Source organism: Amblyomma mixtum, chromosome 2 (assembly GCF_055824585.1).
Source record: "Amblyomma mixtum isolate Tamu chromosome 2, ASM5582458v1, whole genome shotgun sequence".
NCBI classification, from domain to species: domain Eukaryota; kingdom Metazoa; phylum Arthropoda; class Arachnida; order Ixodida; family Ixodidae; genus Amblyomma; species Amblyomma mixtum.
The window spans coordinates 154,921,592-155,065,770 of record NC_143013.1 but is presented as its reverse complement, the minus strand read 5'-3'; the positions used below and the strand labels follow the sequence as shown (position 1 = coordinate 155,065,770).

At 48.0% G+C, this 144,179-nt stretch overlaps 3 protein-coding genes and 1 pseudogene across 4 annotated transcripts in view; 2 read left to right on the top strand and 2 right to left on the bottom strand.

The window, feature by feature from the left end:
• Nucleotides 1-5,561, bottom strand: part of LOC149361338 (uncharacterized) — a 20,523-nt gene extending 14,962 nt beyond the window's left edge. For both annotated transcript variants that reach the window (XR_016288391.1, XM_089569501.1), the window contains exons 1-3: nt 5,384-5,561; nt 2,910-3,083; nt 1-116 (exon numbers count right to left, since the gene is read on the bottom strand). The exon at nt 1-116 is cut by the window's left edge and continues 58 nt beyond it. Coding sequence is in view for 1 of the 2 variants with exons in the window: in XM_089569501.1 (XP_089425627.1) it covers nt 1-116; nt 2,910-3,083; nt 5,384-5,444 (351 nt within the window). In the remaining variant the exon portion in view is untranslated. The remainder of the gene's footprint in view (nt 117-2,909; nt 3,084-5,383) is intronic.
• Nucleotides 5,562-73,783: 68,222 nt separating this feature from the next.
• On the top strand, nt 73,784-134,893 carry LOC149361335 (uncharacterized). Its single transcript, XM_089568048.1, has 2 exons — nt 73,784-74,146; nt 134,821-134,893. The coding sequence occupies exons 1-2, from the start codon at nt 73,827-73,829 to the stop codon at nt 134,891-134,893; spliced, it is 393 nt and encodes a 130-aa protein (XP_089424174.1). The 5' UTR covers nt 73,784-73,826.
• Nucleotides 101,442-111,438, bottom strand: LOC149361337 (BEN domain-containing protein 5-like). Its single transcript, XM_089572665.1, has 7 exons — nt 111,056-111,438; nt 110,682-110,750; nt 108,189-110,170; nt 107,613-107,783; nt 106,357-106,490; nt 103,763-103,988; nt 101,442-101,616 (listed from the first exon to the last, which is right to left on the bottom strand). The coding sequence occupies exons 3-7, from the start codon at nt 108,343-108,345 to the stop codon at nt 101,480-101,482; spliced, it is 825 nt and encodes a 274-aa protein (XP_089428791.1). The 5' UTR covers nt 108,346-110,170; nt 110,682-110,750; nt 111,056-111,438; the 3' UTR covers nt 101,442-101,479.
• LOC149361336 (uncharacterized) lies at nt 115,257-121,026 on the top strand (annotated as a pseudogene).
• Nucleotides 134,894-144,179: the final 9,286 nt, after the last annotated feature.

Here is a 144,179-nt window from a genome sequence, read left to right as displayed (position 1 = left end):
CATGTTGTATACCCAAGGTAGGCGCACGCCGCTATCTACTCGTATGGGAGACTGTGAGGTGCCCGTTCCGCACTTGTTTTCTGGATTGCAAGTTAGGTCTTTCCACGTTGATATATCTGCGTGAACACATGACATTGTCTGCACTTTAATCCGACCTACTAACCCGTGCACTTACCGTAATGACATCGCGTGAGTGTGAAAACCTCACGAAAATCTTGTACACTAATGACTTCTATTAAATGTTAGATCCCATAGCAACCGGCAACAGTTTTTTTACACACTACTTTATAACGAATAATCCTTGTCTCTACGTCCGGTTCTCCGGCGCACCACAGGACCCTGCGCTCAAACAAAATTCCCTAATTAACCTAACATTGAGAGTGTTCATCAGCGCCACCCACGTTCGTAAGCGCGGCGGACGTAGAACGTCCTGAGTTACCGCTAGTGTGACGTGTTAGGTTATTTGTAAACATAAATACCCCCGAAAGCAGAAGGTTTGACAGCCGTCGCCGTAGCTGAGAGGTAGAGCACCGAACGCGTAATTCGGAGGTCGTGGGTTCGGATCCCACCGGCGGCATGTGGTTGTTTTTTCTTCTGCTTTTCTAATCAATTAGCTTTAAGCGATAACATATTCAGTAATATTCTAAATTGATCAACACCACAAAGTAAATAAATAAATTAAAACTCCCCTGTGCCCCTTGGTTTCTGTGGCTGTTGGCTTCTGATATTTATAACGAGCCCCTCATTCTCTTACCCTTGTTTGCATAATTGCTTAGCGAGGGCCTCGGTTCTGGCAGCCTTGATGCCAAAGGAAGCATAAGAGGGTTCTCACACAGCTTCCACCCTCGCCGTTCGATGACGTTCTACGTCACACTAGCGGTAACTCAGGACGTTCTACGTCCGCCGCGCATACGAACGTGGGTGGCGCTGATGAACACTCTCAATGTTAGGTTATTTGTAAACATAAATACCCCCGAAAGCAGAAGGTTTGACAGCCGTCGCCGTAGCTCAGAGGTAGAGCACCGGACGCGTAATTCGGAGGTCGTGGGTTCGGATCCCACCGGCGGCATGTGGTTGTTTTTTTCTTCTGCTTTTCTAATCAATTAGCTTTAAGCGATAACATATTCAGTAATATTCTAAATTTATCAACACCACAAAGTAAATAAATAAATTAAAACTCCCCTGTGCCCCTTGGTTTCTGCGGCTGTTGGCTTCTCTCATATTTATAACGAGCCCCTCATTCTCTTACCCTTGTTTGCATAATTGCTTAGCGAGGGCCTCGGTTCTGGCAGCCTTGATGCCAAAGGAAGCATAAGAGGGTTCTCACACAGCTTCCACCCTCGCCGTTCGATGACGTTCTACGTCACACTAGCGGTAACTCAGGACGTTCTACGTCCGCCGCGCTTACGAACGTGGGTGGCGCTGATGAACACTCTCAATGTTAGGTTATTTGTAAACATAAATACCCCCGAAAGCAGAAGGTATGACAGCCGTCGCCGTAGCTCAGAGGTAGAGCACCGGACGCGTAATTCGGAGGTCGTGGGTTCGGATCCCACCGGCGGCATGTGGTTGTTTTTTCTTCTGCTTTTCTAATCAATTATCTTTAAGCGATAACATATTCAGTAATATTCTAAATTGATCAACACCACAAAGTAAATAAATAAATTAAAACTCCCCTGTGCCCCTTGGTTTCTGTGGCTGTTGGCTTCTCTCATATTTATAACGAGCCCCTCATTCTCTTACCCTTGTTTGCATAATTGCTTACCGAGGGCCTCGGTTCTGGCAGCCTTGATGCCAAAGGAAGCATAAGAGGGTTCTCACACAGCTTCCACCCTCGCCGTTCGATGACGTTCTACGTCACACTAGCGGTAACTCAGGACGTTCTACGTCCGCCGCGCTTACGAACGTGGGTGGCGCTGATGAACACTCTCAATGTTAGGTTATTTGTAAACATAAATACCCCCGAAAGCAGAAGGTTTGACAGCCGTCGCCGTAGCTCAGAGGTAGAGCACCGGACGCGTAATTCGGAGGTCGTGGGTTCGGATCCCACCGGCGGAATGTGGTTGTTTTTTCTTCTGCTTTTCTAATCAATTAGCTTTAAGCGATAACATATTCAGTAATATTCTAAATTGATCAACACCACAAAGTAAATAAATAAATTAAAACTCCCCTGTGCCCCTTGGTTTCTGTGGCTGTTGGCTTCTCTCATATTTATAACGAGCCCCTCATTCTCTTACCCTTGTTTGCATAATTGCTTAGCGAGGGCCTCGGTTCTGGCAGCCTTGATGCCAAAGGAAGCATAAGAGGGTTCTCACACAGCTTCCACCCTCGCCGTTCGATGACGTCATACGTCACACTAGCGGTAACTCAGGACGTTCTACGTCCGCCGCGCTTACGAACGTGGGTGGCGCTGATGAACACTCTAAATGTTAGGTTATTTGTAAACATAAATACCCCCGAAAGCAGAAGGTTTGACAGCCGTCGCCGTAGCTCAGAGGTAGAGCACCGGACGCGTAATTCGGAGGTCGTGGGTTTGGATCCCACCGGCGGCATGTGGTTGTTTTTTCTTCTGCTTTTCTAATCAATTAGCTTTAAGCGATAACATATTCAGTAATATTCTAAATTGATCAACACCACAAAGTAAATAAATAAATTAAAACTCCCCTGTGCCCCTTGGTTTCTGTGGCTGTTGGCTTCTCTCAGACTTAAGAATGACATTTTTGGCTGGCATTGAAGCGCTATTAGCCGCTATGCGTAATTAGTAGCTTGCTGCAGTCCCAAATTCCTGGTAATGACGCATTTCTCGTAAAACGCAATTATCGCCACCAAGAAGTGGAGAAAATAGAGGCTCACTGCCTGGGAGCCACTTTAATATGGAATGCACACAAACACTGCCAGTGCGCACTTACGGAATTTGTCGATGGTCAGGTTGAATTTCAAACGCGCGTGATGGTTGACTTTCATTGTCATGTTGTATACCCAAGGTAGGCGCACGCCGCTATCTACTCGTATGGGAGACTGTGAGGTGCCCGTTCCGCACTTGTTTTCTGGATTGCAAGTTAGGTCTTTCCACGTTGATATATCTGCGTGAACACATGACATTGTCTGCACTTTAATCCGACCTACTACCCCGTGCACTTACCGTAATGACATCGCGTGAGTGTGAAAACCTCACGAAAATCTTGTACACTAATGACTTCTATTAAATGTTAGATCCCATAGCAACCGGCAACAGTTTTTTTACACACTACTTTATAACGAATAATCCTTGTCTCTACGTCCGGTTCTCCGGCGGACCACAGGACCCTGCGCTCAAACAAAATTCCCTAATTAACCTAACATTGAGAGTGTTCATCAGCGCCACCCACGTTCGTAAGCGCGGCGGACGTAGAACGTCCTGAGTTACCGCTAGTGTGACGTGTTAGGTTATTTGTAAACATAAATACCCCCGAAAGCAGAAGGTTTGACAGCCGTCGCCGTAGCTGAGAGGTAGAGCACCGAACGCGTAATTCGGAGGTCGTGGGTTCGGATCCCACCGGCGGCATGTGGTTGTTTTTTCTTCTGCTTTTCTAATCAATTAGCTTTAAGCGATAACATATTCAGTAATATTCTAAATTGATCAACACCACAAAGTAAATAAATAAATTAAAACTCCCCTGTGCCCCTTGGTTTCTGTGGCTGTTGGCTTCTCTCATATTTATAACGAGCCCCTCATTCTCTTACCCTTGTTTGCATAATTGCTTAGCGAGGGCCTCGGTTCTGGCAGCCTTGATGCCAAAGGAAGCATAAGAGGGTTCTCACACAGCTTCCACCCTCGCCGTTCGATGACGTTCTACGTCACACTAGCGGTAACTCAGGACGTTCTACGTCCGCCGCGCTTACGAACGTGGGTGGCGCTGATGAACACTCTCAATGTTAGGTTATTTGTAAACATAAATACCCCCGAAAGCAGAAGGTTTGACAGCCGTCGCCGTAGCTCAGAGGTAGAGCACCGGACGCGTAATTCGGAGGTCGTGGGTTTGGATCCCACCGGCGGCATGTGGTTGTTTTTTCTTCTGCTTTTCTAATCAATTAGCTTTAAGCGATAACATATTCAGTAATATTCTAAATTGATCAACACCACAAAGTAAATAAATAAATTAAAACTCCCCTGTGCCCCTTGGTTTCTGTGGCTGTTGGCTTCTCTCATATTTATAACGAGCCCCTCATTCTCTTACCCTTGTTTGCATAATTGCTTAGCGAGGGCCTCGGTTCTGGCAGCCTTGATGCCAAAGGAAGCATAAGAGGGTTCTCACACAGCTTCCACCCTCGCCGTTCGATGACGTTCTACGTCACACTAGCGGTAACTCAGGACGTTCAACGTCCGCCGCGCTTACGAACGTGGGTGGCGCTGATGAACACTCTCAATGTTAGGTTATTTGTAAACATAAATACCCCCGAAAGCAGAAGGTTTGACAGCCGTCGCCGTAGCTCAGAGGTAGAGCACCGGACGCGTAATTCGGAGGTCGTGGGTTCGGATCCCACCGGCGGAATGTGGTTGTTTTTTCTTCTGCTTTTCTAATCAATTAGCTTTAAGCGATAACATATTCAGTAATATTCTAAATTGATCAACACCACAAAGTAAATAAATAAATTAAAACTCCCCTGTGCCCCTTGGTTTCTGTGGCTGTTGGCTTCTCTCATATTTATAACGAGCCCCTCATTCTCTTACCCTTGTTTGCATAATTGCTTAGCGAGGGCCTCGGTTCTGGCAGCCTTGATGCCAAAGGAAGCATAAGAGGGTTCTCACACAGCTTCCACCCTCGCCGTTCGATGACGTTCTACGTCACACTAGCGGTAATTCAGGACGTTCTACGTCCGCCGCGCTTACGAACGTGGGTGGCGCTGATGAACACTCTCAATGTTAGGTTATTTGTAAACATAAATACCCCCGAAAGCAGAAGGTTTCACAGCCGTCGCCGTAGCTCAGAGGTAGAGCACCGGACGCGTAATTCGGAGGTCGTGGGTTTGGATCCCACCGGCGGCATGTGGTTGTTTTTTCTTCTGCTTTTCTAATCAATTAGCTTTAAGCGATAACATATTCAGTAATATTCTAAATTGATCAACACCACAAAGTAAATAAATAAATTAAAACTCCCCTGTGCCCCTTGGTTTCTGTGGCTGTTGGCTTCTCTCAGACTTAAGAATGACATTTTTGGCTGGCATTGAAGCGCTATTAGCCGCTATGCGTAATTAGTAGCTTGCTGCAGTCCCAAATTCCTGGTAATGACGCATTTCTCGTAAAACGCAATTATCGCCACCAAGAAGTGGAGAAAATAGAGGCTCACTGCCTGGGAGCCACTTTAATATGGAATGCACACAAACACTGCCAGTGCGCACTTACGGAATTTGTCGATGGTCAGGTTGAATTTCAAACGCGCGTGATGGTTGACTTTCATTGTCATGTTGTATACCCAAGGTAGGCGCACGCCGCTATCTACTCGTATGGGAGACTGTGAGGTGCCCGTTCCGCACTTGTTTTCTGGATTGCAAGTTAGGTCTTTCCACGTTGATATATCTGCGTGAACACATGACATTGTCTGCACTTTAATCCGACCTACTACCCCGTGCACTTACGGTAATGACATCGCGTGAGTGTGAAAACCTCACGAAAATCTTGTACACTAATGACTTCTATTAAATGTTAGATCCCATAGCAACCGGCAACAGTTTTTTTACACACTACTTTATAACGAATAATCCTTGTCTCTACGTCCGGTTCTCCGGCGCACCACAGGACCCTGCGCTCAAACAAAATTCGCTAATTTACATAAATTTATTGGCTTATATAAACGGCTCCTCAGTTTTCTCGCTGTTCAGTCACCACGGCGCACATTTTTTGATACAGCCGCAGCCGAGTTATTCAGTTATCTCCTGACACAGCTCCGCCCAATGAAGCATTCATTCTCTTGGAAGCCTTTTTCACTATCTTTTTCACTGCTGGACTGCCGTCGCCAATAAGTGACATCTTGTGGAAGTTCCGAAAAATGCGCTTGTCACTCACGCCCGATAGGAGGCGCCGAAGCAGCCGAAGCAGTCCCCAAGGAGCGAGCACCGGGATGGCCACCGAAGCCGCTCAGACAGAAGACGGCCTCCTAAGCAGCCGCCATCTTCAAAAGCTTTAACCTGAACACAGCGTTCTCCCGGACCCTACTCGAACCCGGAAGAAAAGGCTCCACTCGGTGATGACCCCGCCAAAGGCGTTAGCTCAGCTTATCCTCAAGCGTCCCCGAACGCTAATGGCTCGTTGCAAAACTACGGGCCAGTAGCAGGTCTTCGTATTCAACTGGGACTGTGCTATGAGCCTTCAAAACATTTTCTTTACACTTGATGGGGTTGCTTGTAGGTACTACGAGAACTGCGAAATCTTCCTGACGAGATGAGACACATTTAAGAATGAGCTCCTGAGGACTCAATCTGAGGCCGAGGACTCAGGTTGAGGCATGAGACTCGGGCATTCTGAGGAATGGCGCTGAGGAGCCTGTTCTTCAAGAAAAGCGCTAGCTGTAACAATAAGATCCGAACGAAGGAGTCGGAGCATACGTTGAAGAAATGGGGCGCCCGTTTCATCGGGACCATCCAGAAATAGCATAGGCAAAGAAGCAGGGCAATTGCGTAGCCATAAATATTTCTTGGGGGGTATACGCCGGTTGTTAAAAAAGAAAGAGCCGGCGCGCAAACAATATATTGGTCATTTTTCATCTTTAATAAAGCCGAAGGGCTAGTTGTGCGGCTAAATGCAATATTTACACGAAAATACGAGTGCATACTTGACTCGGAGGACTTGATCCGTAAATGACATTTATTCTCGCAAAAAAACACTTGTATAAAAAATCTCGGCTATCTGCACTACGTTTCACACAATATATACAAAGTCGACGACAAAGTCAGCAACTGCGAACCAATGGCATTTGCCAAAACTTCTACCCATGCATGCGAACCTGTGTAGGGCCACAGATTCGCTTAAAAAAAATAAAAGCAGTTTTGATTTTCGATGCAGTTCCTGATCATTTGAGAAAACTCGAAAGGCGGAAAAACAGGCTGATGTGAGAATTAAAATTAAATATAGTGCCACTTGTCATGCGATAGCGAAATAAAGTGACATTTCTGCTTAACTTCCGTTTTCGATTATAAAGCCCCCCTCGTACATCAGCCTTCCCAGAATTAACAGAGAACGCAGATACAGCAGAACATTCATCAATAAGACTTCTGTAAATTCCTCTCAAAGCAGAACATTATCGAAAGTAGTCCCTTTACCTCCGCGACCATAAAATCGTCAGGGGGGGGGGGGGGGGGGGTGTATGCAGCGCGCATAATATTTTGGGCCATGTTCTGACCCTGAATGGGGTGTTTGAAAACGCCCGATGCAGAGTGTCAAAGAGCAACTTTCTGCCAGACTCCAGCGGGATCCCCCGACGAGCGTCGGACATCTCCGGGAAGCAAGCACTACAGAGAAGGCGCTGAATTTTCAGAGAAGCCCATGAAACCTCCAAACTTTGTACGCCGCATTCCACCCGCCAACATCTGCTAGTAACGCAACTAATAACTGCTGTCTGCTGCCGACAGCAGCGGTGCCTCACGTCATAACACTGAAGGATGCTATCCATCAATAACAGCAGACAGGCTTCTCGCATGACGGCTCTTGCCCAAGAACCCAAGCCCATGACCTACGCTAACCCGGTACCTGCAAAAGGTGTCCGGTAAACCAACCCCAGGAGACTTTGTGCCACTAGGAGGGCATCAGCCGCCCATCAGCCCTGAAATGCTTTGTGAATCTACGCCAAGAGAATTATAGGTATGGAGGACCCCCCTCATTGAAAACCCGCCTACTCTGCTATTACTGCAATGAAGCCGGCCACATTCTTCGTCACTGCGCGTACAGTCGTATCAAATTTCGTGGCTTTTTTTGGCACCCTGCGACTACGCTCCGGCCAGACACTACGGAAAAATGTCCAGGCAAGCCTGGTACCGGTAGCTCTACTCAAAAACACGTGTCCGTATCTTGCACACGGCCGCCCGGCTGTGCGAAAACTGTCATCAATGCGGCGCAAATGGACGACGACTTTGAGTGTTCTGCGAGAGTGACTACTTTCGCAGACAGTTGAAATTTCGATGTTCCTATAAGCTTCTTTTGCCTTTTCCGTTTCGAGCAGCACGTTTCTGTATTTTTCTGTGCGTATGTGTGTTTTATTTTATGGCGCATAAGCAACTGAGGGCATCATGTGCAAGGTACGGTTGATAAAAGGAAAGCTGTGTTTGAATGCGCGGTAAAGGAGTAGAGCTTTTCTTAAAATATAGTAAGATGCTGTTTTTGTAATTTTTGCAAGCTTTCTGAAAAAAAGAAGTGTTTACTGCAAGCCCCCACATAGGTCACAAAAAGTCTGTACTTATTTCACGAGTGTAAGGCGTGAGTAAGGGGCGCATCTGCGATCCTCAGGCGACAACTTTCAAAAAGGCGTTACGGTGTTTTCACCATTTACATTCTACCAGTGTCAGGTTTACCAGGGCAGTTTGATTTCGTTAATCCTAGGAGACCTGCTGCATTCGACTCCGTCGCTTTGACCTTCAGCCGCTCTGACCCGAGCTCTGTCCGTCGCCGAAGCTGTAGCCGCCGCGCATGCTCTCACGCGCTGTCAGACCACGTTATTCGTCGGGAGCTCGTCCGCAACTTCAAGAGGAGCCCACCACTCGCGTACGCAGTTCGCGGCATCAGAGCGAAGCTGGGCTATCATGGAACGTTACGCAGGAGACTTTGCAACGTTGTCAGTAAACGACATCTGAACACCCCGCGGATATTATCTGCTTTCGTTTGGTATAACTAGGTTTAAATGAGCTGTACCTTTAGTTTTTTTTTATGCCATACAGTATAGAGTTTGTTCTTTCGAAAGCCGTCGACGTAGTAGTAGAAGTCGGACCGCGCTTCGGAAATCATCGGGAACTGCGTAAAAATTGCCGCGGAATGTTCACGATAGTGTCATACGATTCCGCGTTGCGTGCCCCATAAACGTACTAGTTAGAGCCTAGCTCGTGACAGGGATTCGAACCGGCGACCTATATTTGAGGGAAGCGGAGACCTATAATCCCGGGCTGCGGAACAAGAACTGTATAATGCGCGGTTCAGGTGCCCACTAAGATGAGTGACTTACTGCGTCATTTCCTTTCCTAAAAAAAGCAATTTTATTTTTCTAAGAGGCAAGGCGCCGCGCCGAACGGGCGCTGGTGTTCTGAGGGCGCCCTGGAAGCGCTGCAACACGATGTCGTGTTTCACTCCTAAAGGCGAAGCTTAAGTGTCCAGCAGGTTTTTTGGTTTACTATCTACGTGCGGTGCTGTTAGCATGTTCGGTTGGTCTATTAGTCCGCCTGTCTGTTGTTTGCAGAGATAAGGGCCCGCCGGAGCAGAGTTTCCTTTACTCCTCATTGCTTGTCGTTTAAGACAACTCTGTACATGAGCCACCCTGCAATATTACCTGTGAAATTCCATTCAGGTGTGCAGGTACCTGGACTGAGGGCCTTGGTGGGTATTGTGGCAGCGACGGTCGGATCTTCAGTCCCATTTTTGTCTTCTGGCTTTTCTTGTTCTGCGCCAGAAGCGAAGATAGCGCAACCGCTTTGTCATGCGTGCTATGGATTATCACGCCTGGGCTACACAGTACTGCGCCAACAAAAGCATAAACGTACGACACGCTGCGTCCGGTATTGTATGTCTAGTCTACGCTCCGTCGTCTTTCTTAACTTGAAGAGGGCCGGCGGGACCCGCTTTCAAGTTAACAACTAAAACTGTTCTGCCTTTGGTACTTAACTCGGTAAAATCAGATTTCGAGCCACAGCAAAATGCGGAGCCTCTGTTTAACTTGAAATCAGCTTTTGCGAGTTAATAATCCTTAACAGTTAACTTTAGAGGAAGCGCCCTCTGAAGTTAATGTATTGTCGGTTGCCAATCGAGAGGGAGGGGGTCGCAATGCAGCAGCCGCGCAGCGCCCGCGCAGGAGAGAAACGAGTTAGTACATACAGCTCAGCTTCATAGAGTGCGCTTTTCGTGTCCAGGGCGTTTACTTAAGTTTCCTGTCGAGAAAAGGACTAACATGGTCGCGATGGAGGGAACCCTCCACGTGCATTATCACTCGCGAGATATAGAGGTGGCATTAGATTATGACCTAACTTGAGCATGCTGTAATTCTGGTAGCTCATCCTGGCCGTGGACTGATGCGACGAGTTGCTGACCCCATACCTGTAAAAGTACAATATATGTACTACAGTAAGCACAGTTTAGTTTTAAGTTATATAGCAGCAATTCTAAACAAAAAAAAAGAATTCAGCAACACATGTACGGCTTACATTTTTTTGAAATTGCATTTTTTTCTCTCTTAAAAGACGTATTGCTTTCGCGCTCAATGCGGTAGTGCGGCACATGAGCGCACCGCCGCCACTGACGAATACACACCAGGAGCTCTGCCAAAGGTGCCGGTTTCTTGCAGTATGGTTGTCAGACTTGAGGCCGTTCTGTAAGAATAGAACAGTGCAACCTATTTAGCATTTCAACTAAATAACGCCTTTGGAAGCTGCCGAAGAATCCGCGCGAAAATATGTGTGAGGGACGTAATGCTTCGGTTCGATTCTCGCGTACCACAGGTATGTTCTTGCATTTCGCCTCATCTAAACGCGCCTGCCAGGGCCGGAATTCGATTCGATTTGTACGGTGCTATGTTGGGAATGCCTTAGCATGGCAACGGCACAGTGTGTAACGGTATGGTGGCTTCGAGCGTTCCAAATCGACATAGGGCTATGAGAGACACTGTAATGGATGGCACCGTAATATTTGCGACCACCTGGAAAACCGCACTCCAAATGGATAAATAGCATAGCATATATGAGGTTGACAGCAAATAGAAGATTTACCAGTCAGCGTCAACGGTGCATGCTGCCAGTGAAGCTATGAAAGATAAGCCAGATTTGTGCTCTAAAATAAAAGTACACACAATGCATTAACCCTTGTTATTGGTAAGCTACGCAAAAACTGCTCTGTAAAGGCGCTGAGCGATAAACAGATTGGATTTGCCAGTGCTGCGGCATATAAATGGGTGTGCGAATGGTAAATGCTGTGCGAACGATGATTATGCTTGACCCAGGTCTAACAACACGTTAACAGTATACAGAGAATTGTGAATGGTGCATGTTGTTCGCTTAATAAAAAATAATTTGTTAACAGTATAAGCTTTAACAGTTGCCATATTAAAATAAATTAATAGAAGATTGATTTTAGCAGCCGCCGGAATACCAACCATGATGTGTCAGTGAAAGCTGCGCAACAAACATTTTCAAACTTCAGGCCGTTTTGTAAATAGAATAGTAAAAGTCATTTACGAAATAATCCGACAAACATTCCCCATACGCGTGGAGTAACATCACTGGGAAGCTAGCTACGGAAAAACACGCGAGGCAGTGCAGGCAGGTTGAACAGCCAGTGCCTCTCAAAGATAATTTCAGCTGACAAACTAATTTTCCTTAAAAATACCCCGTTTCTCTATGCAAATCTTCAAATCCAACATGACAAAAGCTGGCAGTTTTTCGAAGACCTACCCAGTGTCAGTGATGGAAGTTGATGAACCTTTGCGCTAGCTTCGGAAGAAATTTATGAAAAATGTATTGGTTTTTGTGAAGAAGTCATCTCTTTCTCGTTATACCTGCGCCCATGTACCTACCTAATAGCGGACAGGGTAACCGACAAGTGTAAAATTGAGAAAAATGTAAGAAAGGGAAATGGCGCAGTAATTCTCAAACAACTCGTTAGACACCCGAACGGCGGCTTAACGGAAGAGACATAAGGTGGGAGTAAAAGAAGAAACATATGTCGTAGGCAGATATTTTTGCAGCTGCCGCAATTCGTACCCTGCTGGCCTCGTTTCGATGAGGGCGAAACGAAGAAGGCCGCCATGTTTTGTTGTTGCGACTGAAAGGAGGAGGACTAGGAAATAGCACGGGACTTCCCACTGGCGCGTGCTCAGCCACAACCGCTGCCACATTCAGGTAGTGGAGAGTTGAAATACATGAGAGGAAAGAGAAAAAAGGCGCTTCGCAACAACCGCGTTCTCGAAGCGGCGACACCGGCTGTAAAGCCTGGCCCGCATGGAGCGTTTTTTACCCGCGAAATCGCGTCGCGCGCCCAAAGCCCGCGCCTGCGTCGACGAATTCACTCCCGCATGGTCAGCAGCCGAGCGGCGCTCGCTACGGGCGACGTTGACAAGATGGCTGCGCCCTGCTCGCACACTTGGGAATAAATACATGTCACCGCTGGATTTTTCGACGTGATAGCTCGCTCAGATGGTAGCGGTTCGCTTTTACTTCGCACAGTTCGCCCACGCGTAGAGGTATAAGCGATAACTAGCCTTTGTTTTTCAGATAATTTCGCGATTTTCAAGCTCTTAGGCCTACCTGTGTTTACCTCGCAAGAACGACACCTGGTGAAGCAGTTGTCTAGCTTTTAGTCACTTGCTACATTTTCATCTATTAGCAGTTTTTCTTCTTGGAACGAAAAAAGGCTCGCAATGCACCCATCGTCGTTATCAGTAATTACGGATAAAAAAATTCTTCAACACAGAGTTTATGTGCTTTGGCGTCTTGTCACCAGATGGCGCTACCGTTTGCGCATGCCCCTGATGGACGGCGCGGCCAGCTAAAAGCGACTGCTCCGAGAGACAACACGCTGCTCGGCCGTTTCGGCCGAGAAACCCGAAGCCCAAGCCTCGGTACTATAGTGAACTAGAACTCGGTACCCTCGGTGTGTCAAACACCCGTCTTTCCGGATAATAACTATGCTTTCCGGGAAGCACGACGCAGTTTTGGTGGTCAAGCTACAATGCCAGAGAGAGCTCGCAAGCGCGTCTCTCTCGGCCGGCGTGGCTCCGCCCTGAGTCACGTGACGCCCGTTCCGGCTCTCATTGGCCCTCTGTCGCTGCCCTCTCCCGGCGTCGGCGTGGCGTCGACTTTTTGATCTGTTTCGACAGAACCCGACGATTTGGCAAAGGCGTCCTCTCCGGCGGCAAAAAAAACGCTCCGGTGCCGTCGACGCCGACGAATCGCCCGGAAAAACGCTCCATGCGGGCCACGCTTAACAGATACCCCTATCAGCTTTCCTCCTCAAGCCCCCGTGTGTAAAGCGATGTCAGTGCATGTGAAGAGATCCCTAGCTAGTCGACAGCATTCAGGATTAGCGCACTGCACGGGCTTGGGCCGGCCCGAAAGCCCGGGCCGGGACATGACCTGTTTTGAAGGGCCTGGGCCGGGCCCGGGCCTGAAGTTGCGGGCCCGGGCCGGGCTCGGGCTTAAAGCTGCGAACCCGAGTCGGGCTTGGGTCCGTACAGAAGGGGCTGTTGTCCGACTATTCATTCACTTTTCCAGAGTGAAGTACACAACTGTGGCATGGGAGCAGCGACACGGATGAACAATGGGTATAGTACGCGCTGAGAAAAAAAAACTAAGCTTTACTCATTGACTTATTTATTTCCTTATTTCCTCGCCTCTGTGGCTTAGTGGTCAAGGTGCTTGATTACTGAGTTGGTGAACCAGGGTTTGCTGCTAGCCTCGGCGGCCGCATTTCTATTCCGGCGGCAAGCATGACACCCATGTACTTTGCAATATCATTGCTCGTTGAGGAAACCCAGGTGGTCGAAATGATCCGGAGCCCTCTACTTCGGTGTCTCTCACAGCCTGACTCCCCTTGGGTGCTTAAGCCCCCAAAACAGCTTTTATTTTATAGCTATATTTTTCTCATGTGAGGAAATTCACAAACTAAAGCGCGTTTGGTTTTCTTTTTGAACAGCCGTCCGGAACGTCTCGTAAATGAAATAGCCGCAAAAGCTCGCGAGAGTTTGTAAATCTGATCTCATAACCCCATCTATCCCTCCTCGCTTGTTCAGCCTCGTTGTCATCACAAGTGTTTTGCCCTGTAAGTTATCACGTGGTCGCGCGTTATCTTCCGCTCCACCAGTAACAGCAAAATTCAACCGGTGAGATCGCGTTCACTAAAAAAATGTTATCCCACTGCTTGCTAGGCAGCTTTTATGTTTATACTTCCGGGCGGCAAAATCGTGGGGGAATGAAAATTAGTCTATTACGCGCGTATGCAGCTCTTTTTATTTGGCTCTCGGAACTTCCGAGTTCATCTCTGCGCACCTACACGAGATCACTGTTCAAAAGACGGGCCTGGCGAGCACTATTCTTAAGGTGGCAGTCCCACTCCGACGGTGAGCGGGAACCATTTTTGGTGATATTTGTACGTCGACTGTACCTCGCTCGTTCGCTTCATAAATATGGTTCACATATCTCCAAAAAGCTAGTTTTCTCTGCTTTCAAAAGTTTCATTTGGTTTAACGGTAGCTGCAAATATGTTTCAACTGTAAAAGAAAACGCAAAGTTGAAAACTGGCAGTCCTTGTCTCAGGAAATGCAAAATTTTGAAAAACCTCTTGCACCTAGAGAAATGTCTTTCGAGATACTTTGAGATCTGATGCTAGAGAGCATATTTAAGCATTTAGAAGAACGTGTATAGAGTAGTTTATTAGCCACGCATGTTTGAAAAGCATAGAAAACAGAACAATGTAGTCTGCAATAACTTTTGGGATATCCATTGCACTGGGCCGACTTTTTGGACAGCTTGAGACCGTCTAATCGCTCTTCCATTCTGAAAATTTCATTATTCTGCCTTGTTTAGTTTAAAAGTTTTGCCTCATCAAAGTTAGCGTTTTTTCGAAATAGTTTAAAACGGAATGCAATACTGTTCAGGTAACCAGCACGTGGCAGTTCTGAGATTTTGCGTGAAGAAACTTAATACTTCGCTCTACGCGGCTAAGCATCGCCTTTACTCTACGGCTTTTGGGGAATGCGCAATGTCTAGTTGATTTTAGCTACCTTTTTTGTTCTCCTTATGAAGGGCACAAGCTCTTGAAACGTTCCGCGGCTTCTTTTTTTCTGGCAAATATACTCTTAAAATGTCGGTCCCTCATTCTTGTAATCAACTTGTAACAATTGCCAACAACAAAGTCCACAAAATACAAACAATAATAGCAATAACGCAGCGACATGCGTTTAATGTATATAAATGTAGTAAGTAGCACCATCTACACATATGCACGTGTACTAAATAATCACAGTTCAAAAAAATAACGAGTGTAGCGCTGCTAAACATTTACAATCAGGAGGTGTTCAAGAGAGGGAACGATATCTCTACGATGTTTGCATGTTTTCCTCGATTTTTCCCTACGTAGTGTGTGTCGAAATTCCAAGCAGATTTCCGCCATATTGCTTTGCTGGATTGTTTTGTAGAGTAATGCTAGAAAAGCAACACTACGCGGGTCAGAGCCGAGATTTGCGCGAGTGTGCGCAGTCTGTTATGCGCATGCGCGAGAACCGCGTGACGTCACGAGAGGCGCAGGTCTGCAGGTGCGTCGCCTCCTCGCTACTGCCGGTGTGAGCTCCTCGCTGCCGGCGCCGCCGGCGTGCGCTCCTCTCCGACGCGTGAGCTCGTGTTTACGACAGTTGCGCCGCGCGCTACTGCGCATGCGCGAGGAGGGTGCGCGGAGAAATGACGGTCGCGCTCAACATGTAAGCTCTGGTAACCTAAGGAGAGTCGAGCCGCTGCCAAACGGCGCAGAAGACTGGAAAATGTAAATTCTTCCGATCCCGAGGTTGTCGCCTGGCAGTTCGCCGTCGAGCAGCCAAGGCGAAACGTGCGGCCGAAACACCGGAGCGCTTATATCCGGAGCGCGTATATCCAGGCATAGCAGAGCTAAGCCACTGCCAATTTTTTTCACCTGACGCTACGAAACACATTCTGGGCGTCGTATTATTTTTCGAGGACAGCAGTGGCATTGCTAAACCGACCGGAAAGGGAAGAGACAGGCTTTCGCTTCGTGCTGCCGGTTGTTCGTTGTTCCGGCTAGCGCTGTGGAGGGGAAGTTGGAGAGCGCTTGATACGCCTGCACTCAATGCACCAGTTCGGCAATATTCTGCGGCAGCGGCGGAGCGGCGGGTGTGCACCGCTAGTTCCGGCACTTTGAGCGCAGTTTGGCACTGTGTGCTTCCAAAACGGATGGTCGAGTGCAGGCCTGGTCGTCGCTAGCGTTTGCGATGCCAATGAATTGCAGCCAGCTGTTTACAGCCTACATCAGCGGCAGCCAACAACATCTCGTATCTCATGAAGAAATGTGCTAACAGCACATCACAATAACATGTTGCCATGAACCAGCCTCGATCCGTTTCTTTGGAGAACTCGAGCAGCGTTCTAGCTTGTCGACGAGTGAAAGTTACTTGAGTCTCCGCAGTTTATCACAACCCGCAAACCATCATCTGCTTCCATGGCGTCTGCAGCTGCACTATTTCAACACTAACCATGGAGCAGGTGTAGTTTTCCTGAACTAGACTCGCACTTCTTTCAAACGAATGCCGTGGTTCAGAGGGCGCCACGTTCCACCGCTGAAATGAATCCATGTGGTATATAAGTCGGGTACAACTCAAGAACGAAGCAGCACATGCCCATCAAAGGAGACCGCCCAGCCAAGCGCGTCGACCGAACAGTTTTCTGTTCAGTCACCACAGGTGCGCCGCGACAGCACCGGTGGAGACTGAAGCCGCCACGACCGTCTGTTGCCGAATATGACCCCACCTGTAACATTCAGCGCTTTTGCGCAAAAGACGCTCTCGCGCGGACATATGCGAAAGGTGAGCACCCCAGCCCTCTCCCCCACCACCCTCCCCCTTTAGTGCCCAGTGCAGCTGAGACAATAAACGGGGGCGCCACACCTACTAGCACCTTCGCATTTCTCCCTGTCTTTTCCCCTGCTCCAGCTCAGGTGCTCCTAGAGACGATGGTGGATGCCGGGGCAGCAAAAGATTTTCCTTTGTTTTTGCGTTATTATTCTTTTAGCCTTATCTCGAACAAAGGACTTCCACCCTCGGCGACACGGGGACAAAGCGCCGACTCCTTCGCTCTCTTTCGCAAGCTTGGCTGCATGCACAGCCACATAGATCGACGTGATTGGCTGGAGAGCTCCGTCTGAGTTGCGTGTGCCGCTTCGTTCTTTAGTTGTAACCGACTATAGTGCTGAGAAGTCCCCTTTTCGGGAACTGGCACAAAGGACCGCCCCCTCCCCTTGCTGTGCGCCCCTCCTGCAGGCGGGGTAGACTAGCGCCGCAGCAAAATGAATTCTCGGAAAATGATTACAAGCACGTTATAAGCGGTGTTTACAAGACGGGTTGAGTTGAGGATTTGAGCTGAAAACCGGTTACTGGGTTCATGTAACCTGTTATTCGCTTGCGCCGTAGCGCCTCCGAGGCAGCCGTGCATGCCAAAATCTTCCAGACTGCCACTGCCCTTTCCCGCTGCGCCGCTCGACGCTTGCTGCCGCTGCTGTTGAACCGGTCGTGACTCGCTAAAATCGAGTTCATGTAAACATGCAGTCAAGTTGGGTTGACCTTGCTCAACTCGATCTCCTGGCTCGACCCGCCGAAGTCGGGTTCATGTAAACGAGGCTATAGTTGCGTGACAATAGACGGTGTGAAAATAGCAGCTGTTCCTTCAGTTTCCAGGTACGCGCGCGTCGACACGCGCGCATGCACACACACATACGCGGGCGCACTTTTTCAATCTTTGATCCAACCAAATCGAGGCAAATCGACGCAAGGCAAGAAAGATATACATTTCAGCACGCGATGGAAAATTCTGGAGGGAATAAGCAACCTAATGATGCAAACTGGATGCAGGACGTACGTCTAAAATGAATAGGAGCACGCATTTGAGGGTCCAAACGAGAAAGGGAAGGGGGTCGCCCTAAGTGCCTACAGAACTATCGCTTTGTAGCCGACCCCCCTTTTTTTGGAAGCGTTCCTGCACACCTCGCCCCCCCCCCCCCCCCACTTCTTCGTACAATGTCTATAAAAAAGTCTCGAGTCCGCCTCGTGAATGGTATGCATCTGTATACTGCATTTTTGTGAACCTTGGGAAAGTTCCGTCTAAGTTGATCGGAATTGGTTGCAAGGTGCCGCCGCATGTACGACGAATATTTGCTTCTGAGGTAAACACATTCCGACACCCTGCTGTGCTAACGCTCTCAATCGCAATTTCACGTCTCTTGTGCAATGTCGATTCATCTCAAGGGTAAACGGAAATTGACGATTGCCCACTTCTCTCTGCCTTTTTTCTTTACCAATCATAGTTTATATGGTTAGACAGGCATCCACTGAGCGTTGACTAAATTGTATAGCTATCTTTGTTATAGTTTTCTTTTCATAGATGCAATACCATTTGATAAAAAAATATTTTTTCTGCGCTAGGGTTTGCAGGTTACACTCTAGACTAGGAGTGTTCCGACTACTTCTAATATTACTATGCATCAACAGTGACGAAGTGATTGCTCGCGCAAAAGACGAGGGCAGAAGGAAGGACACAAGAAAGGCACCGATTTCAACTATAAGGTTCATTGAAAAAAAAATACGCTAGAGATATATACATGGGACATAAACATAAATAATTTGCTTTATATGACACCTTCCTTATTTTTGGCGTGCGCTTTATCTTTTCGCTTACTTAGTAATTTGCGCTGTGCAGTTATGTCGACAATTATCACTAACTATTCCAAGTTTTCACTCTATCGACGTTGTGCCTTTTGCGATGCGGGCTGGGCAGCATTATTCTTCTTTTTCTTTGCTCCCACTAATATATGTCACGACACTGAAAACAGTAAAGTCTGTAGTCGGGCAAAACTCAAGAACAAAACGGCACATTCCCTCAAAGGAGGCCCTCCAGGTAGTAACATCGACCGTACAGCTTTCTGTGGCTACTCAGCCAAGGCTAAACAAGAGAGGGTAGGAAACGGTCCTCTTTTCCCGTGCCGGGCATCCTTATCCGGAACAAAGATCACCCCACCTCTGACGCCGTTTGGACAAAGACGGTACCCTCTTTGCCCCGGCTCTCCAACTTTTTCCTTTCACCCTTCAGGAACCATAGACCGAATAAAGGAAGCCCCACTCTCTTTGGCTTTGGCAAGGAACAGGCAGAGAAATAAGCATGCGGAACCACCCCAGCCAACACCTCCCCCCACGCACGGCGGGGACTAGCAGCCGGGTTTGCCATGGCTCGTTTGTAATCCTCTGAAGGCAGGCGGAGCAGCAAAAGAAAAGCCTTCACGAACACGGGTCAAGAAAGGACCGGACACATATCTCAACATCTCAACCAAAACCAGTCTCGGGTCGCTGGGGGCAAGACGGGTAGACACTTTCTCAGTGATGGATCAGTTTCGTAGCTTGGTGGCAGAATATGAACTACTTGCAAGATGGCGGCAGTGGAACCGCCACCTTAATCACTTCCTTCTGGGTTAAAGAGAACCAACTTTCTGCAAGCCAAACTGTGGTTTCAGAACCTTTGTCGGCCAGTTTCTTATCGGTCTGGTAGCAGTCTACTTGCTCAGAGTGAGCAATATACCTCAAGCGTTACTGTGAAACGAGCCGGGCCGGGCCCGGGCTGGGCTTCACTCCGGGATTCACGGGCTGGGCCGGGCCCGCTAGAGCTATAACTTAGCGGGCCTGGGCCGGGCCCAGGCTTGAAGCGGCGGGCCCGGGCCGGACTTGGGCCTCAGATTCAGGCCCGTGCAGTGCTCTATTCAGGATCCCTCCGCAGCGGATTCCCAAATCTTGTATTTGTACAAAGTGTATATCGTTGCACAACCCCATTCCTTTCTTACTATCGCTTCCCCATTCTTTCCCTCTCCTTGTTCTTTTATTCGCGCCATACATAGTCGCAGCCCAGGTGCTTCAGGTTTCGATGAAAGATGCTGCGGCTAGGAAAATCTTTCTTACATTTTTAATTTTATTAATGAATAACCACTAACAACAACAAAATAACGGCACCTCGTTCATGCTTTCTTCTTTCACTCCGTCCTTTATTCTTTTCTGCGCCGCAGTTCTGCTTTCGATGTAGATTTTTTTCGTCAATTAAGGGGAACAAATCTTCACGCAACAAGTATCTTCGGAAGGTGATTCCAAACATGGAATTTAATTTCATGAAAAACAAATTGTGCGCTTTTACTGTATGTTATGTTTACATATTATTGAAGAGAAATTTTAAGTATGTTCGTTGCAGGAAATTTGGTAAATGTATTCCACCGTCCTTCCTCTCATAGAAGTTGGGTTAAACGTTATTTAATTTACCACTGGAAGAACAGGGCGCGGTGATCTACGTTAACTCTCCGGTGGAAGCGTCTCCGCCAGCCACGCCGCTGAGTTAAGCCTCGCCTCAACAAGGCGAGCCTAACCGCCACGCTGATCTACTCAAGGGCAGTACACCTACCCCCAACAGCCATAGAGATGCAAGCCCAGGGGCGAAGACCTTCAACGAAGTGAGTGGACTCCGTGCGTACAAGGGTGGAGTCAAACGCGGACACGGCGGCCGTATTCCCGCAAGCAGCGTCTGTTGCAGCTAAGAATACCACGTCCGCTGCCCCTCCGATTTGAAGCCGACATACAGGCCTCAACAACAGCTGCGCGTGAGGCAGATCGGAGAGTTGAAATGTCCTCTGCGAATTATAGTGTTCAGTACACTCCTTACATGTGGCTATCTATCTTTTAATCTTCTCTATTCGGGTTGCTATAGTACCCCTCGGTACTACAGATCCCTAGCGAGCCCGTGCGCAGCCTCGTTGCCGGGAACAGTTTCGTGCGCAGGCGTCCATATTATTTCTCTATTAGGTTCATTTTAAAGATGCGCATGGCTTCCTCTGACATTGTACATTTTGCGAAATTTCATGCGGCTGTTTAGCTATCGCTAAGAATTTTATGCGGTCGGGTACCGACGCTAAATGAGCGCCATTGCAACTTAGGCCGTTGTAACTTAGGCTCTATTTACCACTTCCGATACTGCCGCTCTATGCTTCCCGCTTGTTACCCGTTACTTCCGCCGTGTAGTTTTCTAAGTTTCTAATGGTGTTTGTGTTTTGTCTGTTTCCGTGAATGAACATTCCTAAATTCTAATTTCATCCACTGTCGGGACGGCCTTGCTTTCTACATCGATTTTTACGTTTACGTCTTTTTCCAGGGGCTATAGACAAAAAAATTCCGATTTTTGCGGGGGGTATGATAATGATAGACCTACGCCTGCGGCGTACCTGGCTACTGTGTCTGCGGCAGCTTGCAGCTTTAGTTCCATCTCAGCGTCGCTACCTTTGTTTATCCAGAAGTTTATATCGCCCGCGTCCCCGCTGAACAATAAGACTTGAATTAAATTCAGAAAAGGGGGAGTGCACTCAATGCTGAATCAAATAGAAACGAGGATAGGAAAGAGCTCTTAGGGGTGCCCTTGCTCGCTAGTTTTGTCGTGGGGGATTCGAAATCTCTGAATATCATGACTATTTCCACGTTTTCTCGCCGAATCCGATGTCTTGGAGTCCGGCGAGTGTCCAACAACGATTCGCGTATCTGAAGGAGGATACAAGCCGTAAATAACATTTGCCCGGTATGGGTCTACTTGACACAGACGGGGGATGCAAACGACGCAAAAAGTAAGAACTGCGCAAAAAGGGGCACCCTCGATAACATCATATGGCAATGCGGCAATTCCCCGGGCGCCGGCATAAACAAACAGTTCAGAAGCCCGGGAAGTTTTGCTGCGGAGCGAGGACGGCGCCATCCAGCAGCAAGTCACCCGTCTGGCCCCTGAAGATGTGAAGCAGCTTCACTAATTGTGAGTCTGCGGGAGGGGATCTGGGAGTTCCTTGTCGGTGGATCAATAAAAGTTTTATTCATTAATTCATTCAGCCGCTCGTGATGCACGCAGTTCCACTGCGAAGTAAACAAATTGCTTAAGTCCCTCACGGCACTATATGGGTCGTTTTCCGACCAAGAGGAGGCCTCGTTATGCAAGCTACCAAGTGGCAGCCACTCACGCAAGCCATACAAACCAGCACCGCTGGACATGACCTAGGGGATTTTCAGCTCAGGATCCACCCATGTGAATAACACCTTAACAGTCGCTACCCCGCACGAGACAATCGCCCTTCACCTCGTCCAGCTTAAAGGAAGTGGTTCTCCAAGAGACACTGTGGCAGCGTACATTGCACAGCCGCCGGCTGCTGCGCGGAGTAATCTCGCAAGCCTACTGGGAGGAAAAACGGGAGCAGATGCTATGGAACCTGCAGACTCGCAACCCGTACGCTATATCACCGCAGCCCGAAAGAATGCGTAGGGCTCATGCGGTTCTGAAAACTTTTGGGCACGAACAAGTGCTCATACCATAGGCTACAAGAGTAGCTTACAGGTGCACTCTGTAGAAGGGAAGTCCAGACGAGTGCAAAAAATGCCGCCTGCCGGGCCACAGGTATTACGTGTGCCCGCACCCCAAGACTGGTATTTCTCCGCGGTGAGGAGACAAACATGATCTGCAAGATGTGCCCTCCTGCATCCAGACCTGCATTCTCTGTGGAGGCCGGCACCTCATGGGCACTCGCTCGTGCAAGGCAAGAAATCCCTCCGCCAAACCACGCAGCCCATCATCCCAGAAGACAATGCTCCCCAATAAGACGGACTTTCCTTCGCTCCGCTCAACCCTCCCGTCCACATCAACATGGGCCTCCAAGGCTTCCGGAAGAAACACTAGGACCTCCCTAGACCCGAACGAGAAAGTTCTGCGGGAACACATAAAGCAGCTCAGGACAGCCCTTTCTACTGCCATCTCTGCTGGATGTCCTCATCCACAACCCGATCCACTGAGCCTACCCAACCCCCGAAGCTCCCCCGAAAGATACGCAGGCCTGATTAGAGCGCAGTCCAGCTCGACGACCTTAAACACAAACTTCAGGAGTTCACCGAAAACTGGGAAGCCAGGCTCATAGAGCGCTTCACAGCGCACGTCATTGCACAGTGCCAGATGATTGAAGCTACCATTACTAGTCTAATGGATAGTGTCATCCCAAGCATCATGACCAAGTAAGAGGGGCGTTTAGCTCACCTTATTCCTTAACTCTTACCAGCCTCTCCTCGCCCAGTCGCACTCCACACCACTCCTTACCTTCACCACCCAACAACAAGACTCCTCCGACGGGCCATAAATCTTTACAGAGTATTAAATGCAATTGCAGGGGCGTTCGGCGTAAGCGCAATCTTCTCCTGATAATTATTGCCGGTTATCATCCCCACCGACATCATCGGTATTTAGGATCCCAATGTTTACAGGCAACTGAGAGGATGCGCTTTTATCCCTTCAGACAATTTATCTACCTCGGGTGGCCATATACGTTTGTAAGCCTTTGCAGTGCGTGTAGCACGCAGTTAGCTGCCCTATCGCTCACAACCATATTTATTGAAATTTTAGTGCCCACCCCTGCAAATCCCCCATGCTCCTTAACTGCGATCTTCTCCCACGCCAGCGAATTAACCCACTCGATCCACTCCTCAAATCCAAAACGCAATTGGCCGGATCGAACGCCCTACTCATTAGATCGATTTTAATGGCGCTCACGTAGACTGGACTTATCGGCCCACCATGCAACCACAGAGGCAGTTTTATTGAATGAAACCCTGGTGCTCCACCTCACCGTCTTTAATGACTTTCGCCTGCCTACGCGGATTGGTAGCAGTGTTACTGCCGATACTAGCCCAGACCTCACGCTTGCTAGTGGTGGAAATAACACCACACAAGGCAGCGGTCACCATATTGTAGCGTACTTGCTGACGAAGGGGGCTTTAATAGCACGAAAGGGAAGGCCAGGCAAGCTTGGGCAGCAAAAGCGACAGATTCCACACAGCGCGAGCCCTACTTCGTCGTCGTCGCCCTACGTCGTATGCGCCACCTGGCGATACTAGGTGGCATTACTCGCCCCTTAAAAAGAAAAAAAAAGCGCTGTCGCTGTGGACGTAAGGGTGAAACAAAAACAAAACGAGCAAAGTGTCGCAACTGAAGCGCGCGAAAACATCAGCACGGTTGCGTTAACGTGTATAGTACGGCTTAAGCCGCACAACGTGCACAATGTCAGAGTCGGGCTGTCGGCGTCGCGGTTGCGCAGCACCGTCCGGAACCACTTCATAGTTAACCTCACTCACACGCCGTACCACTCTGCAAGGGCCAAAAAAGCGGCAGAGCAGTTTCTCACACAAGCCTTGGCGACGAACAGGAGTCCACACCCAGACTTGGTCACCGGGTTTGTAGTCAACCTGTCGGTGGCGAAGGTTGTAACGGCGCGCATCCGCGCTCTGCTATTGCCCGATGTGCACGCGGGCCAGCTGACGGGCTTCTTCAACACGTTGGGCAAACTGTTGGGCGTGTGGGGCGAGTTGGTCATCCTCTGGGCACGGGAGCATGGCATCAAGCATGCTGTGAACTTCGCGTCCGTACACAAGGCGAAACGGGGTGAAGCGCGTAGTTTCCTGCAGGGCGGTGTTCTAGGCAAAATTGACATACGGCAGGATCTCATCCCAAGTTTTGTGTTGGACATCTACGTACATGGACAACATGTCCGCAAGGGTCCTGTTCAATCGTTCGGTCAAGCCATTGCTCTGCGGATGGTAGGCCGTGGTTTTGCGGTGCGTTGTGCAGCTCAGCCGAAAGATGTGGTCGATTAGCTGCGCTGTAAACGCCGTCCCTCTGTCTGTAATCACGTGCGAAGGGGCGCCACGTCGCAGGACGATGTTGTGCATGAAAAACTCTGCGACTTCTGAAGCTGTGCCACGAGGGATCGCCTTGGTCTCGGCGTAGCGAGTCAAATAGTCGGTAGCAACTATGATCCACTTATTGCCGCCCTGCGACAAAGGGAAAGGGCCGAATAGGTCCATGCTGATCTGGTCGAACGGAGCGCGAGGGGCAGTAACGGGCTTGAGAAAACCCACCAGCTTAAGTGGTGGCGTTTTCCGGCGCTGGCATTCTCGGCAGCTTTTAACGTAGCGTTTGACATCAGCAGAAGGTCCAGGCCAGTAGTACATGTTCCGCACTCTGGCGAGCGTACGTGAAAAGCCCAAGTGGCCAGACGTGGGCTCATCGTGGCAGGCGAAAAGAACGTCAGATCGGAGGTCGGCTGGAATGACGAGAAGGTAAGGTCTACCGTTGCCTCTCGAGTTCTTCTTGTACAAGAGACCCTGCCGCAAACAGAAGGAGCCAAGACGTCGAGAGAAGTGGCGAGGTATAGCCGTATCACTACCTTCAAGGGCGTCAATGAGAGGGCGAAGGTCCGAGTCCGCCCTCTGCCGAGTCAGTAGGTCGGAGGCGGTGAGAGTATCAAGGAAGCCGCTGTCGTCATCCGGCGCTGCGTCGGCAGGATCAACTGGCGCACGCGACAGTGTGTCGGCGTCTTCGTGTCTGCGGCCGGACTTGTAGACAATAGTAATGTCAAATTCCTAGAGCCGTAAGCTCCAGCGTGCCAGGCGTCCAGATGGGTCTCGCAAATTTGCCAGCCAGCTTAGGCAGTGGTGATCGGTGAACACTTTGAATGGGCGGCCGTATAGATAAGGGCGAAGCTTCATGGTGGCCCACACGACCGGTGGCCCACACGACCACACGACCCACACGACCGCAGGAAACGCAGCTGTCTTGGTCAGATGACGGTGCTATCTGTTCACGGTCGGAGCGTAGCGGCGGCGGCGGGAGGTCTTCAGCGCAGCGACTCCCAGCGACCTCGCCCCCGAAGGTCGCTGGTCTCAGTTTTCCCGGCAAGGGCTGGGCGAGCGACCCTGTGCTGCTCGCGAGGAGCTGTGCGGGTTCGGGTAAGAGCGCCTCGGAGAAGATGAGCGCGGCTGATGCGGCGCACGGGCTGATAGTCGCTGTTCCGCGAGGAAGTCTTCAATGGCTGGAGGCCGGTGGCCAAACCGGGGTCTGGACGAATCGGCTCGAAAGCCCTGCAGACCGAGGCGTCGATAAGAGCAATTGCGGTAGAGATGGCCTGGTTCTCCGCAGTGAAAGCAGAGTGGCCGGTTGTCAGGTGTGCGCCAGACATCGGCCTTCCGCAGGTACACTCGGCGATCGTCGAAATACGGGACTGGTGGAACTGGGGACAGCGGTGCAGGAGGCGTTACTGGAATCGGCGGTGGCGAAGCTGCAGCCGGGCGTCTCGCAACTTCGGCATAGGTGGGGCGGCTGTAGTCTCCCGGCAGAGGTGGTGTTTCGATGGTAGGACCCCTGAACGCCTGTTGCACCTCCTCGCGAACAAGAGAGGAAATCGAACCAAGTGCAGACTGCGAAGCGCTGCAAAACTTGAGGACCTCTTCACGCACGATGGTGCGAATCAGTTCGTGCAAATCGTCAGGGTGGCTCTCTGCGGTGGCAAACGATTCGGTGACTGCAGCAGCATGCACGAGCCGGTTGCAAGTAGCAGACCGTTGTTGAAGAACCTTTTCCTTCGTCGCGGCCTCAGCAAGGAATGCAGCAACGGTCGATGGTGGGCTGCACACGAGGCCTGCGAAGAGCTGTTCTTTGACGCCATGCATCAAATGCCGGAGTTTCTTTTCTTCGGGCATGGCCGGATCAGCTCTTCAAAATAGGCGTGTCATGTCCTCGACGTACATCTGGACGCTTTCGTTCGGCATCTGGATGCGGGATTGTAGCGCACGCTCAGCTCGTTCGCGACGATCACCGCTTGTGTAGGCCTCCAGCAGCCGACGACGGAACTCATGCCACGAGACTAAAACGTCCTCTCGGTTTTCGAACCAGGTGCGAGCGCCATCCTCGAGGCTGAAGTAAACGTTCCGGAGCTTGGCTGCGTCGTCCCATTGGTTAAACGTAGCTACGCGTTCAAAGTGAGGGAGCCAGTCCTCCACATCCTCAAAAAGTTCCCCACGGAATGTCTTGGGAATCCGCGGAGACTGCAAGGTGTAGTGGGATGGCGTGGCAGCAGCGGTTTGCAGAGGAGGAGGAGCGGCTGTCGCCATGGCGCCGCTCTCTAATGGTCCAACCTCCGAAGGCCGTCCCTGGATCCTCCGACTGAAGCGATGTACCGGGGTGTCAAGCGGTACAGGGCTGGCGCGACGACTGCGTGGAGGGGTTTCTTGCATGGGCTCAAGGGTAGCCCGCACCTCCACCAGACTGTAGCGTACTTGCTGACGAAGGGGGCTTTAATAGCACGAAAGGGAAGGCCAGGCAAGCTGGGGCAGCACAAGCGACAGATTCCACACGGCGCGAGCCCTACTTCGTCGCCGTCGCCCTACGTCGTATGCGCCACCTGGCGATACTAGGTGGCAATATAATTCGCACAACGCTAAACAATCGCCCACCTCAGCGCAAATTTACCGTTTAGCACACTAATTGCTACGAGCTCAATTACATACATCGGCACCCTTCTACCTAGACACTTCGATGAATCAGTTCAAGAAAGACATTCGCCAGCATACTGAAACGCTAAACTGTGCCCCACACAGTTCCGTTATTGACAGTCAGCTCGCCCAACTCCAAGATAACATAACGCAGAAATGGAAACTCAAAAGTACAGTAGGAAAATAAAGCTCAAACTTGCCAAGATTCAATCTCGAATAGGATGCGGCAGTGCCTCTATTAGGAAAGCTAACTGGGCTCAGGTTTGTGACGGCCTCCGCGGCAATCTCTCCACAACCCGTACTTGGCACCTGTTTTTTATTTTTTTTTATTTATTTGTACCCCAAAGGCCCTATTGAAGGGGTATCACATGAGGGGGTGAAATACTCAGCAGTCCATTTCTTCGATGGACGATTTGAATGATGATGAGTCCGTCTGATCCACGATGGCGATTGGCAGGTCATTCCAGTCCCTTGCTGTATGAACGAAAAATGATGACAGAAGCGCAGAAGTGCGGGCGGGGGAGGACAGACGGCCTACCCGTGGTTTGTACGACTGAAGATACGATGTGCGGGGCTGATAATGGAGTTAAGAAATGGATGATAATAAAACTTATGAAACAGACACATTCTGGAAATTATTCAGCGGTTCACTAAGGTGGTGAAATGAACATTCCGTTTTAGTTCAGTTACACTTACATGATAGCAATAGGCTGAGAAAATGAAACGAGCTGAGCGATTCTGTACAGATTGGAGAGTTGTGGAAGGGTTATTTGATGAGGGTCCCAGATCGCGCATGCATGTTCCAAATGTGCGAATAAGTGTTAAATAAGCAAGGGATTTCAGTGATGGGGCTACTAGTCGCAGGGTTCGTTGAAAATAACCAAGGACGCGATTTCCTTCGTTAGTAACCTGAGAGATATAAAAGACCAATTTATATCAGGTATCAAATGGATGCCTAAATACTTGTAAGTTGATACTGCAGAGATCTTCTCCATTCCCGATTAGATATCTTGAAGATAGTTGTGAATGACGTCAGTGGAATGATAGCAGAGATGTTTTTTCCACATTTAAGTACCTGAGCCATGTATTCCACCACGTTAGTACGGGCTGAATGTCAGATTGGAGAAGCAAAATATCAACGTTGTTAGTTATACGTCGGTGTAGACCGACTACAGTGCATGCTGGAACTCTCGTAGTTCAAATCCCAGACTCAGAAGGCTTCGACAGGACGCAGACGCCTTTCTCGCGCAGATGGAATGTCTCTTCCACCCCCGGCCTCGCTTTTAAGCACCACGATTACAGGGGCGGACCAAAGGCCGACCTTGACGGCCTTATTACAGACTGAATTTCGAGCCCCCCCCCCCCCCACCCCCCACCATTAAAATTACTGTACACCGCAGCCGGAGACGGTCCGATTATCAATGCAGGCATCCGAAATCTTGTCGATTTTACATCAGACCTATTCACTGCTTCAACGAATGTTGGGAAGCAGGTACTCTTCCTGACTTCTGGAAGCATTGAAATATCATCTTTATTCCAAAACGCCACAATCCTATCACCCTAGAGAATATCCGCCCGATTTCTCATACAACCGGCCTAAGCAAGGCCTTCAGCACATGATGCTTGCCCGGCTAAAGACGTGCATGGAAGACAAGCACCTTTCGCCCACTGTATGCCAAATACCCCGCATAAGAATATCCCCGCATAAGAAAGGGTGGATTTCTTATGCGCTCCCAACAGAGCCTCTTAAGACGCCACCAGACCCGCCCTCTGTCATCCCGTGAGCTGCTAGCCCACAATTGTCGCCCATGCCCTGCATGCTTCCTATGTGGTCACCCTCATGGTACTATCAGCAAGAAATGAAACGCGAACAAGTCTACTGAACCACGCACTGCAAAATAAGCACCTCTTAGCCAGGGAAAGCTGAATACTAGCTCCTGCTCTTTTAATTTCGAAGGCATGAAGACTGTTCTTTAGCAGTGTTATTGAACCGCGCTTGTATTTCCAATAGAGGAGCTATTACGTTGGTCTTTTTGTGTTGCCACCTACGCTTTCTTGTTCGCGTTTCATTCGTTGATGATAGTACATCTCCCAAATCTCTTTCAGCTACCCTGCTGATCTTGCCCCGCACGGACAGCACGCCATCTCGAACTGAGAGGACTGGGAGGTCCTGCTCACGTCCGCAGACCCGACATCGCAGCTTGGTGCGGTGACTAGGTATGCCTACGTCCTGTCCTGACATGACCAATCTGCAGCTCTGCGGGACTACGCAGTGGGCCAGGGACCCAGCGGGTTCTATAACTCGCCACAAAATACGTTTTTCTGCCTGTCCATCCATCCAGAAGCACAGATATTACCTTCCCATTTCTGAAGCCGCGACTTGAAAACCCTGTAACTGAGCTTCTGTGACAGGAAGGATGATTTTAACCGCTTTACACTCCTCAATGACAAAACAAATCAGTGGCAGGCATTTCAGCATGTTGCCTGCAGGAACATTTTTTGGATGCTGTCTACGAAAGACTTCCATAATGGGCCGACGTTGAGGCAGCGATCGAATATCGATCGCTAACATAATTAGCATAGGCTCCCGTATCGAATCCAGGCTGCGAGCAATACTTACTAGCTCAGGCTTTCTTTCTGACGTATGTGATGACGCGTACATTGCTGGGCATGCAAGTTCCTGAATATACTATGGCGCAACGATGACAACGCAAAAAAGAATACATGCACACACGGTAGGGTGTGGTAGTGTGCGCATGTGTTGTCGTTATTTTATGTTGTCGTCGTTACGCCGCAGCACAACCCACAGCCCGCCATTGTAATGCTAGTGGCTCTAAGACATTTAACTTGTGCCGCCTCACTCGCTGGCGTGGCATGAAGCAGGATGCGATTCGCAAACCCGCTCGTGCGTCGTTTTGCCAAAGCATAAAGCCATGTGGCGGTCCCCCTCCCGGGCTCTTCTAGCCGATAAATGCTGAGGTTCCTTGGATAATTGCGGCTTGCGACGTCATGAGATCTTACCCTGGGACTCCGAGTGGAAACCAATCTCTGCTTGTTGTTAGTCAATTTAAGCAAATTAGAGGAACTGTTTTCTGTACGAGAGCTGACTGCATGCCTAATCAAGGGAATCTGGTAGAGGTATTGACACAATTCGGCTACCCCGGGCAATTGTAAACTGACAATGCATCCTGCTTCACTGCTGTACTCTTCGTGGACTCCTGTGTGGCCTTGGTTTACGTGCTTCAGAAGCACATACAGGGCCCAGGCCCATCCCACGCAAAGCGTGAGCCGCAACATCAAGCACATGCTCGCTGCATATCTGGAGAGTGGAGACGCACCGCGATTATTACCTTGCCTTCCCGAGTTTGGGTTGCTTTCAGGTCGACCGGAAACCTACATCACACACACACACACACACACACACACACACACACACACACACACACACACACACACACACACACACACACACACACACACGCACGCACGCACACACACGCGCACGCACACACACGCGCACACACACACACGCACGCACGCACGCACGAACGAACGAACGAACGCACGCGCACGCACGCACGCACGCACGCACACACACACACACACACACACCTGCCGCTCTCAACATTGGCAAGGAGCTGTCCATATCCGATAGAACTCATCCTAGCGCTTTCAACCCTAACGGTTTCAATTGACACCACAACACAAATATTCCACTCGCGCCTTAGTAACGGAAGAACATGCTATCAATTTTAACACAATAGCTCCTGCGGGATCTTTGTTGCTATCGGCATCGCTGTTTACGCATTTCCATTCACTTCTACGGTCTAAGGAATAGGAAGCAGCTGCATGGTAGGCATGGGGTGAAGAAGCAGAGGTATAGCAAATTTGTAGGCTTATATCTCACTAGCCATTGGTAGTTTGCGCTCAAATTTTAAATGTTTTGTGAAATGCCTATCCAAGCTCACGTCCCCACGTAAATATTTTTGAATGCGTAAGCGCTGCGCTTGAACTCATTTTTGACATGTGTGATTTTGACACCAGCAGGGCTCAAGCGATGCAAGCTTTTGCCATTGTCTGAAGATAGATGGTCTTTGTAGAATAAAATCTGCTAGTATTTTTAAGAATGCACTTTTAGTGATCAGCTTGTTGGACTGCTGACATAAATGTTCAACGCAGCAAATAGGCGAAATCTTAAAATTACATTTCTGATGAACAGGAAAATGGAAATTTTCGCTATCGTACAAGGTGAATGTTCGGATCGAACTTTTTAAATGACAGTACGGTTGTCGGCGAACAGCAATGGGACCAAAGTAATAGCGAGAGTAAATGCGCGCCCGACCTTGCTCTTTTATTACCTTTTTCCTAACATCGTCCTCCATATGTGCGTATCGACTGTGAGCTACAATGAGCGACCGGAGTATCACGCTGCAACTCGCGCACCGCCGCTCATGCAGCGCCTGTGTCACACCCTCGACGCTCAGATCAATGCAGATTGATTGGTTATGTTTTGTTTAGAAAGCGTATTTGGTGTGTTTATAAACAGCTTCTGTTTTCTTCCTAGCCGAGAGGTATCAACAACGCATAAGCCTATGGATGAGAGGGAATTTCTTCTCACCTGTAGAGAACAGCATTTGGTCAAGGTACAGACACGACAGATTATCTTCCAGTACAGGCGCAAACCAGAAGCATTATGCTTCACGGAAGATCTCAGATCTTCCAGATCTCACGCTTGGAAGAAATGTGGCCCACCTGCAGCCCAGATCTCACGCAGCCCAGATCTCACGCTTGGAAGAAATGTGGCCCACCTGCAGTGGGAAAGAACCCAAACCACACTAGGCAGCGACCACCACCTAATTCGCATAACACTAAGCTATCGCCGCCCTCAGCGCAAATTTACCGTTAGACAAACTAATTGGGACCAGCTACGAAAATTTCGCCAGGAACATGTACAGTCAACACAGGTACCCTTCGACCTAGACACCTGGACTACCCAGTTACAGGAGGACATTCGCCAACATACCCAAACGCTAGACACTACCCCAGACACCCCCGTAATTGACAGTAAGCTCGCGCACCTCCTTCAAGCTCAAGAACGCATAACACACAGATGGAAAACTCAAAAACACAATAGGAAACAAACTCAAACTGGCAAGCTTCAGACCCAAATAGAACACCACAGTACCACTCTTTGCAAAGCTAACTGGAATCAGATTTGTGACAATCTCCGCGGCAATCTCTCCACAACCCGTGCCTGGCACCTCTTACGCCACATGCTAGACCCCACGAAATCTAAAACCCAGACACGCCTTAGCATTCGCCGCCTTACTCATAACCACAGGCAGGACACGAACGCCTTCCTCGCTCAGGTGAAATCAACATATACCACCCCAGGTGACCCTTGCAAGCACCCCGAGTACACGGGTCCACCTCAACCCCAGCTTGACGCCCCTATTACAGAGGCGGAATTTCGGGCAGCCCTTTTGAAATTACGCAATACTGCACCCGGAGAAGATCAAATTACCAATGCTGCCATCCGAAACCTTGACCATGCCTCCATATCTCATCTAGTCACCCACTTTAACGAGTGCTGGAAGTCAGGTACACTCCCTGCCACCTGGAAGCATGGAAAAATCATATTTATTCCTAAACCCCACAAACCCATCAACATAGAGAATATCCGACCAATTTCTCTGACATCTTGTCTCGGCAAGGCATTCGAACACATAATTCTTGCCCGACTAACCACGTACATGGAAGACAACCACCTTTTTCCGCACAGCATGGTGGGCTTTCGTGCGCATCTATCAGCACAGGATGCCCTACTACAAATTACACATGACGTGCTTGATGACACGATCCCCCACCTCACTAAAGCTATTCTGGCGGTTGACCTCACAAAGGCATTTGACAGGATTCGACACGATGCCATTTTGCGAGAACTACAGGCACTACAGGTAGGCTCAAATACCTACAACTACGTTCGCGCCTTTCTCTCGGGCCGCACTGCCTCCCTGCACATAGCTGAGCTGAGCACACCACCTTATACACTCGGCGAGCTTGGAACACCCCAAGGCGCGGTCCTCTCCCCCCTTCTATTTAATATTGCTCTCATCCCCCTAGCTCATAAACTCGCTTTCATCCCACACCTAAGGCATACCTTGTACGCTGATGATATTACGGCATGGACCACTCACGGATCTGATGGAGAAATTGAGGAAACTCTTCAATTAGCAGCTGACACCATCTCCGCTCATGCGTCATCTATTGGGCTCGAATGCTACCCCCTCTAAATCCGCGCTTCTCCTCATAAGACCGAAATCTGCAGCTAATTCGCCCATTCAAATCACTTTACAAGGAACCCCTATCCCCGTCACCCCCACCCTCCGTATCCTTGGCCTTTTCTTGCAGGATTCCGGACGCAATGATCATACCCTTAAAACACTCAAGGCCTCCACGCAATCCGTGTTGCAACTTCTACGCCGCGTATCCTCCCTGCACAAAGGTTTAGACGAAGCGGATAGCATGAAAGTAGTGCATGCTTTTACACTTAGCCGCATTTTATACGCCACCCCATATCTTAAGCTGAACCGCATAGAAACAGAGCGAGTGAACGCCATGATTCGTCTAGCAACCAAGGCAGCCTTAAACCTACCCCGCAGCACTAGCACAGCTAAGCTCCTTGAATTAGGCATGCATAACACCATTCAGGAACTAGTAGACGCGCACCTTCAGACACAGTATCTAAGACTTGCTGCGAGCGCAACTGGCAGGCATATCCTCGCTTCCCTTCGCATCAACATTCCCGCTAATCAGACATCCCTTAAAGCCATTCCTCGACACATTCATACCCCCCTCGTTGTGAAACCCCTTCCCCGGAACATTCATCCCCAGTACCACATCCCTCGCCGCATGGCTCGCGCTACGGCCCTACACAAGTATTAGGGACAAGCCCAGGACGCCATTTGGGTAGACGCCGCGTGCACAACTCATGAAGCTGTAGCAGTTGGTTACAATCCAGCCCTAGCACAGCCCCTCACACACCGCCTTCCCTCGGGCTGTACATCTGAGGAGGCAGAGGAAACCGCCATCGCCCTGGCCCTTGTACATTCCAATGCAAATTACATCTTTAGCGACTCCAAAACGGCTCTGTTCAACTTCGCGAGTGGCAGGATTCAAGCCCCTGCTTGGAAGTTGTTGAACACCCCCTCCAAAAACTTACCACGCAGGGTAGAGCTCCAGTGGGTGCCGGCTCACTCTGGGAATCCAGGAAACGAGGCTGCCGATAAATTGGCCCGAGGTTTGATTTGCCGGGCTCAGGACGGCCTCGGTCCAGGTTTCTCGAGAGAGCGGGCGCACACCTTTGCAGAGCTCATGCAAATGCCCCGCTTGGACCGTCGGACTTACCCTCCTCCACACCCCTCCCTTACCCATTCCCAACAGATCCTCTGGAGACGCCTCCAGACCCACCCTCTCTCATCCCCTCAGCTGCTATCTCTCTACTGTGGCACCTCCCCTGCATGCACCCTGTGCGGCGACCCTCACGCCACACTCTCCCACATCCTTTTCGGCTGCCCTGCTGATCCTCCCCCGCAGGGACAGCCCGCGTTATCAAGTTGGGAGGACTGGGAGGTCGTGCTCTCGTCTCCGGACCCGCCATCGCAGCTTGCTACGGTGCTTCGGGGTGCCGACGTCATGGACAAACACCGCATGAACGTTACGACGTAGAGTGGGACCGTGCGGTGGTCCAGGGACCCAAGGGGGGTCTAAACACACTTGCCATGATAAAGTTTTTCTCTCTCTCTCTCTCACGGAAGATTAGAACTTAGATTCGCTGAGAGCGGCAGCCGTACTACCAGATTAAGCTAAATAGCTTCGAGAAAGGTGTCAGTGTCCGCTGTAAAAAGTGAGCTAGGCAGGTTGCTCCTGTCTACAACGTGAATTTGATAAGAATTACCTCAGCTTCCGAAAAAAAATGTATTTTGGAAAGCGTAAGCGTCCGTCGGTGCGTCTGGCGGCGTCCGTTATCACGTGGAAGAGCTCGGGTAATTTAGAGCACATGGATTTCATTAATGTGCAGTGACAATCGCACAGCACACGGGCCTGTACTTTCTTGCTCCTGATTGTTTCTTTACGACGAGACCATGTCAACCAAAATAGTGAAATGAAGTATAAGCCTCAGACATAACATGGAATTTTTCCCCGGACAGTTTTGGATTGGAAGCAGTTACCCAAAAGCTGTCGCCACCATCGGTGGAAAGGACTACTTTTCAGAGCGTTGGCTCTAATACTTGCATTACTCGAAGTCGCGTTAGTGTGAAGCACAAGGCCATCAAAAATCCAAAGGAAGCAAGATCAGGAACAATCCCGCCGCGGCTGGAGGCAGCCGCGAAGAGCAACGACCATGACCAACAGCTATGGGCCGTCCAGCAGGTCCTCGGGGCGCTCGAAAGGCAGGGATCCAGCGAGCCGGCAACGGCGAGCGGAGACCCGCGCCGAGTAACGGCAGCCTCGTAGACGACGTAGGCCCTCGTCGGGGCGCGCGAGCGTCCAACTGCAGGCACAAATAAAGTTTATTCCAATCCAATTAAAAGGGGACTAGGGGGCGGTAGCGCTGGTACAAGATTATAAACCACCTAACTGGCGTAGAATGTTTGGACTTCTTAGGGTTATGAAATAATTCAGCGCGTTACGGAACATGACATTACTAATCAAATCAAAGCGTAGGTAATATAGGGATTTGCATAGACGACCTTTGGTTCCTCAGCCTTCTTAAATCTTGAAATATCCATTAGGGTCAAACTATTTGACGAAGGACATTCGCAGTGGTGTCAAACGATGTCTTCTTGCATTCTATTTGTTGGCATTAAAAATATATCCGAATGGAGCGAAAAATTTGTACCGCATATAGCGGAGATGGGTATGACGCCTAACTCTTCGATATTGCTATCGCTCGAAACTCATACGCCGCCTCAGCGTTTTCGTCATTTTTTCGCTGCTACTGTATTGTTTGTGCAATCTAGTTTTGTAAACATGAATATTTTTAGAGTTCATGGTCTGTTCTGTAATTGGCAGACACACTTGCGCGTGCTTTGGGTGCAATTGTTCCAGCCTATTTTTATGGTTCGTTTTAGCAGAGTTTCTTCTTGTGCATTTTTTTTTCGTTTGCATTACGGTTCATTAAATTTTCTTCCCCTTTCATTATACTACCCTCTCCCCAGTGTAATGCCATTTATGCCGTTGTGTGTAGCGTTTTAAATAAATTAATTAATTTTCACCCCCATCAAGATGCGACCGCCACGGCAGGGATCAAGCCACCCTCTTTTGGGCTAGCACTCGAGCACTATAAATATGCACTGAGCCATCGAGCTGGCAACGTTGTGTGTGACTATGATGTGATGGATCCCTGAACATGCCACGTGATGTGTGGCTATGACAAGCATGCCATGAAGTTCAACTTACCCACTCAGAAGTGACGTCACGCAAACGGAAGCCCCCATTCAAAAGTGACGTCAACAAATGGCAAGCACCGGAAAATGTCTCGACGGGCTCCTTGTTCTGTCGCAGTCAAGGGCAACGAGTGTCTAGGCGCCCGCTAATTGATAATTTCAAAATAACTGCCAGTGCCCTTCATCGCGCGCTCCATCCGCATTCGCGAAATACTGAGCTCACGTAAGCCTTTTACGATATTATACGCATGACAGCCATTCGTTTCATTTGCTCAAGCATCTCGCTGGTGCATTCTTCAGCCGCCGTCGCCATCGTTTATGGTTTCCACGGGCATTTCCCTGCTAAACCTGACGACACGAATCAAATCCTGATCGCGTTTCAATGGAGGATGCAACTGTCTTAGTAACTCACTTTGGTGGGTACCTCAACCAAGCCGTGGAGGCCGAAACACAAGACAGCGTTTCTTCGGCGTCGAGTCCGCGTCTCGTCTAGCTTCATTGTAGCTCGCCGCCAGCAGAAGAGGGTGATCTGACGCTTGACGGAGGCGTACGGACTGGCGGCTCCAGACGGGGCGGTGGAGAGATAGGCCTTCAGTGATCCCCTGTCCCATTTGTAGGCCTCCTATTCGGAGTGACTGTAACCTACCGCCGGTGCAAGAAGGACAATAACTCGGCAACAGACGTGGAACTTCTGCATTCACAGAAACGACATTGTCGGGTACAGCAGTGGCTTGGATTAATCGCGGCTACTTAGTGTCTTAATTTATATGAGGGCACCACCACCACCTCCCATAGCGATTTCGACCACTTGGCCAGCGAGACAGTTCGCTCCCTCGAAAGAGTTTAGACTGAATAGGAACATGCAATGGGAACAAGACTACAATACGCGCATCGGAGACAACTGGTATTTACCGCGAACGCGAACTAACTACGGCAGACAAATGCTGTCCTACAATATCCCGTCCATTTTAAACAATTTGTGAAAAACTGTCATTAGTGAAGAGTAACAGCATATAGTTTCTTTCTTTAGTGTACTAACTCAGCCTGCTTTTATGCCTTCCCTCTTTACGTGATATGTTTCATGGTTATGTGTTTTTTGATGCCCTCAACGTGTTCATTTTCGATACAATGTGCTTTTGTTTTAAATATGTCACAGGCATAACATATAATGTACCGTTGTGTGATTGTGAGTTTTTGTGCACAATGTAGTTGCTGTAGGGGGCGGGGACCTCCGTCAAGCCTCTATAGGCTTTTTGTCCCCGCTCCCCACATCCTTGATGTGAAAATAAACCTGATTGATTGATTGATTGATTGATTGATTGATTGATTGACTATTCTCACCGAGTAAGCTGGCCTTGGAGTCCGCGATGTGCGCCGGGAACGCGGTCGAGCGCAAGACAGCAGGCGGAAGGCGGAAGAGTATGCGCATGAGCACATAGACGCCATAACAGGCCTACTGAACGCCGAACCGGCAGTCACCTCTGAAATGTAAAAATGGCCCTACCGCACCGGCCCTCTCCCCTACTAATGCCAATCAGCTTTCGTTTTCCACTAAGCCGGGGTAGCTTGCAAATCGAACATATTCGTATTATGCGGGAGTGCATTTAGCGACTGCATTTTAAGTTTCCATTTTCCGCCAAGGCTTCGTCCATCAATGCCAATGTTACTAGAAGAGGCCTACCAACTGACGAAGGCTACATGACATTGTTAGGTGCCCTATTGAAGCTCAGATACATTTAAAAAAATAACGTGTATTTTTGTAAGTATTGGTTCATATATAGCCATGTGAAGCAGTACTGTATGTGCAGATTCCTACCTACAAAAAACGTTAATCACTCCGGCTACCCGCATGCGGCCACCCGCATTTTTCTCTTTGCCTCTCCTTGCCTCTTGTTGATTCACGATGCCTCTCTTATTTTCACATTTCGCTCTAACGTTCTTATTTCTTTTGTAGCGATAGCTAAGCTAGGCCGTATTTTCGCCTCTTCGCCACCGCCGCACTTTAAGCCGTGGCCGCATAGTGACATCAGACCACGCCCGCCAATTTTCCAGCAACTCGGCTCGTCGCGGTCACCGCTTCTGCCGTTGGGCGCTCGCCGCGCCCTCTGTGTGACGTCACACCACGGGCCTCGATTCTCCGGCTAGTAAACAATGAGCTTGATATTAAACAAGAGCAGCCCTATTGCATATACATGAAAGTTAGCTTGATGTTATACGAGATCACGGAACATTATAAGCTGAGCAGTACGGTCTATCCGCCGCCGATTGTTCCTTCGGAAACGTGGACGCAATTGCGTGGGGTAGATTACAAGGGGGAAAACATATACGCCTCTTCTAGGTTTACATAACAATGTCGAAAGAGGAGAAAGACCAATAACGCATAACGTGCGGGGTGAGGGGCACACTCCACCACGTATTATGGGAATGTGCTGGCAGGCCGGACGCCGAACAAAAAACAGGAGATAGAAGCCTGGGAGACCTTGCTGCGGAGTGAGGACCCCGCTCAACAGCAACAAGATATCCGCCTGGCGGCTGGGGCCATGTAACGACAATGTATCTTCACCAGACCATGGTTTCCGAGTCTCCTGAGTAGGGCTCCCTTAGGGCTGCGTGCCGGGGGTCCTTAAAGGGGTTTAATTTTGGTGGAAGTAGACGTTTTCATGATGGTGATGATACTCCGGGAAGCCGGCCCGTCGCGGTCGCCGCACGGCCACCGCTCCTGCCGTTGTGCGCTTGCTGCGCCGTCTGCGGGACGTCACACCCCGCGCTCCGCAGCTGTGATTACCGCGAATATAGACGGGGAGAGCTCGCTTCACCGCAGCCATCGTTGAGTCCGCAGTATGGACGGTGAGAAGTCGGCCAGCCTGAAGGAGGCCAGGGATCGCCGTAGAAATGAAGAGGAGACAGCACGCTGAAGAGACTGAAGAGAATAGGAGCGTGGTGAACGGTTGGCCAAAAGCTGTGAAAGCGATGCCGCTAGACAGGCTCGCTTAACCTCTAATGATGAATCTCAGCGCCCAGCTCTGGTGACGAATGCTATCGGTACTGCCTAGGTTTAACCAGAGCTAAACCACAGCCAATTGTTTTAGTTGTTTTTCATTACTCTAATGAATTAATCAGCACAATTACCTTAGTCTGTAGTTACCTGAAACTTATCATTAAATATTCATTTATTGATCACTGATCGACTGAATGATTCATTTTCGAATCATTGGTTGTGTATCACTTACGATGCTCGATTTTATTTCATAATTTTTCCAATTTCTAATTTTATTACATTAATTATACCCTCTTTTCATCTCAAACACATACTGGGCTTTCAAATTTGCCTCTACGGTTGATTTCCCACCCACTTATTATATAGCCGTCTAGCCTATTCCACCGTGTAATCCGTTTTAATTAACTAATTCATCTAATCAACCAATCTTTTCGTCTTGTTAATTATCACTCATCAAACACATTTCAATCCGTTTCAATTTTTATTTTCAGTGACTATTCTTCCACTATTTTCCCCTACACGTATGTTTTCCCTTACACTGACGATATCACTGTCAGCGCTTTTCGCCATTTTTTTATATTATTGGCTTGTAGAAATATTTATGCAGCCAATTGCCATTATTTTTCTGCTCGTCATCCTCGCTTCGTCCTCTATCAATCACAACTGTTCGTTTCATGCTACCGCTTCTAATAACGTCGCAATCACTGCGAACTCGTTTTGGTGCCACGCTTTGGCGACACGACCCCGGCGACGTAGCCAAGATATGCTTTCGCGTTAATAATGACACAACGCACAAGGCTATTAGGTTGGGAGAGTAGCGCGTGCGCCCGGCGCGGATTGCCACCGCCGCGCGGTGCCGAGCTCTTCAAGCAAGAGAGGCGTTGATGGCGCAAGATGGCGCCCTTTTTCTGCGATGTGTAGGATTAGTGTATATGCTACCAAAGGTAGGAGAGGTGCGCGTCTGTTTTCAAAACGCCACTCGCGCCTCCATTGGCAGAACGCCATCACGTGGTGTCCAAGCAACTGTGTGCTGCGGAGAAAGCGACGCTCGGGACAAATTTGTAGCACCCGACATCGCTGCGGCAGCGAACTGCATTGACAGCCGGCCAATTTCGAAGCGCATCCATTATCCAATCATTGTTTACGTCTGGTACTGTTCATGCGCTTAGCTCTCGCGTTGTGTTTTTTTTTTTTGCTAGAAGTTGCATTGAGGTTTCTTTACCGAAAAGAGGCTGGAGTTGCGGCTCTGCTCTTTATTGCGTACGCTGCTTAAATGCTAAAATCGTTCGTGTTGTCCAAGTCTCATCTCTGTCCGTGTTTTTTTTTGCGCTTGTACGTGGTTGCTAAAATAGAGCTCTGTGTTGTGTATTTATTCCCGTTCGCATAAAACCTGAATGGCAAACAATTTTTAAGCGAGGGAAAACATGTTTAGGCAACTGATTGTTTATACAGATCCTAACGTTTATCCAGTTTCGAGTAAACTGCATTCTGGATTTTATACTGCTCTTTAGTTCCGGCTAATAACTTTTTGCAGGAGTTTCGGAATCAATAATGGGAATTATGAACAGGTTTTTTAACGCAGGTACGGCAACTAAATGTCACTGCGAAGATGAATGAGTGCTGCATTTGTACGGCGTACTTAGCATACTGAGTCTGCCCTTAAGTTGTCAGGTGAACAGTTCGGGGAAAGCGACTGTAGGAATCGGCTGCTACTGCAGCTCACGGCACTAGAAAGAGTAGCGTTTTTTCTTGACTATTTATTAAGACTCGGTTACGCAGTCACTTGTTCCATTTTTTTTATAATCAAGTGAAAAAGCTTTGACAATCCTCAGAAAAGCGCCCACGGTCGATCGGTGATGTGCTAGGCATGTTTGTTTATTTCTCCTTCGGGCAACATACAGGTATTGCCCACGAGGCAAGACAAAAGGAGGTGCTAAACCTCCTGACTGCGTCATCCCGTACAAAAATGGATATCAACTTTCTTTAGAATTTGTATTAACATTCTATTGACTGTAGTAACCTTGTAGTAACTTTTACATTCTATCAACAATTGTTCATACAACGTTGATAGAAGTTACTTCTTTGTATGTACTCCTCTCAATAGAAAGTTACTAGAAAATAATTTTTACATTCTATGTACATTTGTCAATACAAAGTTGGTAGACTGTTACTTCTTTGTATTTACTCCTGTCAATAGAAAGTTACTAGAAAAGCTGGGTGCAGTTTGACACGTTGAGAGAAGTAAATGAACAAACTGCATGGTGTTCGAGGTGATTAACACTATCTTGTTCGCATAATCGTGACGACATCTTACCTGATTGCATGGTGGAATCTGTTCCAGCTAGTCAACAATTTCACTATATCGAAAAGCGACACACATTATTCGCAGCAAATGCGTTTGGAATGTAATCAGGATATGGGAAAACGTTTTAAAACAGAAGATATATTCCATTTTAATACTTTATGTTCTTTACGGACTGCTGTGAGCAGAAATACTCTAGAAAGTGACAAAACATTTTTGGTCATGCGAATAGATGCCTCAAATCATGTACTGTAGGCGAACACTTCAAAGCTATTAAAACAACCTTGAACACGAAACAAACATTACACTCACATGCTCTTAGCCGAACATATTCTATTAACATTCGTTGATAGGAAGTTCATACAATTTCCTTACTGCTTTCTATGTACTGCTGTCAGTAGAAACATACTAGACACCGACAGAACGTTTTATAATGAGAATAAATGCCTAAATTAATTAAGTACTCTAGCCTAACACGTCAATCCAACTAAAGCAACCTTGAACACGAAACAAACATTTGCAGTCACATTTTCTTAGGGCATATTTTATCAACATTTGTTGATAGAAAGTTCATACAATTTTCTTACTGCTTATATACTGCTGTCAATAGAAATATACTACGAACCGAGAAAGCATTTTGGTGATGCGAATAAACAAATAAAAGCTTAAAATAATCAAGTACTGTAGCCGACAACTTCAAACCGGCAACTTAACTAACCTTGAAGACGAAACAAAAATTTGCAATCACATTCCCATAGCCGAGCACGCTGTGGATTTTTAGAAATTTCAGTTCAATTTTCTCAATACTAGATTTACTGCTTTCGCATTTTCGAGTGCGGGGATAAGGGCAAAGTTCATAACAGAAAATTTATCCCGAAATTCAGAAACGTGCCTTGAATTGAAGACATTTAGTGACAATTTTTGATTGTATAAAGTCTACGAAAAAAGTTACCAGCAAACGAAATAATTTTGGTACAAAGTGAATGAATTCATAGAATACTCAAGTATTATTGCCTCGCACTTCAAGGAAATTAAAAGAACTTTAAGAAAAAATAGGAGCTAGTGACATATTGTGTTACATAAGCGCAATGATGACTTCGTTACAGCGAATCAGTTTCGCTGATGGCTCATTCTACACGAAAACAATGCTTTCTGCTGCGTATTCGTCCTTAAATTCTGTACTCAAGCAGTCATTAAACAGATTTAACATTTCAGAACTAACAAAGAATTTCAGCAGAGCTGTACAACAACTCTGCCAATTCGAAACACGTTGGTGTTGCTATTGTTGTAATTCTTGATAGGTCATATTTTAACGTGCAGTTGAACAGTGATGTACCGTACGACGGTGCTAAAACACACTAGCATTAAGAGCGTTTCGCTCTGAGGTTTCAGAGGGATTATTGTTGCGAGCTACAAAAAAATTCAAGTTTAGCATTGCACCGATGTGTTTCCACACTCATTGAATGACACGTTCTCGCTAGCCCAAATTGCACCCAAATTATATCACCAGGTTCCTGAACCTGCACCGCAAGCACACTTTCCCTGCACACTGCCCGCCATGCAAAAGTGCCCGGTACACTATGCCACTCCACGTGGGAGCGCCCAATTTAAACCCTCGCACTACCCTCCTCCTCGAGCGACCAGCAATGGCTGATCGCACGGGACTGAAAAACCCCGCGCGAAAAGGGCCGCACCGCTTCGCGCTCTGAGTAAATTCTGTGTAACGTGTGCAGGCTTACAGCTTCGAGAACTCAAGTTGCTTCGTTCCTCAGCGACTGTACATGCGAAATTTCAGGCGAGGCAATATTAATATTTATTCATGTTAGGCGGCCGATACTATAAAGAGAAGTATAGAGAAACTAAACAGGTAACAGCGGCCCGCTGTACTCAACTGCGGTAACAAGGGCTTTGCATGAGGAAGGTGCACGGCAATTGGAGCACTATAAGCCCTCATTCTTGACTTGTTACATTTTTCGGTAGTACTGAGCCACAGAGGAGCTTCCAGTATGGAAAAAGCTAGGGTGAGAGCAGCCCCCACTTTGAGCACCGCTAAAGCACAGGCGCAGTGCCTCTTCCGCATCTTCACTTGCATCTCCTTCAACGCAAACACGGTACGAAGCTGTGGCGAGGGAAAACGTGGTGAGAGCTGTATTTTCTATCTTCCCGTAATGCAATGACTAAGGAATCCTGGAATAAAGTGTTGGGTTTTAACGTAGTCATACGGAGTAGACGCGCGAAAGCATGTGTTCATTCTTCGCCTTTTCTTACTGCCATCAGCCGACGTGAGGCCGAGCCGAGGACCGCATAAGGCAGAGGCAAAAAGCAATCAAGGAAGCACACAAAAAGACTACAGTAGCGCGACTGTCGGCGGGGCTCGCTCGAGCAAAGAGCGTGCAAGGTGTCCAATGACGTGATACAAACACACAAAAAACAGAGGCGATGCTGCAGCGCAGCCTTGAAAGTTTCGCGCGTCACGCTAGAGCGGCGTGCGAACGCTCGTGTTCCCTAGGTACACACACGTACACTAAATCGCATGAGCCAAGCTGTGTAGAGTACGCTAAGCCACACAATATGCGAAAATAAAAACCGAAACCAGTAGCGTTTGGCAACATCATCATCATTCCTTATTCTGCGACGCAGTTACGAGGAACTGAGTTATAGCCTTAGAACTAGGCAGACAGTGCAGCCGTGCAGCGGCTGCGGCTTTCCTGGCCACAGATGCGTTGCCTGTAGCTGCCCGGTTTTCCAAGCTTTCGTTCGCAGCGCCGCCAGAAATAGATGGTTGTGAGTAGTCGCATTTTTTCACCGCAGTCATTCCAATTTGCTGACTTTGTAATTGAAACAAAATATTTTGTCGTTTAATGCAACAAGTTTGTGGCAAAAAGGGCTTTATCAATTCTTTTTTTAACGCGTGTAAAGTTAGGCGACATTAGCGCCACCTTTCCGTTCGCTGGCGGCGGATTGCGAGTTACATGTTGGCCGCGCGCTACACTATCTTGTTTAGGACGCTGAAACGACTCTTTGTTGGCGGGGTGCGACGGTTGTGATGTGGGTGCGTTTCTTCAGTTTGTTTGTGTTAAATGTGCGGCCTCGTTAGTGTTGTGGTAGTGTGACTGAACTCGGAAGGTGACAGATGGCTCCAGTGCTGCGGAAGACGTTCTTACGCGCATGCAGTGCTCAAAATCTGCTCTGACGTACTGCACGCAACCACGCCGAGAGCGGCCGGCGCCCGATGGCCGATAGAAGAAACGGCTTGCCGTGAACGTTGACAAATGTAAGTACAGAACTGGAAAATGACTTCTGCGATGTGTCGGGGGTATGATTGAGGGCTGCGAATGCATTTGGGTTGGTCTTCACGTCTTGTTCGCAGTGAGGTGCAAAATGCGGGCACCACGCGATCGTTTGCAGAGAGAAGGTGTTCTGACACGCTCGCTTGCCAACTATGCAACTTTTAACCCGCCGCCTCACGCTCTTTGCGTCAGCTCCTCGGCGCAGGAGTTATGTGATAGAATTTGGTTGCACGCCGAGAACTATGGGGTGCTGCTTGATTCGTTATTCCGACTGAACAGGAGCAGCGCGTGAAAAGGAGACCATAAGAACGAAAAGTGCTTGTAGCGGCGTGCGTCTTTTGATTCTGCTTCCTTAGTGTTTACTGGATAAGGAGCATTGCCCGTTCTACGTCGCAGTCACATCAAGTGCTGTGTTTCTTGATAGTTCTGGTCAACGAAACGACGATTAAAAATAGCAGAACCATTCCATTGCAGTGCAGCTGAGGTAATCGCACAATAGAAGGTTTGTTGTCATTTTATTTTTTTACGTTCACTACATTTATGTCATTCCCCCATTTTCAGTCTGAAGCGATAAAAGTATAACGTGATTCGCGAATAATAGCTTTAAGAAAAGTATGACAAGCTTTGTAAACCATTTTTTTGCTAACTATTGGAGGCATAGGTAATTAATAATTAGCCTCCACTCATGAACACATTGGACTGAACAGCTAGAGGTTTTAATGGGATGTGGCTTCTGTGATGTTTATGAAAGCATGGCTCTAATGCAGCCTTTCTTCAAATGCACCCGCAGTCAAGCCCTGTACAGCTGCTCCACCGGTATCATCACGCTACTTTTGCACCAGCTTTCATCTGTCATCGAGCCAATGCTACCTCAACCAGAGGCAAATGACATCAAGACCTGCTGGTTCAGCCTATCAGCCATTGACACTGGATATCAAGCATGTGCCACTTGTAAAAGGATAGGTAGACAAGTGGGTATATTTTCCTTGTCTTTTTTAGCCTGCCAAAAATCTTCTGGTCCAGGCTCCCTCTCTCTTTCGTTTTTTTTTCTTTTAAAAGAGGACCAAGAGAAAGGGAAAAGATATTGCGGGTGTCATGAAAGCACTCCCCTAGTCAAGTGCATTGTGTTATAGTGTGAAATGCTTTCTATAGTTTTTTCCCTCATGCCTCTCATGCTTGGAAATCTTGACCACTGTATAGACCAAATTAAAACAATTATCTGCTTCATGACCTTTATACAGCAGTCTAAAAGCAGCAAATAAATTTTATAGGTTTACTTCAGCAGTACCTACCTCTTACAAGGTATGGCATGTTTGAAGTGAACCAGTGACGTGATAGGCATGGCCTAACGGGCAATGCATAATTGAATATTGGCGTTCAAGTGGAGCACTCTGCTTTAGAAGCATATTTGTTGCTAGCATCAATAATTGATACCTTACCAGGTTATCCTTGCATTACATGAAACCCTGCAAAGCTTATATTTTAGCTGTACAGAAGAAAGGTGCTTATTCGATGTCATGAGCATTGCTGAGGTTTTCTTTCACACTCCCTTTGTCACAACTGACTGCACTGTACAGTTGAAATGCATTTGGAATTGAGTATTCGTGCATTGTTTTTTTTATTCATGCCGACGTTCAGTTACTCATTGCATTACACTAGCTGAGCCTAAGTCAACAAATATTGCTGTGACCTTAACAAGACCCCTGGCTTTACTTGAACAGATGCATTTGATGTTGCCTTTCTCCCGTGCCATCAAGGTTTGTAATAAGCTGTGTAAATAACTTATTTTCTTTCTCGAGGTATTTATTGCTGCAATTAGTGACAGGTAATTTCCTAAAGAACAACCTAAGTGCACATTTTTATCTTCTTTGGAACACTTGATTGCTTGTTATCCCTTGTATTCTTAACTTAAACAGATATGAGCAGGCCTCAGCACTAGAGGGATCTGCTGCGGGACAAATAAAAACTACCAGTCCAGCTGCTCCCTTAGGGGCACGTTTCTGAGGCTTTTATCGCTTGTAGTTCTATGCAGCTTTACTTACAAGTATTGTATCTGACGCAGTGTGTGCCTTAATATTTTGATTCATTTGCTTTAGAGTGTGCCACTCTTGCCCTGACGAACTTGCTCACCTTTGTACTCTTTGTTCATACATTTTCCCCTAACACCTGGTATAGCTCCAAATGATACATTATCTACAGCAACATGTGAATTATATTGCAATGTCTTTGTGGCATCACATTTGAAAACAAAAGCTGCCTGAATTTTTGTGCAGACAAATCAGAAACACAAAATAATTTTTATATTTTATGGCCTGCATGTTATCTTCATATGACTGGAATGGCTAAATATCTCTTCGTGGTAGCCTAATTTGGTCATCATCATCATCAGCCTGACTACACCCACTGCAGAGCAAAGGCCTCTCCCATGTCTCTCCAATTAACCCTGCCCTTTGTCACTTGCCGCCACTGTATCCCCGCAAACTTCTTAATCTCATCCGACCACCCAACTTTCTGCCGTCCCCTGCTGCGTTTGCTTTCTCTTGGAATCCACTCCGTTACCCTTAAGGACCAGCGGTTATCTTGCCTTGCATTACATGCCTTGCCCAAGCCCATTTCTTCTTCTTGATTTCAACTAAGATGTCATTAACCCGCGTTTCTTCCCTCACCCACTCCGCCCTCTTCCGATCTCTTAACGTTACACCTATCATTTTCCTTTCCATAGCTCGCTGCGTTGTTCTTAACTTAAGCTGAACCCTCTTTGTTAGCCTTCACGTTTCTGCCCCATAGGTGAGTACCGGTAGGATACAGCTGTTGTATACTTTTCTCTTTAGGGATATTGGTAAGCTACCATTCATGATCTGAGAGAATCTGCTATACGCGCTCCACCCCATTCTTATTCTTCTAGTTATTTCCGTCTCATGATCCGGATCTGCGGTCACTACCTGCCCTAAGTAGACATATTCTCTTACTACTTCCAGCACCTCGCTACCAATTGCGAACTGCTGTTCCCTTGCTAGGCTGTTGAACATTACTTTGGTTTTCTGCATGTTAATTCTTAGCCCCACCGTTCTGCTCTGCCTTTCTAACTGGTTGATCATGCTTTGCAGTTGTTGTCCTGAGTGGCTTAGCAAGGCAATGTCATCAGCGAATCGCAAATTACTCAGGTATTCTCCATTAACTCTTATCCCTAACTGTTCCCATTCCAGTCCCCGGAATACCTCCTGTAAGCAGGCATTCAAGAGCATTGGCGAGATCATGTCTCCCTGCCTGACACCTTTCCGTATTGGAATTTTATTGCTGACTTTATGGAGAACTATAGTAGCTGTGCAATCGTTATATCTTCCAATATTTTCACATAACACTCTTCCACACCCTGATTCCGCAATGCCTGCATGACAGCTGAGGTTTCCACTGAGTCAAATGCTTTCTCGTAATCAATGAAGGCTATATATAGGGGTTGGTTATATTCTGCGCATTTCTCTATCACCTGATTGATAGTGTGAATGTGGTCTATTGTCGAGTATCCTTTACGAAAGCCTGCCTGATCATTTGGTTGACTAAAGTCCAAGGTTGCCCTGACTCTATTAGCGATTACCTTAGTAAATACCGTGTAGGCAACGGACAATAAGCTGATTGGTCTGTAATTCTTGAAGTCCTTGACGTCTCCTTTCTTATTAATTAAGATAATGTTAGCGTTCTTCCAAGCTTCTGGTACTCTCGAGGTCACAAGGCACTGCGTATACAGGGTGGCTAGTTTTTGTAGCACAGTCTCTCCTCCGTACTTCAACAAATCTGCTGTTACCTGATCCTCAGCAGCTGCTTTCCCTCTTTGCATTGCTCCTAAGGCTTTCTTTACTTCCTCCTTCGTTACTGGCAGGATGTCCCATTGCTGTGCTCGACTGCCTCCCTCAGTAACTTGATGATTACTTTCGCTACTGTATAGATTTGTGTAGAATTCTTCGGCTAATTCAACTATCTTATCCATATTGCTGATGGCATTGCCCTGTTTGTCTTTTAGCGCATACATCTGGTTTTTACCTATGCCCAGTTATCTCCTCACTGATTTTAGGCTACCTCCGTTCCTTAGAGCATGCTCGATTTTCTCCACGTTAAACTTTCTTATGTCGGCTACCTTGCGCTTATTTATTAACTTCGATAGATCTGCTAGTTCTATCCTGTCTGTGGAGTTAGAAGTCCTCATGCTTTGGCGTTTCTTAATCAGATCTTTAGTCTCCTGAGATAGCTTGCTGGTATCCTGTCGAACCATCCTACCACCTACTTCTGCGGCGCACTCTGTAACGATAGCTGTAAGATTATCATTCATTGTTTCAACACTGCGGTCGTCTTCTTCAGTTAAAGCGGAAAATCTGTTTTGCAGCGACAGTCTGAATTCCTCTACCTTCCCTCTTAATGCTAACTCATTAATAGCCTTTCGCATCACCAGTTTCCTCCGTTCCCTCTTCAAATCTAAGCTAACACGAGACCTTACCATTCTGTGGTCGCTACAACGGACCTTACCGAGGACCTCCACATCCTCTACGATGCCAGGGTGTGCACACAGTATGAAGTCTATTTCATGTTTAGTCTCACCATTGGGGCTCTTCCACGTCCACTTCCTGTTTGCTCGTTTGCGGAAGAAGGTATTCATAATCCATAAACTATTTCTATCTGCGAACTCTACTAATAACTCTCCCCTACTGTTCCTAGAACCTATGCCATGTAACCTACCGCCTTGTCTCGAGCCTGCCTAATTAGGTGTAACACGTTAATGTCAGTTCCTGTAAATATCATTCAGTCTTCGAATGTGGGGGCAGAATTGAACACAACAGCATGTTATAGCTTTTTCTTGTTCAAGGACGCATTACATTTAGTTCTAGTCTTGTGACTGCTGCTTATGCTATTACTCAGCAGCCTTATCAAACTCACTCGGAGTGCTGCATTTTAGTGCACATTTAACTGATTGTTGCTGCTCCGTGTTTGATTCTATTAGAAGTTACTATAACTGTATACTTTGAATGTTTTCTTGTGCAGTTCTCTTGCTGCTGCATTCTGCCATGGAGGAGGCTACCTGTTTGTGCACACGTCTCATCACTAGGACGCTACCTCTTCCACTGGTGATGCAGAGAGGCATGGGAGAGGCCTTTGCCCTGCAGTGGGCATAGTCAGGCTGATGATGATGATGAACAACAAGCAGGCTACCTGATATTGAGGACAAGTGTCAGGATAGTGCACCAACAAAGTCGCTTAAGCATTTCTGTGCTGATGCATTTTTATTAAAATCAGCTCATAGCTTAATATCTACATCCATGGGGACATTTAGCATATGTTTGGCATTTGTTTGACTTTTAATTCGCTAGTGTTTGCAGTCTTTAATGTTGGTCTTAAGACAGTGTAAGCATTGTTTCACTGTGTGGGATTTTTTAGCTGTTTTGGAGAGATGTGTGTGTATGCATGCAGTTTTTTTCCACGGGTTTGTTATGTGGCTCATGGAACTTTCATGTTACAGAAGAAATTATTTCGTTTCTGTGTTGTACAGGAAAGTGAGCAGTATTTATATGCACCAGGTGTTTCAGGGAAGAATAAGTAGTTTTCAAAAATATGGCTTTTGCTGCATTATATTACCAGTGTTAGCAGACACCAGAAAGCCGGTGAGGTGTATTTAGTAAGCTGGTTAACTAATTTCTGATAATTAACTTTTTAACTAACACAGGTTTGCAACTGGTTGCAGTTAGAGACTTTTAGCCAGTTGTTCGTAGTAGCCATATCAGTTTCTGGAATGTACAAAACATGATTACTTTCGCCGCTGTGGCTCGACAAAATTTGGCTGCATCGCGCGAAAATACATGCGCTTTTGAAAGCACACAGGGAAAGAAACCCCTCCAGTGCATGTAACTGCTACAAATCTAATGGCAACTAGACGCCTAACTCTTATAGTGAAGGAATCATATTCTTAGCAGTAAGAAACACACACAACACCAAGACACACACACACACACACAGGACACCCGCTAGACTTCAACTATCTTTACTGGACACTTGTACAACATAAATATGTATCACTGAGCACACGCAGGTGCCTCGTCATCCACAACAGGTCTAACTACGCCCTGCCCTCTCCTGCAAGGCATACGGTTGCGCCGATAAACAATCTCTTTTTCTGCCAACACCAGGGAGGGAGTGCTTACACATGTCACCCGCCTCTTGAATACGAAAGACTTCGATAATTTTTCTTTCTTTTTTCTCGGCTCCCAGGCCTTTCGTATTCAAGAGGCGGGTGACATGTGTGTAAGCACTCCCTCCCTGGCATTGGCAGAAAAAGGGATTGTTTATCGGCGCAACCGTATGCCTTGGAGGAGAGGGGAGGGCGTAGTTAGACCTGATGCCGATGACGAGGCACCTGCGTGTGCTCAGTGATACATATTTATGTCGTACAAGTGTCCAGTAAAGATAGTTGAAGTCTAGCGGGTGTCCTGTGTGTGTGTGTCTTGGTGTTGTGTGTGTTCTTACCGCTAAGAGTATGATTCCTTTAAGCCGTTCATTAATAAAAATTAGCTCACCAGCTTATTACGTAAGACTCTTCACAAGTTTTCTGGTGCCTGCCAACACTGGTAATACTATGCTGAAAAAGCCATACATTCATCTCAAAATACCTGTTTTTTGAAAATTACTTAGTCTTCCCTGAAACACCTCGTATATATGTAAGAAAAACCTAACGGGATTTAATTGACGATGTTTTGGTTGGAGGGCCAGTCGTTTTCAAGTGTACTACAGCATTTGAAGCGCACAGCTTTTGTTTCGAATGCTATACTGTACTCGAAAAAGGCTGGTCCTCCAGCCGAAACATCGTGAATTAAAACCTGTTATGTTTTTCAATTGCTGTGTGTCAGTCATTGTTACTCAGAGGGAACTGAGGGGAAGCGTGCCGAAGGCAATATTCTGTTCCTCTATTGTTCTCCATAAAATATTTTGATGCATCATGCATGTGTTGTAGCGCGTATGTACACTTGTGCACAATAAATGTAATAATTTGCATTTTGCTTCTATTATTCTTTAAGCACTCCAGGATAGTGTTCACAAAATGATTTTTAAGTGATAAAACTATGTTGGTAAAAGTGTTGTACTGTGTAGTTAACATACACTTTTCCAAAAGTTGATGTAGGAATTATACTTTCTTCGTACTTGAGTCTTTTGAATAACGGTGGCCAATTGTCGGAAGACCGTTGATAGGGTGTTGGTAGACATTGTCGGTATGTGGTTGATAAGAAGTGTAAAGACTTTCATGTACTTGTGTCTTTTGGATAACGGTGGCCAATTGTCGGAAGACCGTCAATAGGGTGTTGGTAGACATTGTCGGTATGTGGTTGATAAGAAGTGTAAAGACTTTCTATGTACTTGAGTCTTTTTGATAACGGTGGCCAATTGTCGGAAGACCGTTAATAGGGTGTTGGTAGACATTGTCGGTAAGGGGTCAGTAGGAACTCGATAAGGGGATGATAGGAAGTATAAAGACTTTCTATGTACTTGAGTCTTTTGGATAACGGTGGCCAATTGTCGGAAGACCGTTAATAGGGTGTTGGTAGACATTGTCGGTAAGGGGTCAGTAGGAAGTGTATACAAACTCGATAAGGGGATGATAGGAAGTATAAAGACTTTCTATGTACTTGAGTCTTTGGATATCGGTGGCCAATTGTCGGAAGACGGTTGATAGGTTGTTACTACAATGTGTCAAAGGCGTTTAAAAGACTTTCTATTCAATGTTGATAGGTTCTATTAACAATTGTCGAAAGACTTTCTAAAGAATGTTACTAAAATTTTTGTAAGGGATGTCGCCTGCAGAAACCGAGTGCGGCTTTGCCGCATGACCTCGGTTGCTTGACAGGCAATATGGCGGACCTATGCGCAACTATGCTACCTTTGATAGCATATACAGTAGCATATACAGTAACCCTAGCGAGATGGCCGAAAAGCCGGTATCTCGGGACTAATGAGCGCGAGACGAAGTGACAGCGCGTATATACATTTCGCCAAACACAGCCGAAACGCCCATAAAAAGTTCGTCATAGTTTTTACAAACTACGCGAATATCACCAAATTCATTACATAGGCACCGGACGCTCCCCTCATAATCTGTGCCAACTTTAACGACGACGATAAGAAATCACAGTGGTTCCATTTTCACGGGCGAACTACTCGGTGCAGCAACTGCTGCAATTTGCATTGAATACATATTTGCACGACAAATCGACGTAACCAGCAATAGCTATTTATTTTACTTAATAATAATAATAATGAACTTTATTAAAGCGAGATTTGCGCAGCAGCACTACATGATAGGCCTGATAATGCATCTGAAAACATGCCGTTGCTCGCTGTGCTGCGCGACAGCAAAGACGGCACGCGTGAATAAATGTTTCCTGATAGACTGAACCTTGTGTATGGCAACAGAACATGGGTCAGCACGCATGAATTCTTCCAGCGGAACAATCAGCCGCAGGATGGATTGCACAGGTATTTTTTTTTTGCTCAGCCGTACATAATATTTGGGAACAGCGAGCAGCGAGTCTTGCACCAATTAACCTGTTCTCGCCTCTTGCACTTCGCGCCGGAACGGTGGCTCAGTGCTTATGGTGCGCGGCTGGTGACCCAAAAGACGCGGGCGCGATCAGGCGCGCGGCGGTCGCGTTTCAATGGAGGAGAAATACTAGAGGCCAGTGTTGATTGCGAAACCTGTGCATAGAACCCCAGGTTGTCCAAATTATTTGCAGCCATCCACTTAGGGGTACATCAAAGCCCGTCGATGTTGGACGATAAACCCCCTAAAACCGAAATTGCACCTGACTGCCCACGGCGCAGCAACGCCAGGTTAATAGCAGCAGCAGTGACTCAGTGGCAAGGGCGTTAGGCTGTTCAGCAGAAAGCGCGAGATCACGGCAAGGCGGCTGCGTTTCGATTAACGGGAGATGCAGGTCCGTGGTGGCTCAGTGCTTAAGGCGTTCGTGTACTGAACCGGAGCCGTGTGTGAATCCGATCGCGTCCGAAGCGTTTCGATGGAAGCGACACGCAAGAGGCGCCCCTGTGCTGTGCGAATGTCAGTGCTCGTTAGTGATCCCCAGGTGGCCGAAATTATCCCTCGATACCTCCATTGCGCCACCTCTTTCTTCCTTTCTTTCGCTGCCTCCTTTATCCATTCGGCGTGGACAATTTCGCGCCCATGACGACACCGATCCAATGAGCAGGCGAGCTGCTCGAAGCGGTAAATGATCGGCGAAGTTTGTGCAATGAAGTGGAAGGGACTGTTTAGCGAGATAAAAGTTTGATGCACAGGACGGGAAGGGGGAAAGGGACCCAGAGCTAGACGAGCGAATCTTGAGGGTAGGAGGACGCTGAGTTGCTGGCGTTGCTGTGTTCCTGTTGTGAATTCACCGGAAAGCTGGCGGCACTCTTCGGCGTACTGAGCAGCCTGAAAAAGCGGCGTTTACTCTGAAGCGTCAGGGCGATACAGGAAGATGGTGTTAATTATGCACATAGGGTCCCGACAGTATGGAAGGGAAAAGGGCTAGAACCCAGTGGCAGCTTGCAGCGCGGTATTATACGCGTATATTTAGAAGGGAAGGATTTTCTGCGAATTACAGTGGTAGCGGTTAACATACTTAGCGACCATGTCTCTGAGAGTACGATTGAAACGCTCAACTAAGCCGTTGGTTTGGGGATGGTAAGCAGAGTAGTGCGCTGAATAAGTTGACATTCCTTGATTACTGCCTCGACGACTTCCGAAAAAAATACACGGCCACGGTCACTAAGTTCTTAGGGTGCGCCATGTCGAAGGATGAGGCGATGAAAGATGAAAGGGGCAACATCAATCGTGGAGGCGCACAACAACTGCGCGGTTTCTTTATGACGGGTGAGTGGTTCAATGGCGACGATTACATTACGATGGCCGTCAGGAGTCGGTGGAAGGGTACCGCAAAGATCGACCCCAACGCGGCCGAATGGGTCTTCAGTGCAGGTGAGTGGCAGCATGGGTGAGGTGTGAAGGCGAGGCCGTGGCTTTCGGTATTGGCAAACCGGACAGGCGAACATCATCATCATCATCAGCCTGACTACACCCATTGCAGGGCAAAGGCCTCTCCCCATGTCTTTCCAATTGACCCTGTCCTTTGTCACTTGTCGCCACTATAGTTAACACACACTTTTCCAAAAGTTGATGTAGGAATTATACTTTCTTCGTACTTAAGTCTTTTGAATAACGGTGGCCAATTGTCGGAAGACCGTTGATAGGGTGTTGGTAGACATTGTCGGTATGTGGTTGATAAGAAGTGTAAAGACTTTCTATGTACTTGAGTCTTTTGGATAACGGTGGCCAATTGTCGGAAGACCGTTAATAGGGTGTTGGTAGACATTGTCGGTAAGGGGTCAGTAGGAAGTGTATAGAAACTCGATAAGGGGATGATAGGAAGTATAAAGACTTTCTATATACTTGAGTCTTTTGGATATCGGTGGCCAATTGTCGGAAGACGGTTCATAGGTTGTTACTACAATGTACAAAGGCGTTTAAAAGACTTTCTATTCAATGTTGATAGGTTCTATTAACAATTGTCGAAAGACTTTCTAAAGAATGTTACTAAAAATTTTTGTAAGGGCTGTATCCCCGAAAACTTCTTAATCTCATCCGCCCACCTAACTTTCTGCCGTCCCCTGCTACGTTTGCTCTCTCTTGGAATCCACTCCGTTACCCTTCAGGCCCAGCGGTTATCTTGCCTTCGCATTACATATTGCCTTCGCATTACATATAGAAGCGGACATATTGCCGCACAAATCAGTACATGCTTCGTCAATAGTACCGCAGAGGTAAGTGTGCATACGTTTCAAACACTCCGGCATAAGCGCACTGGCGTTCAACGTGGAAACTTGCGCAGATGTCAGAGCTCAGGTGGCGGGGAATAACCAGGAGCCACTTGCGCCCCTTGGAGAGATAGGTACGGCGGTAGAACAAATAACTCCGAACGGCGAAGTGGCGAGCTTGGGATTGAAGAGCTGGAGAAGCAGAATGGCGGGAAGGAGACAGCAGAGATATGAGGGCGGCAATCCAATGTCTATTTCTCTGTTCAGACGGCATGTCTGAGATTTCAAGGGACGACAAATTGTTAATGGTGGAGACGAGTCACTCGGAATAGGTGCACGTGAAAGGGCGTCAGCATCGCAACGTTTGCGGTAAGCGACATGAATGTCGTACTCCTGCAGGCGGAGGGCCTATCTAGCAAGAAGGCCAGATGGATCCTTCAGAGAAGAGAGCCAAAAGAGGGCCTGATTATCCGTCACGGAGCAAAACACGCGGATATAGACGTAAGGCCGGAATTTTCCAATCGCTCAGAGGAAGGCAAAGCATCGTTTTCCGGTCACCAAATAGACCGATTCAGCTTTTGTTAAGGTACGACTTGCGTAAGCCAACACGTATTCACCAGAAGCCGGCATCCGCTGCGCGATCGCTGCGCCGAGAACGACTCCACTGGCGTCAGTGTGGATTTCAGTCGGTGCAGTGGGGTGAAAATGTCGTAGAATTGTGAGGATCGTGGGAGATTGCAGGTCTTATTTTAAACAAACACAAAAGTACAAACAATAAACGAGGCGGCTTTTATCGGAAAGGAAACCAATTTCAATATGAGCGAGAAAAAAGGAAAGGAACAAGAGAGGAAGGCAGCAACACACGGGAAAAAACACACGGGGGAACAGAACAAAGTGCTTATGAAAAATGCAGGAAAAAGAGTCAAAGAGGAAAGTTCACACTACTTGTCTTATTCGAGCAACGAGCGGGGAGGACTGGCTGGGTGTCGGGCAGTCAGGGAGTCTCTTGGCGTTCCAACGTCGATGCAACGCTACCGCAGCGTCAGCGTTCGTGGGCTCCCGGCACGGTTCCCAGGTCTGGTATCACGGAAAAGGTCACGTAGGCGCCAGAGGCGGCCTGTGTGGAGCAGCTGACGGATGGACGGAGAAGAGTGGCGCCTGGGCCAGGTGGTTGAGGCTCTCGACGATGGATGTCCAGGTCTGGTGGCCCGGACGTCTGCGGCTGAGGCCCAAGCCCGGAACTCGGGGAGCCAGCAGAACTCGTCCACGTCCGTCGCCCACCGCGCTCTTCTCTTCTCTGCCACGTAATCCTCTTCGACCTGCCCCGCGTTCCCCTCCGCACGCGCTCCTCGTGCTTTGTCTTCTACTCCTCACGAACGCCGCTTGGTGGCGCTATCTCCTTACAGAAGGCCCCCTCTTCGGAAGTTTTTTCCAAGGGAAAGAACTCAACTTCAGGAGAGCGACACCAGACGCGTTCGACGATCGCAACACAGAACATCGCACCACAGCGCGCACCCTACACACCACACACAATACGACGGTCGTCAATGTTCGAAGCGTTCACAGACATTCGCACACACAGCACAGAGAGCACATGGAAAGTCAACGTGAAGCGTCCATAGAGGGCGAAGAAACACGGAAAGCATCAAAAGTAAGTAGCCGACACCCAAAAACAAACATGAACAAAAACAGACAATGCTAACAAGAACAGGTGTGGGCTACATTCTTCCGTATTCCATTGTTCACATCAAACCACTTCACCGTCGCGAGAACTCTTTCAACTAGTACTTCCGTTTTCCTTTGTGAAACCGGTTTCTCCAAACCGACCTTGGTCTCCACCATGGTTTCAAATATCCCCGTCCTACGATGTTATACACTGTGTGCCGGCCGTTGTCCGCCGGCACCGATGGACCAACGGCGTCATTTACTTTGTTCTCCCTTTCCTTTGACACAGTCGGTTGACACTTAGCACACGATCTGACATAACTCTTAATGTGAGCCTGTACACCGGGCCAGTAAAACTCACTGAGCACCCTTGCTATTGTTTTCCGTATTCCTCGATGGCCGCATAATGCACTCTTATGCGCCAACTTAAGGACTTGCGTGCGTAAGCCCTTCGGAACCACCGCTTGCTCAACGACTCGGCCGGGACACACTTGGTATGTCCGGAAGAGAACACCTTCATCTGTATCAAAAAAGTGGGCGGTCTGTCCCTTGCCACGAAATATTTGCCCCAACTTCCTGCGACACACCTCTAAAGTCGAGTCTTCTTCCTGTTTCAGGCGAAACTCCGGCCGTGACAAGTGGAGTGCGTTCAGAGTGGGGCTTTTACTACTCTCTGAAACCTTTGCTGTCACCATAAGGGAAGGAACATCGACCGCACTCGTCATGGCAAGGGAAACTGCCTGTTCAGTTAGAACTGGCGGGTCAACCGAGAATGGAGGTTTAGCGCCAGGGACATTGCCTATTATGATGTCGTACAGGGGTGTAGACAAGTACCGCGCGATGGCCTTACCCGATAAGTATGGTGAGGAAATCACCACCTCCGCTTCCGGAACTTCTACACGGGTCCCATTGGCCAAGATTAATGTAGCCTGTTTTCCTGTAAGCGCCGCTGGCGGTACAAGATACTCACGCACAACAATACCGGTGCTGCCCGTATCCCGTAATACCGAACCAGGCTGGCCGAACACCTCACCGTGCCCCACGGGCATTGCAGTTTCCACAGGGGTGGAAGGACAGACCATCTCCCCCAACTGGCCCTCTACGCGCGTTACCACTGCAGTGCTATCGGGATGTGAATATCGAGGTGTCATGCAACAGGCGGACTCCTCACGGTCTCCTGGCCTCTTAGCTTTGCATGACTGGGCATCATGTCCTACCTCGCGGCACCAGGTGCAATACGATTGCTTCGGCTTCGTCCGACAATCCGCCGCCTTGTGCCCAGTCTTCTCGCAAAGAAAACACCGCAGGCGAGATTGTGAAGCTGAAACCTCGTCCTTGGCTTTATTCATCGTATGCTCCCCCTGTTCTTTGAAGAACAACAAGTTATTTTGCCGCTGTGATTCGAGAAAATGATCGGCAGCCTCCGCCAGCTTGGAAACTGTCTTGCCCTCCCGCTCACGTAAGAAAAGGGCTAAACGAGAATGACAGCTGTTCAGAAATTGCTCGCTCACGACCATCTCGCGAACCACCTCAAAAGTGCGGCCTTCTCCCCGCATCTCGACCCAAAGGTCAAAGAAACTAAACAACCTGGCAGCATATTGCGAGGCCGTTTCTCCATCCTGGGGCTTGCTCTGGCGAAACTTCTCTCGGTACCCTTCCGCGGTGAACCTAAACCTCTGAAGCAAGGCAAGCTTCGCTTTGTCATAATCCACAGAATCCTCAGGCGAGAGCCGACCGAAGACCATAAGTGCTTCGCCGCCAAGGCACAAGCTCAACGCCGTTGCCCACTTTTCTTTCGGCCAACCCTTCCCCGTGGCCACATGCTCAAACCTCTTTAAGTAGGCATCGAGGTCATCCCGCGCTTCATTGAACTGTGGTATGAGGCTGTGCGGGTTAATGGAGCTGGCCGGTGAGACGCTACGCTCTCCACGGTCACTTGGAGGATTTGCGCCACCCTCCGTGAGCGTTATTTTTAGCTGCAAGTTCCGCGCCTCCAACTCCAATTTCTGTTTCTCCGTCTCTAAATTCCGTGCCTCTAATTCCAATTTCTGCTTCGCAGCTTCACGCTCAGGGGCTCTCTCTTCCCGTGCCTTACGAAGCTCGTCCTCCACCCACGCTCGTAACTCGGCGCCGCACAAGCCCATGCGCTCGCCTAAAGCAACCAAATCTGACGCGCTCATACTGTGCCTAAATTAACACACCAGGAAAAGAAATAAGAACCAACCTCGTCCTGTCGTAGTGGACGCCAAATTTGTGAGGACTCTGTGTGATTGCAGGTCTTATTTTAAACAAACACAAAAGTACAAATAATAAACGAGGCGGCTTTTATCGGAAAGGAAACCAATTTCAATATGAGCGAGAAAAAAGGAAAGGAACAAGAGAGCAAGGCCGCAACACACGGGAAAAACACACGGGGGAACAGAACAAAGTGCTTACGCAAAATGCAGGGAAAAGAGTCACAGAGGAAAGTTCACACTGCTTGTCTTATTCGAGCAACGAGCGGGGAGGACTGGCTGGGTGTCGGGCAGTCAGGGAGTCTCTTGGCGTTCCAACGTCGATGCAACGCTACCGCAGCGTCTGCGTTCGTGGGCTCCCGGCACGGTTCCCAGGTCTGGTATCCCGGAAAAGGTCACGTAGGCGCCAGAGGCGGCCTGTGTGGAGCAGCTGACGGATGGACGGAGAAGAGTGGCGGCTGGGCCTGGTGGTTGAGGCTCTCGACGATGGCTGTCCAGGTCTGGTGCCCCGGACGTCTGCGGCTGAGGCCCAAGCCCGGAACTCGGGGAGCCAGCAGAACTCGTCCACGTCCGTCGCCCACCGCGCTCTTCTCTTCTCTGCCACGTAATCCTCTTCGACCTGCCCCGCGTTCCCCTCCGCACGCGCTCCTCGTGCTTTGTCTTCTACTCCTCACGAACGCCGCTTGGTGGCGCTATCTCCTTACAAGAATCAAGGGTGACACGAGAAAGTGGCGTGAGGTGGTAAAGGCGTCATTGCAAGCTGGCGTCCAAGTGGACAAATTGTCGCTGGAAGACAGCACGCGGGTTAAAGTGATGAGACTAGAAGAAAGTTTTCGAATCAAGAGCTGAAAATACGAACATAATCCAATAAACCTTCAAAATTCTTCAACATCTGATGGCTTGGGAAAATCAGCAACCGTACGAAGTTTTGCGGAATCGAGAAGAACGCCAGCCTTGGAGACCACATGGCGCAAAAAATAGAGCATCTTAGTGGCGAAGCAACACTTAGGCAAATTTATTTGAAGGACAGGAGCACTCGGACAAGTGTCGACGTGCTATAGGCGACGGAGGTGGGTAGGAATGTTCGGAGTGAACAATACAATATCATCAAAGTAACAAAGGTAGGAATGCCACTTGAGTCCGCTCAAGATAGTGTCCTTCATTCGCTCGAATGTCAAAGTGCATTTAATAAACCGAGATGCGTCAAGTTAAATTCTTTTAAGCAGTCTGGGGTGAAAAAAGTTGTTTTCGCGCGGTTAAGGTCGGCTGGGCGACACCACAGAGCCGTTCTTCGGAGCAAAGCTCTCGAACGGCAGGCCAGCCGAATGCACCCTAAAGGCAGTTATAAACCGCGACCAAGTCGGAAGGATCGCTTCACAGTTCCTACACCACTGAAGGGCAAAACCCCACAGGTAGAAGATGACCATGGACAGTTTAGTGGTGCTGTCCCGTAAATTTTTTTTTTTGCCTGAAGTACTCTAATTACCCAACAAAAAGCATGTTAAAATCAAATATTACCTTTTGGACTCATTGGTGTTCGAGATTGGATCATGTCATATATATAGGACATCAGGGCTTGGAGGTTGTCAGAAATCAAAACACAAAGTTGCAATCTGAAGTTTATTTTGAAACAGAAACAGTTGTTTGGAGCTTTTTCTAGCAAAGGCTTAGGCTAATGCGTATGGAAGGCTCGAAAGCAGTTCTTTGCTGCAGATAAGCAAAGGTGCACATTGCACTTTTGGCACTTCACCTTGGGCTTGCCTTTGCATCCTTCAAGCTTGCATCGCTGCTGCTCTTCCTCTACAGAAGGCCAGTGACCAGTTTGGTCGTACCGAATGTCTTGGATTGGCCTCACTTCAATCAAGTTCGGCCTCTTCAGCGGCTGAAGTGGAGAAGAAAATGGCCGTCCGCGCTTCCGTGGCAACCCGGCAGAGCAAGCTTTTGCCAAGCTCTCTATTACATTCAGAGTGAACTCTAGTAAATCCATTTGATCCTTCATCTTGATTTTTTGGTGCTCGGCATGGCGCCTGTATTCCAACCACGAGTTTGTGACGCACAAATTGAAAAAGTGCGTTATTACACGCAGTGTCCATTTCTTCGATCGAATTGAGGTCCTGTAGAGGGACACCCAAAAATCTGTCTTGTCTGCTCCCCCCATGCTTTCGTTGTACTGCTCCACAACTGCTGGGCGTTTGACATTTATGAAAGCCCCGTCTGCTTTGCTCCACCTTGTCACATCGCCTAGATCATCAACGCCAACAAAATTCGATGCCAGGTTTACTGCTCGATTGTCCATCCATTGTGTGATCACAATTTTTCCGTCGTTGCTCACGAGGTAGTCTGATGACCCTCTTCCTTCTTTTTTCAATTGTTTTTCCGTCTTCAAAGGGCATTTTTCAGTTCTGTTCTTGCGAATAGTGCTAGCAGAACAAATTGTTTTCTCAAGCAGCACACGGATCACAGGCAGGGAGGTGAAATAGTTATCAAAAAACAACTTGTGCCCGATGCCATCAGGTATCCTGGATGCTAAATGGAGAACAAAGGCGCCTGTTACTCCGAACGTTTTCTTGATTTCTGAGGTAAGTTCTGTTGTGGACCCTTTGTAAACGAGAAAATCATAAATTATTCCCGACGCAGCACACAACATGAACACTTTGACGCCCCAGGGGTCTGGCTTGCCTTTGATGTATTGCTTGATATCAAGCTTCCCTTTGAACGGAATGATCTGTTCATCAATGCATAGGCGCTCCTCCAAAGGAAGATTATGGCATCTTTCTTGAAATGAATTCAGAAGTGGGCTCACTTTCCACAAGCGGTCATTATTGTTGTGGTCTCCATTTACATCTACAATATGAAGACAGTTCCTGAGCTTTTCAAAGCGATTCCTGCACATGTTTACAGATGCCAAAAGTTCTGTTTTCATTGAAGGCTTCCAATACATGCGCAGCCGTGGATAGCGCAGAACACCCATTGTCAAATGAAGTGCAATAAGTTTTCTGATTTCTTCTTCATTTGTCAGCACTGATTTTCCATCTTGGAAAACTGAGTATATGTTGGTCTTGTCGGCTAACTCAATAAACACGCTTTTGGGCACATACTTTGAAAAATACTCGTAAGGCGTGAGAAGATGTTCGCGATAGCTTTCGTTCTCGTCAGCTACCGGCTTGAATTCAGCAGCTGGCTTTTCAAATGGTTTCCTGCACCAGGAGCCGTACTCTCGAGCGCTCTCTTTATCCGGCTCTTCCTCGTCAGACTAGTCAGATAGCTCCTGCTGGTTGTCCCAGTCGCCGTCCACTGCATCGTCCAGCTCACCTGCTTCGTCTACCTCTTCTTCGTCATCGTCGATGTCCGATATATCGCCGTTGCCCAGTGCAGTAAAGATAATATCCGGATCTTCGAGACGTGGCCTTCTTGAGCGAGGCAATCTCCTTGCCGAGTAGAACAACACAGTAGGTATTCTCGCACCTACATAAAAAACAACGCGAAATTATTGCTCCCGTAAAAGTAAACACCGAACGCCCCGCAGTAAAACCTCCCGCTGATCGCTAACCCTTGAGCCCTGGTGTCCTTTATATAGGACACGAAATTCGTGGCCTCTTGTGACCGACATACATCCCAATGTAGAAGCTGCTGTATGATTTTAGCATCTCGAAGGTCTTAAAAAGAACGTATATAATTCTCAGGGGCAGCATGCAAATTAGTCGTTGAGTAAACCAATCACAAAATCTCGCTTACCTTCACTGCCGTCGCCCGCGCCGTCCGCCATTTTCGTCGTCGTCTCCCATCGTTGCAAACGCCACAACAACATCGGCATTGATGCCCATGTCAACAGCGATGTCCCAAGTTCTGTTTCGGTTCTTGTTTCGGTAGTTTTGGTTGGTTTCTAGCCTCATGTCGCGTGTTTTGCTATGTGTCCTATATTTAGGACACCAGGGCCGAAAGGGTTAATATAGCGGCTCCCGCGGCCAAATGTGGAGAGCCAGTCGTCGACGTCTTCATCGGCGTGACCGCGGAAGAGAGGGGGGTTGTGCTAGCACGTGGTACTGGATGATGGTAGCGCCTAGGGTTGGCGAGGTATGGCTTGACCGCGGAAGAGAGGTGGGTCGCTTTTGCACGTGGCACTGGATGATGGTAGCGCCTAGGGTTGGCGAGGTCTGGCTTGACCAAGGAAAAGAGGGGTTCATGTTTGCACGTGGTACTGGATGATGGTAGCGCGTAGGGCTGGTGAGCTGTGGCTCGGTTCGTCAGGCATAGCGGACGCCAATAGCAAGGTTCTGCTGCAATGTTCCAGGATGGGGATCCAGTCGTTCCTCCAGAACATGTGAGGGGACTAGCGGGTCCCATATGATGACCAGAAGGCAGCCGCAAGGTAGCGATCAAGTAAGCGTCAGTGCGAATCGAACTAGTTGAGAAAGGCGGTTCAGCAAACTGCTCTCGCGGATTTGTCCCAAAAGTCTGACTATTTCATTGGTTGGCTGTTCTAGGGCCGCGCTGGCCTGCTGTATTACAAGACACAATCGTGTCTGATAAGTTTTCATGACACAACATAGCCATCTAAAGCTTTCCGATTAATAAGAGTGGGAGAGGTTGCATAAAGTAGCAGGGCAGATAAACCCGCTCAGGTGGCTCATGGGTAAGGGCGGTCGTCTACCGAACCGGATAACCCGGGTTCCAACGCGGCCTCCGCGGCCGCCTTTCAGTGCAGGCGATAAGTAACCATACCGGACATTTTTTCGTTTCACCTCCATCGAAACGCGGCCGCTGCGGTAGGGTTCAGCCCCAGGTACTGTGGCTAAGTATACGGACGCCGCGGTGGCTCAGTGGTTACGGCGTCGGCTGCTGACCCAGCAGACGCGGGTTTGATCCTGGCCGCGGCAGCCGAATTTCGATGAAGGCGAAATTCTAGAGGCCCCTGTACTGTGCGATGTCAGTGCACATTAAAGAACCCCAGGTGGTCGAAATTTCCGGAGCCCTTCACTACGGCGTCCCTCATAGCCTGAGTAACTTCGTGACGTTAAACCCCAATAAACCAAACCAAACGAGCGCCCTAATCACTCAGCCAGCGTGGCGGGTGGACATGAAGGATCATGACGCGATATGTATACATAACCTGTTAAGTTTTACCTGTCGAAGGATGCGAGCCTCTCGCACAGAAAGACTAGGATTAGGGTCACGGTAGAGTTTACATAAAGGCGGAGAGCGTTGTAACGCTCATTAATGGTCGCGCGAAGAGACGCCTTGATACGACCTCCGCAGGCCTTGGCTAGGGGATCAACGCCCGGAGAGCAGTATTGCGTGCGAGCTGGTTAGCCAGCTGATTGCTCTCAATCCCTGAGTGTCCAGGGATCCATCGCAGGAAGATAGCGCAAGGCAGCAGCAACGCAAGTGCGTCCTCGGCCTGCTTTTAGATTTCAAGGTAGTGTCCTAAGGCGATAGCGTGAAGGAGCCCGTTTCGCAGAAAAGCCAGAGTCGTCGTCGGCGGCGTTCGCCGTGAGCGGAAAATCCCCGAAGCATTAATAAACAAATGTTTCAGGTAGCAGCTTGGATTAGCCTATAATGTTTTTACTGACCTAGTGTATTGAATACGAGGACGTCTTGTCGTGTACAAAAGTTCCAATGCAGGCTTTCGTCGGTATGAAAATGCGGCTACCGCGTTCGCCGGGTGCCTCTGCAAGTTTCTGCAAGTTTCTGCTGCTTCACCGTGTTGCTTTCGCTCACTCATGCCCCTGCGCCAGGATGTAAAGCACGCTTGATTTCCCCGGCCATGCTTTAATTTCTACTTCAACTTCTCGTTTCCATCCTTGCGACCCCGAATGCTAGCACTCCACGCACGAGTGTGACACCTCACAACCCGCATATATCTTGCTCTGGGGTTAAGGTTAATAAAGCAACCACAAATGACATGACGGTCACGAGGTGTGAACGCGATATTCAGCGACAGCTGGTAATGGGATACATTGTGGTTGAGAATATGAGCGCGACCTATCATCTGTGTAGCTTTGTGGCGTTCTTTTGAATATCACACACATAGACGTTTACGCACCAGCGTATGCAGCTCGCTCGGTCGGAAAGCCATCGACGTCGTAGTTGTAGCTGCCGGCACCGCGCGTCGGAAACGCGTCTACCATGAGAACAGTTTCCCGCAGAATGTTCCAGATGGTGCAACACCATTCAGCATTTTGAGCAACATAACATTACTAGTTAAGTTAGCTTGCTGCAGCAATTAGAACTGGCGACTCATAATCGGAGCTGCGGGTAAACCACAGAGATGTGTGAGACAGTTGCTGCAGGTTCCGCTCCTCAAATGAAATTTTTGTTTCCCTCATTACGGCACCTCTTTCTCTCGCTCCCTTTTTTCGTCCATTCCCACCTGCCTCCCTTTCCTTACGGCGGTGTTCGGATGTCCACCGAGATGTGAGACAATTACTGTAGACGCGGCGCATGCGTTCCTTCCGTTGGAGCCGCTGCGCTTTGGCTTCCGCAACCTACCAGGCTTAACCAAAGCTAAACTCCCGCCATTTTTTAAATCTGAGTTTTTCTTTCGATCGTGTGCAGGTTGACTGCGCGAAGTGCTCTGCTCAGTGATTTTTGTAAAAAATTTTGCACTGCGCCCCCTGCAAAAAGTCGTCCTGTTTGCTTTCATTGGTGGAAGTTGCATGAATTTTGGAACCGCATCTTCGGCGCTTGAAATGGCAGAAAAAGCTTCCGCTCGGCATGTGGAAGATCAATGCTGAGGAGAGAGATGGGATGTTCGTCGTAATGCCCCTTGAATGAGACCCTTCAGCCAGTAGCGCCGACCTAGTGTCCCGACGTCGCGTTCAGCTACATTGCACCGAGAATCACTGCTTGGAACTGAAGGCGCCCATGACATATGCGTCGACTGCGACGTCATCATGATTGCTTGATACCACTGGTTAGAAAGACTCCTTTAACAGCATACTTCTTTCGAAAGAATACCTCCACTTTCCAGCGTTTTTAAATGAACGCAGCACGTACACATAAGAGCAACGAAGGAAAAGACGCACTAAAGCCTAGTAAGTCTGATTGCTCAACCGAGATCTCACAACCCGACATCTCACGACATCTCACATCTGACCGACATCTCACGGACAAAAAATGAGCAACGAAGGTATACGCGGAAGTGAAAAATCTGGCTGGCACTGCCATGTTTTTTTATGCTTTTCTCAAACCATATACAAAAAGAGGATCTAACGGTGAGTATCACGCATTTGCCTTAAAGAGTTCTAAGAGGCACAAGATTTGCAATAAACGAAGAGCATGGGGAGCACACGCACGTATGTGTAAAAGAACAAAAGGACTTTCTGGCAGAATGAAGGGCCCCTTTAAGCCTAACAAGGTCCCTTTAAAGGCTCAACCGATGCGGCTCGAAGATGCACGGCTAAGCGCGCTAGCGTATCGTCCGAAAAAGACACCACGTAAAAAAATTTGCCGCAACACATAATGCGCAAGAAAGCAGGAGCAACGGAGGTGGTTGCAGGGATAACGAAAATACTTGGAGCTGTCCGGAAGGGCCCGCACCCGTAAGGCTTAGCATGTAGTACTACCACTCAACCATTATCTTACCTATGTAAGGGCAGGATACGAATACAAAATGTACCAAAACCCAGGTAATAAAATAACAAGGAAAAGAGGAACGCTGCTAACGAAAACACGTTTAGGCTGGTATGGTTAGGATCCCCTTCTGCCTAGCAAGGCCTATTTCTAACTATGCTTAGGCGAAAAAAACATCGGTTTACTCAAGGCTCCTTAATTTTGGTCATCTGCCTCGTCCAGCGCCTTCGCGAAGGCAACCGAGCGCTACCAGAACGCAGAAAGTCTTCGGGCGGAGACGACTAGAAAAATCCAAAACTTCTTACAATCATCACTAAGTCCTCGCCACGCCTCTGCCCAGCTCTCGCCGGCGAAATGTCCAAAAACGGCTTACCGATGGCGCGCCGCTCTCTGCGCTAGCCAGACCAAGCAACACAGTACAGGTACAGGCCACCAGCAGGAAGACGAGGGCATCCACGGCGGCCAGCAACCGGGTCAGGGTAGCAGCTGGGGCCAGGGTAGCTTCGTCTTTCTTTCGCGCGTTGCTGGCGCGGCACGAGCCAGCTCGGCTCTGGTATCTCGGAACAGCGCGTTCAAGCGGAGGCCCGAGCTGTGGGCGCCTTTTCTTCTTCTCCATATGAAAATGGCACATACCCACGCGAGGGGATTGGCCAAGGTACGGTGGTGAATGCCAAGGAGGTATAAGTGCGGAAAAAAAAGCTAAGTAAAATAGTAGAATGTTTGAAATTAGAAAATATGTATCAATTGTTAAAAATATTTAATAAATAAGCAAATTAGATACATCAGGAACAAAATAAAATGCGCTTTTGGACATTCAGTGCAATTTTATATGGATTCAACAGGGAAAGCGACCAGTTGCAATGATGTAATCGTGAAGGTAGCCGCGAATGGTGGTTAACGAGAATCCCGTGGCGCTCGCACCAAAAGAAAGCAGAACTGGTAGAGACAAAGGGAGTCCGAACCTGGAAAGAGGGACCACCAAATACTGTTTTCTCTGAAATGCGAATCGCCGGCTAGAGAGGAGATAATGGTCAATTGTTTCAGCTTCTCCGCATGTGTTACATAGGTTAGTCGTAGCGAACCCGCATCTGCATAAGTACAAGTTGAAGTGCGGGATTCTGCATCGCAGAAGCGTCATGGACACTCCATACCGCCTTGTTTTACATAATCGAACATTCCATGGGAACTTTAAATGTTGGAAGTCCAAGGTATTCAGCAACGGATCACCCAAGCTGGCTGATATATGTTCGAACCGCTGGAAACGGGAGGTCATAACACAATAAGGTGCGGTTCGGGAAATATTACAGGGGCATTGAGAGCTGACCTTGCAATAAATCGGCCACCTCGTTGAAATAGATTCCCGAATGACCAGGTACCCAGACAAAGCGGACCTCCCTTACTGTGCGCGGAACAAAAATTACCGACGATTACGTTACTTCCTAATGCGAAATTTGAGCGCAGCAAATAAGCTGTTTCACCTTTTCGATAGATTGAGGCAAAGAAATCGAGCAACACATGTATGCGCTATCACAGAATTTTTTTTTTATTTTTCACACGTATTCCTTTAACAAAGACTCCACTAACAGTTCTTGACAGTCATGAAGGAAGCTTTGTGGTCGGAGAAATAGACTGATATATGTTCGACTTGGTACACCAATGCTTGATTCTCAAAGACGAGATCTATAAAAGTGCCTCGCGAGGTTGTCACAGCCGTGGGACGCGTTACGAGCGAGAGGAACGGGATGTTCTCCCGCATAAGTGTTAGGAAATTGCTGTTTGTCTTTATGTCAACATTAAAGTCCCCCACTACTAACATCGGTGTGGATCGATGGACGGTTAATGCGAGTTGCAGGAAGTGCACGACGTCTTTCGTGAGTGCGGTAGGGGCGAAGTAGGCAGCTACTACCAGCAAGCCGTTGGGCACTTTGCGGCGCACAGTTCGCCAACTTCATGTGACGTGCCAGACATTTCGACTGGTATTGCAGAGAGACCTGTGCGCAAGTAGATAGCGACTCCCGCCGCTCTGTTGTGGTCTCTGCGAGCACCACAGCAGTATAGGAAATCTATGATTTCGAGAGGCTCTTCGGGATCCATCCAGGTTTCAGCAAAGCAAAGTACAGAGGAATGGCGCAGAATGTGATCGTGGTGTACGTCCTTGGCATGTGCGGCAAGGGAGCGTACGTTAAGAATGTGGTTGTGAATGATGAATCAAGTGCTGCCAGCGAATGACGCGTCCATCGGCTGTCTGCGTGTGTTACTGATGTGTGGTTAACATATTAAGCTTCACCTGTAAGAGTGGAACGCGACAGCGTCTTGCAACGCTGCCAGGGAGTCCACAGAACGCCATCGCCAATTCGGCTGTACGCCTTGCTGGACGGTAAATTTATTTTTTGAGGAAAGGAAATGTATCTCTCTCACATATCTGGGTGGACACCTGCACCTCGCCGTAAGGGAAAGGGGGAAGATGGGAGTGAACGAAGACGCCGTATTAGCTAGACGCGCCTTTGTTCATTCCAAACCATTCAGCTGGCATTATGGAGTGGCTAGCGTGCTCGTATCGCACTCCGGAGACCCTGGTTCGATTCCCCAACTCGACCAATTTCGTTCTCGGTTTAATTGATTTATGCGGTCTAACTAGAAAGGTTAATTAGGCTATTTCATATTTATATTATTGTATTTCTATCCATCGTGTTCTGTCATTAACCTGTCAATTGTTGGAACTGTCTAGGATGTTCGACACAACGTATATGAAACGAGCAACGTCTTACTGAGTGGGGAAGTGCGTGGTGGTGGAGGGAACGCGGCTTCGTACTTATCTGTTTTTTTCAGCAGCGTCTCCTTCCGCGGACGCTGTTGTCGCTGCGGCGCGCGTCTTTCTTTTCTTTTCTTCTGACCTCTTCATTCTGCTCTATATTAATTAGGCTAGTTGATTAATTAAGCAATTAACTAAACTCAGTCCAACTTAGTTGCAGCATCACTATACGATCCCTTTGATTGGTTGCATGGTTACTAGCCAAAGTACAATTGGCCCCATTTGAAATTCGCGCACTGTGACGTCACGAGCATTTCGACCAATTGAAAAGCGTGACATTGGGGGCGGAGCTGGTTACGAGGCCGACGCCGACGCCGACGCCGACGCGAAACCCAGGAACGGACGCCAAAGAGCTGCGCTCTAAAAACCAAAGGGAACGCATCAATAGAGAGGTGCCGGAAGTTTGGAGAGAGACTAAAACTGAAAGGCAGTCTGTAAGGATAAGTACCTGTGCTACAAGCGTCGAAATTTTAAGAAGAGCCAAACCGAGTGCCAAAAACTCTGCAAAGAATCCAGAAGTGTAATATGGGATACGAACGGAATAGCTGAAAGCGAGATCCTGTGAATATATCCCTATTGCCGCCTTCTCACAGCTCCCGGAAGCATCAGTGGAGAGAACAGCATGATGAGGAAGATGCTGTAAGTGCTCAGCCAGAAGACCATTTAGGATATTTGAGGGCATGTGTTTTGGTTTGGTTCGTTGGTTTATTACGTCAAAGCGACTCAGGCTGTTAGGGACGCCGTTGTGAATTGCTCCGAAAACGTCGACCGCCGGAGCCCTTCAATACAGCGTCCCTGATAGCCTGAGTCGCTTTGGGAAGTTGAACCACTAAAGCAACCCCGAGTTGAGGTGGTCGCTAGGGGGCCCGAGTGAGCGGACGCGTTTATTATCGGCTCCGCCTATTTCTGGTTCCTGTGCCCAGGTAAATCCTTTCTAGGACCCACCAAGGCCTTCAAGGATCCTGCAAGGTTCAAAGCCCCCGATCGCTACCATCTTCTGGATGCGCCAAATGACCTCGGTGAGCTACCTGGTGAAAATGTCTCTGGCAGCCACGCCGCTGCGCTAAGCCTTGCCTCATCGAAGAGAGTCTCGTCGGCGCGCCGCGTTCCTCACTCCCCAACAGCCATGGAGGACCCGTGAATGGAGAGACCTCGGACCCGTTTTATTGCCACCTTGGTGAGTGGAAAACTGTGCTCAATGCATACCCTGATCGGACCACGGATTCGAATTCGCCCCCAAAACACCCGGTATCGGCCTCCGTTCAACCTAAGCCAAGCGCCAGCAACGCCCGCGCGCTACCAGACGCTGCATCTGGGAACCCCCGAAGCGCGTTCAAGGAGACGCCGCCGCTCCTACGCATGACGCGCGCTGTCGCCCATAGAAGTAAGCAACTCGCCGAACTGCCGGCGGGAACCATCAGATTCGTCTTTCGCCAGCAAGGCGGCCTCTCCCCGGAGAAGATCCCGGCTCCCGGTATCCTGCAGGCACTTCACTCGACGCTCAGCTGTTCTGTGATTGGCGAGTTGCACATAAGAATCCATCCAACTAACAACACCTTCACAGTGGCGACGGTAGTGGAGACAACAGCTCTCGAATTGGTCAAAGTCCATCAAATTACCTTAGATGGACAGCAATACCCGGTAGCCGTGTACATAGCGGCCCCTCCAGCGGCAGTCAAGGGCGTTATTTCCCGGGCGTACTTGAATGAGACACCTGTGCAATTGTTAACAGACTTGCAGTGCAGAAACTCGGAAGCTAACGTTATAGCAGCCTTGACGCATGGGAAAAACAGCGTCCATCTTAATAATTTTTGCCTCAGGTCCCGTGCCTCACACAATTAAAAAATTCAGGGGGCACTTTGGCTCTATAAAGTGTTGCAAGGCGAAAGCGTTTCCTGGCCACTGTTTGGTTTTATTTACTTTTTTTATTTTTCATACTTTGTTTTTTATTTATTTTTTGCTCTTTCTTTAAATTTTATTGTTTTTATGTTTATTTTCACATCTTATTCTTATTTTGTTCTATTTTTGTTTATTTTCATATTTTTACATTTTATTTTCCTTTTCTTGACTTCACTCCTTTTATTTTATTCATGAAGCCCATGCATTCACTACATGCGCCTTTATTCATGCTGGAACCTTGAGCCTTTTAAGCAGTGACGCCGAAAGGCGGACGAATCTGCCGACGCGTCTGTCGACACGGCTGCCGACGCGTCTGCTAACGACAGTATGAGACATTAAAGGCTTTCGCCTTAATAAATGTGTAAGGGATCGGTAGTGCACGTGGGGTCATCGGGACCGGTATTTCCCCCTCACCACCCCGCCAGCTGCCATCTTCAATGGACGCCACCGGCGTAAGGGGGGGGGGGGGGCGGCCGGGGCGTTCAAAGCGGTGCGTCTCCTTTCTCGAAACGTGGCCGCTCGCGAATGCGCCGGGAAGTACGGGTGTCCCCCGCCCGGCGTGTACTTTTGTGCGAAGCAAAGGACGTTTTACCTCGACCTGCGGGCACGACTGGGTGTTTGCACTTGCTTTTCTTTTATTCTTTTTTTTTTGCGAGGAAGAAAATGTTTTACCTTGCACGTGCTGGCACGTCTGTGCGTGTGTTTGTTTTTACTGGTATTTTGTGGTGGAGAAAGTGATTTACCCTACAGAGGCTGGAGGGCTGGCCATGCTCTCGACGAACCAATCATGTTAGGAGTATAACATGACTGTGTGCTACTAAAGGTGGCCCGGGCTTCTAGGTCTTTAAAACCGGGCCCCGGAGCCGGAATAAGGGTTCTGGGCTAAGGTCAGGTACTATGCATCTTCCGCTATGCCGAGTATGGGCCTCCCCTAGTGTTAGCCAGATCCACTTTTTGGTTGTTTTTATCTTTGTTGCTTAATTTCTCTTTTTGCCGCTAAATTTGTCTCCAGTGACTAAATTTGTATCTGATGTATATATCTGTATAGAAATCTTCAAGTATTCCCTATTTATCTCTGCGTTCCAACTCATTGGATGACCGTCTCTGTCGGGGCACCCATGGTGCGAAGATAATGGTTCAGTCTTCTGGTCTACAAACCGTCTCTGGTGGGACACCTCTGGTGCAAGGAAGGCGAAGAACCTGAACTTTGCTATAGGTGTGTGGTACACCGCTGCACCAAATACAAGGGTAGCCCCTATGCCTGCACAAACTACAGGAAACCTGGACACAGGTACACTGTTAACAAAAAAAAAACACCCAGAAGGGAGTAAATGGCTTGTCCTCTAACGCACACCCAAAAGGAGTTTTTTTTACTCCATATGCATGGTGTTTTTTATGGAAGAAGAAAGAAGAAGAACCCGAACTTTACTGGCGCAGTCGACGAGGTTCCTGATGGCATCGGAAGACGGCGCAGGAAGACGACTGAAGGCAGGGAGAAAGGCGACGGTCGGGCAACAGCAGCGTTCGAGAGAGGACCTGCGGAGAGACGGCGGCAAGGACGCAAGGACCACGGAAGTAATCCAGCGACGCGGGACTGCATCCGGTCAAGGAAAGCAGAGCGTCGAGAACTTGACGGTCGCCGGCAAGTCCCAGCAAGTTACGACAACGTGCACAGGACCAGCAGCGTGCGACAGCTCATCGCAGCGTCCGGTGAAAGTGGCGGTGGACTCCGAAGCCAAGGAGCTGGCAATGCGGATGGACGAATCGAAACTGTGAGTTTCCTTCGTCGCATTGCTCACGTCGCTGTTCATGTGTTCGAGCCGGTAGGACAGTTGTGCGGTACAGACGGCGGTATAGACGGTTACCCATGCCGGCCCACACTCAATCTCAGGTACTGAGTAGAAATGGTAATGGCGCGCTTGGCTTATTTTCAAGCTGAACTTGCGAAAGTAAATGGTGGAAAGGTGCCGCTACGCGAGGAAAAACCTCAGGATGTTAAATACGTCCTGAATGTAATAGAAGCAAGACGCCAGCAGGTAGAGCTCGAGATCTCTAATCTCAAGGAGTCTAGGAGAGGTTGTCAACTAGCGAGGGTGAACTACTCAGAGTTCCGAGAAGGAAACAGCAGTCAGGTCGCTGTAGGCAGTCAGCCGATATGCAAGAACGTTTCTTTGTTAGGAAAGGCCGCAGAGAGTGCAGGAAGTGAGAAGAAGATTACTGAAGGGCGCCAAAATATTGCAGCCTTTCCGCCACTGTGCGCGGCTAGCAACGAAATGGAGCAGACAATTTGTGATGATCTGGGGGCAATCGAGACCACACTGTCCCAAAACAAACAGGACAGCGGTCAAGTTCCTGCAGGCTCAATGACGGAGGTTGCGACCTCCGACACGTCAAAAGAGAGGAAGAAAAATAGCCAAGCAGAAGTAAAAAGAGAGCCAGCTTTCAGCGCAACTGGAATATCTGGTGAAGAAAGTATCGTGACGGAACGCAGCGTCGCGGTATTAGAGGCGGTGAACGCGCACTCCGATGATTCATCTGCACAGGTTAGCTCTACCCCAAATGACATCCGGGACGCGGACGCGAGTTCAGGATTGTTGGAAGTCACTCTGAAAATTCCAAAAACGAGATCTCAAGCAAACCGCAGAAAAGGGCCGTTCGTTCAACATGAAGCGGCCAGTGATTACAGATGTAAGATCGGCGAGCGTGTGACAGGAGAAAGTGTAACGTTGCTGGAACGGCACACTGTGTCGGGCATGGGGCATGAAGGGCCCCGTAGCGTTATTGATGGAAAGAGCCTTTCATCCGAGGCAGAGAACGAATGTGCGCCTGTTGCGCCGACCGGGAAGAGCACCGCGCAATTGTCGAACGCAACCAATGGGCGTCCTGCCAGGTCCTTCGAGGAGAAGGAAATGCGTGGCGACTTGCCATTAGGCAAATTTGGGTCAAGTGACTGCGAGGAAGCTCATGCAGCCGACGATGCCACGTAGCCGGCAAGCGCCAACAATACAGGGAGCGGAAACTTCGAGGTTTGCCCGTGCAGGAGCAGTGCAAATAGCTCGAAGTGACACAAAGTAACAGGAGGCAGGTGCATAGCTTTCACACTGACAGTCGGCGCGTGGAACAGTACGTTCCGTGCTGCGGTACGCCATAATAAATGTAGCAAAGCCGGCCGCACTGGTACGGTTAGACTGGCGAGGGGCTATGCTCCTTACGCAGTACGTTGTTCGTACTGGGGCGCCGGAGAGAGCGTGCCCTTAAGGGCGTTGTGTGGTCAGGGTTTTGGACCCATCGAGAACCAGGACGTTTTCGATGCTGGGGGGCAGCAACTTCTGAGTTATCACCCCGTTGTGGGACCAGCTTAATGAGCAGATAGACCGTTAGGTGTCAATCGTGTCGATTGAGACACGTGGTGGCTCGAACGCACACAGGGACGCTCGGTTTGACCAAGGATGCCCACGTAGCTGCTTATGGACGCCATATCAGTGCTACTGAACACTCCAGTTGCGAGTATCGGTGTGCGTGTGTGCTCGTTCGTGAGCAGGACGACGGTGTGCATGCAGGTGCACCAGGTCGCAGGGCGACAACTTGGGCTCCGTTTTACAGCGCACAGCAAGCATGCCACCGTGTATATTTGAGAGTGCATTTTGTTTATGTTCCTCGTCCTGCGAGGGTTTTGTTGGTGGCAGTGCTGATGTAATTACGAACTAAGTGCTGCGCTACAGTATGTCACCCACAGTGTGGTTTCGTGACAGCTACCGATCCCTTTTGTTTGTAATTCTAAAAGTGCCATTTTGGCCCTTTGTAGAATCTTGGGAAGGGCGTGTAAGAGAGCGGTAGTGTACGCGAGTTCATCGGGACCGGTAATTCTCCCTCACGACCCCGCCAGCTGCAGTCAATGGACGCCACCGGCGTGTGGGGTGGGGGGCGCTCAAACACCACCACCTAGTCTAGGTGGTGATGGCTCAAAGCGAAGCGTCTCCTTTCTCGAAACGCGATCGCTCGCGAATGCGCCGGGAAGTACGGGTGTCCCCGCCGCCCCCCCCCCCCCCCCGCGTGTACTTTTGCGCGAAGGAAAGGATGTTTTACTTCGCACCTGCGGGCACGACTCGGTGTTTCCACTTGCTTTTCTTTTATTCTTTTTTTTGCGAGGAAGAGAATGTTTTACCTCGCAGGTGCTGGTACGTCTGTGCGTCTCTGTTTTTACTGGCATTTTGTGGTGGAGAAGGTGATTTACCCTACAGAAGCTGGAGGGCTGGCCATACTCTCGATGAACCAATCATGTTAGGAGTATAACATGATTGGGTGCTACTAAAGGTGGGCCGGGCTTCTAGGTCTCTAAAACAGGGCCCCGGAGCCGGGATAAGGGTACCGGTCTATGGTCAGGAGCTAAGCATCTTCGGCTACGCCGAGTAGGGGCCTCCCCTAGTGTTAGCCAGTTCCACCTTTTTGTGTTTTTGTATTTTTGCCGTTTAATATGTCTCTAGTGCCTAAACTTGTATACGATGTAAATATGTATATATATCTTCAAGTATTCCCTTTATCTCTGCGTCCCAACTCATCGTAAGACCGTCTCTGACGGGCCACTCCAGGTGCGAAGATAACGATTCAGTCTTCTAGTCTACAAACCGTCCCTGGCGGGGCACCTCTTGTGCAAGGAAGAAGAAGAACCTGAACTTTACTATATGTGTGTGGTACAACTCTGCACCAAATACACGGGTAGCCCCGATGTCTGCACAAGCTGCAGGAAACCTGGACACAGGTACACTGTTAGCAAAAAAAAACACCCAGAAGGGAGTAAATGGCTTGTCCTCTAACGCACACCCAAAATGAGTTTTATTTTACACCATATGAATGGTGCTTTTTATTTACTCCGTTACATAAGGGAGTTATTAAAGAGTGAAAGGGTATCAAATTATTACTCCCTTATAGAAATGGGGCCCGAAAATGGGGTGTTGTTTATAGTTTATTTATCCTCGTTCAACCTCATTCTTACAGTGACAGCGGTGGTAACGGGCAATAGCTCTGCGGGCCGCCGGCAACCCAACTTGGGAAACTGCGCTGCTCTAATGTAACCCGGCGTTCCAATTCTATTCGCTGTCTGCAAGCCCAGTGGCGGCGTAGGCGGCAGGAGTCGTCTACCTTTGCTGTACGAGCTTGTTTGGTTGGCCGTGTTTGTAGGTAAATTGATGTAACATTATAATCAATAGTTCAAAACTGAGAAGGAGTCACTAGGTAGTTTTCACGGTCATGCACCACGCTATATTTGACTAAAAACCAGAGGAGAAAAGTTGAAAACACCCCTGATAGTAGTTTGGAACGGCAGTGTTTGCTTCCATATTCACTTCATTAAGGCTTGGCTTTTAAATATGAGTGAGGAAAAATGTAGCCTCATGAGCTGAACCAAGAGCTAAGGGTTGACACTATGTTCTATGTTCATGAAACACATAATCTGCTGCAATACACTGCGAGAACCACACTGAAAAAAAACCTCTGAGAATTAGGCCTAAGCGGGGGCTGTAACGGGGTGTCGACACAAACAAAGGAAAGTTAGGTATGGTTAGATCACTGGAGGCTTCACAGGAGCGTCTCAATAATGTCCGTACTGTAGCGGAAAACGGCGACAAGCCGATGTCTTGTACCGCGGCAGGCGCCCGTGAAGGAGCAGAAGTGAACGGAGATCCAGTGACGATGGTAACCAAGCGGTCTTCACTCACCGCCATTACCATACGACTGACCAGAAGCAGACAAGACGCTAGGTGGAGGGGCGGATTGCAGAAAATGTTTTTTACTCCATTTCGGCACTGGTTGAGTACTTGGTACAATTAACTCCCTTTCTAGACTGGAGTAAATGCTGGTAAATTCTCATTCTATATTCATTATTCCCTCATGGGGGTAAAATGGTGGACAGTCGAACTTTTCACCCCATTCATGGAGTAAATGTTTTCACAAATGGAGTAAAAAGGGTGGCCGCCACCATTTTTACTCCCTTTGGGTATATTTTTGTTTACAGTGTACGACGTGTGCCCTCTCCCCAAGGCTGGACTCTGCCCGCGGTGTGGCGTGAAGCAAACCCCTCAAGAGACCCCATGCATGCCAAGCTGCATTCTTTGGGGTGGTTCCCAGCTTACCGGTACCGGCTCGTGCAAACCCAGGACCCCTCCACCTCGTAGACAAACCGCGCCGAAACCCAAGCAACCAGTGCCCACGCCAAAGGACTTTCCACAGCTAGTGCCTCATCAAGATCGCCAGCGAGCCAGAGCCAAAACCAGCAGTACACCCCAAACCTCACAGCGGGAGGAAGAGATAGCTCTCTCGCGGGAAGAGGGAAGGCATCTTAGGGCAGCCATTAATTCTATCCCTCCTACCGTTTCTCCACCCACTCCTTCACAAATTGCACAGATAATTGCTAGAATGTCTTCACATATTCCAGCTAGCAACCTCGTAGCTGCTCCCATCCTCCGCCCCCCCCCCCCACCTTCCAGCTTGACCCAGTTGACGGGGAATAATCTCCAATTAAGCATCCTACGATGGAACTGCAGGGGGTTTCGTCGCAAACGAGAACCCCTACAGCAGCTCCTCTCTGCTTCCCCCGCACCCCGTGATATAGTAGCACTTCAGGATGCTGGCACAAATTAATCGCTGCCAGGATTCGCTCTGGTTCCCTCGGACACCACTCCAAGCCCCCGAGTTACCACGTATCTCCAACATTTTGCACCATACACTTGTTGAGTTGGGTTGAGTTTGAGTTTATTAACATTTTAGTTCTCAGTACAGAAAACTATGGGCCGGGAAAAAAAGGTACAAAACCTGTACCTGACTGGGTCCCTTGACCCCATAACAAAGTTGGTAGCGATGCACTCTCAATAAACAAATCACAAACTAACGAAGAAAAACGAACAAAGCTCTTTGAGCGAAAACAACTTAACATGATATTTGAAATTGTGCACAACACTCGTGCCAATATTTAAACAAAATAAAAAATCTCTGCCTCTCCCGTAACCGAGAGTAGAGTAAGCATGAAATGTTTACGGGCCTAATGTCATCTCGGTGGACACCCGAACCGCACCGTACAGGAAGGGAGGAACGCCACCACCCGTTCAGCGCGATGCCTTGCCATTTGGTTTTTTGAGGAAAGGAAATGGCGCAGTAATTCTCTGCCATCTCGGTGGACACCCGAACCGCACCGTAAAGCAAGGGAGGAACGCCACCACCCGTTCGGCGCGATGCCTTGCCCTTTGAACGCAGCGCTTCTCCCCCGGGCCCCTGTGCACCTGCGCAGCTTTGCTTCGATGCGCGAAGCCCCTAAGAGATCACGTACGACAACGAAGTGTACGTGGCATTTATGTGCTTTTTGCACGCGTTATTAGAAATCGGAAATTATAATTCCGTGCATTATCAAACGCACAGCGCGACTGATATCTTGATAAACATTGAGAAGGCACTGGCAGCAGTTATTTTTGTGACTCGTTTGGAGACCAACCGTTGCTTGCATGCCGGTCGCGTAGGAGGGCTTAGAGAGTCTCGTTAAATCTCGTTAAGTCTCGTACGGTGCCCGGATGTTCTCGTTTCAGAGCCCGGATGACTGGAATTCAGTGCCCGGATGACTCGATTTCAGTGCCCGGATGACTCGATTTCAGTGCCCGGACGACTCGATTTCAGTGCCCGGATGACTCGATTTCAGTGCCCGGATGAGTGGATTTCAGTGCCCGGATGAGTGGATTTCAGTGCCCGGATGATGGCTCTCGGTCTCGGCGTGACGTCACCACACTGCCGACAACGGGGGCTAAAAGCATTTCATGCTTAAAACTGTTTTAGCAAAACCCTGTGCAGATGCCATCAGAAAAATACAGAATCCATCAGGAGAGACACTTATAATCAGTAATGTACAACAAATAAGTATGATGAACATGAATCAAATATAGTCCATTCCACTCAAAAGCAGTCACTCCAAAAGGAAGTACACATTATAGAAATTCACAAAAACCGTGAACCCAACTACAACCACAAAATTAAAATTTCGCGCAAAAATCTTTTCAGTGTATGAATAGAAGGATAATTGATAGCTTCAGCTAACACCGCATTCTCGTTTAAAGCGTTGGGAATAAGGTATTTCATACTTTGTAATCCATAATTTGTTCGTAAATGTGGTAATATGTAATTTATTTTCCTGAAGCAAAAGCTGTCATTTTTCATGAGATATGTATTATCAAAGCTGTGAGAATTTGGTTTCCTTTGGGTGTATATGTAGAGTGCAAGTTTGTATAAATAGAGCTGTTCAAGATAAAAAATCCCATGTTTCTTGAAAAAAAGGCCTTGTGCTCTCATTATAATTTAAGCTTTCCAGAGCCCTAATGGCTTTCTTTCGCATGATTGTTAACATTTGCAAGTTACCTCTAGTTGTTTTTCCTTGGATCAAAAGACAGTAAGTTAAGTGGGATTGGATGATTGCATAATATGTATTTAATCAGTACCTAGTTGGAATCAGGTTCTTCACCCTCCATAATGCTCCAACTACTTTCGTCATTTTTAATTTCAAATGATTTACATGTTCATTCCAGCTCAGAAACTCTTCCAAGCGGACACCGAGGAATTTAATGGTTTTTGTTTGCTGCAAACTTTCAGTGTGGAAGGTGAGATTAATCTCGTAGTCAATAGGTGTGTTTCTTGCTCAGAATAGGATATATTTTGTTTTCGTGATGTTTAACTGCAAATCATTGCTAATGAGCCAGATCGATAAGTTACATAACCAAGTGTTGGCTGCTTCTTCTATTTATTTCAAATTTGATCCGGAAAAACAGCATTTGTATCATCAGCATACAAGAGTATGTCTTGAGTGAAAGGAATATTTTCAATATCATTAATATAGAACAAAAAGAGAAGCGGACCTAATTTTGACCCTTGTGGTACACCCTTATTTATAGTTTTCAATTCGGACGCATAATCACCCAGTTTAACGAACTGTTGTCGATTACTTAAGTAGCTTTGAATTAAGTTATAGGCATGTCCCCGAATTCCATAAGCATTTAGTTTTTCGATTAGTATGCGATGGTTTACGGAATCAAACGCTTTCCTTAAGTCGTGGAAGATACCAACTGTAAAAAGCTTTCGTTCGTTATTCTCGATTATCTTCTCTTTAATCTGAATTAGTGCTGTTTCAGTCGAGTTATTTTTGCAAAAGCTGAACTGTTTGGGAGAGATTAAATGAAAATCAGTTGCATATGCAGCAAGTCGTTTATGTTAAGGCATTCCAATATTTTCGCAAAAACACTTAATAGCGATAGGAGGCGGTAGTTGTTAAGTTCGTCTTTGGAGCCGCCTTTATGTATCACTGTTACCCGTGTTTATCTAGAAAAAGTCCACTGCGCAGGATACTATTGTATATATGGGCAAGCGGGGAGGCTAGAGTTGAGGCTACTGACTTGATTGGCAGTGGCTTAATATCGTCAGGACCTGCAGCACTATTGCTCTTTAAAGAATCAATAACTCGTTCTATCTCGCCTTCATCAGTAGGGTGTAAAAAAAGCGTGCCTTGTGAACAAGTATTAATGTAAGAGACTGGATCTAAATCTGATCTATCCCGCATCTGGTCCATCGCAACTGTCAAAAAATGTCTATTAAATCTTTCACAAAGTTCAACACTACACAGTGTTTCGCCCTGCGTGTTTAACTCCGAGAGACAAGTGAATTCAGGTGTCATATTGGTGACTTCTTTGTAGACCTTCCAAAATTTTGAGGTTGATCCGCGCTGTGAAATTTACGGTTGTAATACTCACGTTTTGCATTCCTTAGTTGTGCATTAACTTTGTTGCAATATATTTTAAACTCCTTAAATTTTCATTCACCTTTGTGTTTCAGCCACTCCTCAAACAATTTATTTCTTTGTTTTATCTTACCATACAGCGCGGGGCACATCCATGGCTTTCGAGCCCTTTTATGTTTTTTCCAAAAATACACTGGGAATGCCTTTGAGTAGAGCTCTTTGATTTTAGAGCAGAATAGATTGAAACTAATGTTTTAATCTTGCTCGTTAATCATCTGAGACCAGTCTACCTCCTGAACTAATTCTCTAAAAGCTTGCAAGGTATCATCATTAATCTTTCTCGTTTTAAACTGTGTTTCATTAACTTTCTTAGAGGAAAGGTCTTCTAAAATACAAAAATATAGCCAGGTGATCACTAATATCTGCCGCAAGGAACCCAGAAACAATTCGGCCCGAAACGAGATTAGTGAAGCAGATATCAATCAGAGTTTCCGATGTTGCAGTAACACGTGTGGCACTGCCTATACGATTTTCATAACCATAACAAAGCATCATAGTATAGAATTCATTTTGTACATTACTAACGATTTGCAGATCAATGTTAATATCTCCAACAACTATTCCAAATCGACCAGAAACTGACAACTGCGTTAATACTCCATCAAAGTATTCAAGGAAATCCTTTGTTTTGCCCGAAGGAGGTCTATATACAAGAATAATAACGGTATCTCTACAAGCTGCTGTCAGTATTTCAAAATCATTGGTCATAACAAAAACGTCATGTGGTAAACTGCAATTTAAACTAACTTTCGTGTATAAAGAAACCCCACCACCTCTTTTTCGAGAGCGAAATAAACCCATGTGGTTGTAACCGTCAAAATGATAAACATCAGATTGATTCATATACCAAGTTTCCGTGAAGCAAAGTACATCAAATTCCCAAGAGTGCTCTTCTAGATAAAATGCTAATTGGTCTCCTTTCCTTCGGAGACTACGGGTGTTCAAGTGAAACAAAGATAGTCATCTACGCACCCAGGCATTCTTTAAGATGTCTTCCTTAAATCGATTAGAATCACACATCCTTCCATTCATGGCTTGAGATCAAGCACAACGTGTACATGGAGTGAGAACATGTGATCGGTACAGCCGTTTAACTGCCCGGCGAGAAATCACCGTCTTCTTGCACACCAGAATTATCACTTGATTGTGCGATAGGCGAGCTCCGAGTACCAGCCCCGAGCAGCTGCTTGTTTTTCCGCGTCAAGTGTTCATTTATGTACACCGGTTTAGCTGTTCCTTCGAAACCGAGCTTTTCAGTCGTTAGCCGTGTCTTCCTTGCTTTGGCCAAAATCGCATTACGCTTAGTTCCGCGCGTGAAACGGACAATTATGTTCTTTGCCATTGAATTTGGTACATCAACTTTGTGACAGATATCAATGTCATTGTCATCGATTACCTCATCCAGCTGTTCACCAATTTCCTTGACGAATGTCATTGTCATCGATTACCTCATCCAGCTGTTCACCAATTTCCTTGACGAATTATATCTCATCACAACTCCCAGGCAAACCCTTGATTTCCAGATTATTGAGCCGGTTAAACTGCTCAGTTTCATCCAGTTTATCCCGCAGTTGTTTGTTTTCTTGTTCAAGCTTCTGGTTTTTCTCAAGAAGCTTTCTAATTTTCAGCTTCAGCTCTTTCATATCTTTTTGAATTTCTGTGACACCGTCACACGCATCCGAGCAAACCTTCACGCCTTCTTTCAGAGACCGCATCTCAGCTCGCATCTCTCTTCGAAATCGATCCAGTTGTTTAGCAAAGTATTTACCATCTTTTGTCATCACTGCAACAGTTGCCACTCAAAAGGCAAATATAGCACAATATCACTTGCTGTGTTCGGCAGCGGTGCACAAAGGAAGGAGGGAAATGAAATTCAAAATGTAACTCACCTGCAAAAGCAAGCGTAAAAAAGTTGAGTCCCTTATTCCGAGAGCACCGCCACTGAACTGAAGCGAGTGCAGGCACTTTTCCACATTTATAGTGAGCGTCGTCCCAATGTGCGCAGTGGTCGAGATGTCCGGTCCTTATTAGTTGGCGATACGCAGGTCTTGCACGCAGCTTTCTTCAGATAGAAGCAACGCCGTCACCGAAGAAAGTAGATGCAGGAGGACAGAAGGCTGCAAAAGCAAGCGTAAAAAAGTTGAGTCCCTTATTCCGAGAGCACCGCCACCGAACTGAAGCGAGTGCAGGCACTTTTCCACATTTATAGTGGGCGTCATCCCAATGTGCGCAGTGGGCGAGATGTCCGGTCCTTATTAGTTGGCGATACGCAGGTCTTGTACGCAGCTTTCTTGAGATAGAAGCAACGCCGTCACCGAAGAAAGTAGATGCAGGAGGACAGAAGGCTGCAAAAGCAAGCGTAAAAAAGTTGAGTCCCTTATTCCGAGAGCACCGCCACCGAACTGAAGCGAGTGCAGGCACTTTTCCACATTTATATTGGGCGTCGTCCCAATGTGCGCAGTGGGCGAAATGTCCGGTCCTTATTAGTTGGCGACACGCAGGTCTTGTACGCAGCTTTCTTGAGATAGAAGCAACGCCGTCGCCGAAGAAAGTAGATGCAGGAGGACACAAGGCTGCAAAAGCAAGCGTAAAAAAGTTGAGTCCCTTATTGTGAGAGCACCGCCACCGAACTGACGCGAGTGCAGGCACTTTTCCACATTTATATTGGGCGTCGTCCCAATGTGCGCAGTGGGCGAGATGTCCGGTCCTTATTAGTTGGCGATACGCAGGTCTTGTACGCAGCTTTCTTGAGATAGAAGCAACGCCGTCACCGAAGAAAGTAGATGCAGGAGGACAGAAGGCTGCAAAAGCAAGCGTAAAAAAGTTGAGTCCCTTATTCCGAGAGCACCGCCACCGAACTGAAGCGAGTGCAGGCACTTTTCCACATTTATATTGGGCGTCGTGCCAATGTGCGCAGTTGGCGAGATGTCCGGTCCTTATTAGTTGGCGATACGCAGGTCTTGTACGTAGCTTTCTTGAGATAGAAGTAACGCCGTCACCGAAGAAAGTAGGTGCAGGAGGACAGAAGGCTGCAAAAGCAAGGGTAAAAAAGTTGAGTCCCTTATTCCGAGAGCACCGCCACCGAACTGAAGCGACTGCAGGTACTTTTCCACATTTATAGTGGGCGTCGTACTAATGTGCGCAGTGAGCGAGATGTCCGGTCCTTAATAGTTGGCGATACGCAGGTCTTGTACGCAGCTTTCTTGAGATAGAAGCAACGCCGTCACCGATGATAGCAACGCCGTCACCGAAGAAAACAGATGCAGGCGGACAGAAGGCTGCAATAGCAAGCGTAAAAAAGTTGAGTCCCTTATTCCGAGAGCACCGCCACTAACCTCGCCGGTAGCTCACACATGCCTAGAATTAATCCCCTGCACTCACAGATCTCATCCCCTTTTCATCCTCAACTGTTACCTCCTTCCGAGGCAACCGGTCTTAGATTTAATCTGTCTCATTCAGGCCGCCTCCAACGCTGCAAAAAAGGACCCCCTCATTATATTAGACAATTTCAACTGCACACTTGTAGACTGGGGTATACACGCACTAACAAGAGAGGAGCTGAACTGCGTAACACCCTTCAGATGCACTGCATATCTATATATAATGATCAGAGCACACCTACAAGAATCGGCAATAGTGTCACTGCCGATACTAGCCCAGATCTTACTTTCGGTCGCAACCTTTCCACACCGGTGTGCACGAACTCAAATGAGACCCTGGGTAGTGATCATTATATTGTAACTATACAGTTCGACTTCGCCAAAAAAGCTAAAAACTACCGTGCCCGAATTACCAGCTGGGGTATTCTTCCAAAGCACAGAGAGGCCAAAACATTAGAATCCACCTTTATCCTCCACACATGGATGACAGAGCTGAAACATGATGTCCAGGCATTCGCGCAAACATTAGACGCCACCCCCGAGACTCCCGTTGCAGATAGTGGCTTAGCGCACCCACTCCAAGCTCAAAACAGTATCCTCACACGCTGCAAAACCCAGAAACAAAATCGGAAACTTATGCTAAAATTAGCGCAACTACAGAAACAAAGAAAAGAGCACAGTGCTGCACTCAGTAAATCTGATTGGGACCAATTTTGTGACGGATTACGAGGTAATCTCTCCTCCAGCAGCGCCTGGAATCTTCTGCGACATATGATAGACCCCACTGAAGCTAAAAAGCAAACTCCGCTTTTACTCAAAAGACTTACCCATCAAAATCGACAAAATCATCAAGCGCTGTTACGCCAACTTCAATCAACTTATACCAGTGTGGGCCAAGCTGTATCCTATCCCGACTGTGTAGGCCCCGATCAATCCTCCCTCGACGCCCCCATTATGGAGGTTGAAGCCAGAGCAGCCCTTATCAAGCTCCGAAACTCAACCCCTGGGAAGGACCAAATCACAAATGTCATGCTCAGAAATCTAGATGACCGTTCAATTTCCCTTCTCTCCGAATACTTCATAGATGGCTGGGAAATGTGGGCGCTACCTGCTGAATGGAAGCACGGGAAAAGAATTTCCATTCCTAAAACAAATAAGCCCATTAACTCCCAAAATCTCCGTTGCATTTCGCTGATTTCATGCCAGGGCAAACTGTCTGAGCATGTCATCCTCACCCGTCTCACGCAACACATGGAGTCCCATGGACTGTATCCCCATACTATGGTAGGATTTCGACCCCACCTCTCGGCACATGATGCCCGGCTGCAGATTTAACATGCTATCCTCAATGACATGTTACATCACACCAGAGCAATCTTAGCAGTCGACCTTACCAAAGCATTCGACAAAGTTACGCACAGCGCCATCCTGCAGGGCATCCAAGTGCTGCAGTTGGGGCCTAAGATCTACAACTCTATCCGGGCCTTCTTAAACGGGCGCACCGCCTCCTTGCATACAGATGATATACAGACCCCCTCCTTCACGCTTGGTAACATTGGTACCTCGCAAGGGGTGGTGTTATCTCTCTTCCTCTTCAACCTCACCCTCATCCCCCTGGCCAAGGCTCTCAGCCGCATGCCGCACTTAGGACACACACTTTCCACGGATGATATAATGGTGTGGACCACATACGGCTCGGATGGCGACATAGAATCGACCCTTCAGGAAGCCGCCACAACTATAGCTACTCACGCGGCAAGCATTGGGCTTGAATTCTCCCCCACAAAGTCAGCACTCCTCATAATTCGCCCGCGGCGCGTACCTACCTCGCCTATCACGATCTACCTGCATGACACTCCCATACCGCAAACACCTGCCCTCCACATTCTTGGCCTGCATTTACAGGGCACTGGGAAAAACAACCTTACCCTGAAAGCACTAAAATAGTCCACTTACTCCGTCATTCATCTTCTTAGAAGAGTTTCACATTCACGGGCTGGTCTAGACGAAGCAGACAATCTCAAGGTGCTGCATGCCTTTGCGCTTAGTTGCATTCTTTACGCCTCTCCTTACCTGAACCTCTCCTGTGCTGATAAAGATTATATTGTAACGGCCTTTATTGACAGTTGTGAAGGCCGGTTAGAGCGAGCAAGGACAGGTCCGGTCCCGGAACAGTTCACGCTCTCGTCTCGCGCGGCGCGTCGGCTCCGCTGCTTCAGCTGCCGATCGTCGTCTTCTCGTCTCGCGCCTCGCCTCGGTTCTGCTGCTCTGACTGCTGATGATCTTCCTCTTTACATTTGGCCCCGGGGGAAAAAGAGCCATCCTGGCGATTTAGGGGGTCAACACGACGCAGGGGTCGTAGTGCGGCTTCAATCGCGAAACGTGGACGGTCTCGCGCCCACGTCGTCGGAGATCGGGTGATGGCGTCACGGGTTCAACTACGTAAGTGACGGGAGAAGTGCGCTCAAGGACGCGGTAGGGTCCCTGGTAGTTCGGCAGCAACTTGCTAGAGAGACCTGGTGCAGCAGACGGCACACGGAGCCAAACAAGGGATTGCGGCTGAAAAGTGTCGGTGCCATGGGAGTGGTCCAAGCGGTATTTCTGGCGCCCTTGGTCGTCGGACGTGAATGACCGGGCGAGCTGGCGGCACTCTTCAGCGTGTCTGGAGGCTTCAGATACGGTTGTGGTTTCTGACGAATCAGGATGATAAGGAAGAATAGTGTCGAGCGGCGAGGATGGTTCACGGCCGTACAGAAGGAAGAATGGTGAGAAACCAGTAGTGCTCTGCGTAGCGGTGTTGTAGGCATACGTGACGAAGGGGGAGGACGACGTCCCAGTTAGTATGGTCGGCCGCCACGTACATTGACAACATGTCACCTAATGTTCGATTGAAACGTTCAGTCAAGCCGTTCGTCTGGGGATGATAGGCAGTAGTGGTGCGGCGAGTAATGTTGCATTGCTGCAGGAGAGATGAAACGACGTCTGACAGAAACACCCGCCCACGGTCGCTCAACAGTTCACGCGGTGCTCCGTGCCGAAGTATGAAATGGTGCAAGAGGAAGGTGGCAACATCCCGCGCTGTAGCAGCTGGGAGGGCGGCTGTTTCAGCGTACCGTGTCAGGTGGTCTACAGCAACGATAACCCAGCGGTTTCCTGCAGCAGTGTACGGAAGGGGTCCATACAGGTCAATGCCAACTCGGTCAAATGGCCTGGATGGGCAAGGCAAAGGCTGCAGAGGGCCGGTCGAATGATGATGACCGAGCTTGCGGCGCTGGCAATCGGGGCAGGAACGGACGAATTTTCGAACGTAGTTGTACATGCCGCGCCAGTAATAGCGGAGGCGAAGCCGGTTGTAGGTCTTGAAAGCACCGCCGTGACCAGCTTGCGGGTCGCTATGAAAGGCTGCGCATATTTCTGAGCGTAAATGTCCAGGGATCACTAGGAGCCATTTGCGGCCATCAGGGAGATAATTTCGGCGGTACAAAATCCCATCATGAATAGTGAAGTGGGCAGCCTGACGGCGGATTGCACGCGGTACCGACACGACAGAACGGTCTGAAAGATAACGTACAAGAGAAGTGATCCACGCGTCCTTGGACTGCTCGTTGGGCATATCGTCCAATGACAAGGGGGCGCAGTCGATGGCGGGAGGAGAGGCACATTCATTGCCTAGAGGTGAACGAGACAAAGCGTCGGCGTCGTTATGCTTCCTGCCAGAGCGATAGATCACACGAATATCGTACTCCTGAAGGCGTAAGGCCCATCGGGCAAGGCGGCCATTTGGGTCTTTGAGGGAGGACAGCCAACATAGGGAATGATGGTCCGTGACGACCGCGAAAGGCCGGCCGTATACGTAAGGTCGAAATTTTCCGATTGCCCAAACGATTGCCAAGCACTCTTTTTCTGTGACGGAGTAGTTTTGCTCTGACTTCGTCAGGGTGCGGCTCGCGTATGCAACAACATACTCCGCACACCCCGGTTTCCGTTGAGCAAGAACAGCACCGATACCAACGCCACTGGCATCTGTGTGGATTTCAGTTGGAGAATCAGGGTCAAAGTGGCGCAGTACGGGTGGAGAAGTAAGTAGACGGCGCAACGTGGTGAACGCTTCGTCACAGGCAGGACTCCAGCTTGATAAGTCGCTACTGCCACGAAGAAGGCCAGTCAGAGGTGCGATGATAGAAGCGAAATTTCGGATAAAGCGTCGGAAATAAGAACATAAGCCGATGAAACTGCGAAGTTCCTTCATCGTAGAGGGCTTCGGGAACTCAGAGACAGCACGAAGCTTTGCTGGGTCAGGAAGAACACCCTGTTTTGACACGACGTGGCCCAAAATCGTCAACTGGCGAGCAGCAAAGCGACATTTCTTTAAATTGAGTTGAAGCCCGGCTGCCGCGAGGCATCTCAAAACGTGCTCTAGGCGAACGAGGTGCGTCTGGAAATCTGGGGAGAAAATAACGATGTCGTCCAAGTAACATAAGCAGGTTTTCCATTTCAGGCCGCGCAGTATGGTGTCCATCATTCGCTCAAAAGTGGCAGGGGCATTGCATAGTCCGAAGGGCATGACGTTGAATTCATACAGCCCGTCAGGCGTCACAAAGGCTGTCTTAGGGCGGTCATCGTCGGCCATCGGGACTTGCCAATACCCCGAACGGAGATCTAACGATGAAAAGAATTCAGCACCCTGCAGGCAGTCAAGTGCGTCGTCAATGCGGGGCAGCGGATAGACGTCTTTTCGGGTGATTTTGTTGAGGCGCCGGTAGTCCACGCAAAAGCGGATAGAGCCGTCTTTCTTGGTGACAAGGACGACGGGGGAAGCCCAAGGACTGTGTGACGGTTGTATGACTCCACGCTGCAGCATATCATTCACCTGGGTGTCGATAACCTGGCGTTCGGTGGCCGAGACGCGATATGGGCGTTGGCGCAACGGCGAATGGGCGCCTGTGTCGATCTGATGGGTAACAGCCGAAGTGCGGCCCAAACGGTGGTGAGAGAAGTCAAACGATGACCGAAACTTATCTAGCATGGTCGCAAGCTGGGTCTTCTCTGATGGCGAAAGATTCGCGTCGATTGAGCCCGCGAAGACGGCCTCGGCAGCGGGATCAGGAGACGGTGGGGAAGAAGTAAGTGACGACACTTGCAGGCGGCAGGAGTCGTCCTCAGAAGGGTCCCAGGTGACGACGGAGGCGAAGGGCTGGACATATCCCAAGCATTCACCGTGAAGAAGAGTGGAGGGGCACAGGAATGGATTCGTCAGGGGCAAGGCGCTGCAGCCGGCTGAGACGGTTATCACGGCGAATGGCAGGGGTAGACAGTGGCGAGAAGCGAAGGAGTCGGACGGGATGAAGATGACAGGGCCGTTGGATGCAGAGTCGCAATGAACAGAGACGAGCACAGCACAGCACGGCGGGATCATGACGTCATCAGCCACAGTCAGCTTGGAGCACAAGTTAGTGGAAGCGTTCACCGAGTCGTCGTCGAATGGAAGAAGGGCGACTTCGGAACGAGTGCAGTCGATGACAGCGTCATGTTGGGAGAGAAAGTCCCAGCCTAAGATGACGTCGTGAGACGGCGATGGGAAGACGATGAATTCAACAATATACAGAACATCTCGAATAGGAACTCGGGCTGTACATGCCCCCAAAGGCGCGATAAGTTGCGAATTAGCGGCACGAAGCATAAAACCATATAGCGGAGTCATCACTTTTCGTAACTGGCGGCACAATTTCTCACTGAGTACAGATACAGCAGCACCGGTGTCAACAAGCGCGAAAGCATCGGTGCCCTCCACAGAAACCGCGATCAAATTTGTCGGAGAAAGTCGAGGTCTTGAGCTTGGCGACGAGCACGCAGTTCTTGCCTCCGGAACTGCGGGCACTAGTTTTCCGAAGGGGAAGAGGGACGACGGCGCATCGGGGAAACCGAGCGGCGACGCGGAGATGGAGAACGGCGGCGAATAGACGGGCTGAGATCGGAGGAAGCAGTGGTCTCAGAAGGCATAGTGCGGTGAAAAGGCTGGGGAGGGGCGTAGGCGTAACCTCGAGGGTCGGGATCGGCAGCAGGGGACAACACTTGGCGGCGGCAGTGACGCATCACGTGACCAGGAATGCCACAGGCATAACAAATCGGTAAGTTGTCCGGTGTCCGCCACGGACGGAAACGTTGCGGTGGTGGCCGGGCAGGACGAAATGGTGTCGACTGCGGTGGATGCTGGTACGAAACGAACGTTTCTGGCCGGGGACGCCTGACGGCTTCGGCATAGGTAAGTGGCGCAGCGACGGGAGGCGAAGAGGAAACTGATGGCAGGGCTTCGGACACTTGCTCCCGAATGACGTGCTGAAGTGTCGGAATTAGGTTAGAAGGACTCGGAACAGCAGGAAGAAGCGACAGCTGCCGCGCAACCTCCTCACGGACAAACTGCTTGATCTGGAGCAGTAGCGAGCTGTCTTCTGTCGTCATGCTGAGGCTAGTAACTGTGTCTGTCTGTGGAGACGGCTGATACATGCATTCGAAGAAGAGACAGAAGTAGCGCATGCGCTAGAAGAGGAAGAAGTTAGTTGGCTCTCTGGCGCGCGCTCGAACCACTAGGGGACCGCTGCAGGTTTTTCGGTACGCTTCCCGACCTGCAAACTCCGTACAGCGTCACTACGGACCTCACACCGGTTCACCAGCGACCCAGCCGCCGTCTCCGCGGAGAGTCGCCTGAATTTGGGCCCCTTCCCCCGCCAACAAGGACGACGCAGCCTCGACCGCCGAGTCCAACTGACATGGCCACTGACACCAGGACCCAGCCGCCGATCCACCCTCTACCGTCGAGTCCAACTGCCATGGCCGCTGACACCAGGCCCCTGGCGCCGATCCTTTGCCACCCACCGCGAACACCGCCATCTTTTCACGGTGACGTGTTCGAAGACGCTGAGGACTGGCTGGAGACGTTCCAGCGGGTCGCACGCTACAACGGCTGGTGCGACGAGCGCAAGCTGAATAACGTCTACTTTGCCCTGGAAGAGTCTGCTCGGACGTGGTTTGAAAACCACGAGGCTACACTTCCCACCTGGGAGACGTTTTTCCGGAGTCTCCTGGCTACGTTCCCCAACGCTGACCGCCGGGAGAAGGCCGAAGCTGCGCTGCACTCCCGAAATCAGCGCACGAACGAAAGCGTGCGCATGTACACCGAAGACATGGCCCGTCTTTTCAAGCGCGCCGACCCCAACATGCCAGAGGAGAAGAAGCTGCGCCATCTCATGCGTGGGGTTAAGCAGGAGCTGTTCGCGGGCCTCGTGCGCAGCCCACCCCGCACGGTGGCGGAATTTCTAACCGAGGCGACCACGATCGAGACGACGCTGCAACAACGGGCCCGCCAGTACAACCGGGACATCAACTGCATGGTGCCCGAAGGCTTTTCGTCGTGTCTCGGCGGCACTGTAGACACCTTGCGTGAACTAATTCGCTCCGTTGTCCGGGAGGAACTGCAACGGATCCATCTGCCTCAGGTTGCACCTGCGCCGCTGGCAGCGCTGTCCGAAGTTGTCAGGGACGAGGTGCGACAGGCTGCGCAGGCACCTCCTGTCCCCGAAGCGCCATCCCGGTTCGATGACCGACCCACGTACGCATCTGTTGTACGTCGCACGACAGGCTACGGTCCCATTACCCCAACGCCTGGCGTGAGCAACATCGGCACATGTCACGCAAGCGTGCCTGGCTACGGTGTGACCCCGTCGACCTCCGTGAGTAACATCGCCACGTATTCTGCAACCGCATCTGCTACAGCTGGGCCACGCCCTCGCAAGTCGGATTTGTGGCGTACACCGGGCCGCAGGCCTCTCTGCTACCACTGTGGGGAGCCTGGTCACCTCTACCGCGCCTGTCCGTACCGCCAAGTGGGCCTTCGCGGTTTCCATCCCGACGCACCCTGCCCTCAGAACGGCGAACGACCGCATGAGATTGCACAGCATCTCTGGGCACGCCAGAACCCTGCCTACTCTGGAAGGCGCGAGTCCCGTTCCCCTTCGCCTCTCCGTTATCGCTCTTCCAGCCCTGGCCGCCAGAGTAGCTCTGCTGGCCGTCGCTCGCCGAGTCCGCGTCGGGAAAACTAACACCAGCGACCTCTGGAGGCAAGGCCGCTGACGTCGGGACGTGTCAAGATCCTCCATCGCGGAACCCTCGAGCCGACGATACCCGGACAGAGAGAGGCAGCGACAGTATCAGATACGCTGCATCCGATTTGCGTGTGACAATTGATGGCACTGACATTACCGCGCTGCTCGATACCGGTGCTGATTACTCTGTTATGAGCCGTGCCTTCGCTGGAGAACTTCAGAAGGTTCTGACACCGTGGACGGGGACCCCCATTCGCACCGCTGGTGGCCACCTAATTTCCCCTGTGGGCAAGTGCACGGCTAGAGTTGGGATTAGTGGTTTTACGTACGTTGGTTAATTTGTCGTACTCCCCGAGTGTTCCAGAGACTTGATTCTGGGGATCGACTTCCTGCAGTCGAACGGCGCTGTGATTGACTTTCAGGAGGCACGTGTCACGTTCTCGACCAAACAGGCCGTGGCGCGCTTTGACTCCCGCGATCCCTGCAGCAACGCTCTGCGCATTGTCGAGAACGACGTCACGGTGCCGCCGCGGTGCAGTGTTCTGGTGCTCGTGCGGAACGACCTCTTTCATGACTACGAGGGCCTAGCGGACAGCCATAGTCCACTGCTGCTTAAGCGGGGACTTGCCGTTGCAAGAGGTCTCGTCCAACTACGTGACGGCCGCACCCACGTCCTCCTGACTAACTTTGCCAACGAATATCAGCACCTGGCCAAAGGCATGGCTATTGCCTTCCTCCACGACGTTGCTGAGGTTCCAGGTTTGTGCACCGTGGGAGGACCCTCTCCGGAGTATGCTGGCCCACATCACGTTCTTCAGTCAGTCAGAATAAATCCTGCCTTGCCGTCGGTTCAGAGGGATCTTCTGTCGGCCCTCTTGGCAGAATTTGCGGACTGTTTCGCTACGTGCTCGAAGGTCGGCCGAACTCCACTCGCCAAGCATCGTATCATCACTGACGAGACTACGCGACCCGTCTGCCAGCGCCCATATCGTGTTTCCCCGGTGGAGAGAGAAGCCATTCAGAATCAGGTTGCCGAGATGCTTGCAGACGATGTCATTCAGCCGTCCACCAGTCCGTGGGCATCGCCTGTGGTTCTTGTCAAAAAGAAGGACAATACTCTGCGTTTCTGCGTGGACTACAGGAAACTTAACAGCGTGACCAAAAAGGACGTTTACCCGCTGCCCAGGATAGATGACGCGCTCGACCGATTGCGGAACGCCAGATACTTCTCGTCATTGGATCTTAAAAGCGGGTACTGGCAAATCGAAGTGGACAAGAGAGACCGGGAGAAGACGGCTTTCGTGACGCCTGACGGCCTCTATGAGTTTAAAGTGCTCCCATTTGGTCTGTGCTCAGCACCGGCTACTTTCCAACGCATGATGGACACTGTCCTCTCCGGCTTGAAATGGCAGTCCTGCCTGGTGTACCTGGACGATGTCGTTATATTTTCGCCCACCTTTGACCAACACTTGGAGCGGTTGCGCATTGTGCTACAAGCGCTCAAATCCGCGCAACTCACCATCAAAGCCGAGAAATGCCATTTTGGCTTTGAGGAACTTCGCTTTCTTGGTCACGTTGTCAGCGCACAAGGTGTTCGCCCGGACCCTGACAAGACTGCTGCCGTCTCAGGTTTTCCACGCCCAACTGACAAGAAGGCCGTTCGCCGGTTTTTAGGCCTGTGCTCCTATTATAGGCGCTTTATTCAAGATTTCTCGAAAATCGCGGAACCGCTGAACGCACTGACCCTTGACGACACGCCCTTCCTGTGGGGGACCGACGAAGAGGCTGCATTTGTCGAGCTTCGCAGCCGTCTGCAAAGCACTCCGATACTCGGCCATTTCGACGAGCATGCTGCCACGGACATCCACACTGACGCCAGCAATGTTGGCCTTGGTGCAGTACTGATCCAGTGGCAAGATGGTGCAGAACGGGTCATCAGTTATGCTAGTCGGACACTTACGCGCTCCGAGACCAATTATTCTACGACGGAGAAAGAATGTCTTGCAGTGATATCGGCCATCTGCAAGTTCCGACCGTACCTCTACGGACGACCCTTCCGTGTGGTAAGCGACCACCACTCCTTATGCTGGCTGGCGAGCCTCAAAGACCCCTCAGGACGCTTGGCTAGATGGAGCTTACGCTTGCAAGAATACGACTTAACAGTAGTTTACAAGTCTGGCCGCAAGCATCAGGATGCGGATTGTCTGTCGCGCGCGCCTATCCCAATTATCCCAATCAATACCGAAGAAACCACCGATGATTTTCCTTTCCTGGGCTCTGTTAGTACCACCCAAATGGCGCAGCTTCAGAGGGCGGACACGGAGTTGGCGCCGCTCATCGATTACCACGAAGGCAGTGAAGCTCCCATTCCGCGTGTTTTTCTTCGAGGGCTTCACACCTTCACTTTACGGTCTGTTGTTCTCTACAAGCGCAACTTTGCCAACAGCGAAGAAGTGTTCCTACTTGTCGTACCATCACAGCTGCGGTCTGAGATCTTGAGTGCCTGTAATGATGCACCATCCGCCGGCCACCTTGGAGTCAGCCGTACACTCGCGCGGATTAGACAAAAGTATTATTGGCCCAGGTTACTCCCATCGGTGCGGGCCTACGTCAAAACATGCCGTGAATGCCAACGTCGGAAGACTCCTCCATTGAAACCGGCCGGATTTCTTCACCCCGTCGATCCACCGAAGACCCCTTTCCATCAAGTGGGCATGGACCTCCTTGGCCCATTTACGAAGTCTTCGTCTGGAAAGCGTTGGATAGTCGTTGCGACTGACTACCTCACACGGTACGCTGAGACCACGTCTCTTGCCAAAGGCACTGCTGCTGAAGTGGCGCAGTTCTTCGTCCACAACATTGTCTTGCGTCATGGAGCACCCGCCGTTGTTGTTACTGACCGGGGAACTGCTTTCACGGCCCGCTTAACCCAGTCCGTGATGACTCTGACGCACACGAGCCACCGACGTGCTACGGCGTATCACCCGCAGACAAACGGGTTGGTAGAGCGACTCAACCGCACACTAGCCGACATGCTATCAATGTACGTTGACGTCGAGCATCGAACTTGGGACGCCATTCTGCCGTACGTAACGTTTGCGTACAACACCGCCCTGCAGGAAACAACCCGACTGACCCCCTTTCAGCTTGTCTTCGGTCGCCAGGTGACCACTCCGTTGGATGCTATGTTGCCCGTCGACCCTTACTGCGACTCTGACGCCGACATCGACGTAGATACCTTCGTTCAGCGTGCTGAGGAAGCGCGTCAACTGGCCCGCCTGCGCATCCACCGTCAACAGGAGGCTGACGCCACTAACTACAACTTTGGGCGCCGTTTCGTCAGTTATGCTCCCGGCGACCTTGTGTGGATTTGGATACCTGTTCGTCGCCGCGGGCTCTCTGAAAAGCTGCTGCGCCGATACTTCGGCCCTTACGAAGTAGTGCGCCGCATCAGTGATGTGACTTATGCAGTTGCTCCCGCCCCGACAGCTTGTTCATCGCGCCGGTCGCACCGAACTGAAGTCGTACACGTTGTTCGCATGAAGCCTTACCACGACCGGCTACCTGACCGAACTGCGGTCCACTGCAGCTGTGTTCTACCCTTTCGCTGACTTTTCACTCCCAGCCGCATCGTGTCGATGCTGCAGAAGAGGGGGGCAGTGATACATGCATTCGAAGAAGAGATAGAAGTAGCGCATGCGCTAGAAGAGGAAGAAGTTAGTTGGCTCTCTGGCGCGCGCTCGAACCACTAGGGGACCGCCGCAGGTTTTTCGTCTCTGCGCGGGTGTTCTTTTTGGAGTTGCACGCTACAATATCAATGCTCTAATCCGCATGGCTATTAAAGCAGAGCTAAACCTACAAAAGAGCACTAGCAAGGATAGGCTCTTAAAATTGGGAATGCACAACACTACACAAGACCTTATAGATGCACATCGCTACACACAGTACCTTCGTATGGCTGGCACGGAAACCGGACGATATATACTGCATTCTCTGGGAATTCGCATACCCGCACAAACGACAGACTTCATCTCTCTCCCTCGCGCAATACACACCGCACTTGAACGGAAACCCCTTCCTAAGAATGTCCACCCTGAATACCATTAATTCCACCGAGTCGCGCGAGCCAAAGCTCTCCATTAAGAATATGGTACTTCAGAAGATGTGCGCTGGGTGGACGCCGCGTGTGGTCCAGAGCGTTCAGTAGCTGTGGCTTACCATCCAGCAGCACCCCCACTTGCCTATTTCATAGACCCCCCTTGTACATTGGAAGAAGTAGGGCAAGCAGCTATAGCAATACCCATTGCCCAAACCAATGCGGCTTATGTGCTTAGGGATTCCAAAACAGCCAATCTTAACTTCGCCCGCGGACGCGTCCATCCCCCCGCTTGGCAGATAATCTGAATGTGCACCCTAAATCCCGATAGGTGCACTGAGCTCGTGTGGGTGCTAGCTAACTCTGGCAATCCCGGAAATGAGGCCGCCGATAACAGAGCCCGATAACTTATTTGCCGGGCAAACGGCGACCACAGCCGGGATTTCTCGAGGGAGCAGGCACACATTTTCTCAGAACTCACTCAACAAGCACGCCTTGCCCGTCGACTCTATCCGCCTCCCCACCCCCGCCTATCCCACTCCCATCAAATCTTTTGGAGGCGACTCCAGACCCGAACTCTTCCTACCCCTGAGCTTCTATCCTAATTCCGTCATGTTTCCCCAGAGTGCACTCTCTTCGGAAATCGCACGCCACGTTGGACCACATCCTCTTCGGCTGCCCTGCCGATCCTAACCCGCAGGGACAGCCCGCCATCGGTACTTGGGAGGACTGGGAGGCTCTCCTTGCGTCGCAGTACCCGGACACGCAACTTTGCTCTGTGAACCGGGCTGCCAGTGCTATGGCGCTACGCGGCCTGGACACATGCGCGTAATGTGAGAGCTGTGCGCTGGCCCTGAGACCCTGCACGGTCCACAATGGCTTGCTTTATAAAGTTTTCCATCCATCCGAGTTGAGCCACAGCCATTTTAGAGCGCAGCTCTTTGGCGCCCGTTTCTGAGTTTCGCGGGGTCGTCGTCACCGTTGTAACCAGCAGTGGACACCTTACTCGCGCATTAAGCTGCCAAACCAATGGAGCGGGAGCTTGGAAAACACAGGAAAGGCGTATAACTATTCTCTTTGAACAGTGGAGTCCACAGTTGTGATTTAAGCTACGAGGCGGTAGTGACAGAAGTGCGCGGCGTGCCTTGGCATTCACAACGTCGTGTTATTCTGAAGAAAGGAAGTTTAACTAGCTCCTTGGGTGTGTGGACGCCTGAATAGAACTTATAGGTAAGTGGGGTGATGAGAGAGTAATGGAGTGCAGGCCATGACAACGTTGTGCCAGGCGCGCTGAAGCAATAGGCCGTCAGCGTTAATTTTGTTCTTTGGCATTGGGCGCTTTACACTCCGATCATATCAAGGAAATGAAGTGGACGCCTGAATCGCGCTTAATGTAGGTGGGGTGATCAGAGAGAAATGTGGGCTGCTGGCATTGAGAACGTTGTGTCAGAAAAGCGGCGCTGAAGCCATAGGCCGTCGGCGTTCATTGTGTTCATTGGCATTGGCGTTCCGAACGTTTTAGACTCCGATCATTTTAAGAAAACAAAGTACGCATAATTGGATCACTGGGTCAGCGAGCGCCTGAATCGCGCCTATAGGTACATGGAGGAATGTGAGAGCGATGTGGGCTGCATGCGTTAGCGATGATACAGGTGACGGATTTCTCACGATACACCATAAACGGCCCCCTATCCTGGCAGGTTGGCTGGGGACCCTAATTTGGATGTAAAGACAAACACGTACTTTTTACCACTTATGCGCTAGAACATCCCATTACTCTGACACGTAACGCCTACCACGGCGGTGACAACCTCAGGAAATACTTGCACACACCTCGTGTTTAATAACCAGGCATTGGTGCAGCAAGTCGCGCATATATGCACGTATTAAGGCGAAAAAAGCCTTTAATGCCTCATAATGACCTCACTAAGACGTGTTAGCAAACGCGTCCGCATTTCAGATGCATGCTTAATATGGGCATAGCCAATAAATAAATAAAACCAAGTAGAAAACTGGTACACTTGGGGAATGGAACCAGGCTCTCCGGAGTACGAGACGAGCACGCTAACTACTCCGCCATGCCAGCTCGATGGTTTGGAATGAGCAAAGGCGCGCCTAGCTTATACAGCGCCTTCTTTCACTCCCATCTTCCTCCCTTCGCTTAAGGCGAGGTTCAGGTGTCCATCGAGATATGCATGACAGATTCTTTTCCTTTCCTCAAAAACCACTTTACCGTCGAGCAAGGCGTAGAGCTGAACGGGCGATGGCGTTCTGTGGACTGCCTGGCAGCGTTGTCGCGTTCCACACTTAGAGGCGAAGCTTAACATCTTAAGCACACATCAGTGACACAAGCAGCATCACTGCGCTTAAGGCTTTCACCTCAAGGCACATTAGGTGAAAGTAGTGCCCCTGTGAATTTTTTCTCCTGCCAGCCCAAACACCCTTCATGACAATCAAGAACTGTTATTGGAGTGTTTTTTAAAGAAGGAAATTGTGTAAAAATAACAAGTTCCCTATAATTGTATATAAATGTATTGCTCGAACTCTTTGCCTCCATCTATCAAAAAGTTTTGAAGAGATGATGAGCGGCGCTCAAATTTCGTATTAGCGTTAAAGAGCTCGTATCGCAGAAAAGTATGTAGCGGCGTTGCGGGCCATTGTTGGCGTTGTAAGAATATTTTTGACGGTCCCTGGAAAATTTGGGCACTCCCAAATGATGTGGTCGAGGACCACTCTCGCCCCACAGTGTGCGCATCCACCATGCCACGTTCCCGTGGCACCGCCCCGATTCGGGACGAAATTACAGTCAAATTGTTACCCAACCTCCCCGATCCGGCATACTTCCCAGTCGAAAAAAACACCAGCCCGTATCTGGTGTTTACACCAGACCGGAAATTCAGACACGGGTTCTGGTGTGACCCGGCCTGGTGTGACCCGGCCTGGTGTGACCCGGCCTGGTGTGACCCGGTCTGGTGTGACCCGGTCTGGTGTGACCCGGTCTGGTGTGACCCGGTCTGGTGTTACCGGGTCTGGTGTTACCGGGTCTGGTGTTACCGGGTCTGGTGTTACCGGGTCTGGTGTGACCCGGGCTGATGTTTTTGGTGTGGCCCGGTCTGGTGTTTTCTGATGTGATTTAATTTGGTGCCGTGCTGACCGGGTTAGGAGCCTTCGGGAACAATTTGCCTGTTTCACGATATGTACCGCCCGCTGTGGAGCATAACGAGCATACCTGGTACCGAGAAAACAGGTTGAAAAGAAGCGCACGTGGGTGAAGCAGGCAAGGTGTGGCTCCACAAGACGCCAACTTCACACGTGAGGAGGCAAGTGTGAGCTCGACAGCTGCCCTCTTCTGTCTTTGGTACTGTTGCTGATATAAACTGCACAAGTACAGTTAAACCGCCAGCTTCTGCAATGCTTGCGCAGTTGTTCACTATCACTGGAGAGCTCAAAGAGAAGAGTTGTGTGTACGCAGAGTGGCCGTGAGAAAAACGCAAATTCAATGTGCTTTGATAGCGATGCAGTGCATTAGGATACACATAACAGCATGCATACACCAGCACTCAATTTTTACACTTACCAATAGAAATTTTAGGGAAAGAAAATTAAACAAAATTTGCACGCATACGCCAATACTCAATTTGTATGATTGCTAAAAGAAATTGCAAGGGCATGTAGAAAAGAAAAAATAAACAAAATTTATTCTGATTCGCTTAGCTCTTTGAAGCAGCGGGCCTCTTTCGGCGAAGTTCGCAAGTTTTCTGTGATAGCCACAGTCTTATGCTTTTTTCAGCTTCCGTGGCTGCTTCGTCCGTCACTCCCCGACTGCGGGCATAATGCCTGAAGAACACTGAAAGAAAATCAGGCATAAGAGTTAAAAATAGCGCAAGCTTTGTTATTATTCTGGCTTCGGCAGAATTGTTGTTGTAGAACCAATTTCCAGGACATACAGTAAGTCTTAGCCTGACAATTAGCTCAGCACTACAAAAACCGCCGCATCTACTTGTAACGCCACGGCTTGTTGTAACAAAGAACAGTATGCTACATGATAAGCAAATTCATTCGCCTGATCATATCAAAGGGACACAGAGGACAACCTCATCCAGCTTTAGTTCTTTGTAAAAATTAATTGTATGGCTTTGGGGCCATGTTGATGTTGCAGAGTCATTCATTGCTGCGAAAATTGGGTTAGAAAATGAACCCATAGTTCGATTCACACATGAAAAGGGCCAAATCCTGGTGTGAGACCGTCCATGTTTCAACACCTGTAACACAATTAGGGCACAAAGCTGTAGCTCTGACGATGCACAATGCCATTCCTTCTGCTCTTAGTAAGTGTAGAAGCATGTGCAATCTCAACAGAACAGTGCAGCAGTAATGGTGAGCAAATTTAAGCGAAACACCCTAAAACACAGCACATCAAAAGAAAGTTGTAAATGAGCCTAGAATTAAGCCTAGAACACTTCTGCCTAATATGAGTGATAGTGCAACAAGGTGTTCTGATTCTGGGTAAACCTCAGCAGATATGTAAACAAATCACTTTCTCCACTCTAGAAAGGTTGCACAAAGCTATGCTGCCAAATCTTGTGCATGTGCAAAGGCCATGAGTGCCAATACTGCAAGCACGACAGCTGCTGTGACACTTTGCACTGCCGACATCATCAAAATGAGCATGTCGCCCTAATATTCACGCCAAGTGTAAAGCACAAAAATGACTAAGGTCATCAGAAAAAAGCGTTTGTCAATTGTAAGAATGCAGGCAGTGCCCAGTGCCCTAGCAGATGCATACATGGTATGGTCCTGAACACAAAGCCAAAGCACACCAAGCATTACTATGTATGCGAAGTGTACAACAGGTCGAACTGCGTACATTTCCCGAGAATATGTTTGTGCTAAACCATCCCATAATTAGTGCCTTTGCTAAGGCAATAAAGATGAAACAATAACAAAAAAGGACAGGAAGATACATAAGAATGATACCATCAGCTTTTGCGTTAAAGGTGCACTAAAGAGGAATCTGAACTCATACTTTTACCGATGGAACTCGTTCTACACATTCCGAACGTTCTTAGAAACTGCGAATTATTTCCCTGTGCAGTCGGTTTCTCTAGTTTAAATCGAATTAAACACCCGGTTCCCGCCTTTTTTTTTAATTCCCCCGCAGACAGTGGGAGGAGTCGACTAATCTTTCAACCAGTCCTGTGGCGGCTTGCCGCTCTGCCATCGGCGGAGCGATACGGAGTGATTGGCGAAAGCAGAGTCCACGCGTATTTTTATTTTTGTGGGCCTAATTTGCAGCTATGTAGTCTCTGAATAGATCTATTTATCCACGGAAATGTAAAAAAAAGCAAAATAAAAACGAAAGCAAAGCCGCCATGCGACTGCCTGCAAGGCACTCCATGCGTTGGCTGACTCCTCCCCGACTGCGGAGAATTAAAAAAAAAAGGCGGGAGCCAGACATTAATCACATTTAAATGAGGAAAATCAGCCCCACAGGGCAATAATTCAAAGTTTCTAAGAATGCTTGGAATGTGTAGATCGGGTTCCCGTGGCAAAAAGACGAGTTCTGATTCCTGTTCAGTGCACATTTAAAGGTTTTAAAAACGCGCAGCTCTTAAGAACCTAACTTTCCAGCTCAACATTGTCATGTGACAACAGCCTATTTTAGCATCACAAAACAAGTTATGTTCTTTGGTTGTTGCCACAGATGTGGAGTGCTCATGTCATACACTCATCTAGCGGCTCAGCTCTGTAGGAAGTTTTTATCTCTACCAAATGCTTCTCATTGTGCCTGTCAAGTAGCTAACTGCACATGAATTCTCGTGCACAACCAAAAGCCATGCAATGAATTGATCCATTCTAATATGAGTCAAATAGTGTTTGATAATTATTACCTTCTCATGAGCTATTGCCAAGGTCGAGATAGCCTCCTTTCATATGTTAATGCAATATGACAATATGCACATGTGCTAACCCCAGTAGAATACAATAATTACCCCTTATCGTCTCCACCTTCAGCAGCGTCAGTGGCTTCTGCGGTGCCTTGTCCCCACCCTCTGCCAGGAATCTGTTGGACAGCGTTCCGGTGAAGCTGCGCTGAGCCAGCACTTCTGTTGACCACAATGTGGTTGCCGCTCTTTTGACAAACAGCGAATCTTTTGGCAGCGCCATGAGAGCATCGTATGCCTCTTTCGATATTTCGTGGCCATTGGCCAGGTGTACCTGCAGGAAAAAGAAAAATGGCATGCCGAACTGAAAGGGACGTACATAATGTACAAATTATCATTGTTTACCGAGTGCATTCTGGCTTAAAACTCAGTGTTAGCACTTGCCACAGCACCAAGGTCAAAATCATTTAAAACTTGAAAATAACTGCAGAACTTAAGCGTGGACATTAACAGTGCGATGGGCATTTAGTGGCACTTCTTAACAGCAGTGGAGTATCAAAGGTAACTGCATGCAGTGCTTGTAACTGGCTAATGCTAATCTGAATTCATGTTTGGAATGCTATCGGCAAATAATTTCAGAAAAATGGCTCTACCTTGCTGGACATAGCCAATTAGTATGTGCGCACAGTAACAAATGCTAAAAAAATAAGAACAGCACACAAAAAAGCCGTGCTGTTTGTGCTTCACATGATATGGTGCCCCTTGTAGAGTGGAATGGTCACGAAATTTCTATAGCCACCAGATGCCCTTCTCAAGACATGTCATGATGACTAAGCAATGCGAAAGACCACACACAAAGACAAGCTACCCTTCCGACACAGAGCTGGCCTCTCATGCTTCACCCTCATGCCTCCCCTTTTGCTGTCATTGTGGGGCACATGGCTGCAACACAGGCTCTTCTACTGCTCAGCCTGCACTGACCCCTAACATCTCATTGGCGTGCTAGCTGCCAGTGCTCTTTTTAAAAGCAGCACTAAGCATGATCATATGGAAAAATTTTAGTGATCATCAATACTATATGGGCTACCTTTGTGGACCAAACTGAACCTGTAAAGTAACTGCACGAGCCGCAAGAAATAAACATCTGACTGTTCAAGCCTGACCAAAACTAGTCCCATATACCTGTCGTTAAACCACCAAAATAAAATGGATATAGCTTACTGAATTTTAAAAGCACTGGTAATGATGAAGGACAGAAGTGAACGGGACAAACACTTCTCCTCCGTCCTTACTCGTGCATTCAAAATTCAGTGTGCTAAACCAACTGGCCTAATAGACAAATTTTGTAAAGCATCTAGCTTGTTTACTATGCATGACAATGCTAAGAAAGAGTGCACAGCTGAAAAGCATACACCAAAATATAAGACACCCACATGCATCATCATCAGCCTGACTGCGCCCACTGCAAGGCAAAGGCCTCTCCCATGTCTCTCCAACTGACCCTGTCCTTTTGCCAGTTGCCGCCACCGTATCCCTGCAAACTTCTTGATCTCATCCACCCACCTAACTTTCTGCCGCACCCTGCTACGCTTGCCTTCTCTTGGAATCCACTCCGTTCACCTCACTTCACTTCACTTTATTACCTTAAAGACCCCCAGTTAGGGGGTATTACATAAGGGGTGGGTACAAATAGAATTAAATTTTGTGTACAAAGATGTTATTCATTAAATATGGCGTTTATACAATTCAAAAATGAGAATGGACAGGTGGTTGCAGCGACGTCGTGTGGAAGGCCGTTCTAGTGTTTGGCTGAGCGAGGAAAGAATGATGCAGCAAACGTTGTGGTATGAGTCTGTGGACGGGAAACTTGCAGGGGATGACCAAGGCGGAGTGAAATGCGTCCTGGAGGGCTAATGTAGGGTGGAATACGCAATGAGCTGTAAAAAAACTTCTGAAATAAACACATACTGGCGATGCGACGACGACAGGCAAGGTTTGCTAGGCTCAACTCCGCTTTTAAAGATGACATGCTGATATCATATGAATAACATGAATGAATGAATCTAGTGGCTCGGTTCTGTAGCGATTCTAGTGATGTTAACAAATAGATTTGGTTAGGGCTCCAAATGGGGAATGCATATTCTAGTTTTGTTCGAACCAGGGACTTGTAGGCAAGAAGCTTAACGTTTGGCGGTGCATGGCGCAAATGACGTTTCAGGAAACCAAGGGTTTTGTTAGCTGATGATAGAATGTTAGTGACATGCGCATTCCAGCTTAGATCTTGGCTTAAGGTTACACCCAAGTATTTATAGGAGTTGGTTAATTGTACTGCGACACCAGAGATTACCTAAGGGAATAAAAGGGCAGATATAACAATTACATGTAGAGGTGAAATTCGTTTCATGAGCGTCTAGTAAATTTTCGCAGCAGGACAAATGTTGCTCGATTTGGATGGTGACCTTTTTTTCTGTTTCTTTTTTTTCTTCCATTCTATAATCTGTGTTTCTTGAATAAAAATTTACAGATGCAAGTGAATGCTGGTGCCACGTCTTATTTATGCTGCTATAGCCAATAGACAAGTATCAACTTGCTAAACATTCAACACCGGTGAATGAATATATGTGCATGCTACCCCCACTGATGCAACAGCAAGCAGTTCTCAAAGTCACATTTTATAAGACATGAAATTTAGGTGCTTTCACCTTTCCACTGTCTGTCAGAGTACAAACACCCTGAACTGGCCGTGGTTCTGCGGCAGGCGGTCCAGCAGGCACTGCTGGAAGGTGTACTTCTGAAGACATCACAGATGCCTCACCTCCTTCCAAAGCCGGCATGTCTGCACGCAATATGGCACAACACAAGCTTGATATTTACCTAGTAGAGATTAAGCCACAATTCAGACTAGTGCAGTAGGAACAACATTTCATACAATTTACGCTGAAATCAATACCCTCAGCCTCGAAGCATATCAAATAAATAATTAGATTATTCTTTTGTTCTGCAGACATGAAATATGGAATCAATTTTATCCATACTTATGGCAAGACAGCTAGCTACCCCTTAGTACTTGCGTTTAATGCATAGGAAAGAAAAGCAAAATGCAGTTATTTCTGGTGGTGAACTTCATCATCCTGCCTATGCCCAAACCAGGTTAAAAGCACTACCCACTGACCCCCAATTTAGTATTGGGCCAGCTACAGCCATCCTACAGCCCACAGATTTCCTAATCTCGTCTGCAATGTTTACATTTTTTTGGAATCTATTTCATAAGTAGTAATGGACCATTCACCACCTGTCCTCCATACCATATACTACCGCACTACTCTCTTTCTGTCTCTTAATCTTACACGCACTGCGCTGTCCTGAGGTTAATTTCAAGCCTTCTCAACATGGCTGCTGCCCGTACCGATGAATTTCCCATTAGCATCATGAATAGTGATTTAAAAACATTCTCGTATGCTTCCTTTGGTTTCAATGACTGTTGGCTACCTTCCTATTTATGCTGTAACGAGCTCCTCATTTCTATACCCTTCCCTGTTCGTTCCGTCATTAGGCTATCCTTGCAGCTTGAAAAACGGGCTATAAACTTGCTGAGAACTGAAAAAAATGTGCCCAGTGGTAGGTTAAGGACTCAGCAACAATGTCACTGGCAATTACAGATAGTGGGCATGGTTTATTGGTTTACTGGGGTTTACTGGGGCCCAAGGCAACTCAGGCTATGAGGGACGCCGCAGTGGAGGGCTACGGAGATTTCGACCACCCGGGGTTCTTTAACGTGCACTGACATTGCACAGCACACGGGCCTCTAGCATTTTGCCTCCATCGAAATTCGGCCGCCGCGGCCGGGATGGAACCTGCGTCTTTTGGGTCAGCAGCCGAGCGCCGTAATCACTGAGCCACCGCGGCAGGGCACAGATAATAGACATGATTCCGGAGTGCTGCTGATGACTTTCCATACCTTCCTCAGCTGATAAGCACGCATTGCGTACTTCAGATGACAGCAGCGTGGGCCCTTCCAGTGACAGGATGGGGTGGCACTGTTGTGGTAACGGTGTCACCGCCCTAGGAGGGGTGTCTTCAGCGGCATTCTCAACGAGTGCAATGCTAGCCACATTGCTCACTTCAGCAGCTGTTGACAAAAACGTTTGCTGTGTTAGACTTCCCGTTTAGCAAGTTCATTTTTTCTTGTTTCATCATACTTTCTTATCTTTTTGTTTTTGGTCTTTTTAGGTAATTTATCTAAGCTCCACTAAGAACATGAACATATGCAGCTAAAGTTCACATTTTCACTGTGATGCAGACGTTAGGATCATTAAAGCCATGGAGTTAGTGTAAAACTGCATTTCTACAACCAATGAGGAATGTAATAAACATGCAAAATTTTTAACACTTGCTTTCCCAAAAAGAAGTCCTTTTTATAATGCACTTGTGTATTTTTAACACACTGGAGCTTACAAGAAAAAAGTAATAACTTACAGGCTGTAGCAAGCGGTATCCAGATTAAGAAGTAGGCATACTGCCATACAAGACTAACCTGGAGCTGAGAGGCATTTCAGAAGCTGCTCCTGCAGCTTCATGTTTAACTGCCACAGCTTCGAATTTTCTTTCTTGAGGGCTTCCAGCTCCTCTTTTAGCGCATTGCTTTCTCTGAGTGCCACAATGTCCTCATTGGCACTTCTTTTCGCAGCCATTCTCAACTTAAATTAAGAATTCAGAATTAAGAACTTAAGAATTAAAGCATAGGCATAACCAATATAAATGCAGCAAATGTGTATCATGCACAAGTCATCATGCACTTCGTATATAATCAGCATACTGGCATTTGTTTGGCCATTGCAAGGAGATTCACCCACTTGCCACAAGTACATTAGGCGTTTCCTCATCCATAACACGGTACTGTTGGCTGCAAAAGTTTGCAGGATCTGTGATGCGTGGCGGGGCGAAGCAAAACAACATTGCTGCGTGATCTGCCATAACAGAGCATAGTATCCAGGCTCATGTGAACCTCAACACCACGCTCTGTGATGGCAGATGGCAGTCATTCCAGAATTGTAAAGCGAGCTGTAGCTACGTCTTGCCTGAAACCAGCTATAAAAAAATCTTGACCCTACTCGATAATTCACAGCGTAGACCAACAGGTCTCCCAATTGAAGGAGAGCGGTGATTCGGAGCAGTTACTTTGCGGCATTGCTGAAAGCTTACTAAGAGAAGTTACTGGGTCCTACAAAACTAAGAAAGTGAGCTACGAGGGACGCCCTGCCGTGATGCCGTATGTTCACAATATCTCCCACAGAATAAGGAGGACAGCTAACAAGTACGGAGTCCAGGTGGTTTTTTCAGCTGCCAATAAGCTCATTGGAATGTGTAAAAAGGTCAACGAGAATGAAGACCACAAAAAGAAACCTGGGTGCAACATCAAACATGAAAACACCTATGTAAAGTGTGACGAAAACGTCATTTACAGCATTCCGCTCAGCTGCCAACAAACTTACGCAGGGCAAACGGGAAGATGCCTTAACAAGAGGCTCCGGGAACACGAAAGATCATGTGAACAACTTGCAAAGTCCGGGAATCTGGCAGCTCATTTCGCACACTGTAAATGCATACCCTTGCTAAAAAACACCAAGGTAATAGGTAGGGCTAGAAACGGACGGGAACAAGAAATTATCAAAGCTTTTGCAATGCACATTGCTCCAAAACAAACCAAACCAAACCAAACCAGATAAGCAATGCGTCAGCTCCCCTTCAGTGATGTTAGGGGGAACAGAATTAACCTCCCTCAAGAACAGTAATCTTCGGCTGTTGTAAGCGCGCGTAGTTTTTACCTGTTTTTCCTTCATTCTTGTAGTCAAATGTGTGTATATAGTCATGTTTCTTCTGAGATTAAACAGTAGTTAGAAAGCGCTTCGTCCTGTGCGTTTTCAGTGTTTTTATAGCGCTCACCAATTCCTTCAAGTATGTATTTCCAACTCGCCCCAGTAGTAGCTCTTTTGTCTTTTACATTGCAAGACACCACGGCTACTCCCACAGGCAGTCACTTCCATACTGATGGTCAAAAAAATTCAAGTGCAAGAGTAGGGATCCTTACCACATCGTTGCAAGCTAGCTAATGACTTAGGTTGGGCACAAGGTACACTCATAGAGAAAAGTTTGCTGGATGTCGATTTTCCGAAAATATTTATTTTTGCATTGCCTCGCCAGGCAGTCAGCTGAAATTTGTTCAATAAGATCGAGTATCCATGTCCCCTCCTCATTCTAGGCTTTTGATTAAATTGCTCTGGCTAACAGTACAGAGAAAATGTTTCACAAAGAACTCTCATCCCACAAATTTTTATCCATTACTGTACAAGAACACTGCAGTATAGCTAGATACCCTCCGCTGCACAAAGCAAACAGAAGGAAAGTATCCATTATGTGACAGGGTCAAACTTGCACTGTAGTTCAAACTTACCTGAAGGTTGCTGCTGTAAGCTGCAGGTACTATATAGCTGCTAGCTTAGGTCAGTCACATCCACACTGTATGGACAAGAAAAAGTACGAGAGAGCACCTTATACAGCACGTTGTCAACGATGCAGCAAAACACAATCTCTGTCGAAACTACAATGCCCACAGGGCTCACTGATGAATCACGCATCAGGGCACTGACAGCATATTTGATGATCCACAGCTGCACAGGAGTAAGGAAGAGAGGTCTGGTCACAATCCAGGAACATGTGGCTCTAGGGGTGTCATATATGGTCCTGCTATCTGGCTCAGCATTGAGCCCTGTGGGCATAACATGTTTGGCAAAGTTATACCAAAGCACTGCAAGAGCTCATTGCACTCAGTGATTGGGAAGTAAGTGAAAAATGTGACTGAAGCTCGCAAATTTAACACAACAGTTAAGCTGTCTTAAACAATGCTACTGCACAGTGCAAAGTACTGTGCAGTGAGTGGATGGTTGGAGACTTCCATTTGGCAAGCCTAATAAATAAATTGATAAGCTGTGGAAGTATGCACAACTTTTATATGACATTTTCAACCTACCTGTGCTTTGCACGGCTTGGCATAATTAATGTAGGCACCAATACACTCGGTAGCCGGGCCACATCCACACTGCAAAGGCAACAGAAAAGAAAAATTCAGTCGCGAAGCACTGAAAAACTAACACCGTCCTGGCACTATGCTTTTCGTGCATTCTGTTTTATCGTAATTATGAACCTACGCGCAATTGCCTTAAGATTCACACCATGCAACTACACACCGTCTCGACTTTTTTTTCACAAACACGAGAAACACGTTTGCGGCAGCTAATGCATACACGTGGCAAACAAGTAGCGCAACAGAGTACAACTGCGTTAATGCGCTTTAGTCATCCCACAGCAACACCCTGAAAGTAATTTTCAAGCACAGTTACTTACCTCGCAAGTGTTAACACCATGGCCGCTTCTTTCATCCGAAGCAACAAAGCATGTCTCGGCAAGGGGTCAGGCGACACCGGAGCTTTTTCACGAGAGCTTCAGAATCAAACGAGCGTCTTTTCGAGCGCGTAGATGACACATCACATTTGTAGCACAACCAAGCAACCACAGAGCGAACAAACCGCACATTGCAGCAAAAGTAAAGGTCGAAAGGAGCACCGCGCGACGAAAACCAACGAGACCATCGCGCCACAAATATTGGCTTGGCTGATAGATTGGATTGGGTTGACTTTTAGGCTTACCGCTCTGCCGCGGCCCCTGGTAGGAGTTTATTAGGGTTTGTTTTCATGGAAGGCAGCATGCATGGCTACATGCCTCGTTTTCACCGGCATGTAGCTATGCATCTTGCCCAAGCATCTGTTTTAACGTTTTTACATGCCTCGGTTACCTCGAAGGAGTGCTGCAGGATAAAAGGGCGTTAATTATGAGCACTGGCGCCAGAAAGCCAAGCGATTCGTTTAATTCTGGTTCTTTTACATCAACACCATAGTTGAGTGATCTTAATCAATTCTGAATATTAAACTAGTTGGTGGTAGAAATGTGATTGTGTGAATTTTGGCATTGGCAAAATAGAATTTGTTTTAAAATCTTCGCCTGAGGGAAAACAAATTATATATGCCATGTAAGCTCACATCCCAAGAGGGATGCTTACGGATACTCCTCGGACATCCGCCGGCGGATGTCCGCCAGCCATCTAAAAACGAACGTCCCTCGTACATACACAGAATCTCCGATGCGTATATCCGAATATGGACATACGTAGGCATGCCCTATGGACATCCCAGCCTGGCACTGGAGATTCGGACCTTACTCGGACCTACCCCGGATATCCGTGGTTGACTGGGTAAAGTTGGAAGTTGCGCTTCTTTCCTGTCGTCTCTATCTTTTTCCTGTGTACGTCTTTTTAGCGCACACCCTTTCAAATATGAATATGTACCAACTAGCCCGTCAAAAAGCTTTACTAATATATAGTTCTTGCTGTCACATTCGAAGCTATAGAAATCTCATAAAAAGGAACTGCGCGCATTATGCAACTCAAAATGTGGTGGAAATAATCCAGTTAGACTGAGAAAAGCTTCTTTGGTAAAAAAAAAAAAGCTTCACGATCATTTTATGCGAACAGCTAAGAATAATAAACCGTACGTATGACAAACCCAGAAACTCAGGCATGATTTAAGTAGAAATATGGCACTCTCTAACCCCCCCCCCCCCCGCCAATAAAAAAAATTACGTAGGAAGGCCATGCCGAACTCCACTTTTTCGGCGAAAAATATCCAAGAAGTATACGCATGTGAAATGAGCCCTCGCTCGTAAATTACAGGCCCCTCAAATGGTGTATCTTTCTGTGGTCGCTTAATTTTACTGCCTATGATATTTCTTCACTTTTACCAGTTAACAGCAACTGAAACAAAGATCTCAGTAAAGGAAGCCAAAATAAATGGTACAGGTCGCGGAAGCAAAAGGGATGGACATCTCTGATTACAATTAAAGGAAAGCCGCTGTGGTGGTTACAGTAGTATATGCATCTAATTGTGTGTAATGTCTTGATTGTAATGATGCGCAAGACATTGCTGTACATGGATTATTCCGTGGTGTTCTCTTACGAGCGCTAAATAATTATAATCAAATTTGTTTCTCGTGCTATTTCGGTTTCGTCAGCCTATAGTGATGGCTGTGACGCCAACGTGTGTTTATAGCTAACAAGGCAAGAGCGGGGCCTAAAGCTGGTCCTTCATAGTGCAGATATCGCGCTTACTGATACTGATAACTATTGCTATTCTGTGCATGTGCTGTTTATGTCAGTTGTCTGCACTGTGCTTATGGTTCACAGGTCACGGGAGACATGAAAAAACTGCGATACGTTGATTAGTCGTTTTACTTCGCTACAATGCAGTCTGCTTCAAGAATCGGAATGACAACGAATGTAGAAGCAGAGATTATATTGTAGTTTTTTTCATGTCTCGCGCTTCTTGACCTATAAGCCACTTTGACGGTACAGTCATCGTTCGGCTGTTAAAAACCGAAACCGAAACAGCATGACAAAACATTTCCCTGTTCACAGATCTACAATATCTACCGCGAAGAAAGAACTGTGAAAAACGGTCATTTACGCTTGTATTAATGAAAAAAAAAGGTATTGTTTTGAGAGTTCAGAGGTGCAAAGCGGCGGCGTGATGGTTACGTAACTGTGGAGGCCGAGACCGCGCGCCAATAGCGCAGTCTATTTTTCCATGGTGCGCTCCTTCGTGCCTCGCCTTCGTTGAGTGCGTCTGTTAATCTGTGTCGCCTTTTTGGTACTCGGTTCGAAGGCTTTCTTTTACCAGCAGGCCGTGCACTTTATCGCAGCATGCCTCCTAAAAAACGGTAAATTGCTTATTTTGAGCCCGGTGCGTCGTCAGCGAAAGTTCCGCGGCAAACCGTGTGGAGCCAGCGGCAAAGGGAACCGTCGCATGAAGTTTCACAGGTGAGCCGTTGCGCATGACACGTTTCCAAATACGCCCGCTACCCCCCAATTTCTCCCCGTACTCCTTGGGCTGTACCTTGGGCTTCTACGAAAAAAAATAAAAAATCGATGAGCAGAGGCAAGTAAGCCTGTTTCTAGCGTGTTGTGGGGCCCGCACCGAATCGAGGCGAGTGCATATTTGAGGGATGGGGGCGGATTTAACAGGCAGTGGTGAATAGGTGAGGCGTGTTTCCGAAGTGAATGCAAACAACCATGGAAGAATCGTCTGTCAGCTTTTTCCGGTTACAAATTTCTCCCATGCACTGCCTTCTGCATAGCAAATGCCCTGTATTCGTGCATCGTTTATTCGCTAATCTATTTGTGCTGCGACATTGCGTATTGCACCGTAAGATCAGCGCGTGCTGTGTATGAACGCGTCCTGAGCGCAGAAAATGACCATTACGAAAGGTACGAGTGTTTTCTCGAGTGTATGCACGGCAGTCGGCTGTGTGCGCGAAATAGTTTAACGCGTTGGTCGTTATATATTTGTTTTTTTTTTTGCTGCATCACGAAGGCAACGAAGGCTGAGCTTGCACAGTTTAGCAAACGATTGATGTATTTGCCTCAAAGCGTGTAAAAGCTGCAAGTGGGCTAGCACATACATGCAACCGTGCGCGCAGCGCGTCTCAACACGTCCCACTGCGTACGCATAGGAAGCATCCGACCGTTTACATTATTGTGGTTGTACTTCATGCGAGTACACGCTACGAAGCAGAACAGAGTCGACGTCTGGTTGGTCTTGCGATGATGCAATACAATCAGCGGTGTTGCAGTGGAAATAAATTAGTGTTAGAAGCGAATTAACACAGCGACTGCCGTGAAGCAACAAGCAGGGGGAGAAATTTGGAACCGGAGGTAGCTGTAGCAGACGACTTTTCCATGAGCCTCTGCGCTGACTCTGGAAACGCTCCTCACCCATTGAAAGGGGACAATCTATCCCCCTCCACAAGCCTGAAATTTTGCATAGGAAAACTTTGCTTATTTTCCGAAGAAAAAAAAATCTCCAAGCAGTACACAGTTCAAGTGGTTTGCCCTCCCCCCCCCCCCCCCTTACACACACACACACACACACTGATGTACTACCCTACTGCCCTTTGCCCCAGAATGAATCTAAATTTTCGTGTAAATGTTGAGGTGTTCAGAGGCAATTCTTGAATTCAAGCGAAGCCATATAGATATGTGCACATAGACTTGCTGTGGTGACTATGTGTTTAGGTGCTTGGCAGTTGAGCCCGAAAATGCATGTTTGGTTTCTTGTGTGCCCTTTTGATAGTTTAATGTTAGCTGCCTGTGAACCAGGCAGATGCGGTATTATGAGAAAATGTATTATTTTATTTGCCTATGTTTCCTGCCCACTCAGTTGTGCTAATGCTTGTTCTATGCATGGGCTCATGCCGCTGTTGAGCAACTCTCTTTTTAAAAATATTAGCATCTCTTGTTGTTGTCTGCCTTGTGTGACTGTTGTGAAATCATACTCAACGAAACTGGCAATGCTGAACTGTAAGGCGGCTTGTCGCACTTTCACTCTTGGTCCTACCTTTTTAACACTTTCCCATATAAAATTTAAAGGAGTGTAGATACCAAATTTTGGTTGCCTATGTTTTCTTGTTTGTAATGGTGCGTTAGACATTACTATACATGGAACACCATGAGGTATCTGGCTACAGCTGCTAAATAATAATCAAATTTCATCTCTCACCTGATTCGGCTTCTGTTACAAAAGAAGTGTGATGGCTACGATGTCAGGTCAGTATAGGTCACATGAGGCATGAAGACAGCTGCAATATAATCGCTGCTGCTTCACTCATTGCGATTCTGCTGCTGTGGTGGCTCAGTTATGGTTCTCGACTGTTGACTTGAAAAGCGGGGGTTAAGTCCCAGCCACTATGATCACATTTCAGTGGAGTTGAAATGCTAGAGTCTCATGTGTTGCGCGATGTCAGTACACTTTCGAGAACCCCAGGTGTGGGTGAAATTATCCGGAGCCCTCCACTTTGGGATCCCTCATAGCCGGAGTCGCTTTAGGACGCCACAACTCCCATGAACCATGCACCAAACCCATTGCCATTCCAGCTATTGCGGCAAGCTGTCTTTAGCATCACAGTGAATTAAAATTATGAAGCAGTGATTATGTTGCAGTTTTTATTTGTGTCTCACGTGACTTATACTGACCTTTCACGTTGTAGCCATTACTTGACTGTTGAAGCTGAAACAGGTGAGATACGAAATTCGATTATAAATTATTTAGTGATTGTAGGTCAGTGTCACATGGTGGTCCATGTATACTATCTCTTATGGATCATTATAAAGAAAAAAACATAAACCTGTGATGAAAATATTAAAATGTGAAGGGAATCGGAATGATGTTCATGCGGAATGATACCAACTCGGGGTATACATGAACAGGTTGCAGTCATTCACTTCAATACTGATGTTTTTTTCTTCTGTTGCTGATGTAGCCTTTCCAATGTTTTTTGTAGCAACCTGAAGATGAGGTGCATGACAACGCCTCTACAAGTCATCCCAACTTGGATGATGAGCCTTCAACCCTGCATCTTGATGACAGCATTTCTGATGCACAACTGCCAAGGCTTGATGAGGACACCAATGGGCTTGACAACCATGTGCTAGAGGACCCCGATGAAGACTTGTCGGAATTTATCAGAGTGAACTCCGAGTCGAGACTTCCACACAGAACACTACCCACCTGCTGGCGATGCTGCGTGTATTAACATTATTAACATTTGTTGTTGCTGCTGGCCTTCCTTGGACACAAGTGGACAGCTTGTTGAAGCTGTTGAATGCATTTCTTGGCCAGAACGTCTTCCCATTGACAAAATATGGCTTTAGGAAGTTATGGGATTTGCACAAATCAAGGATGGTGGAAGTCCATACATACTGCCCAACGTGTGAGTGCCTGACATCAAGCTGCGGCCTAGATTTCCAACACTGCACTAATTGTGCAGCCACAATGACTGTGGCACAGCTGGTGAAAAAAAGGAAGCTTTTTCATAACTGTCGACCTCAAGCATCAGCTGCAGTGTCTCTTAAAGAAGTTTGGGGATATAGTTGGCGCAAACCTCCAGAAACTCACAGCTGAAACTCATCAGGGAGCTTATAAGGATATCACAGATGGCCAACTGTACAGAAAGGTCCGCCTTGAAAGGAACATGAATTGGAGTGACCTGACTGTTACCGCTAACAGCGATGGATCGCCAGTATTTAAGTCAAGCAAAGGGTCAGTCTGGCCAATTCAAGTAGCGCTTAATGAGCTCCCTCTTCCCTATCGTTGGAAGAACATCCTGATCGGCGTCATTTGGTTTGCCAAAGGTCACCCACCTACTCGCCTCTACTTGAAGACATTTGTTGAGAAATTCCACACTATGGGCAGCTTCACGTGGTCATTTGCCAGCAAAGTTGTGCAGTCAACAGTGAATGTGTTGTGCTTTTGTGTTGACTCGCCAGCTCGCGCTTCACTGCTGAATGCTAAGCAATACAACGGATACTATGGCTGTTCTTGGTGCCTTCAAAAAGAAACGCTTGTTGATGGTAAGAATTGTTTCAGTCATATTACAAGCTTTGCCTCTTCTGCTTTCTGCACACTGTACAGCTCTAAGAACATAATTTTGTTGCTTAAATGCATTCACATGCAACAAGCAACATACTCGTATCCCATGTGGTTGGTATCAACTGTTACCAGGTATAAAAATACTGGTTCATATCAGTTTGAACAAGGTTGTGTTCTAATACAAAAAGAACTTGGTGTTGCAGCAACTTGGTGATGGAGAGCCATGATGATGACGTGACAATCTGTGCTTCCCCATAAAAGCAGTGAAAGAAATTTCACTTGGGAAGGATTATCACCCATATGGGGGAGAGAGAGACTCGAAGATGGTATGGCAGAGAAAAGGATGGCAAAGTTGCTTGATTGTGACAGCTGTAACTCTGCTGCTTAGTCTTTTAAAGAAATTTTTCTATTCACATATTCCAGAGATGGAGCCTGACAAGTGCCAGGGTATAGCAGTTTTCGACCATAGGGATCACAGGTCTTCTAAAACTCCTCATAAGTATTCTGAAACAAAAGGCTGTTGTGGGGTGCTTAGTTTACTCTCTAGCAGGCATAATGACAAAGGACGGTCATTTTGCGCGTTGGTGAGCAGTCACATTTAGCTTTGTGTTTACTGTGAGAAATATGTGCAGATATGCACAGGGAACTTATTTCTAGCTATGAGGAGATTGGGTGCTGTTAATTATGTGAGCAAATGTCTGTGCTGTCTGTTTAAACTTGTGATAAGTTTATTGTCTGGTGATCCAAGACGTACGAGGTGTGAAGACTGGAATCACAGTTGTCACCTGTGGTGCACATGTATGGATTCAGAATGGAAAAAATTGTCACTTGGAAGTTCTATCTTACACAAGCACTCTTGTAAACTTTTGTACCTCTTCCTGCAGAAGCTATGCACATTGAAGGTCAGGAAGATTGACTGTGCAGGTCAGATTCCATAGTGATCCTAATAATCCAGAGCTTTTCATTAGCATCTCCCATAGCCTAGGTCTACCTCTTGGAAGTTGGGTTCTGAAGTGAAAAATAGGGCATGCAAGCTCCACATGTTGACTTATTGCCCATTTACATATTCTGAGTGTAACATGAAAAGCCTAATTTTGTAAAATGGGCTTGTGCATTGATTAAAGGTAGATGTGGTACCATTGCATGTAGTTTAAGTTATTGTAGCATTTCATAACCGTCACTTACATGTGCATTCGTACTCCCCTGTCTGTTCTTTAGCATGTATTTCTTTGTTTATTATGCATAGTACTATGAGAAATTTATCTGTCATTTCTTTTTTCAGGCACCCTGAAATATATCATGGAGGGGCGAGATATGGTCGAGCGATGCCATGACACTGTGTACAGTACAATGAAACTTGCAGCCAGGTGAGACCGTCCTGTGGATGGTATGAAGGGCTTGTCAGCCGTCGCAACCCTCAGCACATTGGACCTGTCGTGGGGCTTTCCACCGGACTACATGCACTGCATACTGGAAGGTGTCACATCGCAGCAAATGGAACTTTGGCTGTGTTCACCAGGAAGTGCCTGGCACATTGAGAATCATGTGAGGGAGTTGAATGACCGCCTGTTGAAAGTTCGGCCACCAATTTCACCAGATTGCCAAGACTGGTAACTGAGCGCTCGTTTTGGAAAGCTACAGAGTGGAGATATTGGCTTCTTTACTACAGTGCACCTTGTCTCTTCGATATGCTCCCGCAGAGATATTTGACGCATTTCTGCCTTCTTGCACAGAGTTTACTCTTACAAGCAAGTGTTGAAGAGACAGATATTTTTTGTGCCGAAAGGCTTCTTGTGCAGTTTGTTGAGCAGATGCCAATTCTCTATGGTGAACACACCCTGACATTCAATGTGCACCAACTTGTGCACCTTGCAAAATCTGTGCGCATGACTGGGCCACTGTGGGCAACCTCTACCTTCCCATTTGAAGGAGGGAATGGTGACATTCCCAAGCTGGTTTCTGCAGCGAAAGGTGTTCCACATCAAATAGCAGAGCGCTTCATCATGCGAGAGGTGCAGAAGTCCCTGAAGCGTCTGGTACTACTGCCACCCTACCTGAACAAGCAGCAAAAGCTGATCTCGGGGAAGCAAGGCAATAAGCTCCAGTTAGGAGTATTAGGTTCGCCATTGCAGCCTGGCAGTCTTGAATGCCATGTTCTGGATTTGATCAGCCAGACCATTGGTGCTGTGCCCAGTATGAGTGAATACCTCAGAGCACGTATTAAAGGGTTCACTGTACATAGTTCCAATTACAACAGGACCGAGAAAACGTGCTCTGAATATATTCTAACAGATGATGGCAAGTTCTTGCGAGTGATCAAAATCTTTTTAGTGGAAAACAGTATCTTCTTACTCTGCCAAGAACTAATTACCGAGGAAAGCTTTATGCCTTTCATGTTCACTGCTGAACGCCCTCCGACCGATGTTGGGTTGTGCCTAATTTGTGAGCAGAAAGTTATTTCACCTTGTGTGCTTGTGGCACAGAGCGACCAGTCACATATTGTGAAGGTGCCCAATCTCTATGAAAGTGATTAGGAACAGATGCCAGGGACAAATTTAAATTGGCTTATAGCCAATCCCTGCGACGCTGCGTATGACCAGAAGTTTTCTATGTTGTCCGTCTAGAGCCCAATTATGCATGCTGAAGGACACTGTTCCCACACTGTTTTTTTTTGCACAGTCCATTTTATTTGTTTGTAGTCTTATGTTTTAAAGCATTGGGTCGATGCTTCTTTGAAAGGGGAGAAATTCTCTTAACCTTTGTAGTGTTTGTTTATTCTTCAGTGTTGCCGGTGCGCCGCTTTATTGCTTTGGCTGTGATGCAAGACGCGACCAGATTTATCTCGATTGATCGCATCCAGGCGGAGCCGCTTCTATGTTATTCCAGAATGTTCTAGTAACGTTGCATGCTTTATCTCGAAAGTTCGCTATCAGCTTTAAATTCAGCATGGCCAAGAGCGGCAGGCATTCTGTCCGACCGCAGAGTTCGCCTGTTGCTACGCCGCCGCGGAGTCATTCAGTTCTTTGCTTGTACAAGTCGGCACAAAAAGAGTTTCGGTTAGAAGCGATTTTCGCTGTCTTCTTGCTCTCTGTACTGCAGTCACCACTCTGTGACAATATTTGCCTCAGTTGTATGGAAGGTGTGCACCTTTTGCTGCATATGTCATTTGAAGTTTATTTCCTTGTGCTGTTCTCGATTATTGTGAAACATCTCTGCATCTCTGTGTTGCACTGCTATAGGTCATTGTATATAGAAGAAGCATTCTGTCTAATGTCCAGTCTGTAGTCCTGTTTGTAATTACTAAAGTTGAATGTGGCTTGTAATCGCATTTTTCATATGCCATATTTGGCCTAAGGTTCAAATGTACGTGTTTTGGTTTGTTATGTGAGACTGTTAGTTTGTTATGTGAGGTTTGTTAAAATAGCGCTTCATTTGTAGTGTAAATAAAGAATTATGATGTTTGATATATAATTTTCACACATGTTTATGAAAACATGTTAGGAGGTTACCTTAATTATCATTCTACTCAACATTGTTTCACAGAGGCGATTAGATCTAAAAGGGCGACCTTCTGCTGCATACGTTCTGCTTGAAATGGTATGTTGAGGCATTTGCATCAGCACATAACATCCAGTGAAGCAAAGTTAAGGCATGCTTAAGCAGGAAACACTTCTGCCCTTCGCTTTACCTGAAAAATGGTTGGTATAGTTCTATACTGCACTTTGTGATCAGTGCGACGCGCGTTAGACAAGAAGTCCAGATTAGGATGGATGCACTCTGCCAATATTTGTCTTTGCTGTGTATGCCCCCAAACTAAAGTAAACTAAATTAGGTACTGCAGTGTAGTTGTATACGTTTACAACAGCACACTAACTTCCTGTGTGTGTCAGCCAGAATGTGGTTGATTGGTGTCCAAACCTTAATGCCTATTCAAAGTGTTTTTCGTGCCAAAATTAACCAATCCACTCTTAAGTGCAATTGACGACCAAAACAGTGTGCACACCACAACCCATGCAGTCTGGTGTATGCACTACAACACACTAACACTGCACGCTGTGGGTACCAAAATACACCAATCAAGTGTGGTGTGCATGCTACGACCCACCAACGCTTTCTGGTGTGCACGCTACAACACGCCAACCCGTTGTGGTGTGCCCGCTGCAGCACACCAACCCAGTCTGGTGTGCACACTGCAACACACCAGCCCAGTCTGGCGTGCACGCTGCAACACACCAACCCAGTCTGGTGTGCACACTACAACACACCAACCCATTCTGGTGTGCACACTACGACACACCAAACCGGGCTGGTGTGCACACTAAGACACACCAAACCGGGCTGGTGTGCACGTTACAACACACCAAAACGATCTGGTGTGCACACTACAACACACCAGCCCGGTCTGGTGTTAACATCAGAACACACTACAGAAGCTGGTGTTCACACTAGGAAACACCAGAACACACCAAGCCATCCTGGTGTATTTTTCAACTGGGTTGTCTTTACTGAATTACATTACCTCAATCTGGCTTGGGGAAGTGCCACTTCCCATCGCTGGAAGACCGCCCTGGCCACCTTCATTCCTAAAGCTGGCAAGGCCATCAAAACGGACAACCTCCGCCCCACCTCTCTTACTTCCTGTGTGGGCAAAATCATGGAGACGATGGTGCGCGACAGGTTGTCCGAGTTCATGGAATCCAAACATCTTTTCGCAGACACCACGTTCGGGTTTCGCCCACACAGAGCTGCAAAGGATGCCCTGCTACAACTCAATCGGGCTGTCCTCGACCCCGTCGAATGTCCTCACAATGACAAAGTCGTACTCGCCTTGGATTTGAAGGGAGCATTCGACAACGTTATTCACGAGATCATTCTCACCCACCTCTCTCCAACTAACTGCGGCAGAAACACCTTTCAACACATTCGGCAATTTTGGACTGACAGGCAATCTTACATTCCAATCCAGGATAGAGAACATCGCCCTTTTCATTTAGGAACCAGGGGTACACCGCATGGCGCGGTACTCTCCGCCCTTTTATTCAATCTGGCTATGATGCGCCTACCGGCCCAGCTGGGCTCTGTCGCTGGTGTTCAGCATGCGCTGCACGCCGATCACGTCATCACCCTGTGGGCCACAGAGGGTTGCCTTGGAGACATTGAGGCCAACCTGCAGGTGGCGCCCCTCCTGCTTGGGCCTACTGTAGGCCTGCATGTAGTATGTTCTAAATAAATAAATGCGTCGGTTGAAATAAAGCAAGGGGTCTGGTTAAGGCCACGGAAATATTTTTTGACGTAGGCTCAGCTAATGTAATGCAACCAGCAACTGAACGTCGGAATGAATACAAAAGAAAATGCTTAAATATTCGAACGGTTCCAAATGAATTTCAACTGTGCTGTAAGTCAGTTGCAAGTGACCAAGGGAGTGTAAAAGAAAAATAACCTCAGCAATGCTCATGGCATATCGAACAAACGATTTTCTTCTGTAAAGTTCAATAATAAGTTTTACAGGGTTTCGTGTAATGCAAGAATAATCTGATAAGATAGGAGTTATTGATGCTAGCCACAACTGTGCTTCTAAGACGGAGTTCTCCACTTGAACGCTAATATTCAAATATGTATTGCCCATTCGGCTATGTCTGCCATAGAGTTATCACACCAATAGTTCACTTCAAACATGCCATACCTTGTAAGAGAGAAGCCAACAGCGATAGAAATCAAGGAACACCGGTGATTTTTAATTTATTTATTGATTTGATGCTTTTGTTCGATTTAGAATATTACTGAATATGTTGTCGCTTAAAGCTAATTGATTAGAAAAGCAGAATAAAAAACAACCACATGCCGCCGGTGGCATCCGAACCCACGACCTCCGAATTACGCGTCCGGTGCTCTACCGCTGAGCTACGGCGACTTTTTTTTTCTTTATTAAATCTGAGCTACGGCGACGGCTGTCAAATCTTCTAGTTTCGGGGGTATTTATGTTTACAAATAACCTAAACTTGAGAGTGTTCATCAGCGCCACCCACGTTCTTAAGCGGCGGACGTAGCACGTCCTGAGTTACCGCCGATGTTACGGAGAACGTCATCGAACGGCGAAGGTGGAAGCTGTGTGAGAACCCTCTTATGCTTCCTATGACATCAAGGCTGCGAGAACCGAGGCCCTCATATCCCACCGGCGGCATGTGGTTATTCTTTCTTCTGCTTTTCCAATCAATTAGCTTTAAGCGACAACATATTCAGTAATATTCTAAATCGAACAAAAGCACAAAATCAATAAATTAATTAAAAATCCCCTGTGTCCTTTGGTTTCTGTGGCTGTTGGCTTCTCTCATACTTGTAACGTAGTGAGGGCCTTGGTTCTGCCAGCCCTGACGCCACAGGAAGCATAGGAGGGTTCTCACACAGCTTCCACCCGCGCCGTTCGATGACGTTCTACATCACATCAGCGGCAACTCAGGACGTGCTACGTCCGCCGCTTAAGAACGTGGGTGGCGCTGATGAACACTCTCAAGGTTAGGTTATTTGTAAACATAAATACCCCCGAAAGCAGATGATTTGACAGCCGTCGCCGTAGCTCAGCGGCAGAGCACCGGACGCGTAAATCGGAGGTCGTGGGTTCGAATCCCACCGGCGGCATGTGAGGCAATGCATATTAGTTTTATTTAAATATACTGTGGCCCAGGTTCCCATGTATGAGATGCACAAGTGAAAAACTAAGAAGCCTTACACAATATAACAGAAAGCACTTGACTAGAGCAGTGCTTTCATGACGGCCGCTATATATTTTTTATTTTTTCTGCTGCTCCTCTTTCAAAAGGTGAAAAAGAAACAAATGAAAGAGACAGAGATCTTTGCACCAGAAGACGTTTGTGCCATCCTTTTACAGGTGGCATGCATGATATCCAGTGTTAGTGGCTCATAGGCTGTACCGGCAGGTCTTGGTGCCATTTTCCTCTGGTTAAGGTAGCGTTTGCTCGATGATGGATGAAAGCTGGTGCAATAGCACCGTGATGATACCGCTGGAGCAGCTGTACAGAGCTTGACTGCGGGCACATTTGAAGAAAGACTGCATTACAGCCATGCTTTCGTAAGCATCATCACAGAAGCCACATCCCACTGCAACATATAGCTGTTCAGCCGAACCTAATCATAAGTCGATGCTAATGATTAACTACCCATGGCTCGAATAGTTCGCAAAAAAATGGTTTACAAAGTCAGTCATGCTTTTATTAGGGCGATTATTGGCGAATCACGTTATACTTATATCGCCTGAGAGTAAAAATTTAGGAATGATATAAATGTACTGAATGCAATTCAAATAAAATGAGAACAAACCTTCCATTATGTGAATATCTCAGCTGCACTGCAATGGAATGGTTCTGCTATACTTAGTCGCCGTTTCGTTGACCACAGGTACTAAGTACCACAGCACTTGATGTGACTTCGGCATAGAACGGGCAATTCTTCATATCTAGTGAGCACTCAGGCAGCAGAATCAAAAGACGCACGCCGCTACAAGCATTTTTCGTCCTAATAGTCTACTTTTCACGGGCTTCTCCTTTTCTGTCAGAATAACAAACCAAGACGCACCCCATAGTTCTCAGCGTGCAACGAAACTCTATCACATAACTTCTTCGCCTAGGAGTAGACGCAAAACGCGCAAGGCGACGGGTTAAAAGTCCGTGGTTGGCAAGCAAAGAATCCCGAACTCAGGAGCGTCCCCTTGCAGATGACGGCTTGTGCGGTGGACAGGAGTCAAGTCGTCCGGTGAATGACTAAAGGGCTGGCGTCGCGACTTGCTGGGGGTGTCCGGTACATGCAAGGCTACCCCGCACCTCCACCAGATGTCACGCTGTAGTGACGGCAATCCAGCAGTCTGGAAGACAGCAAAAAAACTAGCAAACGAAGCTCTTTATTTGGGCTGACTTGCGCCCGCAAAAAAACTGAATCACTCGGCGGCGGCGTAAGCAAGGAACGTGCTCGTCAGTCGTCGAACTACGAATGCCCGCTGCTCGCGGTATCGTTCATTTTAAAGCCGGCAAGGAAACTTCGAGATAACAGGTCGAGATCTAGAGTTATCTGGAAACACGTAGATGCAGGTCTTCATGGCTGTGATCAATCGAGATTAGTCCGGTAGCTTCTCGCGTCACGAACAAAAATGACAACACCCCTTTCCTGCGGCCTTGCGCGAACGAACGGACACTACCATGATACGTGGCAATATTTTTATTTATTTATACAACACTGCAGGCCGTTGAGGCCCAAGCAGGAATGGGATAAACATACAGAGAACTCCGACGAGCAAAAGACGACGCCAACAGCAGAATTCAGTAGAAGCGATACGGAGCATGAAAATAAAACAAATTGAAACAAACAACAGACAATAGTTACCGGTCAAGTACTTGTTCAATGGCGGAAAGCACATTTTAGGATACAAACACATGAGGGGGTAGGTTGTTCCATTCTGCTAGAGTTCGAGGAAAGAAAGAATATTTAAAGTTATTGGTGCGGGCAAACAAAGGAGATAATTTATGCGGGTGGCAATGCCTTGTTACTCTAGTTGGTGGAGGCATCACAAACAATGAAAGGACAAGACGGAACTGAGAATGGTAGAGTTTAAAGAGGAATTCAATTCTTGCTAGCTTTCTCCAGTACTCTAGGGGTTTGATGTTGTTGATTGTCATTAATTCAGATGGGGAGTCATGTCGTCGGTACCGTTTATATATGAAGCGAACTGCTGATCTTTGAATCCGTTCAAGTTTGCGAATGTCTTTTTTAGTGAAAGGGTCCCAAACCTCGCATGCGTACTGCAGTTTAGATTTGATCAGTGTGTTGTAGGCCAGAAGCTTTACATGGGAGGGGCTGTATTTGAGTCTGTGTCTTAACTGGCCGAGTTTGCGGCGCGCCGAGGAGCAGATATTGTCAACTTGAGCGGACCAGCTTAAATGTTCTGTAATCGTTACACCCAAATATTTAAAACAGTCAGTTTGAGTTATGGTAATCTGCTTGATAGTGTACTGGTGAGCAAGAGGAGGCTTTTTGCTTGTGATACGCATGAAAACCGTTTTATCAGGATTCAGTTTCATATCCCAGCGATCACACCAACTGGAAACAGCATTAAGAGTTTCGTTAAGCACAGCCTGATCATTGCTATTTTTAACAGCCTTGAGGAGCAAGCAGTCATCCGCAAATAATTTAATACTGACGCTTTCATGTATGACGGAGGTTAAGTCGTTTACATAAATTAAGAAAAAAAGAGGGCCTAGGACGCTGCCCTGCGGGACACCAGAATTGACAGAGAGGACGTCGGAACGGTGCCCTTCGAAATCAACAAATTGCTGGCGCTTATCAAGATATGACGATACCCAGTCAACTACAGTTCGTGGCAAACCCAGCTCGTCAAGTTTGAATAACAGACCGGAATGAGTAACCTTATCGAATGCCTTGCTGAATATAACGTCAATCTGACTGGAACTATCGAGAACGGAGGAAAACGAATGAATTGTGGAAACTAGTTGTGTGGTTGTCGACAAGCCTTTGCGGAAACCGTGCAGATAAGGAGAGAGTATGTTTTTACTATCGAGGAAATCAGTGATGTAGTTGGAAATGATATGTTCAATGAGTTTGCATGAAGTGCTGATGAGAGATATCGGTCGGTAGTTGGTTAACTGAGAGCGGTCACCTTTGTTAAATACAGGCACGACACGTGCGAGCCTCCAGTCAGATGGAACATCGGCACTAGAAAAAGACAAACGAAAAATGGCAACAAGACACCGGGCAAGCGATTCAGCGCAACGGCGCAAGAAGGCGTTTGGAATACCATCAGGGCCGCACGATGATTTAGGATTCAGATTTAGGAGCATAGAGAAGATGCCCTCACAGGATATATATTCTGGGCTGACACTGCTCGTGCCGTTAAAACTAGAGGGTCGGGGGCGGGAATCTGAAAAAACTGACTCAAAGAAAAGATTAAATTCTGTGGCTATCTGCGGCTTGTCGCGGAAGGTTTTTTTGCCGGTCTTGATGTGATCGATAGATTTGCGTGTATCAGAGGTAAGGTGGCGCCAGAATTTGGCAGGATCGCTCTTGATGAACTGCGGTAATGTGGAAGAAAAATAAAACTGCTTACTAGAGCGAAGTTTTTCTGCAAGTAAAGATCTTAAGTTTAAAAGCGCAGGGTTGTTCTTCGTGTGCTTTCTGAGCCTTTTTACTCTGCGTAATAAATGAATTATTTCGCGGCTGATCCATGGGTTTTTACGACGCACATTCTTAGTTTTGCTCGGAATGAAGTGGTGAATACAGAAATGGCAAGCAGATTTTAACTTATTCCGTAGATTATTGACATCATTTCCCGTGAATTTTTCTAAGGCCATTTCGAGGCAATCAAGAACTGACTCATCGTTAGCCCCACTAAAGTCTTTAACTGTGCTCCTGTTTCGAGTAGACGAGTTATTCCATGCGTGTATTCTGTATGTGAAAACTACAAGCTTATGATCTGATATTCCGTCTTCAACTGCTACACTAACATCATCGAGAGATCTGGTATGAAAGATAAGGTCTAAAACAGATGATGATGTTCCGTGCACTCTGGTTGGAATATTAACCGCTTGGGTAAGGTCACAAGCAAGCATGATATCTGAGAGGATACTTTCATGGAGAGAATTCGATGATATGTCGGGCCAAGCAATGTCAGGTAGGTTGAAGTCTCCGGCTATTAGTATGCAACTTTTACTTTTGCAATATTTAATAAGGTGGATATGCATTTTGTTCAGGAAGTCTATGGACGCAGAGGGCGGACGGTATACTGCAAATAATATAAATGAGTGTCCATTGTAGTTTATTCGTAGGCAAAGACTTTCATGGTGAACGACTTGTTGTATCTAAAAACGACCAGCATTAATTGTATCAAATGCATTTGAAATGGAATTAGTCTATGCGAAAACGTTTCAAAGTGAAGATATAGTCCATTTTAATAAATTACGTACTTTCTGTATCTAATATCTTTATTTACTGTTGTAAGTAGAAATACACTGAAACACAGAAACATTTGGTAATGCGAATAAATGCCTAAAATAATCTCTGTAGGCGAACGCTTCAAAGCTATTTAAGCAACCTTGAACAGTAAGCATACATTAGCAGTCAAATTCTCTTAGCCGAGTATAATCTTTTAACATTTGCTGATAGGAACGTAATACGATTTCCTTACTGCTTTCTGTGTACTCCTGTCAGTAAAAATATGCTACAATCCTACAGGACGCTTTATCATGCAAATCAGAGTCTAAATAATTAAGTTCTCTAGCCTAATATGTCAATGCAACTAATGCAACCTTGACCCGCGAAACAAACATTAGCGGTCACAATTTCTGAGTCGCACATATTCTATTAAGCTTTGTTGACAGGAAGTTCCTACAATTTTGTACTACTTTGTATACTGTTGTCAATAGAAATGTACTAGAAACTAAATTAGCATTTTTGGTCATGCGAATAAATGCCTCAAAAAATCAAGTACTGTAGCCGTCAACTTCAATGCAGCAACTAAGCGAACCTTCAAGACAAAACTAAAATGAGCAATCACATTCTCATAGCCGAGCACAAATTGTGGTATTTCAGAAATTGCAGCTCACTTTTGTCAATGCCAGCCTTACTGCTTTCGTATTTTAGAGAGCGAAAAAAAAAGGTAAAGTTCATAACAGAACATTTACTCGGGAAATCAGAAATGTGCCTTGAATTGAAAACATTTAGTGGCACTTTAGTGCATGAAGTATTGTTCGAAAAACGTTCCCAGCAAATGAAATAATTTGGGTACAAAGTGATTAACTTGATAAAATAATCAAGTGTTATTGCCTCGCACTTCATGGAAATTAATATTACTTTCTATGCAAAATTAGGAGTTAGCGTTATATTGTGCTACTTATGCAACATGATGAGTTCGCTATAGCAAATTACTTTGCGTGATGGCTCATTCTACACGAACACAGTGCTTTCTGCCGTGTATTTGGCCTTAAATTCTATACTGAGGCAGTAATTAAACAGATGTAACATTTCAAAACTAACAGAGAGTTTTAGCATAGCTGTACAACCGCTCTGCCAGTTCGGTAATACGTCGGTGTTGCTACTGATGCAATTCTTGATGGGTCGTATTTTAACATGCAGTCGTAGTTGCATTAATTTAGACTACGAGGGCACAAAAACTCTCCAGTGTTAATAGCGCTTCTCGCCGTTCTCGCCCATTCAAAAGGCGCCCAAAATATACCTCTAGCTTCAGGAGAACTCCTTTTGGAACCTACCCCACAAGCACACTCTCTTCCCCTCACACTACCCTTCGCACTTCCCGATATGTGAAAACGCCCAGTCCGCTTGGTGCCACTCCACGTGGGAGTGCCTAATTTAAACTCCCTCGATACCTTCCTCCCCTAGCGACCAGAAACGGCTGATCGCACGGCACTGAAAACCCTGCCCGCAAACGGCTCTACCGCTTCGCGCTCTGAGGTAATTCTGAGCAACGTGTGCAGGCTTACAGCTTCGTAAACTCAAGTCGCTTCGTTCCTGAGCGGCCGTAGAAGGCAATATTAATTTTTATTTTTGTTAATTTGGGGGGGGGGGGGGGGGTCGCTGCCACCATAATACGAATATACATCGGGAATGAAGCACAAGATTGGAGCAGGGACGCGGGTAATAGAATCGAGGTTGGTTAAAGTGTTTTCTTATAATTTACGGATGGGTGTAGTTGATTTTCTGAGGCCGATTCTACAAAGCCGAGTAGAGAGAAAACTGGTAACAGCGGCCCGCTGTACTGAACTTGGATAACAGAGGTTTTGCAGGAGGGCGCTGCATGGCAATTAGAGCATTTTAAGCCCTCATTCTTCAGTTGTTACATTTTTCACTATAACTGAGCAACAGAGGAGGTTCCAGTATAGAAAAAGCTAGGTTGTGAGCAACCCCAACTATGAGCACCACTAAAGCACCAGCGCAGTGCCTCTTCCGCATCTCCAGTTGCATCCCCTTCCACGCAAAACACGGTACGAAGCTGTAGCGAGGGAAAACGTCGACGTGAGGCAGAGCAGAGGACAGCGAAAGGCAGAGGCAAACATCAATGTAGCACACAAAATACTACGGTAGCGAGACTGCCAGCAGGAATCACTCGCGCAAAGAGCGTGCAAGGTGTCTAATGGTTGGATTAAAATGCACTGAAAAGAGAGGCGATGGTGCAGCGCGGGCTTGCAAATTTCGCATGTCACTTTGTTGCGGCGTGCGAACGCTCGCGTTCCCAAGGTACACGCACGTGCAATAAGTGACATGGGGTAAGCTGTGCAGATTACACAAAACCACACAATGTGCGAAAATAACAACCGAAACCGTAGCGTTCGCCAACGTCATCATCATTTCTGATTCTGCGATGCAGTTACGAGGGGCTTGGCTATAGCCTCCGAACTCGGTAGAAAGTGGAACGGTGCAGCGGCCGTGGCGCTCTGCATGACCCCAGCTGCGTGGGTTGTAACTGCCCGCTTTCCAAAGCTTTCTTTCGCAGCGCCGCCAGAAACAGATGGTTGTGAGTAGTCGCACCTTTTCAGCTAAGTCATTGTCGCCTTGCTGACTACGAAATTGAAACAAAACATTTCGTCCTTTAATGCAGCAATTATGCGGCAAAAAGAGCTTTACCAATTATTTTTTAGACCATTTAACGTTAGGCGACATTGGCGCCCCGTTTCCTGTCGATGGTGGCGGATTGGGCGCCTCATGCATAATATTCGCCGCGCGCTACACTACCGTTTTTAGCACGCTAAAACGGCTCATTGTAAACGAGTTCCGACGGTTGCTTGTGTGTACGGCCCCGTTAGTGTTGCGGTTGCGTGACTGAATTCGGAAAGCGACAGATGGCTCCTGCGCTAAGGAAGACGTTCTTGCGCGCATGAAGTTCTCGAAAACTGCTGGCACACACTGTACCTAAAGTCACGCCGGAGAGGTCGGCGCCCTATGCCGATAGCGAAAACGGCTTGCCGTGATTTCTAACGAATGTAAGTGCAGAACTGGAAAATGACTTCTGCGATGTGTCGGAGTGATGAATGAGGGCTGGCAATGAATTTGTTTGGTCTTTACGTCTTGTTAGCAGTGTTACCTATAGTAGAAAGTTTGAAATAGACGTAGGAACTAAAGAAGTTTGGAAAAGGCTACGAGGATGACCATAAGCATGACTTGTATTAACCCAAGAATAGAGAAGATAAAGAAGTATTCGGTGAGGTGGGAGAAGATGATGGCCAGTACGATAAGGATGACGTACACCAAAGCCAAGGTTATAAAAGAACGAGGGATAGTGTAGCCAAAGGGGAGGTGTTCACGAAGCGCGGCTACGGCCGCTTATCTGTTTTTTGTTTTTCAGCCAGCGTCCGCTTCGGCAGGCGCGTTTGTGTCTGCGACGTAAGTCTTTTCTTTTTCCTCTCATCTTTTAACTTTCCTCTATCTGCACGTGGCAGCGGCGGCGGTTCGGCTGGAGCCAGTTGGCAAGCCCGTGCAATTTCCTTTTTATCCTTCTCTCAGTCGCCACAACAACAGTCCGAGGGGGAAGGGGAGGGGCGGTGAGAACAGAGAAACGGAGGTTTCGAAACGAAAAAACTCCTCAACTCGAAGAGAGCAACGCCGGCTACTTCACGGTAATCTCGAGTTCTACGGCGTCGCACCGTAGACTTTCTGCCATTTCTGAGCCCGTTCCGCGGATTCAACGGCTGTTGCAACCACCTCCTACGGCCAGGGGTGCCTCAAGCCCTGTTATCCACGCCAACATCGCCAGCATCGCCTCCACGGGCTCCTGGGCCGGGGGTTCGTGCGACGCCGCCAACGACGCCGCCAGCGACGCCAGCCTGAATACTCAGGACGCCACTTCGACGCCGGTTACCTAGATCCCACTGACTGGGCCCAGGCAACGCTTCATCAGCACCGAACAGTGAACACGAACGCCGAACGATAGTAGACTGGATGTTCCCGGGCCGTGTGCATTGGGTTTTGTGTTAGTTTTGTTAGTTTTGTGAGCTGGTGTTTGTGTCGCGTAGAGTGTATTAAATGTGCGTGTGTGTGGGTACACCTGTCACCTGGTCCATTCTTTCGGCCCGAGTGTTCTCGGGGGATCCGTGACGCGCAATGAGCTGCAAAATGCGACCACCACGCGATCGTTTGCATACAGAAGGTGTTCTGACGCGCTCGCTTATGTGATAGAATGTGATATGTGATCGTTATGTGATAGAATTTCGTTGCGCGCTGAGAACTATGGGGTGCGTCTTGGTTTGTTATTCCGACTGAAAAGGAGCAGCCCGTGAAAAGTACACCATTAGGACGAAAAATGCTTGTAGCGGCGTGCGTCTTTTGATTCTGCTGCCTCAGTGCTCACTGGATATGCAGAATTGCCCGTTCTACGCCAAACTCACATCAAGTGTTGTGGTACTTAGTACATGTGGTCAACGAAACGGCGATTAAAAATAGCAGAACCATTCCATTGCAGTGCAGCTGAGATAATAACATAATGGAAGTTTTGTTCTCATTTTATTTGAATTGCATTCAGTACACTTAAGTCATTCCCCAATTTTTTGTCTCAAGCGATAAAAGTATAACGTAATTCGCGAATAATTGCCCTAAAGAAAGTATGACTGACTTTGTAAACCATTTTTAATCGAACTGTTCGAGCCATGGGTAGTTAATCATTAGCATCCATTTACGATTAGATTGGGCTGAACAGCTCTATGTTGTAATGGGATGTGGCTTCTGTGATGATGCTTACGAAAGCATGGCTCTAATGTAGCCTTTTTTTCAAATGCGCCCGCTGTCAAGCTCTGTACAGCTGCTCCAGTGGTATCATCACGGTGCTATTGCACCAGCTTTCATCCATCATCGAGCCAATGCTACCTTTACCTGAGGAAAATGGCACCAAGACCTGCTGGTGCAGCCTATGAGCCACTAATACTGGATATCATGCATGCCACCTGTAAAGTGGCAGCAGAAAAAAGGAAATATATGTAGCGGCTGTCATGAAAGCACTGCTCTAGTCAAGTGCATTCTGTTATATTGTGTAATGCTTTTTAGTTTTTTCACCTATGCATCTCATGCTTGGGAACCTTGGCCGCAGTACATATCAAATAAAACGAATATGCGCTTCCTGACAATAATATAGTTGCATAAAAGCAGCAATTAAGTTTTATTGGTTTACGTCACTAGTACCTGCCTCTTACAAGGTATGGCATGTTCGAAGTGAACCATTGGTGTAATAACTCTATGGCAGACATAGCCGAATGGGCAATACATATTTTAATATTAGCGTTCAAGTGGAGCACTCTGTCTTAGAAGCACATTTACGGCTAGCATCTATAACTCCTATCTTACCAGATTATCCTTGCATTACAGGAATCCCTGTAAAGCTTATTATTGAAGCTTTACAGAAGAAAATCGTTTATTCGATATGTCATGAGCATTGCTGAGGTAATTTTTCTTTTACACTACCTTTGTCACTTGCAATTGACTTACTGTACAGTTGAAATTCATTTGGAACCATTCGAATATTTATTCATTCCTGTTTTTATTGATTCCTACATTCAGTTGCTGGTTGCATTACACAAGCTGAGCCTACGTCAATAAATATTGTCGTGACCTTAACCAGACTTCTTGCTTTACTTGAACCGACGCATTTGATTTTGCCTCTCTGCCGAGCCATCAAGGTTTGCAATATGCCGTGCAAATCACTTCAGTTACTTTCACGGCGCATTTAATGTTGCAGTTGGTGACAGGTAATTGCCTTAAGAATAACCTGAGTACTCACTTTTATCTTCATTGGTACACTTGTTTACTTGCGTTCCTTGAATTCTTGACCTAAATAAATATGGGCAGGCCTCAGTGCTGGAGAGATGCGCTGCGGGACGAACAAAAAACTACGTGTTCAGCTGCTTCCTTATGGGCACGTTGCTGAGGCTTTTATCGCTAGTATATTTATGCGGCTTTACTCGCAAGCATTGTTTCTGACGCAGTGTGTGCCTTAATATGGTGATTCATTTGCTTTAGAGAGTGCAACTCTGGTTGCCCGACAAAGTTGCTCGCCTGTATAGTCTTGTTCACACATTTTGCCCCAACAGCTCATATAGCTCCAAATGGTGCTATATTATCTACATGCAGGTAAATAAAATGAACAGGAAGAGAAGTTAAGTTACTTTCCCCTAGCTGCTTTAAGAGAAAGAAACGTGCTGAAGTCATATTGCAGTGTGTTTATGCTACTGCTTTTTAGAACAAAAGCTGCCTGAATTTTTGTACAGACCAGTCAAAAAACGCGGGAAATAATTTTCATATCTGATGGCCTGCATGTTACGTTCACATGAATATCTCCTCTTGGTAGCCGTATTTCACACAACATGGTAATGTCAGTTAATGTAAATATCAGTCGGCCTTCGAATATGGCAGCAGAATTGAACACAAGAGCATGTTATAGCTTTTTCTTGTTCAAAGAAGCGTTATATTAGGTTCTAGCCTTGTGACTGCTGCTTATGCTGTTATTCGGCAACCTTATCAAACTGAATCAGGGTGCTGCGTTGTAGAGCATATTTACCTCTTTATTTTCTAAAAGAAGTTACTATAGCTGTATACCTGGAATCGTTTCTTATGCAGTTCTCTTGCCGCTGCATTCCGCCATGGAGGTGGCTACCTGTTGGTGCTGTTGATGCACATATCTCATCCATAGGACGCTACCTCTTCCTGCTGGTGATGCAGACAAGTAACATAAAGCAGGCTGCCTGATATCAGAGACAAGTGTCAGGATGGCAGGCCAAATACCAAACCAGCAGGGTCACTTAAGTATTCCTGTGCTTATGCATGTCTACTAAAATCAGCTCAAAGCTTGATCCCTACATCGATGTGGACTGTTCACATACCTTTAGCACCCTGTTCGAGTTTTAATTCACTAGTGTTTCAGCTTTTAATGTTCTTACAATTGAGTAAGCATTGTTTCAATCTGTGGGATTTTTTGGCCGTTTTAGAGAGGCGTCTGTGTATGCATGCATAGCGTTTTCCACAGGTTTGTTATGTGGCTCATTGAACCTTCATGTTACACAATCAATTAATTCACTTCTCTGTTCTTCAGGGAAGGGACTAGTATTTATATACACCAGGTGTTTCTGGGAAGACAAAGAAGTTTTCAGAAATAAGATTTCTGCGGCATAGTTTTACTAGTGTTAGCAAATACCAGAAAGCTGGTGCCTTGTATTTAGTAAACTGGTTAACTAACTTCTTATAATTAACTTTTAACTAACGCAGCTGAGAAACTGGTTGCAATTAAGATTTGTACCCAGTCGTTAGTAGTAGCCATATCAATTTTTGGTATTTACAAAACACGATTACCCTCACCGCTTTCGTTCAAGAAAATATGGTGGCATCGTGCGAAAATACATGCGTATTTGAAAGCATACAGGCAAAGCGACTCCCCCAATCCATCTAACTGCTACAAATCTCTTAATTGCAGCTAGACGGCTAGCTCTCGTAGTTGAAAGGTTTATTAATAAAACTTAGTTAAACAGCGTACTACTCAAGACGATTGACTAATTTTCTGGTGCCCGCCAACACTGGTAACGCTATGCTGAAAAACCCATATTTTAACCCGAAAAGCTATTTTTCGAAAATTACATAGTCTTCCATGAAACACCTTGTATAAATGTATATTGCCACTTGGTGGTGGCTTCAGTCCGGGGAACAGGAAAACCACAAGAATGGTTTCCAAACGAAACTCTTTATTTGCGCCGGCTTGCGCCCGCGAAACATTGAATCACTCGGCGGCGGCGTAGAAACAAGCCTGATCAGCCGTCGTCGAACAGAATGCCGGTCGCTCTCGGCCATGCTCTTTTTAAAGCTGATAGCGAACTTTCGAGATAAAGCTTGGAAAGTTACTAGAATAGTTTGGCACTACGTAGAATTGTATTCGCCTGGATGCGATAAATCGAGATAAGTCTAGGCGTGTCTTGCATCACAAACAAAGCGATCAAGCGGTGTGCCGGGAGCTTTGAAGAATGAACAAACACTACCAACATTCGCGGCTTTACTCCCCTCTCAAAGGGGCATCGACCCGATGTTTAGTACATAATGCGGCCACAAAAAGCTAAAACGGAATGCGCGAAAACAAACACCAAGAGTGTAAACACAACGTCCTTTAGCGCACATAATAAGGCTTTATCCGGACGACATGGACAACTTATCGTCGTACGCGGCGTCGCTGGGACGCAACCATTTCTTCAGGGACGACTTCATAGTCCAGTTCACCTAGCCGACGAAGAACCTTGTACGGGCCGAAATAGTGTTGCAATAGTTTTTCACTCAATCCGTGGCGGCGAATGGGCGTCTAAACCCAGACGCGGACTCCTGGCTTGTATTCTTTTTTGCGTCTTCGTAGGTTGTAGTGTCCGGCGTCGGGGCGCTGCTGGTTCTCGATCCGAAATCTGGCAAATCTTCGGGCTTCTTCGGCGCGTTGAAGGTAGGCGGCGACGTCGACGTTATCTTTTTCGGCAACATTGGCCACCATGACGTGTAGCGTGGTGGTGGCCTCCCGGCCATGGAGGAGACTAAAAGGCGTCATCTGTGTGGTCTCCTGCAACGCGGTGTTGTATGCAAAGACGATGTAAGGCAGGAAAACGTCGCGGGACTTGTATTCGGCACCGACATACATGGCGAGCATATCGGCGATGGTTTTGTCAGGCGCTCGGTCAGTCCGTTGGTCTGCGGATGGTATGCAGGTGTCCTCCGGTGGCTGGTTTGGCCTTAATGCAGGAATACGCACACAGCTTTCTTATCGGACGGTGGCGGAAACATTGCGATAGCAGATGTTTTCTGTGGGTCTGGCAGTACTCTCTCCTTGCTAACGATGTCGCCGAGAAACAGCAGCTCTTCGTAGGCGAAGTGGTACTTCTGTGGTTTCAAATTTAGTCCGGACGATTTGATTGCGTCTAGTACTGTTAGAAGCCTTTCTAGGTGCTCCTCAAAGTTCGAGGGGAAGACAACAACGTCATCTAAATATACCAGACAAATCTGCCACATCAGGCCTGCCAACACTGTATCCATTAGTCGCTGAAATGTCGCTGGTGCGGAACAGAGACAATGTGATATCAGAAGAGCCGATCTGAAGTGATGAATGCGGTCTTCTTGCGATCTCTTTCATCGACCTCAATTTACCAGTAGCAGCACTTGAGGTCGGTCAGTGAGAAATACTTGGCGTTGCAGAGGTGGTCCAGTGTGTCGGCGATGCAGGGGAGGCGGTAGTCGTCCTTCTCTGTGATGTTGTTCAAGCGCCGGTATTCAACGCAGAATCGAAGTGCACCGTCTTTCTTTCTCACTAGAACAACAGGTGCGTCCCAGGGGATCTTTGAAAGCTGAATAACGTTGTCGCGCAGCATTTCTTCCACTTGGTCCCGGATTGCTTGTCGTTTTCGCGCCGACACTCGGTAGAGGCTTTGGCGGAGTGGTCGGGCCGGGCATGCTGGTCGGTTATAATGCGAGGCTTTTCAATCGGCGTTTGTCGGAACTTCGGCGATTACGAGAGCACTTGCTGTAGCTCCGATTGAGATGGCGGATTTGGTCTTGTCTCTTTCTGGGCAGGGCTGGGTTTATGTCGAAAGTGGGCGAGTTCTCTTGGTAAGGCGAATCTTCTGCGGATGGGTCGGAGAGGGCGAAGGTCTCGTACGTCGGATATTTTTCCGAGGAATGCAATCGTCGGTCCTCTGTTAACGTGATTGTATTCTTCGCTGAAGTTTGTCAGCAGTACTTCTGCTTGTCCTTTCCGCGAATTTGCGATGCCTCTTGCGGAGCCGATTTATCGGTCGAGACGCAACTGCATGTTCCCCTCGATAATGGCTTCAGTGTTATTCGCTTCCGTGGCACCTACGGAGATAATGACGCTTGGGCGGAGTTGGACATTGACTTGTTCCTCCAGGACACTAAGAGCAACGTGATGTTCCGGAGTTCTTATCCACGGGTGGCCTCGTCCGTGGATAGTGAGATCATCTTGGATCGCAGGTCGATGATCGCCTGATGCTTATTAAGGAAAGCCATGCCCAAGATAATTTTCATTTCCATAGCTCGCGCCGTTGTTCTTAACTTAAGGGGAACCCTCTTTGTTAGCCTCCACGTTTCTGCCCCATAGGTGAGTACCGGTAGGATACAGCTGTTGTATACTTTTCTCTTCAGGGATATTGGTAAGCTACAATTCATGATTTGGGAGAACCTGCCATACGCGCTCCACCCCATTCTTATTCTTCTAGTTATTTCCATCTCATGATCAGGATCTGCGGTCACTACCTGCCCTAAGTAGACATATTCTCTTACTACTTCCAGCACCTCGCTACGAATTGCGAACTGCGGTTCCCTTGCTAGGCTATTGAACATTACTTTGGTTTTCTGCATGTTAATTCTTAGCCCCACCGTTCTGCTCTGCCTGTCTAACTGATTGATCATGCTTTGCAGTTCTTGTCCTCAGCGGCTTAGCAAGGCGAAGTCATCGGCGAATCGCAAATTACTCAGGTATTCTCCATTAACTCTTATCCCCAACTGTTCCCATTCCAGTCCCCGGAATACCTCCTGTAAGCAGGCAGTGAAGAGCATTGGCGAGATCGTGTCTCCCTGCCTGACACCTTTCCGCATTGGAATTTTATTGGTGACTTTGTGGAGAACTATAGTAGCTGTGCAGTCGTTATATATATATCTTCCAATATTTTGACATAACACTCTTCTACACCCTGATTCCGCAATGCCTGCATGACAGCTGATGTTTGCACTGAGTCAAATGCTTTCTCGTAACCAATGAATGCTATATAATGGGGTTGGTTATATTCTGCGCATTTCTCTATCACCTGCTTGATAGCGTGAATGTGATCTATTGTCGAGTGTCCTTTACAAAAGCCTGCCTGATCATTTGGTTGACTAAAGTCCAAGGATGTCCTCATTATATTAGCGATTACCCCAGTAAATACCTTGTAGGCAACGGAGATTAAGCTGATTGGTCTGTAATTCTTCAAGTCCTTGACGTCTCCTTTCTTATGAATTAAGATAATGTTAGCGTTCTTCCAAGCTTCTGGCACTCTCGAGGTCACAAGGCATTGCGTATACAGGGTGGCTAGTTTTTGTAGCGCAATCTCTCCTCCGTCCTTCATCAAATCTGCTGTTACCTGATCCTCGCCAGCTACTTTCCCTCTTTGCATTGCTCCTAAGGCTTTCGTTACTTCCTCCTTCGTTACTGGCACCATGTCCCATTGCTCTGCTCGACTGCCTCCCTCAGTAACTTTATTACATTCCGTATATTACTGTATAGATTTGTGTAGAACTCTTCGGCCAATTCAACTATCTTATCCATATTGCTGACGACATTGCTCTGTTTGTCTTTTAGCGCATACATCTGATTTTTACCTATGCCCAGTTTTCTGCTCACTGATTTTAGGCTACCTCCGTTCCTTAGAGCATGCTCGATTTTCTCCATGTTAAACTATCTTATGTCGGCTACCTTGCGCTTATTTATTAACTTCGATAGCTCTGCTAGTTCTGTCCTGTCTGTGGAGTTAGACGTCATCATGCTTTGACGTTTCTTAATCAGATCTTTAGTTAAAAGAGTAGCACTCTCTAGTAGAATTCTAACTCTGTAGTAGTAGTCTAAAAGTAGTATAGCAGTCTGAGCCTTTCTTTATGTTACCCGCATCTTTTGGATCCGCAACAATTGTGCCATCACATCGCTTTCTTCACATGTCGTGCCCGCTTCTATTCACGTTGCATCAAGAAGAACTTACTTTGTGAAGACTTGAAGCCACTTTTTGGAGAATTGTCGCCCTCCGAAGTGCACGCAAGGAGAGTTATGAAGATCATCAGAGCTGAGTTGTGGCGACAGATCCGCTTATTCACCGGCTTCCTCAAGGTGAGGTGTTGTGACGAAAAATCTCATCGTTTTCATTTGGCCAACGCTAGGTTTAGCACGGAGCACATGTGGAATGTTTGGTTCCTACCGAGTTTGAAAATATGTATGCAAGGCCGGAAGAAGCATGCTACGACAAGCAAGAACCCAGTAGTTACAATAGGAGCTGTGCAGCTTTCACGTCCTTCAAAAGAAGTACTGGAACTTGGTCCAAAATTTGCCTTACCCCCAAAACTTCACGCCGCAAAGAAGCTCGCCATTATCAGACATGTCGCAACAAGAGCGAATGAAGAGGACTTTAGCCGGGTTGTGGCTGAAGGTGTTGACGTCTTGGCCCGTTAAAAGGAACGCGGACATTGTAAGCATAGTTTTGAAAAGACTGTAAAGGAGCTTAAGGAGAATAACTAAGTTATGTCTTTCAGATAAAGAGGGCGGCTTTGTAGTGCTCGATTCAGGCAGCTACAACACAAGAGCATTAGAAGCCATCAACAAAAATTTCTGCAAGGTCGAGAAGAAAGAACTGAAGGAAGCTAAAAGAAGAGTCAAGGTCAGCTTCGTCTACGTTCTATGTGTTTCTTTCTGTGTCTGCGTTATATTATTTCGGCTGTTCCCACCAAGAAGATCTTTAGTGTCCTGAGATAGCTTGCTGGTATCCTGTCGAACCATCCTACCACCTACTTCTGTGGCGCACTCTCTAACGATAGCTGTAAGATTATCATTCATTTTTCAACACTACGGTCGTCTTCTTCAGTTAAAGCGGAAAATCTGTTTTGCAGCGACATTCTGAATTCCTCTACCTTCCCTCTTAATGCTAATTCGTTAAGGTGTAACGTTAAGAGATCGGAAGAGGGCGGAGTGGGTGAGGGAACAAGCGTGGGTTAATGACATCTTAGTTGAAATCAAGAGGAAGAAATGGGCTTGGGCAGGGCATGTAATGCGAAGGCAAGATAACCGCTGGTTCTTAAGGGTAACGGAGCGGATTCCAAGAGAAAGCAAACGTAGCTGGGGACGGCAGAAAGTTAGGTGGGCGGATGAGATTAAGAAGTTTGCGGGGATACAGTGGCGGCAAATGACAAAGGACAGGGTTAATTGGAGAGACATGGGAGAGGCCTTTGCCGTGCAGTGGGTGTAGTCAGGCTGATGGTGATCATGCCCAAGATCACTTCGCTCGAACATTGCTGTTGCTCTACGAAGGTCAAGGGTTAGGTATATCCATTGAGATTCACTCGCGCTGTGCATCATCCTGATTGCGTAATGAGGTGGCCATCAGCGTTGCGAATTTGCGGGCCGTCCCAAGCGGTCGCTACTTTCCTCAGCTGCGCAGCTAATGGTCCGTTCATCACCGAATAATCGGCTTCTGTGTCAACTAGAGCGGTGCTTTTCCGGCCGTCAATACCCACTTCTAAGTCGGATGTGCTGGCTCGTGTGTTGCACGTTTGTCCTCAGCGTCGGGTCACGGCTTCGTCGGGTATGTGAATCGTGGGTCGGGCGTGTGTTCGGAGCTTTTCTTGATGGCGTCGTAGTTGTGAAGGTGGTTCGCGTCGTGGTCGAGGTTGTCGTTGTATGCGGCGTCGGCGTAATGGGTGCGGCGCCTTCATACGGCGTGGTCACTGGAGGATCTTCATCGTCTCTTCGGCAAGCAACCTGACCTCCCTACGTTGTTTTTTTTAGTTTCCCCTACGAGGGCTAGGGGACCTTCCTCGGACAGCTGTGGCGTAGGTGCGGCCCGGTGATTCAAAACGTGCGGTGGACGGCGACGGGGAGCGGGAAAAACGGCCTGATGACAGGTACTCCCCTCTACGCAGGTAGTCGTCAATTTCCCTTGGTCCCTCGCCGGAGAGCGGGCGTGGGGCGTCGGTGGCGAAACCTCGCAGGCCGATGCGTTTGTACGGGCAGTGGCGAAGTATGTCCCTGGCGTGGCCACAATAGAAACACAGTGGCTGGTTGACGGGAGTCCGCGGCTCGTCGCATTTTCTAAAGTTGTTGCGCCACTCGTAATGTGTGCTTGCGGGAGCTAGGGGCCGTCGCAGTTGTAGAGCTGGTGCCCGTCGAAGTGGGCTTGAATAGTGTCGTCGAGTCGGAGGACTGCGTAGTGCTGCAGCGTAGGTCCTGGCTGTAGCTTCCTCTGGCGTCGCCGGTGAAGAGGAGCCAAGTGCATGAAGTACTTCTTCGCGGATAATGTCCGTGAGTGACGCCACCTGAGTCTCTTGTTCCGGCTTTGTTGGGGACGTCAACAGTCGGCGAAGTTCTTCGCGAGCAATTTCGCGTATTATATCTCGAAGGTTATCTCCCCTTGCTTGGGTATCTTCAATGAAAGCTTGCCGTCAGCACTTCAAGTGGCCGGTTGTAGTGACGGGCCCGGGCATCAAGGGCATTTTTGATTGTTCAAGCTTCAGCTACAAACTCGGCAATGGTTGATGGAGGATCCCGGATCAGGCCGGCGAGTTGCTCCTTCACGCCAAGCATCAGAAAGTGGAGCTTCTTTTCTTCATTTATATCAGGGCTGGTGCGCCTGAAAAGGCGTTTCGTATTGAAGCGGGTAGACGAGGACGACAAACAGCGATTGCACGAGTGGGAAGAGTAGAAGACGACAACGAAGTTCGGACTGTGTTCTCGGTGCCGCTCGCAGCTGTTCTTGTCTATTTGTAAATATCTGTAAATATATTTTTTCCCGCAACATATTTGGTGGAGGTGCGGATTTCCCCTACGTCTACCGACGACGGAGCTCCGCAGCGGTCGCCAGTTGCCTTCACTCATCATGACCCAAGACGCCGCCCAGCAAACCTCAGCCCCGGCCATGACATCACTCGTTCTTTCTCCCCCTCGTGACCCTGGGACATTTTCTGGTACCGACAACACTGACGTCGACGACTGGATCAGCATGTACGAGCGAGTGAGTACCTACAACCGCTGGGATCCGACCCTCATGCTCGCAAATGTAATATTCTATCTAAACGACACCGCCCGGGTCTGGTATGAGACGCACGAAGACCATTTGACCAGCTGGGACGTGTGCAAAGAGAAACTCCGCGAATTGTTTGGACGGCCGCTCGGCCGAACGCTTGCCGCTAAGAAGGACCTCGCCTCCCGAGCTCAAACATCTACGGAGTCCTATGTGTCGTACATTCAAGATGTGCTGGCCCTCTGTCACAAAGTTGACGCCAACATGCCCGAGTCTGACAAAGTCAGCCACGTGTTGAAGGGAATCGCCGACGATGCCTTCAACTTGCTTGTATACAAGAACTGCACTACCATCGACGGAATTATTAAGGAATGTCGACGCTTCGAGGAAGCCAAAAGCAGGCGTATTAGCCAGCCGTACACACGCCTCCCCAACACGGCTGTGACTTCTTCATGTGAAGACCTGCGACACCGGGAAACTCCAGCACCTCCAGAAAATGTGACCCGCATCATCCGACGCGAGCTCGAAGCTATGTCCCCTGCCGCCCTGCATCTACATGATGGCGACAACCGCTTGCCTACCATCTCTCTGGTACAAGCTGTCGTCCGCCAAGAGCTTGCAAACCTTGGTTTCCAGCCCGTCAGCCCTGTACGGTCTTCACCACCACCCGAAATCACTGCGATTGCTCCTGGACGACCTTCGTACTCCTCTCCACGTCGCCGAAACCCTAACGATTGGCGGACAACCGACGACAGGCCCATTTGTTTCAATTGCCACCGCATTGGCCACATCTCCCGCCAGTGTCGAAGTTATTGGTCCCGTCGCAGCACATACCGTCCTCCCAGCTCCCACCGTGACGACGAACAGCCCAGCCACTACACGCCCCCTCCAGCCCAGCACAGTGCTCCAGTCGACGGCCAGATTCCCCGCTCCAGCCGCTCCCCGTCCCCCCTGCGTCGACAGTCCCGTTCGCCCCAACGCCGTCGCTCCTCTCCTGGCCCCTACGGACGCTCGCAAGCGGAAAACTAGACGCTGCAGTGTCTGGAGGTGATGCTGCAGTACAGCCCCAGTCCCAAAATCCTCGATTAGCCCTTCGCGCACACCATAATTTGCTCGCCATTCATGTCGATGGAGTGCCTGTGCGAGCCCTGATCGATACAGGCGCGCACGTATCCGTCATGAGTTCAG

Bases quoted from the DNA above. Each gene is read 5' to 3' on its own strand.
- LOC149361337 (XM_089572665.1), bottom strand. From the start codon at position 108,345: ATGGCTGCGAAAAGAAGTGCCAATGAGGACATTGTGGCACTCAGAGAA. The intron at 103,989-106,356 runs GTGAAAGCACCT...TTTTTCCTGCAG, and splicing joins CTCTGACAGACAGTGGAAAG to GTACACCTGGCCAATGGCCA. The intron at 101,617-103,762 runs GTAATTATTGTA...ATTTTCTTTCAG, and splicing joins GAAGGTGGAGACGATAAGGG to TGTTCTTCAGGCATTATGCC.
- LOC149361335 (XM_089568048.1), top strand. From the start codon at position 73,827: ATGGCATCGGAAGACGGCGCAGGAAGACGACTGAAGGCAGGGAGAAAG. The intron at 74,147-134,820 runs GTGAGTTTCCTT...TTTCTTATGCAG, and splicing joins CGGATGGACGAATCGAAACT to TTCTCTTGCCGCTGCATTCC.